General features: G+C 43.6%; 1 protein-coding gene across 1 annotated transcript; it reads left to right on the plus strand.

The window, feature by feature from the left end:
- The first annotated feature begins 13,643 nt into the window (after positions 1 to 13,643).
- Positions 13,644 to 95,938, plus strand: LOC136611896 (mannosyl-oligosaccharide 1,2-alpha-mannosidase IA-like). The gene is made up of 12 exons (XM_066591867.1): positions 13,644 to 14,195; positions 19,514 to 19,610; positions 41,342 to 41,457; positions 41,990 to 42,070; positions 46,521 to 46,615; positions 62,164 to 62,287; positions 62,459 to 62,552; positions 71,872 to 71,987; positions 78,405 to 78,624; positions 84,577 to 84,749; positions 90,251 to 90,366; positions 95,833 to 95,938. Exons 1-12 carry the CDS (start codon positions 13,644 to 13,646, stop codon positions 95,936 to 95,938), a joined length of 1,890 nt encoding a protein of 629 aa, XP_066447964.1.
- The last annotated feature ends 48,241 nt before the right edge of the window (positions 95,939 to 144,179 follow it).

Below are 144,179 nucleotides of genomic sequence, written 5' to 3' on the forward strand. Positions count from 1 at the left end.
AATTCATCAGCCTTGAGATGCTGCCGTATAGGGTTGTGGAAACGGAGTCCTTCAAAAGTATCATGGAGGCGGCGGCCCCGCGCTACTCAGTTCCCAGTCGCCACTACTTTTCCCGATGTGCCGTCCCAGCCCTGCACGACCACGTCTCCCGCAACATTGTACGCGCCCTCACCAACGCGGTTACTGCCACGGTCCACTTAACTACGGACACGTGGACAGGCACAGGCGGGCAGGGCCACTACATCTCCCTGACGGCACATTGGGTGAATTTAGTGGAGGCTGGGACAGAGTCAGAGCCTGGGACCGCTCACGTCCTACCCACCCCCAGAATTGCGGGCCCCAGCTCGGTGGTGGTATCTGCGGAGGTGTATGCTTCCTCCACTAAAGCACCCTCCTCCTCCTCCTCCTCCTCCTCTGTCTCGCAATCAAGATGTGTTAGCAGCAGCATGTCGCCAGCAGTCGGTGTCGCGCGGTGTGGCAGCACAGCGGTGGGCAAGCGTCAGCAGGCCGTGCTGAAACTACTCAGCTTAGGCGATAAGAGGCACACGGCCCACGAACTGCTGCAGGGTCTGACACAGCAGACCGACCGCTGGCTTGCGCCGCTGAGCCTCCAACCGGGCATGGTCGTGTGTGACAACGGCCGTAACCTGGTGGCGGCTCTGCAGCTCGGCAGCCTCACGCACGTGCCATGCCTGGCCCACGTCTTTAATTTGGTGGTTCAGCGCTTTCTGAAAAGCTACCCACGCTTGTCAGACCTGCTCGTAAAGGCGCGCCGGCTCTGTGCACATTTTCGCAAGTCCCACACGGACGCTGCCACCCTGCGCACCCTGCAACATCACTTTAAGCTGCCAGTGCACCGACTGCTGTGCGACGTGCCCACACGGTGGAACTCTACGCTCCACATGTTGGCCAGGCTCTATGAACAACGTAGAGCTATAGTCGAATACCAACTCCAACATGGGCGGCGCAGTGGGAGTCAGCCTCCTCAATTCCTTTCAGAAGAGTGGGCCTGGTTGGCAGACATCTGCCATGTCCTTGGTAATTTTGAGGAGTCTACCCAGGTGGTGAGCGGCGATGCTACAATCATTAGCGTCACCATTCCTCTGCTATGCATCTTGAGAAATTCCCTGCAAACCATAAAGGCAGCTGCTTTGCGCTCGGAAACGGGGGCGGGGGAAGACAGTATGCCGCTGGATAGTCAGGGCACCCTCCTGTCTATTTCTCAGCGCGTACAGGAGGAGGAGGAGCATGAGGAGGATGAGGAGGAGGGGGAAGAGACAGCTTGGGCCGCTGCTGACGGTACACCGGCTGATTGCCTGTCATCCTTTCAGCGTGTATGGCCTGAGGAGGAGGAGGAGGAGGAGGATCCTGAAAGTGATCTTCCTAGTGACGACAGCCATGTGTTGCGTACAGGTACCCTGGCACACATGGCTGACTTCATGTTAGGATGCCTTTCTCGTGACCCTCGCGTTGCACGCATTCTGGCCACGACGGATTACTGGGTGTACACACTGCTCGATCCACGGTATAAGGAGAACCTGCCCACTCTGATTCCCAAAGAGGAAAGGGGTTCGAGAGTGTTGCTATACCACAGGACCCTTGCGGACAAGCTGATGGTAAAATTCCCAGCCGACAGCGCTAGTGGCAGAAGGCGCAGTACCGAGGGCAAGGTAGCAGGGGATGTGCGTAGATCGAGCAGCATGTACATCCCAGGCAGTGCAACAGTCTTTAAGGGCCTGGCCAGCTTTATGGCTCCCCACCAAGACTGTGTCACCGCTCCCCAGTCACGGCTGAGTCGGCGGGAGCACTGTAAAAGGATGGTGAGGGAGTACGTAGCGGATCGCACGACCATCCTTGGTGACGCCTCTGCCCCCTACAACTACTGGGTGTCGAAGCTGGACACGTGGCCTGAACTAGCGCTGTATGCCCTGGAGGTGCTTGCTTGTCCTGCGGCTAGCGTCTTGTCGGAGAGGGTGTTTAGTGCGGCTGGGGGAATCATCACAGATAAGCGTAGCCGCTTGTCAACCGACAGTGCCGACAGGCTAACACTCATCAAGATGAACAAAGGCTGGATTTCGCCAGACTTCTGTTCTCCACCAGCGGACAGCAGCGATACGTAAGTAATACGTAGGCTGCACCCGCGGATGGAAGCTACGTTCTCTCTCACCATCCAAAACGGGGACATTTCTGCTTCATCAATCTGTGTCTAATATTCCTCCTCCTCCTCCTGCTCCTCCTCCTGAAACCTCACGTAATCACGCTGAATGGGCAATTTTTCTTAGGGCCACAAGGCTCACTCAAATAATTTTTCTGAACAATTTTTATAAGTTTCAATGCGCTTAAAAGCGTTGGAACTTTAACTTGAACCAATTTTTCGTTACACTGGGCTGCCTCCAGGCCTAGTTACCACTTAAGCCACATTAACCAAAGCGGTTAATGGGTTTCACCTGCCCTCTTGGCTGGCCATGGCCAATTTTTGGGATGTACATTAGTACTCTTGATACAGCAATTTTTGTGGGCCCTCGCCTACAGTGTAATCAAATTAATTTTTAGCCCACCTGCATTACAGCTGACGTTACCTCAGCTGTGTTGGGCAATGCAATGGGATATTTTTATGTACCGCCGCTGGGTTCCAGGGAGCCACCCATGCTGTAGGTGCACACAGAGTTTTTAACCTACATGTGTCCACTTCTAAAGAACCCCAGTCTGACTGGGGCATGCAGTGTGGGCCGAAGCCCACCTGCATTATGCACGACATTACTACCTCAGCTGTGTTGGGCAATGCAATGGGATATTTCTATGTACCGCCGGTGGCTTCCTGGCACCCACCCAGGCAGTGGGTCCACAGGGAGTTTAACCTACATGTGTCCACTTGTAAAGAACCCCGGTCAGACTGGGGCATGCAGTGTGGGCCGAAGCCCACCTGTATTACGCACGACATTACTACCTCAGCTGTGTTGGGCAATGCAATGGGATATTTCTATGTACCGCCGGTGGCTTCCTGGCACCCACCCAGGCAGTGGGTCCACAGGGAGTTTAACCTACATGTGTCCACTTGTAAAGAACCCCGGTCAGACTGGGGCATGCAGTGTGGGCCGAAGCCCACCTGTATTACGCACGACATTACTACCTCAGCTGTGTTGGGCAATGCAATGGGATATTTCTATGTACCGCCGGTGGCTTCCTGGCACCCACCCATGCTGTGGGTCCACAGGGAATTATAAATGCATCTGTTTCCACTTATAAAGAAACCCAGTCTGACTGGGGCATGAAGTGTGGGCCGAAACCCACCTGCATTAACCCTTTCCAGTCCACTGTGTGACCTGTGAAGACATTAGGGTTTAAGGCTGTACAGCTCCGTTGTTGGTAGACGTCCGTCGGGGTTCTCTTACTGTATATTGCCAGCCTCTCTGCTGTCGGAGCCTATCCTACGTGTCAGCTCATGCAGTACTGGCTTTAGCCAGCATATAGCGCCGTTGTATAACGGCAGAAAAAGAGTAAGCCCCCTAGGAAAACCATATACAAATTGGATTGGAAAGGGTTAAGCACAACATTACTACCTCAGCTGTGTTGGGCAATGCAATGGGATATTTCTATGTACCGCCGGTGGCTTCCTGGCACCCACCCATGCTGTAGGTGCACACGGAGTTTTTACTACATCTGTACACTTATAAAGAACCCCAGTCAGACTGGGGCATGCAGTGTGGGCCGAAGCCCACCTGCATTAAGCACGACATTACTACCTCAGCTGTGTTGGGCAATGCAATGGGATATTTCTGTGTACCGCCGGTGGGTTCCAGGGAGCCACCCATGCTGTGGGTCGACAGGGACTTCACAATAGGGAGTTGTACCTGCCTGTGTCTATGAATTAAAAAGCCCGGTCTGACTGGGGCATGCAGACACCTTGACAGAATGAATAGTGTGTGGCACATAGGTTCCCCATTGCTATGCCCACGTGTGCAGCTCCTGATGGCGGTGGCACAGGATTCTATTTCTCATTGCTTCTGTACAGCATTGTGGGCTATCGCTCCGCCACTTTTAAAGAGGGTCGCTGCCTAGCCGTGCCAACCTCTGCAGTGTGTGCCTGCGGTCCCTCGTCATGGCAGACGCAATTCTAAATAGACATGAGCGTGGTGTGGCATGAGGGCAGCTGAAGGCTGCCCAGGGACACTTTGGTGTGCGCTGTGGGGGGGAGGGGGTGCGGTTGGGCAGCATGTAACCCAGGAGAAGTGTCAGTGGAGTGTCATGCAGGCAGTGATTGTGCTTTGTTGGAGGTAGTGTGGTGCTTAGCAAAGGTATGCCATGCTAATGAGGGCTTTTCAGAAGTAAAAGTTGTTGGGAGGGGGGGGGGGCACTCTTGCCGGTATTGTGGCTTAATAGTGGGACCTGTGAACTTGAGATGCAGCCCAACATGTAGCCCCTCGCCTGCCCTATCCGTTTCTGTGTCATTCCCATCACTTTCTTGAATTGCCCAGATTTTCACACATGAAAACCTTAGCGAGCATCGGCGAAATACAAAAATGCTCTGGTCGCCCATTGACTTCAATGGGGTTCGTTGTTCGAAACGAACCCTCGAGCATCGCGGGAAGTTCGTTCCGAATAACGAACACCCGAACATTTTGGTGTTCGCTCATCTCTAATTAAAATCAATGTTAAATGGCATATATTTCTTTTTTTTATTTCTTACATGCTTGTTTAACATCTCATATCATATATCTTGGGACATGTTGGGTTTAGCTTAAGTTCACAACATGTTTTGCATGTTTTTTTGTATATATTCTTTATTTTTGGATAATAAGAAAAAGGGGGAAGATTACAAACAGAGATGGGAAAAATCAGTGGATAATCACAAAATAAAACAATCAATCAATACATAACAAAAAACAGTGACAGCTCTGTTGAACATATGATGGAAAACAGCAGAAGAAAGAAAATAATCCCATAAGGAATAGGTCACTAGTATAGAGGTACCAGATAAGGAAACCAGAGAAGGCTCAGTAATTAGGGGACAACACCAGGTTGTGGGAGTAGGTCATGGTCTCTACGTGTGAAAGAAATCCAAGCGCTCCAGAGATCTGCGAACTTCTCTAAGTCTCCTATCCATCTAGCTCTGACTCTCTCAAAAGAGCAGATAGTGTTCACCTCTTTATACTATTCCAAGATGGAGGGAACTGTATTGTTTCTCCAGTATCTGGGAATTAAAGGGGTTGTCCCGCGAAAGCAAGTGGGGTTCAGCACTTCTGTATGGCCATATTAATGCACTTTGTAATGTACATCGTGCATTAATTATGAGCCATACAGAAGTTATTCACTTACCTGTTCCGTTGCTAGCGTCCTCGTCTCCATGGAGCCGTCTAATTTCTGCGTCTAATCGCCCGATTAGACGCGCTTGCGCAGTCCGGTCTTCTCCCTTCTGAATGGGGCCGCTCGTGCCGGAGAGCTGCTCCTCGTAGCTCCGACCCGTCACGTGTGCCGATTCCAGCCAATCAGGAGGCTGGAATCGGCAATGGAACGCACAGAGCCCACGGTGCACCGTGGGTGAAGATCCCGGCGGCCATCTTCGCAAGGTAAGTAAGAAGTCGCAGGAGCGCGGGGATTCGGGTAAGTACTATCCGTTTTTTTTTTTTTAAACCCCTGCATCGGGTTTGTCTCGCGCCGAACGGGGGGGCTATTGGAAAAAAAACAAACCCGTTTCGGCGCGGGACAACCCCTTTAATATCTTAGCCGCATTTATAAGAAGCGTGAAAACGGGTTTGTATTCAGTTTAAAGACCTGGAGTATTTAGGTTTAGAAGAACGATCTCAGACGTAAGGGTGATATTAGATTTGAGGATTAGGCCCAGTAATTTCTGGACCTCTTCCAAGAAAGGTTGTAGAAGTGGACAAGTAAACCAAATGTGAGAGTATGAACCAATACCGTCTGAGCATCTCCAACATAGCGGGGAGTAGCCTGGGTCTATTTTGTTAAGTAGGACTGGGGTCTTATACCATGTAGAGACGATTTTATAATTTAGTTCTTGGAACCTGGTAGAGGAAGAGGATGAGTGAGACCTAGAAATAATATCTCTTATCTCATCTGCGGTAAAGGTGGTATTTAACTCTGATTCCCACCGGGAGATAAACGAGGGTTGCTGTTCATTCTGTGTCAGGGTCCTATAGATTTTAGATATAGCACTCTTGACAGGTTGGAGGCTCCATAATAATTTATGGAATAGTAAGTTTTCATCTGTGCCTACAATATCTGGGGAGTGCAGCATAGCTGAGTCCCTAATAACGTCCAAATCTTCACTATTGAGTAGAGCGTCTCCTAGAGGATTTAGAAACTGTAAATCCTGGGGTACAGACTTGTCCTTAATGAGGGCCCCACGCTGAAACGTCCTGTTTTATCTTTAAAAAAATTGACCTGTTGTATCGTTTTGCATCAGCATGTTCACATTTTCAACAGATCCACATTTTTTTTAAAGATAATAATAGGGGCCTCATACATATCTCTGTAGGAGGTTCTATTAGGAGCCTGTATCACAGATTTCATCAAATGTACAGGAAAAATAGTGCAGCATGCCACGCTTTTTATTGTGGCTAAATCCCAGACAGCATGCTGAGAATCTAAAAGACCCACTTTATATGCACTGTTGGAGTCCAGCATATGATGGGACTGGAACTGCCAGCACTTTCATTATTCTGTATATCAGAGCAGAACAAGAGAAGTAGTAACAGCGATGTGTACGAGGGCTGATATGCAAGTTAAGGAAGGACACATCTGCAATGTAATGAAAAATAGTTTCAGTTAGGTAAACTATTGTGACATCACAACTATTGTAAGTCAGGTGAGCTAAGGGGTAGACATATGTCCGTTGCTGGTTTGCTATCACCATGCAGATTTAAGATGCGATGCAGCAGAAGGAGTTACAAAACAATAGTTTATTTGCTACTAAAAAATGAAATAATGAAAATAAGCAGTGTTATAATAACAACAGGTTAAGTTTTACCTTAGATTCACCTGTCACTAACTATTGTTAACTAAATCCTAGAATTAAAGAAAAATACTTTTATTTTAGCATGAAATAATAACAGTGCCAGCAAAACACGGGTTTCAGCAGTGAAGACCTGCAATATATCGCGGAAAGTAATTGGGAATCGTTGCAGAAGATCACGAATGCGATTGTTTTTCCGTGCGGATATACGCAATGCACATGGTATCGACCATGCGGAACAAAGATCTCTCACTCCTCTCCAGCCGGCATTCCGGTTTTACTATCTATTTTCCTATGAACTAGCGAGCATTTCTGCCACTCATACGCAATGTTAATTGCGTATGGTCGACAGAACAGTCACATCCATTGACTTCAATGGAGGCTGTCCATGCGAAATCTGCGCTAAAACAGAGCATGCTGAGATTTTTCTTCTGCTCACATAATCCGCAATTTGTGTCGGAATGTCTGAGCAAACCAGCAGAAGTTCATGCCTTTGAATGCCCATGTATTACCGCGTATCGTTCGCAGTTCATATAGGCTCAGTCACACGGGCGCATCGGCACCCGTCCACCGGCGCCGATGCGCCCGTGTGACTGACAGTTAGAAGACGGCTGTACCTGAAGACGGATATCTCTCTGCAGCGCTGAAGAAAGAACACATGACAGGCAATGGAGCCGGTCACATGTTCTTTCCTCCGGCGCTGCAGAGAGACGTCCATCTTCAGGTACGGCCGTCTGCTATCTGCAGTTACACAGGCGCCGATGCGCCCGTGTGACTGAGCCCTAACCCTGATTTGAGGACCAGGAATTTACGCAATTTCAGTGTCCATATTAATAGTTCTTCCTATAGCAGACCTGCTAATGTATCATCCCTAGCACTGTACAAACCTAGTGATTTTACTGAGGCCAACCTCACTTACAGCTTGTTTTCAACGCATTTCTCTATGTCCGCCTCGGTCCATGGCTCTACAGTGCAAACCCACGCTATGTTTTGTTGGCAGCAGGCAGTCTCATTTTCTTCTGCACATTGCTCTCTGTCTTCTCCAAACAGCCTCTCTCTTATCCAGAGGTTCAGGCTACTGCTGCCTACTCCTTTCTTGTAGCAGCTCCTCTGCAGGTCCTTGCACTCTTTCAGCAGCAGCCTTTAGCAGCACTTCAGCTCACTTACACAGTCCCTGCAGACTCTGTTGTACAGCAGAAATTCATTTTACAGTGCTGAGATAATCTTATTAGAAAGTTCCCAGAGAGTATGCTCAGTTCTGTATGGAACAGCATTATTATTGCTTCATTGTGAAGCCCAGTACACCCTAGGCATTGCCACACCTTCAATCCTTTCAGAGGCAGCAATCACCCCTTAGGGGTGAGTCCCTTACAAGCCCTCTACTAAAGTTTGCCAGTTCCTGGAAAGAAAAGTAATTCAAAAATACAGTACTGTACATAGTTTACATATTTCACCAAATGATGGTATCAGCAGCAAACCATTTTTGCAGAACTCTCTACATTAGGTGGAACTCTCTACATTAGGCCTGATACTTAAGACTGCCAGTTTTGGTGTTACCCTAACTTTAGCATTTATAAGCCTATAGGAGAAAACTTGTCTCTACTCTGCTGGAGTCTGGTTCCTGTTGGTCGTGGCATCTCCTCCTCAGCCGTTGCACTAATAAAGCTCAAAAAATAAAAAATGAAGCAACTCTGCATTAAATCTTAATTAAAATATCCTACTGTTTTGTGTCTACAGCTCCTATGTAGATCAATGGAACTCCATGGTATCAGACTACAGACAAATTCAATGTAGTCTGATCCTTCAGTCATACTGTGTACCATCTGTCTCCTACTTCTTACCAGAGTACAATTTGTATGTTAGCAAGAAATAGGGGAAAGATGGAAGTAGGAATGACTGAATCAAGTATTTCTGTGGTCTATTACCTGTGTGATAAACACATTATATACTTTACTCATCAGTATGAATACTTTACATGACTTGAAATCATACTATATCATAACCATATACTTACACTTGCACAAAACCTTTCTGATAAGTTGCTTCAACTTCTTTCTTCATCTGCACTGGTTGCAGCTTGCAGGCCTCTCAAAATGTTTACTGCATAACTTTAGCTTTACTACCACAGTGTCCAGGACTGTGAGGAGTGAGATTTCCTTTCCATTATGTGCTGTGCAACCTTTCGCTGTGAACTGCAGAACTGCAAATTGGGCACAAAACTCGGAAACAGCAGACAGACATCTCAGAAACAACGAGCGGAGCTCAGAAATAGATGGAACTTGGAAACAGGGAACATAACTAAGAAACAGACATAACTCATGACTAAAAAATGCTCAAAACACCTCCTACCTGCACACATAACCAAATGGAATAACTGTATAATGTACGAGATATTAGTTTGTATTTTAGCCAAGAAATGTAAGCCCGCGAGCCCACTTCAAGGGTACTCGCTGTCTTTCAGGTCCCTACACTAATGAGACAACTAACTCCAGGAAAACTGCCTGTAATGCAGGGCAATTATCTCAACAGGGACAACCCACACTGGAACCTAGGGACCTACCTTGTTCTAGATGATAAAGTACCACACGTACCGAGAGCCGCACAGACACGCAGGAGCATGACACTGTTCACACTAAACACACTGAACAAACAGAGAAAAGGTCAGCAGCCTCTATCAGAGGAGCTGGTATATATGAGCAACAGAACTTGGGGTTTGGCTGGCTGGAGCAATCCACAGCTAGCCAGCTCAATCAACCCCCACCTGTGAAGCTATACTGCTGAAAACCTATGTAATAAAACAGATCCCAGCAGCGAATCCTAATACTTTGCCACTTTAGGACTCTGAGTTCACTAGCTGGCTGTCCAATTCTCAACAGCTGCATCACATTTATAGCTCAACAGCTATAAATCTTTAATAGTAGCCACCTGTGGAGCCAAGAACTTTTTCCCAAGTCAGGGAGATAGGCAGGACCTAGCCCACATTATTCCTTATTGATGGGTCAGTCTCTCTGACAGTGATGCGCTAGTTGTTTGAGAGCAGGGCCTTCTCTTTCAGCCTCACCTGAGGCTAAAAAAAAAATGGAACTACCTGCACCCATCCACATCATGGTCCCTGACGCTGCTCTCTAGCAGGGGACTCAAACGAGCTCTTGACTGTGCATCTCCTCACCATAGCTGTAGTGGAGTTCTTACATGGTGCCTGAAGTGCCCTGCTTCATTCTCTTCCTGTCCCCCTTTCCCAGCCGTATCTTGGACTTGGACGGGGCAGAACCTAGAGTGGCAATCGGCCGCCAATCAGGGAGACTATTTGATGCTTTTGTTTGGTGTCTACTGTGTAAGGGAGGCACTGCTCACCCCCTTCACACAATAGACACAGAACAAAAGTTTTATTCATTCAGTTCCTAAATGAGCATTGCTGCACAATTGGTGCAAAATATTACTTAATAGCAACACTGTTTACACTTCTAAAAGTAGTTGTTGCTTTTGGGAATTAAGGGGAAAAATGTTTTTAGTCTTCATCCATGTTGCCTGTTGCGTCTCTACATCACTGATCTGCCTAAGGGGCTCTTATTAGAATATAGTGAAAAAAACCTGAATATTTCACCTTATGAAAAAATGCACTCCAAATTCCATATTTGTAACACGTGGATGTTGACATCGATTTGTAAGGGTATTTTTGCACAGCAGAATCCGGTATGGAATTTTCCGCCTGTAAAACCACGGCACAATCCGTACATAGATTTAGTCCTGCCGATGGGTATAATCCACATGTGGATTTCTGATATATTTTTGTGCACATTGCAATCAAGAAATGAACTTTCATTCTTCACGTGGAAATGCTTTGGAATTAGACAAACTGATTTACAGGGCTATATCCACGTGCGTATTCACGCAAAACTGGTGGCAGAGTAAAGGCCCATTTACATGCAACGATTATCGTCCCATATTCATTCAAATAAGCAAAAGTGAGCAACAGTCTTTACCTGCAAACGCGAAGCCATCCTGCACTATTCGTTCACTTGTCGTTTATTACTGAGTTTCAGCCTACATAAAAATAGTCTTTAGTCCGCTCACTTGTCGTTAAGTTTAAATAGCATTTGTTCAGTCCTTCAAATGACTTGATGGGAAGAGTGATTGTTTATCCAGCTAAACACAATGTCTTATGTGGCAGTAGTCTTTTTCTTCACACCAATTAAAAACCTCCAACAGAGAGATACTTTGCATAAACACACGCCCACCTGAGCAAACAACTTATAAGGTGCTTGCATAGCTAACAAGGGAAATGGAGAGGATTTGAAACACTTCTGTTTTCGTGTAAACGCTCAGCATTTGAAAGCAAAAAAGTTGTTGAGTAGTTCATTCATTCAAATGACAATCATTGCATGTAAATGGGCCTTAACAGAGTAATCTGCAAAAAAAGTTCATGGCATAAACTGACATACTGTGCAGGGGTGTAGCTGAAAAGGGGGGTGGGGGCAGGTGAAGCATGTACACCAGGAGGAGTCAGGAGTGAGGGGAAGGGGGTAGCCAGACCAGTAGTCTAAGATATCAGCTGATGTAAATCAGTCACCCATATCTGTGCCTGATGGCTACAGCTGATATTTTAAATCAGCATTTTAGAGGAACATAAATAAAATAATAAACTTATTCCTCAGTGCTTTCAAGTAATTTATTTATTACCCCCCACCAAGCTGGGTACTCATTTTACTGACCTTGGAAGGATGGGTCAACCTTGAGTCGGCTACCTGAACCACATGGGGATTAAACCTGCAACCCTCAGGTTGTGAGCTGGAGTTTAGGACTGCATTCTGCTGCCTTAACAGTCTAGAAGAGGTAAAAGAGCTGTGATGACATCATGGTCACATGACCAGAGTTGCACAGATCCCTTCCTCCGTACTTCATCTGGATTTCTTGTAAGAGAGAAAGCTGCAAGGCTCTTCTGACACTCTTCTTTCACCTCCAGCATCACAGTGTCTGCCCTCTATTGTGCGCATACCGCTGCCAGTGCTGCGAAGGGGCACAATACTAGTACCATTGGGGAAGGGACACAATTCTGCCATCAGTCGGAAAGGTTTGAGAAAGGGGATGATAATACTGCCATTGGGGAAAGGGTGCAGAGGTGCTCAATGCTACTGTTGGTAGGGGAAAGGGGACAATGCCACCAGTGCAGGAAGGGTAGAAGGGGGACAGTGCCACTGCCAGTAGTGCTGCACTCTGCTATTTGATGCTTCTGGGGAGGTATTTAGTGCTTCACTGTGTTATGCGGTGCTGGCAGAGGGTATTATGTGTGTGCAGTAGGATTTGCTTGCTGCTGTTTGAGACCTGAATAGAAAAAGTTGGAGATATCTTGTCATTGATAGAGGCACTGCAGCTGCCAGAAAACTTACCTGTGGGATGTCACTCCTACTGCTGTGCCATTTTAGACATAAACATCTCATGTCTTGAGTGCTTCAACTGCCTTCTCATTATTGCTTCCCAATGTGCTGGACCTTCTGTCTGGCTGTGTCCCTGCTATTTGTTATACATAAGCCAGTAATGTAAACCCCCATATATACGTATGTATCTATACATATGCATATACACACATATACAAATTATAATAATTGAGAGGGCAATGAGCTCGCTTAAGTTTTTGAGAGGGGGGCACCAAGCTGGATGAAGGAACAATACTAATGCTGTGGATTTGAAATCCACATATCAATTCTGTGGTGGATTCTATTGCCGATTTTATCTGCAGCATGTGGATGAGATTTGATAAAATCTCTGATTTATTAAAAGATTGAGATTTGTTAAAGTCTCATCAACATGATTTCTATTGTAAATGCTACAGAATTTCCATGAGAAAAAAGTATTTGCACTATGTATAAACATACCCTTAAAGGGGTTGTCCAGTTACGGGACAACCCCTTTTCAATAGGACCCTATGGGGGTAAAATAATAAACAGAGATACTTACCCCTCTGCAGCCACCAGGATACAGTGTTGCAGCTTGCTCTGGTCCCGGAGATTCATGTGACAGAAGATCACGTGACCGCTGCAGCATCACCACCCATTCTCCTGGCATCAGCACTCACAAGCTAAGTAGGGTGGTGCCAGTAGTTCAAGAACATAACATCTCATTGGCTGCAGTGGTCATGTGGTTTCCTTTGACATCTGCAGCGAGCTGCAGTGCTGGAGCCTGACAGCTGCAGAGGGGTAAGTAACTCTCTGTTTATTATCTTACTCCAGGAGGTCCTATTGAAAGGGGTTTGTCCCGTAACTGGACAACCCATTAATGATCATTGATCATATCTGGTATTTTAGGAATGAGAGTTTTATTCCCTTCTACATTATCATTATCATGCCTGCCGTTGACATTTTCTTGTAGTGTACATGATTTTTTCTATTCAAAGTTCATTTTTCATTAGTACAGTACTAGAAATAAAGAGCATCGGGAAGATTGATATACTAATGTGCAAAAGGTAATACTCAGTTTACTGAATTTATCAACATGTTATGCATTTATTAATTGTCTGCTATTGTTACAGGTGTCAACACTTCAGCATCTTCATGGGTCTACAATCAGTCAACTATCACTTTGAAGACTTGCTAAATTTAATACACAATGTCTATGCAATGTCATGATGTGCATGTACATATCAGTCACAAAGTATTAGATGCAAATTAAAATAATGTTTCTTAGAAAAATTTCTGGCATATTTCCAGCTGGATTTGGACTTCGCCTGTCACAGAAATTTGTATTTTTATTGTTTCTGTCCGGATTTATTACACTATGCTTTGGAACCCTGTTCCTCTTACCAGACACATCAAAATTTAGAAGAATATTTTTATCTAGTGCACAGAGCCAGAATGGTGAAAGATTGCACAACTATGCGAGTAAGAAAATGAACAAAAAAACTGTTGAAGATCAAAAGTCACTGCTACGGAATACAAATCAGGAAAAGTGGAGATCCAAAGACAAGTTCGATTTGGATGTAAAACCACTGGGATTTCTAGCCAGCAACTATGGACCCGAAAAAGAAGATGTTTCACTGAACAGAGAACACATAGCAGCTGCTAAAGCCAAGAATAAAGATAGCCAGCTATCTGCAGCTCAGAAGAACCATGCTGACTTTGTTTTCAATTACAAGGCATTCAAAAAATCCCTTAAATATCCACCACTGGGGAAGCAACCTGAACCAAATGATTCAGAAATACGAGAAAAAAGAAACAAGATAAAGGAGGTAATGAATCCATTTACGTATTACTTTACTATTGCTTCTGAATACTAGTTAATGACCCTAGACATTTTTGGACTGACAGCATACAATACCCCGTCTTCCTGTCCACTCTAATTTGCTCTCCTTGGTGTACATATTTATGATATATACTATGCTTATGCATTCACTGACCACAGAAAAAGCTGCCATTGTTACTCATTTAACCTCACTTAATCGTTGCGTCCAAACGCGCAGCCATCGTGCACTTTTCGTGCACTGTTCGTTCATCGCTCATTTCTAGCCAGCGATAAGCCTCACCCACACTGCACGCTGATATCTCAGTGGGCGGTGCTGATAGCATTCCTTCAGCTAGTATCCCGCTGGCAGTTCTCAGCAGGACACCAGCTGAAAGCATTGAGAACAAAGCAGCTGTTTGCATATACAAAACAGCTGCTTTGTTCTCAGAGCTATCCTGGCAGTATACTGCTCTGCCTGCATTAACTCTTTAGTAGCTAATTAGCCACTTAGAGATATGCAAAGATGATTGCTCAAAATTGTCACTGAAACAGTCGTTTGAGCAATTTTTGAGCAATCATCGTTCTGTGTAAATAGGCCTTCAGTTTGTAGCTGAATTGGATTGATTTAATTTCTTATGTTTTTTCTTTTCTTCTACCTTCAAATTTACGCCACTTTATTAAACATATATCATAAACAAGGTAGGAAAGTAGCAGATAGGAGAGAAGAATATTGCCCACTCATCAGCAGATGATTGTTGTTGATAGTTTGATTGTTGTACATGAGATGAGCTACCAAAATACATAAAAAGGCCAAATTCATACATATTCTCGGTACAGTTTTGAGGCAGCTTTTTTTAGCCAAAGTCAGGGCTTAAACAGATGAACGTATATGCAAATATGCTCGCCGCAACGGAGCATATTTGCATTAAAAAAAAGTTATGTCTTCAGTTTTTTTACTGTTCAAACCCAGCACTGTTGCGCGTGCAATAAAACGAAAGGAAAAAGATAGGGCAAACCCTATCTTTTCTTGCACATATAAAAACTACGTGAGAGAAAGATAGGGCAAACCCTATCTCTTCTCCTGCTTAGGAACTACTTGTGACAAACACGCTTGTGAGACCAAAAGCATTGAAATCAATGGCTTTACTTTGTTATGTTTTGTAGGCGTGATTTTAACGCAAGCAAAAACCTCCACAAACAGGTTTGTCTGTTTAAGCCCTCAGGCGTGGATCCCAAAGGAAGCAAAATTAGTTTAAAAACCTTAAATGTTACATTCTTGTATCTGTTCCGGGCCTTAGCTAAAAAAAGAAGCAGCAAACAACTGCATAATGTATATGAAAGCAGCCTGGGGTTGGTTCTCACATGCAGTTTTTGATGCAGTCACAGCTAGGAGTGGTTAGAAGAGTAAGAAAATGTCCAAAGCAAGCTGTTTCCTTACTTCTGTATCCTCTTCTGTGTTTGGTTAAAAAGCACTGCATCAATAATGAAATAAAAAGCTGCTTGTGTAAAGGCAGCCTAATGGTATATCCACACACAATGACGTTATTTGGCACAACTTCATGAAAATCACATCAATAATTGCCAACTAAAAAGTTATTAAGGTCAAATGTTTCCAAGGTCAGTCTGCAGAACAGGATAGCAGTTATTACTTCAGTATGTAATAATGTATCACGTCTACAACAGTAATAATTATATTATTTAACAAAATGATAGTCCATGTCTCTAACTGAAATAACTGCCAACTTCCAATAATATTCCAGAAACTCAGATTTATGATAAAGCATGGATATTAGGGATGGTTTAATTGTGACATGTATAAAATAATATAATGTTTGTTTTTTTACATAGATTTGTAGAATTTTCACAATTATCCATCTATCTGTGTTTTTTTCCACTATTTTAAAAATAAACTCTTAAGAAACAATCCTAAGACACAATGATTTATAAAACCTGTAACCGTATTCTTCAACATCAAGTAAGCTAAAATCTTATATCTTTTGCATCTGTGGCATTTACCATTTCACTTTGAGCAAGGTTAGGAAAATATGCCTGACTTTATAAAACTCACCTTGACTAAGCTTGACTGTTTCATACATCAAAACACATTAAATGTATTCTCATAAATTTTAGAAGTCTACAAAATAAAATTGATGCAGTGAATTGATCACGTTGGAGCAGAAGTATGGCAATGAGTCATCACAAGCAAGGGTAATGGAAGCGTGGCGAGATGATAGATATGGTTCAGCTGTAATTTTGCAGGACTACAGCATTCCAAAACTGGAATGGGTAGTGGTTTGCTTATATGTAAATTTCTATTTAAAGGTTGCTTTTACAAGCCAGACCCAGAAAATGTTCTTCAGAAAGTTGAGCTGATGTTTTTAAAATGATCTCACAAAGATAATGGAGATATATACATTTTGCATAAAATGAGGAAGAACTAAAAGGACATCTAAGTGACTAGATCAAAAGTTAGCAAGAATATATAACAAAAAAAGAACGTTTAATCTGCTAAAACTAAACGGAAGTAGGAAGGTAGAAAACTACACACAAGACTAGATTCTATAAAATTCTCTAAAAACAAAAATGTTAGAAAAGCTGAAGACATAAAAATTGACTGCTAAAGAAACTAAATCTAATTGAGGAAACATCATAAGTAGAGATGAGCGAGTATACTCGCTAAGGGCAATTGCTCGAGCGAGCATTGTCCTTAGCGAGTACCTGCCCGCTCGAGACTGCAGGTTCGGGTGCCGGCGCGGGGGAGCAGTGAGTTGCGGCAGTCAGCAGGGGGAGAGCGGGGGGGAGAGAGGGAGAGAGAGATCTCCCCTCCGTTCCTCCACGCTCTCCCCCGCAGCTCCCTGCCCGCCGCCGGCACCTGAACTTTTTGTCTCGAGTGGGAAGGTACTCGCTAAGGGCAATGCTCGCTCGAGCAATTGCCCTTAGCGAGTATACTCGCTCATCTCTAATCATAAGTAAATAAATAGTAAAATGAAAAAGAAAAGCTCAGCATGCACAGACTACAGACAAGCTGTACATCCTCACATACAGTATATTTGTGAAAACTAAAAGGGCTGTCCACCTTGGACAATCCCTACTTGTTAGAAGAGTCCATTGACACTAGACTAATTGCAAATTGATTAGCTGTAATCTGTGGGAGGATCTTTCAGTAAGTGATGAATTTTTATGGAGTGCCAACACAGGGGAAATTAAAAGGCCACTGTCGCGTCCGCTTCAAGCATGCAATAGCTGCAAACCAAAATAATCTCTTGGCACTGTACATATCACACTACCAGGAACACTAGTTATGTCTCGTAAAAACAAAAGAGGAGGAGAACTTTCCCCACTGGGCACTAGATAGAGACAGTCCCTGCCTAATAGTTGATTACGCGCCCTGATAAGGACGTATCCAACCTTTGTTCCTTTGCCACTCAGTAATCCTGCAAAAATAGCAAATGAATACAACAGTACATATAAACAAACTCCAGAAAATAAACCTTATTTTATAAGTTGCTGGATAATCCACAGAGCCCTGTTCCAACAATGATGACCTACATCAGCAGAAGGAGACTGCAAAAATGGAAAGAAATCCAAAACAACTAGCAAAGTCAAACTCAAACCAACACAACAACCACTCATAATGTAACTAGTCCCCCTGTATATACAAGTTGCCTAGTATTACCTTGGTAAGTTATTTATTTCTATCTGAATCTTCCTGGAGTCCTTCTCGTCAGGTGGATCATGTCATCTCATTCTGACCACCTGAGATTTACTTGGGTTTATGTTTGCTCAAAAAGTCAGTTTTTCAGTTATCATAACTCCTGTGTGATATTACATGGACTCTACTACACAAGCTCTTTAGAGTGGGACACAGAAACTCCTAGTGCTGATGATTAAAAGCGTCTGTCACACAGTTATAATGAAGGAGATCACAGCTCATACTCTTGACTGTATACTTATGGTCTGAAATGAGTGCACTAGACATAGGAAATGTCAAGAGTGTGACCTGCAATCGGGTGAGAGGTGCAGTGATAGAAAAATGTGTTTTCTCTAGAGTGGCCCTTTAAGCAGTATACAGTGTCCAATCAAATCAGTGGGATATCTGTATGAAGCAAGAGAGGAGAAGTCTTCGAGACAGATGCTCTTTGTAGGTGTCCCCACTTTGGCTAAGCAATTCAGAGGATCCCGTTCTAACAACTATGGATTCCTTAATAGGGTATATAAAACTGGATTTTCTAAACTAGAGGACTTCTGGGGTACTGTGATACACATAATTCTATATTTAGAGTGATTGTCCAGTCTGGACAATCTTCTGAGGAGCTGATCATCAAGGGAATAGCCACTGGGACCTCCAACAGTTAAGCTGTTATTTTTAGGGTAAGATGCCATAGACATTTTCCCTGCAGGGATGCAGTGTTACACCATATCCATTGAAATAAATGGGTGACCATGTAAAATATTCAGAGTTTTCTTTTCAAGTGATTTTTCATTATCTCTAGCAATGACCTTGAAGATGGTTTACAAATTTGTCCATATTTGTTAATGTTATATTAGGTCCAGGGGCGTAACTATAGAGGATGCAGGGATGCGGTTACACCCGGGCCCAGGAGCCTTAGGGGGCCCATAAGGCCTCTCTTCTCCAGTATTATGAATAAACCATTATAGTTGGGGGCCCTGTTACAGGTTTTGCATTGGGGCCTGGGAGCTTCAAATTGCGCCTCTGATTAGGTCGTTAACATAGAATAGTATTATAATGTACAAAAGAGAAATCGTAGAAGATCTGACTGAAGATTGGACTGAGAAACTGGCAAAAAAATGTCCGGGCCATGTACTAAAAATGATAGAATATATACCATTTAAATAGAACAAATTTAAGTACAGTAAAATTGATATAATCATAACTATAGCTACAAATGCCAGACAGCAACTGTCACAGGAAATATATGATTATATGTTGTATCAAAAAGGACACGAGGAAAACATACTGGGGAGAATGTATCACTACTGTCAGGTACTCACTTCAGGCCAGATTCGTTTTAAGTGCACTCCATGCAAAATGACTGACGGCTTTATATATTTTTGTAACAAGTATACATATTTTGGTGTATCTGTATTGGAGGCAGTGGTTAATACATGACCGCTCAGTTTACTTATCTAACTATTTTCATATATTTCCTTTTCCATTTTCCAATTATATAATCTCAGTTTTACTCATTATTATTTCTCCTGTTTAACATAACTCACAAATATTGTAATCTTAGATCTTTTTGCCCAAGGTACTAACGGTTTATATACAGTTTAAGCAATATATTCTTACATTTTGTTTAACAGATGATGAAATTTGCATGGGACAGTTATAAGAGATATGCTTGGGGAGAGAATGAGCTGCGTCCAGTAACTAAAGATGGACATTTTGGAAGCTTATTTGGTAAGATTACTGACAAAAACACTTAACATCTCTAACATTTTATGTGCCATTCTTACTAATTCTAATGTTTTATACTTAGAAAAATGTTAAATGGAATGTATCTCCTATTTTATGTATACTACTAACTAAAACCAGATAGACATTTTTCAAATCTGTTTTGGTTTTATAATTGTAGATTTTTTATTCCATTGACTGTATATGAGTATGGATATTACCATCTTGCCTGGGCTGCAGTTAACTGCATTTAGGATATGCTTTACAGCAGCCTCATAGGCCTTCAAACAACAATAAGTATCTTAGCAATTGACTCCTATGGGAGAGTCTTTTAGCTGTGCTCTGTGATCAGTGTAGAGGTTACTTTACAAGAAGTAAAAGGAGGTGAGTTGTGATCATCTCCTACTGTGAACAGTGGATCTTGTGTATATATATATATATATACACACACACATATATATATATATATATATATATATATATATATATATATATATATATATATATAGGCGTTGACTCACATTGTAAATACTTTTCACAATCATAATAAGATGACTGCTGAAAAGTGAAAATTTCACAGAGTGAAGACTGCAGGATGCTTTAAAATATGGATGAAAAGTTAATAATATCACCAAAAATTCTTAAATGTTTAATAAAAGCTTGATTTATACAACAGTTCGTTCTCTGATGGCACATTCCCTTTAGTAGACTCCAGGGCATACAGCCATCAGCATAAGTACGGTCTCACATGGGCTTATTGTCATTATGCGTCGCGCTCACAATTTACCCATGCATGATATGTAATGCCAATAGCCCATTAATTTGTATTGGACCACTCACACCAATGGGTTTTTTTTGCGTGCGAATTACTTGCGCAAAAAAAATTGCAGTGTGGGCGATCTTGGCACATATTGCAGGCACATGCACACCAAGATAGTGCATGGGCATTGGTGGCATGTAGCAAGTATGCGTGTCATTGCATACTTGCTGTGTGCTCGTACGTGAGAGATACATGCGCGGCACACAAGGTTGGGTGAGCCCAGCCTAGCATGATGACAACCAGGCCATGAATGCCAGTAAATAGAGGCAGATTGATACATAGAGATACATGCAGTGATACCTACATTTCTGAATAGATACATACATCCATTCATTAAATCTAGGCAAGAAAAGTCAAACTGTGACTATGTGAGTAGCATGTTCAGCACAATGAGAATAAAATTATAGTATTGCAGTTATTTGGTGTCTGCAGTATCAGTGTATTTCACCGAGTTGCCAAGTTAGATGTCATAAAATAATTAAAAACCTGTGGGATTATTTTATTTCACTTCCTCCCTGTTGTAATACATTCCGCAAGCTGAAAGTACAGATCATTCTTTACTGTAAGACTTTCAAGATTCAACAAGAAAATTGGAAAGATGAGATCACACAAGCATGACTCCTGCATTGGCGTTGTCACAAATAGTAATGATGTGTTTTACATACTGAAGGCAAATCCTTTCTTTCTTCCAGAATTGAAGTAGTAAGGGCAAAAATACTAAAATTGAAGCTCAACTAAAACTTACAAATTGAGACATCACTGTAGTTGTCACCAATATCCACTCTCAGATGTCCAGGAGGAGTTAGAGTTGTTAAGGCAGTTATGGTGCTGGCCAGCATCCGTGCATACCATTATCATTTCTTCTTTTTTCTGTACTGCAGATGGTCCTGATGGCGAGCCGTCAGACATGAGCAGTACAAACTTTTTTTTCAAGTGCTTATTTTTCCCACGCTGTCACTTGGAGATGCTGCGGGTCCCGCGACCTTTCTGCAATGTTAATTGCAGAAGGGCTGCAGGTCTGACAGCTTCCATTGACTTCAATGCAAGTTGTTCATGTGGAGCCCAAACAAAAATGGAGCATGCTGCGATTTTTCCTCCGCGAATGGAAAATGCAATTTGTCTGCCCTTGTGTGCAAGAAGCAGCTGTTCTCCATAGGGTGTAACGAACAGTATATGCTGCAGATTCGCGGTGCGGACGCCAATCACAAATTCTGCAAAGCAAATCTGCCCGTGTGCAGCCAGCCTTACTGACAAAACAAAAGTTTTACCGAATTTAAAAAAAACATTTTGCTTCCTGTATCAATGACTGGTGCTTTCTAATGTGAGAAGTTCCCGTAACTGAGTGCCTGTGCATGTGACGTAAAATAACAAAAGCAGCAGTACTTACCCGTCCTCACCCCTGGCACTCCAGCGCTGCTCCCCACAGTCCTCACAGTCTTTGTCTGCTGTCATCTGACCGCTGCAGTGGTCATGTGCTGTTCGGGCATCACCATTGCTGACCACTAAAGCATATAAGTGGCTGATCTATCATGTGCACAATATACAGCATATGACTGTCTGCTAATTCTACCAGGTTCCGTGCGGTGGGCATCAAGGCTGTAGTTCCAGATAGGGGGCCACTGAGATAGGTGAGTATTCAATTTTTATTAATTTTAAGCCCAAACCTTTTTTTTTATGCCTCAGAAAACCCCTTTTAATATGTCACTTTTACCACACTGTGAATTCTGTAAAATAATAACGCCCTGAAAAATGGCACAAATGTGTTTTTTGCCATTTCATCCTACTTTAGAGCTCAGTCACACGGGCGCATCGGCGCCAGTGTTACTGCAGGAGGGAAACGGCAGTACCTCAAGACGGACGTCTCTCTGCAGCGCCGGGCGAAAGAACATGTGACCGGCTTCATTGCCGGTCATGTGTTCTTTTTTTTCAGCGCTGCAGAGAGATGTCTATCTTGAGGTACGGCCGTCTTCCTCCTGCAGTGAGGGATCAGTCACACGGGCGCATCGGCGCTTGTGTACAGGTGCCGATGCGCCAGTGTGACTGAGCCCTAAAAATGTTTTAAAGTTTTTCAACACATTATATGGTACATTGCACCATACCATTAAAAAATACAACTCATCCCACAAAAGCTCTGTCAATCGAAAAATATTAGGGTTCTAGTTATTGGAATGCGAGGATGAAACAATGGGAGAGACAAAGACAAAAAATGGCTGGACATCCTCCCATAAAAAAAATAAATTCTAAACTCACTTATTCTAATAATGACAAAACCCTTTAAAGGGTTAATAAGTTCCCTGTACTAGCAGAAGAAAAGATCTAGCACTGTAAAAATCTTCATAAAGCCTTACATTTATTAAATCCAAGTGAAAAAAAACATTGGTAGGAACATGGTTAACTTGGATGTAATAAATGTAATGTTTAATGAAGATTATTCCAGTGTCTTCTGCTATTGCTGTTTGCTGAGGTTGGAGCCGCTCCTCCTTCTATCCTGTGCACTGATGAAAAGGTTATCCACGTGCAGCAGTGATTGTGAGTGGGTAAGCTGCCTTGTGCGTTTTCTACTGCATTTAAATCCCCCCCCCTACGCTGATGATACAGACCTCTGTATCAAAAACTAACATCACAACATTTTAAATAATTGATTCCTCTCCAGGCTACCTTCAAGGCTGCTGATGCTGCCACAACATTGTTATATTCTGGTTAAGGGCAGCTGGGCTGGGTAATATCTGTTAGGAAGTATTGGAGGTACGAACCAACCTCAGGGCAGAGTTATTTAACTTATTCCCCACACTAGATTAGGATTTTTTACTATTGCAGATGAAATCTCCCGTTTTTGCTATTGTTAAGCAGTATTTAGAATATCCTTTTGGAATAGAAAGTTTAGGTTCCTGATGAGGCGGCCTTATTGTAGCGCTGAACCTTGTGAACACTCCTTATGTCTATTAGACGGATTAGAATGTAGTAGAAACAATCCTGGTATTCTAATCAAATGTAGCAAAAATTCATCTACTACAGGAATTCTGAGAATAGTGCAGTAAAAACGTTTTCCAGGGCCGATTGAGATTATTGTGGTTCTCCACTTGTTAGGAACCATTTTTCTCGTACCTGGATGACGGTTTTGGAATGTCACCCATCCATTTAGGTGACAACTACTTTTTCCAGAATCAGTCCTTACTGTATTTTCTAGATTATCTGTCCTTCCACCGCATTGGTGAAAGTCATTTTGTGTGTGTCTGTCAGTTCGGCCTTATTGTTTTTAATATAGTTATTACTAAAGGTTGTTTTTAATAAAGAGAAGAAGAATCATTACGGTGAAAAACAACATTTTAAATAACATTCATATGCTTGATTATACAAGACTAAATTAAATCTGTGCCTACTCAACATGTCTGAGTCCCATTTACTATAGAGAACAGGACTGTTATTTTGTTAATTTGCACTCTGGTGTATGACCATAACTTTTTTCTTATAGTAGATAGCAGTGTTAATATAATATGGCTATTTGACTATAGTAGAATAGAATATGCTATATCTGGCATTGGTTACTTTTCAAGAGAACTTGGCCCGATCCTCCTTGTCAGCATATAGCCAAGAACTTTTATTGATTTAGGCAAGTAGTAATTAACAATTGCTGTGTAGTCATCTCCAAGTATTCTTTGGAATGTCTGGCAAGAGTATACATTTGCGCATTAGATTTATAGATAGGTAGGTAGATAGATATGAGATAGATAGATAGAAAGATAGATCGATAGATAGATATGAGATAGATAGATGATAGATATGAGATAGATAGATAGATAGATATGAGATAGATAGATGATAGATATGAGATAGATAGATAGATAGATATTAGATAGATAGATAGATAGATAGATAGATAGATAGATAGATAGATAGGAGATAGATATGAGATAGATAGATAGATAGATAGATATGAGATAGATGATAGATAGATATGAGATAGATGATAGATAGATAGATGATGGATAGATAGATAGATAAATAGCAGATGGATAGATAGATAGATAGATATGAGACAGATAGATAGATAGATAAATAGCAGATGGATAGATAGATAGATAGATAGATAGATAGATAGATAGATAGATATGGGACAGATAGATAGAAAGATATGAGATAGATAGATAGATAGATAGATAGATATGAGATAGATAGATAGATATCCGTCATTTCTTAACTCCTGGCTGGTTGATATTGGAAGCTTACGATCGCTGCCAGAAAGGGTACATGCACACGGATATTTCTGTGCGAATTTTTGACCGATTTTTCAGATAGAAAGAACACCTAGTCATTGAAATGGGTGTATGCATATGGGCTTTTTCAGTCAGACGAATAGTCCGAGTAACAAAAAAAATGCCAGCATGCCCTATTACTTGTCCGATTCTTGGTCAAAAATAGCACACGTACATCTGTGGGCTCGCATACATCCCGTGGCACACAGATAGGACATATGTGTGCTATCTGATGCGAGTTGCGTCTGAGAATATCAGGCGCTACTTTAAATCTGTCCGTGTGCAAGTAGCCTTATAGATGGAAAAGAGTAGACTTAGTGGGCTTTTATTGCCAAATTGGTGTAGACTCCATTGTGTTAGTTTGCAGCTATATTATTTCTAGTTAGAATTATGATTATGGTGCTGTGGCGTGCATGGCTGTAAATAGTAAGAACATGGTCATTCTTGCTTGTCCATATACATATTCTTACAATCAACTTGTATGGGACTTGTTACTCTAGCCATGGTAGTGATAAAGCTAGTTATAGGCAGAAGATATCTGTTGACCTCCCCATTCAGATGCCTGTTTTGCTTGCTTAGGGCTTAGTCACACGGGCGCATCGGCGGCCGTGTTACTGCAGGTAGAAGACGTCCGCACTTCAGGACGGACATCTTTCTGCAGCGCCGGGAGAAGGAACATGTGACTGGCTTCATTGCTGGTCATGTGATCTTTCTTCAGGACTGCGGAGAGTCGTCTGTCTTGAAGTGCGGCCGTCTTCTTCCTGCAGTAAGGGCTCAGTCACATGGGCGCATTGGCCCCGTGTACGGCTGCCCGTGTGACTAAGCCCTTAATCATACTATTATTGTAAATTTATATCAATCAAAAAAAAAAAGCATTAGAAACATGAAATTACAAGTCAGTAACAGTTGGAGGATCATAGACAGAGAAGGTCAGTGTATCTCAACAACACTAGGAGGATCTGCCACAGAAAATCTAATTTCTATGATCAGCTTTACAGTTTTCTGTATATGACTATAAATGTTTCAGACATGTTGTTTCATTTGGCTATACAGATATAAAAATTGTCTACGGACGTTAGATGCAATATAGTACTCTGCAGGGGTACACAGAGGACCCGCACTATACTGTTACTGTATGGGCACTATCACTGTGTCCTTGGGATTAGAAGGAAAGGAACTGTACTACACAGCTGTGGCTCTGCTGTAATGGCAGAGATCAGAGAAATGATCTGCCTTGTTTAACCTCTTGTAGTAAAGCTGATCGAGGCATACAGGAGGAAAGCAAAGGAGGGTTCCCTTTCTGAACACATCAAAGATACCCTGTGATGTGATCTATACCCATAAACGATTGCCTAGTGTCCATTCAAGGATCCTAGGGCTGTCTGCTGTGGATTCCTGTTATTAGGGTGTACTTAGTTATGCCCTATCAAACGCAGTTGTACTTATTAAGAGAGCTGATATGTCTATTTAAAAGGGTTTTCCAGGCATACACTATTGATGACCTATCTTCAGGGTTGGTCATCAATAGTTAATCGCTATGGACCTGCCACTCGAGATCCCCGGTGGTAAGCTGTTCACTTGACCTGCCGTCAGTGTAGCGGGCATTTATGTGTCACAGGGAACGGGAGTGGAAGTGGCCTAGCTGGGTTCATTCCCAGCTATTGCACTTCTTTCTCCGAAACCGGGGACAGAAGTGTAGTAGCTGCTTCAGCTCCCATTGGAATGAAACCAGCTAGGGCACTTTTGCTCCCATCCCACTTGGTGCACTGACAGCGGCCCAGGTGATCAGCTTGCTGGGAATCCTGAGAGGCGGGTCTACAGCAATTAACGTTTGATAAACTAGTATTAAAGGAGTTTTAGGAGATGTTTTTTTTTTCTTAAAAACAGTTGGAGCCCAGCAGTTCAACATCTTATTTGCTGTTCTTCCCACTGGGCCTGTTTACAAGCTGCAGTCAGTCTATGTACGGAATATGATAGGCTGCTGCAGTTAATCACAGGCCTCAGTGGTAATAAAAATACAAATGTCAATAAAATAAGTATCCAGCTTGATGGGGGTTAAAGATGACTGAGGAAGCCAATGGCAAACCACCCCGCAAAAACAGTCTGCCAATAAAATATTACAATGTGACATCACTCCAGAAGTCAGTCATGACTCGGTGCTTGCACCAGGGGACTTTACCTTACTTATGTAGTCAGAGATATTAATTTTGTTGAAAAGACACACGTGGGCTAGTGGGGATCTTACCTCTGGGACTCTCACTGTTGAAGAGGCCACAAAACTTGTTTAGTGCCATAGCCTCTTCACAGTTGCATTTCCCTTCTAAGCCAATTGACTGGAGTGCTACTCTGCAGGGTATTGCAACACAAATCCCTCTGGCCCATTCACTTCAATCTCAGGATCAGTCAGACCCTCAAAATAAAATATAAATGCTGCACTATAATACACTATAATATTGCATATAATACATATAATAACAAATCAGTGCCTGTAAATTTTCTCAGGCAGCCAACATTTAGAGTACGGTACCACTCTACGTTGTGGGCTGAATTCCTGCCCACCAGTACCAGTCAATGGCTGCTTGAACTTGTCGATAATGCTGGCAAGATAGTGTGGTATCGGCTGCCATGGGCAGGTGGGGTTTCAGCTGTGTGTGGTTACCATACTGTTAAACTGTACCGTGATTCATTAATCTCTATTGGGTTAGATTAGGTCATTGCGTTTGGCAATCTGGGATTGCGCTTATCACATTTTTAAGGCCCCCTGCACACGGGCGGAAATACTGCGGCGGGATTTCCTGCAGAATTTCCGCCCCTACCCGACTGCATAGGATTGCATGGACACAGCCGCGATTTGTCTGCCTGAAAACACACGTGGAAAACAAATCACGGCATGTCCTATTTCTGCGCGGGTCTCGCAGAGGCCTGCACAGAAATGTCAGTGGAGACCCGCTGGCTCCACTCTGTGCATGCGCCGGCTGGGCGGCAGCCGGCACATCTCAGAGAAGAGGAGATGCCGGGAACGGGTGGGCCACAGGTCTCTTCAGAGGCACGGGTTTACATCCCGCTGTGAGAATTCTCGCAGCGGGATCCAACCCAGCCGTCTGCAGGCGGCTTATAAGGGAAATCAGGAGCAACACAAAAAAGGCCTGCGAGCGCAGGTTGTCAGCCAGATTATAGACAGTTTATTACTTTATAGCTGGAGTTTCATGCATGGACATGACTGGGGTGAAAATAAGAATGAATAGGTATGTAAAAAATGATATTTTTAGTTTCCATGGATCTGAAGAATAATTACTCTACAATTAATGTTAATATTGCATGTGGATAGAATTGCTCTATAATTGGAAAAGTCTGGTTAATTACAGGGATTGATTGCTGTTAATAAGTTGTACAGGCTTCTGCGCGATGTGAACAAACCCTAGTGGTGTTATTTGAATATTATTACGCTAGCTGGTTAGAAAAAAACACAACCTTCACTTTACAGCACTCTGGTTTTAAACTTGAATTCGGGCACATACAACTTTGCGTGGTATACTTGAACATATTGAGTTTGTTTACAGCAACTACATGCTCATAATCTGTTGGTCTTCTAGTTCTAGACAATATGTTGTGAGTCTGTTTATTTGGAACACCTTCAGCTATTGTTACACTGTTTACTCAATTATTTGTAAGCAAATTTCTAAATGTCATTCATCATAATTATATCAGCTTCTTCTCGAAAGGAAAAAGATCTCGAGACCGTAACATCTACGTGTCATGAATTCACATACAGCCTAAAATGTGCTTGACATTTCTGTGTGGAGGAAGGTCCATATAAATCTCATGACACAGCCACAAGCAAGAGTTTCCTTTAGGGTATTCTCTAGAATGTTTATTACCATTAAATCTATTTAGTAGGTTTGCTGGTACAATTCCCTAATATGTTATTGAATCAATGTTCCACAAGTGTTTTATGGCATTGTACAATATTAATACCAAGAACAGAAACCCAGAGCAGAATATTCTAGTCCAAATGCACATATTAATAGGACCCAACAGAGCATATAAAGTGCTGGACCAAAATGTACAAATAAAAATAAATACCATCTTTATTGAGACGCGGATTTAAAATATGTATGGATAAAACAAACACTTAAAAGGTTGGCAACCAAGTAGTATCATTCCCTAGTAGAATCACATATTGATAAATAATTGCATGTGAAGAACTTAGGCAGGGATCAGCTGGGCTGACGGGAATGCAGGTGATCCGAGCAACCAGGTCATGGAGGGGAGGGAGGCTCAGGATGATACAGCAGTGGAGAAGTGTGCACGCCGATGGAGGGGGGTTATGTAATTGGTCGTGGCCTCATATTGAGGAAGTCCAGAAGTCTTGCTTAGCAACTGTTTCATAAATTTGAAAGGGGTCAGAAGGAGAGCTCCCAAAAAGTGTGTGGAGACACCTAGGGGGTGAGTGGATCAGGGGATGGTATAGTCTCTCCCCAAGTAGAGCACTCAGAAGGGGTGTGGGGACACCTAAAAGATAGATAAAGAGACTTATAAGGCAATGCTCCTTTATGCAAATAAATGTTTCCATCTTTCTTACTTGCATACATTTGAAAGTAAAAAAACACTCTTGTTCACTAATATATCAATCTCTGACAAGCAAGTGATATCTCTGGAGACAATGTGCAGAGGACCAGCCCCGCAGGAATGACCATATGCAACTTGGGATTACGTTATTAGGACAGCAAGTGGTGCTCCCTCATTGAGAGTACCATGCCGGACATAGTCCAGAGGGAGCAAGTTTCTGCAATAGGGATCTGGAAGCATCAAGGGGAATTTCTCAACAGTGCACTTTCATGCACAGCATGTTCCTCTGCACTTGTCTTTGTAACAGTATGTTAGGTCGAAAAAAAGACTTATGTTCGTCCAGTTCAGGCTATTACCCTCCAATGTTGATCCAGAGTAAGGCAAAAAAAACAAAACAACGAAGTAGAAGCCAATTTTCCCCTATTTAAGGGGAAATAAATTCCTTCCTGACTTTGATCTGGCAATTTAAATAATCTTTGGATCACCGATCCTTTTGAAGTAATCAGTGACTGACTATAACATGTAAAATTGTAAAGCTCAAGAAAGGCTTATATTGTAATGCTCTTGAACTCTTTTATCGAAATTGCCGTCACTACGTCATCAGGCATAGAGTTCCACAGTCTTACTGCTCTTACAGTAAAGAACCTACTTCTGTGTTGGTGTAGAAACCTTCTTTCCTCTAGATGTAGAGGATGCCCCCTTGTTACAGTCAAAGTCCTGGGTATAAATAGATGATGGGAGAGATCTCTGTATTGTTCCCTGGCATATACATAGTTATTAGGTCACCCCTCAGCTGTCTTTTTTTTAAGCAAAATAATTCCAATTTTGATAAGCTCTCTGGGTATTGTAGTCCACCCATTCCATTTACTTTAGTTGACCGCCTTTGTACCCGCTTAAGCTCTGATATGTCCTTCTTGAGTACTGGTGCCCAAAACTGTACACAATATTCCATGTGTGGTCTGACCAGTGACTTGTAAAGAAGAAGAACAATGTTCTGGTTATCTGCCCCAAGACCACTTTTGATGCACCCCATGGTCCAATTTGCCTTGGCAGCAGCTGCCGGACACTGGTTGCTCCAGTTAAGCTTACAGTTAACTGAAATCCCCATGTCCTTTTCCACGTCAGTGTTCTCCAGTGGTTTCCCATTTAGTGTGTAATTGTGACATGTATTTTTCTCTGCCCATGTGCATGACCTTACATGTATCAGTGTTAACCCTCATTTGCCACTTTTCTACCCAAGCCCCCAATTTATCCAGATCCTCTCGCAATCTCCTTGTGCCCGCTGTTGTGTTAATATCTTTACATAGTTTTGTGTCATCTGCAAATATTGATATTTTACTGCACAATCATTCTACCAGGTCATTAATAAATATATTAAAAAGAATAGGGCCCAAAACTGACCCCTGTGGTACCCCACTAGTAACGGTGACCCAATCAGAGTATGTACCATTTATAACCACCCTCTGCTTTCTATCACTGAGCCAGTTACTTACCCACATTCTCATCCATACTATGCATTCTCATTATATATGCCAACCTTTTATGCGGCACAGTATCAAACGGTTTTGAAAAGTCCAGATATACAAGTCTAGAAATTACCTCCCCGTAGAAGCTGATCAGGTTGGTATGACAGGAGCGATATCTCATAAACCAATGCTGATATAGAGTTATACAGCTCTTATCCTTCAGGACAGCATCTCTTAGAAACACCTCAAACATTTGACCCACAATGGAACTCAGACTTACCGGACTGTAGTTTCCTGGTTCACCTTTTGACCCCTTTTTGAATATCAGCATCACATTGGTTATGCACTAGAGATGAGCGAACGCGTTCGTCCGAGCTTGATATTCGTGCGAATATTAGGGTGTTCGGGATGTTCGTTATTCGTAACGAACACCATGCGGTGTTCTGGTTACTTTCACTTCCTTCCCTGAGACGTTAGCGCGCTTTTCTGGCCAATTGAAAGACAGGGAAGGCATTACAACTTCCCCCTGCAACGTTTAAGCCCTATACCACCCCCCTGCTGTGAGTGGCTGGCGAGATCAGGTGTTCGCCTAATATAAAAGTCGGCCCCTCCCGCGGCTCGCCTCAGATGCGGTGTGAGTTAGATGAGGGACAGTGCTGTTTATACCGGAGCTGCTGTAGGGAAAGAATTGGTAGTTAGTGTAGGCTTCAAGACCCCCCAAAGGTCCTTATTAGGGCCACTGATAGCTGTGTGTTGGCTGCTGTTAGCAGTGGCATTTTTTTTTTTCTCAAAATCGGCTCTGCAGAGCGTTGCACCTGGCATTAGGGACAGAAGTGCTGCATAGGCAGGGAGAGTGTTAGGAGTGAGTGTAGCCTTCAAGAACCTCAACGGTCCTTTCTAGGGCCATATTTATCCGTGTGCAGTACTGTCCAGGCTGCTGTTAGCTGTGCTGCATTTTTTTTGGGCTTCTCAAAATCGCCTCTGCAGAGCATTCCACCCTCCATTGATACTGCAGGGAAAGAATTGTATAGGCAGGGCCACAACACAGTTATTATTCATAGAATATACGCAGTGCTGCCTTTTGGTGGAAAAACAAGTGGAAACAAATCTATTTGTCCAGCCTCTGTCCGTCCTAATGCCTGTGGACACGTGTGAGCTGCGTGAAAAACATTGCTAAATCATACGCACCCAGCTACGCTTTACTGCTGGCTTCGCCATTTGCTTTCCTTAATTGGGAAAAAAAATACCTGCTCTGCCAGAGTTATAATAACTCTGCTACCCTCACGTTCTGTGACACATAAGCAGGGACACAGCACAGTTATTAAACTTCTCATGTTCATTGAATATACGCAGTGCTGCCTTTTGGTGGGAAAAAACTGAAAACAAATCTATTTGTCCAGCCTCTGTCCGTCCTAACGCCTGTGGACACGTGTGAGCTGCGTGAAAAACATTGCTAAATCATACGCACCCAGCTACGCTTTACTGCTGGCTTCGCCATTTGCTTTCCTTAATTGGGAAAAAAAATACCTGCTCTGCCAGAGTTATAATAACTCTGCTACCCTCACGTTCTGTGACACATAAGCAGGGACACAGCACAGTTATTAAACTTCTCATGTTCATTGAATATACGCAGTGCTGCCTTTTGGTGGGAAAAAACTGAAAACAAATCTATTTGTCCAGCCTCTGTCCGTCCTAACGCCTGTGGACACGTGTGAGCTGCGTGAAAAACATTGCTAAATCATACGCACCCAGCTACGCTTTACTGCTGGCTTCGCCATTTGCTTTCCTTAATTGGGAAAAAAAATACCTGCTCTGCCAGAGTTATAATAACTCTGCTACCCTCACGTTCTGTGACACATAAGCAGGGACACAGCACAGTTATTAAACTTAGATTATTCATTCACTAGAGGCAGTGGGGCCTTTCGTTTTCCCAAAAGGGCAAAAATTATATTTGGCCTGCAGTCTTGCGCCAATTTATTTCCTGCCTGTTAAATCAAATCACTGGTAATACAGCATGCTGAGGGGTAGGGGTAGGCCTAGAGGACGTGGACGCGGCCGAGGATGCGGAGGGCCAAGTCAGGGTGTGGGCACAGGCCGAGCTCCTGATCCCGGTGTGTCGCAGCCGACTGCTGCGCGATTAGGAGAGAGGCACGTTTCTGGCGTCCCCACATTCATCGCCCAATTAATGGGTCCACGCGGGAGACGGTTATTAGAAAATGAGCAGTGTGAGCAGGTCCTGTCCTGGATGGCAGAAAGTGCTTCGAGCAACCTATCGTCAACACGCAGTTCTGCGCCGTCCACTGCTGCAAATCCGAATCCTCTGTCTGCTGCTCCTCCTTCCTCCCAGCCTCCTCACTCCACTACAATGACACCTGCTCAGGAGCGGGAACACTCCCAGGAACTGTTCTCGGGCCCCTGCTCAGATTGGGCAGCAGCGGTTCCTCTCCCACCAGAGGAGTTTATAGTCACTGATGCCCAACCATTCGAAAGTTCCCGGGGTCCGGGGGATGAGGCTGGGGACTTCCGCCAACTGTCTCAACAACTTTCTGTGGGTGAGGAGGACGATGACGATCATACACAGTTGTCTTGCAGTGAGGTAGTAGTAAGGGCAGTAAGTCCGAGGGAGCAGCGCACAGAGGATTCGGAGGAAGAGCAGCAGGACGATGAGGTGACTGACCCCACCTGGTGTGCAACGCTTACTCAGGAGGACAGGTCTTCAGAGGGGGAGTCAAGGGCATCAGCAGGGCAGGTTGCAAGAGGCAGTGCGGTGGCCAGGGCCAGGGGTAGAGGCAGGGCCAGACCGAATAATCCACCAAGTGTTTCCCAAAGCGCCCCCTCGCGCCATGCCACCCTGCAGAGGCCGAGGTGCTCTAAGGTCTGGCAGTTTTTCACAGAGACGCCTGACGACCGACGAACAGTGGTGTGCAACCTTTGTTGCGCAAAGCTCAGCCGGGGAGCCAACACCAACAGCCTCACCACCACCACCATGCGCAGGCATATGATGGCCAAGCACCCCACAAGGTGGGACGAAGGCCGTTCACCGCCTCCGGTTTGCACCCCTGCCTCTCCCCCTGTGCCCCAACCTGCCACTGAGATGCAACCCCCCTCTCAGGACACAGGCACGACCGTCTCATGGCCTGCACCCACACCCTCACCTCCGCTGTCCTCGGCCCCATCCACCAATGTCTCGCACCGCACAGTCCAGCCGTCGCTAGCGCAACTGTTGGAGCGCAAGCGCAAGTACGCCGCCACGCACCCGCACGCTCAAACGTTAACCGTCCGCATCGCAAAATTCATCAGCCTTGAGATGCTGCCGTATAGGGTTGTGGAAACGGAGTCCTTCAAAAGTATCATGGAGGCGGCGGCCCCGCGCTACTCAGTTCCCAGTCGCCACTACTTTTCCCGATGTGCCGTCCCAGCCCTGCACGACCACGTCTCCCGCAACATTGTACGCGCCCTCACCAACGCGGTTACTGCCACGGTCCACTTAACTACGGACACGTGGACAAGCACAGGCGGGCAGGGCCACTACATCTCCCTGACGGCACATTGGGTGAATTTAGTGGAGGCTGGGACAGAGTCAGAGCCTGGGACCGCTCACGTCCTACCCACCCCCAGAATTGCGGGCCCCAGCTCAGTGCTGGTATCTGCGGAGGTGTATGCTTCCTCCACTAAAGCACCCTCCTCCTCCTCCTCCTCCTCCTCTGTCTCGCAATCAAGATGTGTTAGCAGCAGCATGTCGCCAGCAGTCGGTGTCGCGCGGTGTGGCAGCACAGCGGTGGGCAAGCGTCAGCAGGCCGTGCTGAAACTACTCAGCTTAGGCGATAAGAGGCACACGGCCCACGAACTGCTGCAGGGTCTGACACAGCAGACCGACCGCTGGCTTGCGCCGCTGAGCCTCCAACCGGGCATGGTCGTGTGTGACAACGGCCGTAACCTGGTGGCGGCTCTGCAGCTCGGCAGCCTCACGCACGTGCCATGCCTGGCCCACGTCTTTAATTTGGTGGTTCAGCGCTTTCTGAAAAGCTACCCACGCTTGTCAGACCTGCTCGTAAAGGCGCGCCGGCTCTGCGCACATTTCCGCAAGTCCCACACGGACGCTGCCACCCTGCGCACCCTGCAACATCACTTTAAGCTGCCAGTGCACCGACTGCTGTGCGACGTGCCCACACGGTGGAACTCTACGCTCCACATGTTGGCCAGGCTCTATGAGCAACGTAGAGCTATAGTCGAATACCAACTCCAACATGGGTGGCGCAGTGGGAGTCAGCCTCCTCAATTCCTTTCAGAAGAGTGGGCCTGGTTGGCAGACATCTGCCATGTCCTTGGTAATTTTGAGGAGTCTACCCAGGTGGTGAGCGGCGATGCTACAATCATTAGCGTCACCATTCCTCTGCTATGCATCTTGAGAAATTCCCTGCAAACCATAAAGGCAGCTGCTTTGCGCTCGGAAACGGGGGCGGGGGAAGACAGTATGCCGCTGGATAGTCAGGGCACCCTCCTGTCTATTTCTCAGCGCGTACAGGAGGAGGAGGAGGAGCATGAGGAGGATGAGGGGGAAGAGACAGCTTGGGCCGCTGCTGACGGTACACCGGCTGATTGCCAGTCATCCTTTCAGCGTGTATGGCCTGAGGAGGAGGAGGAGGAGGAGGAGGAGGAGGATCCTGAAAGTGATCTTCCTAGTGAGGACAGCCATGTGTTGCGTACTGGTACCCTGGCACACATGGCTGACTTCATGTTAGGATGCCTTTCTCGTGACCCTCGCGTTGCACGCATTCTGGCCACGACGGATTACTGGGTGTACACACTGCTCGATCCACGGTATAAGGAGAACCTGCCCACTCTGATTCCCGAAGAGGAAAGGGGTTCGAGAGTGTTGCTATACCACAGGACCCTTGCGGACAAGCTGATGGTAAAATTCCCAGCCGACAGCGCTAGTGGCAGAAGGCGCAGTTCCGAGGGCCATGTTGCAGGGGATGTGCGTAGATCGAGCAGCATGTACATCCCAGGCAGTGCAACAGTCTTTAAGGGCCTGGCCAGCTTTATGGCTCCCCACCAAGACTGTGTCACCGCTCCCCAGTCACGGCTGAGTCGGCGGGAGCACTGTAAAAGGATGGTGAGGGAGTACGTAGCGGATCGCACGACCATCCTTGGTGACGCCTCTGCCCCCTACAACTACTGGGTGTCGAAGCTGGACACGTGGCCTGAACTAGCCCTGTATGCCCTTGAGGTGCTTGCTTGTCCTGCGGCTAGCGTCTTGTCGGAAAGGGTGTTTAGTGCGGCTGGGGGAATCATCACAGATAAGCGTAGCCGCTTGTCAACCGACAGTGCCGACAGGCTAACACTCATCAAGATGAACAAAGGCTGGATTTCCCCAGACTTCTGTTCTCCACCAGCGGACAGCAGCGATACCTAAGCAATACGTAGGCTGCACCCGCGGATGGAAGCTACGTTCTCTCTCACCATCCAAAACGGGGACATTTCTGCTTCATCAATCTGTGTCTAATATTCCTCCTCCTCCTCCTCCTGCTCCTCCTCCTGAAACCTCACGTAATCACGCTGAACGGGCAATTTTTCTTAGGGCCACAAGGCTCACTCAAATAATTTTTCAGAACAATTTTTATAAGTTTCAATTAGCTTAAAAGCGTTGGAACTTTAACTTGAACCAATTTTTCGTTACACTGGGCTGCCTCCAGGCCTAGTTACCACTTAAGCCACATTAACCAAAGCGATTCACCTGCCATCTTGGTTGGGCATGGCCAATTTTTACTGAGGTACATTAGTACTGTTGGTACACCAATTTTTTGGGGCCCTCACCTACAGTGTAATCATAGTAATTTCTATGTTCTTCGCCTGCACTCATGGTACAGAAAGGTGTGTGGGGTTGGCCTACACTTTAGCTACATAAATGTCACTTGTGCCTTGGCTATACTAAGGCTACTGAAATGGAACTAAGACTGCGCTCCCGCTATACTGCTGCTTCAGAATTGTTACTGGGGCCTGTCTTGAGTGCTACTATTGCTTACATGGAACGAAGACTGCGCTCCCGCTATACTGCTGCTTCAGAATTGTTACTGGGGCCTGTCTTGAGTGCTACTATTGCTTACATGGAACGAAGACTGCGCTCCCGCTATACTGCTGCTTCAGAATTGTTACTGGGGCCTGTCTTGAGTGCTACTATTGCTTACATGGAACGAAGACTGCGCTCCCGCTATACTGCTGCTTCAGAATTGTTACTGGGGCCTGTCTTGAGTGCTACTATTGCTTACATGGAACGAAGACTGCGCTCCCGCTATACTGCTGCTTCAGAATTGTTACTGGGGCCTGTCTTGAGTGCTACTATTGCTTACATGGAACGAAGACTGCGCTCCCGCTATACTGCTGCTTCAGAATTGTTACTGGGGCCTGTCTTGAGTGCTACTATTGCTTACATGGAACGAAGACTGCGCTCCCGCTATACTGCTGCTTCAGAATTGTTACTGGGGCCTGTCTTGAGTGCTACTATTGCTTACATGGAACGAAGACTGCGCTCCCGCTATACTGCTGCTTCAGAATTGTTACTGGGGCCTGTCTTGAGTGCTACTATTGCTTACATGGAACGAAGACTGCGCTCCCGCTATACTGCTGCTTCAGAATTGTTACTGGGGCCTGTCTTGAGTGCTACTATTGCTTACATGGAACGGACACGTGGAGAGGACACGTAGTGCCTCAAAAACATCCCCCTCCTCCTCCAACAGGGAAAACATTGTTGGCAAATGCCTTTGCATTGGTTCGTCTGGTGGCAGTCCAAGAATTTCACCTTTACCGACACTACAAGAGAGCCCCCCCACCATCCCCCCGCCACGGCCCACTTAATCCTGGCCACATTCCGAAAACCAACAAAATACAACCGTGGTACTAGGTCCGCAGTCACCACCACATTACCACCAACGCGGTTACTGTTAAGGTGCATATAACCACGGACACGTGGAGAGGACATGTAGTGCCTCAAAAACATCCCCCTCCTCCTCCAACAGGGAAAACATTGTTGGCAAATGCCTTTGCATTGGTTCGTCTGGTGGCAGTCCAAGAATTTCACCTTTACCGACACTACAAGAGAGCCCCCCCACCATCCCCCCGCCACGGCCCACTTAATCCTGGCCACATTCCGAAAACCAACAAAATACAACCGTGGTACTAGGTCCGCAGTCACCACCACATTACCACCAACGCGGTTACTGTTAAGGTGCATATAACCACGGACACGTGGAGAGGACACGTAGTGCCTCAAAAACATCCCCCTCCTCCTCCAACAGGGAAAACATTGTTGGCAAATGCCTTTGCATTGGTTCGTCTGGTGGCAGTCCAAGAATTTCACCTTTACCGACACTACAAGAGAGCCCCCCCACCATCCCCCCGCCACGGCCCACTTAATCCTGGCCACATTCCGAAAACCAACAAAATACAACCGTGGTACTAGGTCTGCAGTCACCACCACATTACCACCAACGCGGTTACTGTTAAGGTGCATATAACCACGGACACGTGGAGAGGACACGTAGTGCCTCAAAAACATCCCCCTCCTCCTCCAACAGGGAAAACATTGTTGGCAAATGCCTTTGCATTGGTTCGTCTGGTGGCAGTCCAAGAATTTCACCTTTACCGACACTACAAGAGAGCCCCCCCACCATCCCACCGCCACGGCCCACTTAATCCTGGCCACATTCCGAAAACCAACAAAATACAACCGTGGTACTAGGTCCGCAGTCACCACCACATTACCACCAACGCGGTTACTGTTAAGGTGCATATAACCACGGACACGTGGAGAGGACACGTAGTGCCTCAAAAACATCCCCCTCCTCCTCCAACAGGGAAAACATTGTTGGCAAATGCCTTTGCATTGGTTCGTCTGGTGGCAGTCCAAGAATTTCACCTTTACCGACACTACAAGAGAGCCCCCCCACCATCCCCCCGCCACGGCCCACTTAATCCTGGCCACATTCCGAAAACCAACAAAATACAACCGTGGTACTAGGTCCGCAGTCACCACCACATTACCACCAACGCGGTTACTGTTAAGGTGCATATTACCAGTCTGACTGGGGCATGCAGACACCTTGACAGAATGAATAGTGTGTGGCACATAGGTTCCCCATTGCTATGCCCACGTGTGCAGCTCCTGATGGCGGTGGCACAGGATTATATTTCTCATTGCTTCTGTACAGCATTGTGGGCTATCGCCCCGCCCCTATTAAAGAGGGTCGCTACCTAGCCGTGCCAACCCTGTGCAGTGTGTGCCTGCGGTCCCTCGTCGTGGCAGACGCACTTCTAAATAGACATGAGGGTGGTGTGGCATGAGGGCAGCTGAAGGCTGCGCAGGGACAGTTTGGTGTGCGCTGTGGGGGGGAGGGGGTGCGGTTGGGCAGCATGTAACACAGGAGAAGTGGCAGTGGAGTGTCATGCAGGCGGTGATTGTGCTTTGTTGGAGGTAGTGTGGTGCTTAGCAAAGGTATGCCATGCTAATGAGGGCTTTTCAGAAGTAAAAGTTGTTGGGGGGGGGGGGGGGGCCCACTCTTGCCGCTATTGTGGCTTAATAGTGGGACCTGTGAACTTGAGATGCAGCCCAACATGTAGCCCCTCGCCTGCCCTATCCGTCACTGTGTCATTCCCATCACTTTCCTGAATTGCCCAGATTTTCACACATGAAAACCTTAGCGAGCATCGGCGAAATACAAAAATGTTCTGGTCGCCCATTGACTTCAATGGGGTTCGTTGTTCGAAACGAACCCTCGAGCATCACGGGAAGTTCGTTCCGAATAACGAACACCCGAACATTTTGGTGTTCGCTCATCTCTATTATGCACCAATCCAGTGGAACAGACCCCGCCACTATTGACTCTTACCTCTTCCTTTTCCTGCTCAGAGCCAGATCCGCCCCAACGTCACTGCATATCCTTCTGTTAAAAAGACCGGCACTATGTATACAGTTATATAATAATAAAAACAGTGCAACAACAGTGTGAAGTGTGTAAGGGTATCCCATTTACACATGTTCATATAAATGAAATACATACTGACAATGTTTAGTTATTTGTGTTCATGCATAAGTGGTAAGGCAGTGATCATGGAGTAAATAAAGTACAAGTGCCAAGCCTTATAATATCACAGTTCATCAATGAGCAAAAAGAGTTATGTATATAAATACATAACGTGCCCTTCTATGATTTTTGTTAATATTGAAAAGAAGACACAGATACAAAAAAATACCAAAAGTGGGGTGAAAAGCCACAAAAAATGCACTATTTGTAATACATGTCATAAGTAGCTGTTGATCTACAGTTAATATTGCGACATGTAAAAAAAACGCTAAAGCTACTACTTTTTTTTAAACAAAATCCAGTATGTGACACCATGAAAAATGCCATTTAAAACATACTTTTTCTGGAAAATATTGCGTGTGAATTCAGTCTAAGGACTCAGTCAGATGAGCATTTCTTTCATGCATGTATAGGCACGTAAAAAAAAAAACGCTGGACGCATATGAAAAAAACGCTTGACCGAAGCTAAAACCCGCAGATAAATAATGCGGCTCCATTGAAAGCAATGGGAGAGGATCGCTATCCGCTGATGCGGCTGTGACTGCAGGGGATAGCGATGGCTGTGATTGGTCACAGCACTCAGCCAGTCAGAGGCAGCGCTTTCAGGAGGTGGGGATTCTTCAATCCCTGGCCAGAAGAAATGAAGAACAGTGCCAGGGACCCGGGGGGAATACGCGACCGAGCCAGACAGCGCTTCTAGGTGATGTATTATTATTTTTATTTTTTCCTGCAGGTAGGGCTTATTTAAGGGCTTTCACAGTAGGATTTCTACTGTTAAAGTTGCATCACAAAGCACGAACAGAGAGGAAGGCTCCTCTTTAAAAAATGTCCTATCTTTTGCAGGTGCAAATTTTACGTGATTCTAAAAAATGGACCTCTGACCGCTTTCATTGCAAAGCACTGGTTCTAATAGATCCGTTTTTTAAACACACCTATAAATGCGAGAAAAATGAGCTCGTCTGACTGAGCCCTAAGGCTTCCTTCACACCGTTTTTTATGGCATTGTTTGCATCCTGTAAAGAACACTATTATGAGTGTCTTTTTTTATACCGGCCCTTGTTTTTCTTCAGTCATTTTTTCCTATAGGGAAACCTCTCCTCCCTCCACCCCTCAAAAAAGGGAAAAAACACCATATATAGTGTATGCTGGATATTGAAAAAATGCCATGGACCCAAATAAACACATCAAAAGTTAGGAAAATGTCAAAAGAAAAAAAGCACTGTTTGGAGGGCATTTCATAACTACCTATTGACCTACAGCTAACATCTGTTCATGCCATTTTTTGGACAAAAAAAAACCCTAGAAAAAACCCATTCTGTTTTCTTGCTGGGAATCTAATTGCATCCTTGTAAAATATTTGTAACTAGAAAGATTAGTGCCTCGGTGGGTTTGGTGACCTCCATGCCTTTCCAAGTGTTGCAACGATTCATCATACGTTCTATGATAACTGTAATGGGCTTGTATGCTTTGTTTGGGCTTGATTTGTAATCATCATAACTCATCATAACCTAATGGGACTATACTGCAATTATTTCTTACTTTCCAACAGGGGGATTAAAAGGAGCCACAATAGTGGACGCTCTGGACACTCTTTATATAATGGATTTGGAGGAAGAGTTTGAAGATGCAGCAACGTGGGTAGAAAATAGCCTAGATCTGAATGTGGTAAGAATAATTCTTATTACAAGCTGATACAATTTAACTCCATATTTGCCATAGGATATGCACATTACAAATATTGGATATCCTAGGCAGCATGTCGCCCCTCCATATCTCCATCAGCAGTCATGTTAGTGCAAGTCGGTTCAGCTGCCCACCAAATCTTTGATTTTTTTAGAAATGAAAACTTGAGCAAGTAATGTCTTCAATAAAAAAAATATAGCCTATTCTTGAAAACCACAGGGTATCACAACGGAAGCACATTTTCCACTTCACATAGCCTATTATGTTTGCAGAGCCTTCATGAAATATAATTTATAACTTACTCAAACATCTATTACATGCTTTAATGAATTGTGCTGTTGACTAACCTACAAACTGAAGAAGTGTCTCCCTCTGGACACAATTACTCTGATCAACTTTTATGATTATACAGTACTTTGAGAACAATAGATGATGATATACGACAGATTTCTAGCTACATAAAGTGTAAACGCATCTGTCCTTCATATCGCATTGTATATCCTTTTTCCATTAGAATGGAGAGGCTTCGTTGTTTGAAGTTAACATCCGTTATATAGGAGGGTTACTCTCTGCTTACTACCTATCAGGAAAAGAGGTGAGGAAAAAAACTTTTAAAAACTTATTTTTCTGTAACGTGTATTAAGAAAGTAAAACATGAGCCAGATCAGAAATGTTACACTATTTGTATTTATATAGTGCTTATATATTCAGCCCTATGCTATAAAGGATGCACTTGCATAGGTAAGTTACAATTGCATAGGAAATCAAATACCCTATAGTACGCTTAGAATCACAGCAGAATTTTCTGCTGCAGTTTTTGCCATGGATCCGCATGCAGATTTTGCCCATTGACATGTCACCTACGAAAGCACTCATTTCCATGTCAGAATTACATACGCGGATTTCACCTTTTGACAGGGCAGAATCTGCATGTGAATTTGATCCCAAAAACCACAGCAGAAGGCCATGGTTTTCAATGCTTTTTTTAAACAGTGCCACTTCTGACCATGGGCTGTGTATAGTATTGCAGCTCAGCAACCTGGCTGAGCCGCAGCACTGGAAGCACCCTATTATGTGGTTTCTGGGGAAAAAAAGATTTTTCTCTAATCTCGTGTGGAAAGAAACTAGGTTACTAACCAGTGAGACACCTCATTGCATTATAGAATAAAAATACTATATATATAATATGTAACAATATAACCATAGACATACTTTAAAATTCCTGAATTAAAAAATAAGTTCTGTTAAACGGGACTTGAACCTACTATGCACCATGTATAATACTGGTGTGTTATGTGGCAGAGTGGCCTTTGAACCTCCTTAGGCACTAGGACTGAGGTGCAACTAATAACTCTATACCTCTTATAGCTAAATAAAAATGCTAAAGACTACACAAGCTAATTTTTTTATGAAATTGTGCATGACTGTGTGATGCTAATTAGTGGACACTGCTATAGCTTTATGAAATGTAATAAATGTTCTGTCTAAAAGGAAGTGAATGAAAAAAAATAACAAAAAGCTATCCATAGGGCAGGGGTATCAAACTAATTTTCACCCAAGGGCCACATGAGCCATGGTTGTCCTCAAGGGTCGATGGTAATTTTAAGATTGTATAGTAATAGTGACCCCCATAGTGGCTGTAGAAGTAATAGTGCCCCCAGTAGTAATAGGGTCCCCCATAGTAGCCCCAGTAGTTAGTGGCCCTCATAGTGACCCCAGTAATAGTAGTGACAGCCTTAGTGACCCTAGTAGTGATAGGGTCTCCCATAGTGGCCCCAGTAGTTAGTGGCCCTCATAGTGACCCCAGGAATAGTAGTGACAGCCTTAGTGACCCTAGTAGTGATAGGGTCCCTCATAGTGGTCCCAGTGGTGATAGTGACTCTTCATAGTGGCCCCAGTAGTAATAATGGCCACTATAGTGGCCCTAGTAGTAACATTGACCCCCATAGTGACCGCAGTAATAAGAGTGACCCCCAGAGTGGCCCCAATGGTAACAGTGAGACCTTTAGTGGTTCTGGTAGTAACAGTGACCCCCATGGTTTCCCCAGTAGTAATAGTGTCTCCCATAGTGGCTCCAGTAGTAATAGCGATCCCTCCCCCCTATTGGCCTCTGGTTGGGCAGCATCCTTACAGGCATTTCATTCACTCCGTCTGCAGCTCTGATCCAGCAGCAGTGCAGTCTGTGACTGCTGACCTCTCCACTTAGCATCTACACTGTGTACAAGGCAACGCATGCAGACACCAGAGGAGAGAGGTCAGTGGTCACAGACTTTACATTGCTGCTGCTGGACCGGAACTGAATGGAGACGGGGTGAATAGAGTGCCTGTTAGGTTGTCGCATCGCCAGCAGGCCACATAAAATAAGCTGGCGGGCAGGATTTGGGCCGCGGGCCTTGTGTATGATAGGAGTAACATAGAGGCTCTCTTGAGATATTAAGGACACTTTTTGGCACAAATACACCTAAGAAAATGGTACATTGAGTCTTATATATAATACCTATTTAGATTTACAAAGCTGAATCCAAATATAATCTGGTACTATGAGGAAAGTATACAGGTGTCTTACAGCGGAGCCTTGTGTTCTTCTGTGGCCCTCCGCTGTTCTATGGTGTCATTTTCTATGTTTACTTTGGAAATTGGCTTATTAGTGATACTGTTCTGCAGCTCTGGTACTATTTCCTTTACTTCCTCCCATCTTCTGAGCGCTGCTGATAACAGCGCATACATAGGATCATGAAATGTTAAACATTTCAGCAGAATTGTCCCAGCTGACTCCATCTCACAAACTGCAGATTACATTCATCAAAGTCCCAATCATGTAAAACATGTTTGAGTTTTATATGATGAAGAAACTGTGAAGACGATTTTGTAATAATTTGCCTCTGATCCAAGTTGGAAAAGAATTCTTTAGTACTAGTTCCAAATGAAGAATATCATTATCAAAATTTTACATCTTGCTGCAATAAAGATGTGATTATTACATGCTGAGGCTTGCCATAAACCCCTGGGCCCAACTGCAAAATTTGTAACAGCTCCCAAACTGCTATGTGAAATTTACAATACTGTTGTCCCCTTATGTGGTAGAGGGCTACCTTTGGACCCCCTAGACACCAGAGCCTGGAGCCGACTGCTACCTCTGCACCCTCTATAGCTACATCTCTGGTTACATACATATTCATCTGGGGAATCTTTATACTTTATGCTTTGATGGCTGATGGTCCACCACTCTTGACCCCTCCACTAGGACATAAAAAAAACACAAAGTCATAATGTAATCCATAATCCAGTGGCTGTCATCTCCCTCTCCTTGGCAGCCAGGACCAGAAAATTAAATGTGTTGAAAGCATCCATTATTCTCAATATAAATGATAATACTGGTCACAGACAGCAATTGACTGCTGCAGCTAGCTGTTGGCCATAGAAGTTATGTGCCCTTATTATGGGTATCATCGCTCAGCAATGGGTGCCATGATGCTAGGAGTACGGATTCGTGATTGCTGCAACCAGTGATTGGCTGCTGTGGTCACCAACAGTACAAAATGTAACAGAGATTACATTACAAACGCAGCACAGGATTGCTGGGGCAGTTACACAGGTGAATATACAGGTGAATACTATTGCTCTATGTTTTGTCCCATTTGCAGGAGGTTTATTATTTTTAAAGCTAGATAACCCCTTTTAAATCCTAATTGCAGTGTTCTTACCACAATGGGGCATCATAGTATGTCCAGTGGCTGACCAGGGCACAAAAGCTGTGCCTGTAAAATAAGTAGCATATAATATATAGCAAATATCCTGCTGAAATGGCCAAACTGTAGTTTAGTGATTATTGGATCAGGATTGATTGGCCCAATTGTCCAAAAATAATCAGGAATCAGGATGACCCAATTCCCATTAAAATCAATGTGGGTAATTTTATGATGAGCGATTTGCTCCAATAGACTCATAGCATAAAAGGTAACTCTACAGCCGGTTACCAAAGAAATGGCTGAGAACTTTAATCCAACAGTTTTTCAGTTGTTACATACATGCTGTTATCATATTGGAAGGACTATAAGAAACACTGGAAAAAAGGTACAAGGACGGCCTATAAGAACTGTTTGGTACAACCCTCGCCGCAGAATTCAAGGCCATGCCTTAAAATATATAATTGTATCTCTGTTTATCATTGTATGTTATATTCAAAGTCTAATAAACAGATTAAACATAAAATCAATGAGAGTTAAAATTGGGTTCACTAATTAGCTCTTAGTGAGAACACAATGAGGCACATTTATTATTGTCTTGCATCAGAATTTTGGTTTAAGTTGCACAATTTTTGGCACAAATAAATTTAGCCTATTTACGATTTACTATTGATTTCTGCCAAAAAAACAGATGTTACGTCTCTCACTTCACTTTTCAAAAGTATCTAGAAAAGGTGTGAGGTTTGGGTGGAGTGAGATTGAAGACATCTGAAGACAGATTTAAGAAATACGACCCTTTAAAAAGTCTAAAAATTTGTAGCAAACTCACTGCAGTAGCTGGGTGCTGTACAAAGTGACTCCACATCTCTGGACATATTTAGAGCTGAGACAGATTTATCAACATCGCGCAACGTTTAATAAATTTGCTACATTTTAAACTGGAGGAAAAAAAGCATGCCAGAAAACTGGCATCAGACATTCCCGTGATGACAAATACTGCCCAATGTGCTAATATAGCTACTTGGTTAGTGTTGGATGTTTCGATCCTACTGGACCTTCCTCAGCCCTGTATCTACAACATAGAGGATTAATGTTAGTACAGTCAATAACTGTTGCATCAACTGTTAAAGAATTGTCCCATACACTAGTATAAAAATATGTGTACCCATCCATCTGCTGATATTTTGCTAATGACAAGAGCATAACAAACATACAGTATATAAAGCACAGTAAACATATGGACGCTGATGTTACATGAGGTTAAAGACGTGTTGTGCAGTTACATTTTTAATCAGAGAAAAAGATGTGAATTTGAGCAAAGCCTGAACAGAAAGAAATGAAGATTGCATTTGATTTTAGGTTTTCCGAGTAAAAGCAATTTGTCTTGGGAAGAAACTGTTACCAGCATTTAGCACACCTACTGGAATCCCGCGCGGTATTATCAACCTTGGAAAGTAAGAAAATCTATTTTATGTAGTTTTTTTTATTTCTCACTTGTTAATGGCCAAGTCCTAACCAAATTGTGTCCCTCATATGTGTTTAGATGGTAGTGAATACAAGAATCTTAAATTGGAGTCATCTGCATGTATTACAGACAATATCTGGGCAATAAGTCAAACATATCAGCAGTACTGTGGTGATATATCTATTGACATTCACATGATTGTGTTTGCACATGAAGGCAAATGTAGCCTGGAGTAATTTTCAGACTGTTCTTATTGGGTTATTATCTTTGATTGTTGTTATCACTGATGTATACTGGCTGAATTGAGTCTTTTCAAGGAATACATCATTGCAGATGAGTAAGGCCAGCTGCACATGACCGGGTTGGATTCTGCATGCCAGAGCCCGCAGCAGAATCCAACCTTGACCTGCTGCGATTTTTCCTCCACTTAGTTTCCGCAAGTGTGTAGCAAAAAGCGATTTTGCATAGCATGTTCTAAACGGTATTTGATGCGGATCTGCGGTGCGGATGCCAATGCGGTTTCTGCAATGCAAATCCATTCGTGTGCAGCCAGCCTAACTGGCCTCTGCGGGTGACAGCGACACCCGAGACAAATCAGAAATGGATAAGGTAAAGGCTGCTAGATAGAGCTTCTATTTCAGGAGACAAGCCACAGGTCAGAGTCATAAAGAAAAAGTACCTATCACTTATTGCTTATATTTGCTAAATTGAGCAATTATCTATACGTTAGATCTTCCGTGTAAAGCCAAAATTAAATCTGGGGATTGGAGGACAGAAAGGGTTAAATAGCGCCTCAACAGGACCACTAACTTCACTTACTGTATTTGCCAGTATAGAAGTAAAACTCAGGAACTGGTATAAAAGCCATTTCTAGATCATATATATTTCACCAATACTTAAGTAATTCAGAATGTTTTGTCAGTAATCTCCACTCCTAAGGAAAAGTGAAACAGTAAACTGTGGGAGGACGCCGGCAACAATACTGCAAATACAATGATTGTATTTGATGTAATATAATTCTTCTTGCAGTTGTCTTTAAAGGAAACCCATCAACAGTATAGACTATATTTGAGAACAGCTTTTTGATGCCTTATGTGTCCATGTGCATGTAAAATGGTACCCATATCCAGGTATAGGACCAACCATACATCTGTGTACTTTCAATTCTATGGGAAGGCATATGGACCTTTCTTTTTCCTCACAGATTCCTTGAGAATATGCAAGAAACAAAAATGCAGTGGCCTGCTGCATTGCATGTAATGTTAAAGGGGTTGTCCCGCGCCGAAACGGGTTTTTGTTTTTTTTTAACCCCCCCCCCGTTCGGCGCGAGACAACCCCGATGCAGGGGTTAAAAAAACAACCCGCACAGCGCTTACCTGAATCCCGGCGGTCCGGCGTCTTCATACTTACCTGCTGAAGATGGCCGCCGGGATCCTCTGTCTCCGTGGACCGCAGGGCTTCTGTGCGGTCCATTGCCGATTCCAGCCTCCTGATTGGCTGGAATCGGCACGTGACGGGGCGGAGCTACACGGAGCCGGCATTCTACACGAGCGGCCCCATAGAAGACTGCAGAAGACCCGGACTGCGCAAGCGCGGCTAATTTGGCCATCGGAGGGCGAAAATTAGTCGGCTCCATGGGAACGAGGACGCCAGCAACGGAGCAGGTAAGTATAAAACTTTTTATAACTTCTGTATGGCTCATAATTAATGCACAATGTACATTACAAAGTGCATTAATATGGCCATACAGAAGTGTATAGACCCACTTGCTGCCGCGGGACAACCCCTTTAAGGCGTAGAGGTCTAACTTGAAGCTCCTGGGCCCCAGTGCAAAACCTGTAACAGGGCCCCCATCTATAATGGGTTTAATTCATAGTACTTGGCTCCCTATATGGAAAGGAGTGGCCTTATGGGCCCCCTAAGGCTCCTGGGCCCGGGTGCAACCGCATCCCCTGCATCCCCTATAGTTACGCCCCTGTCAGGAGGTATTCTCCCCTAGAGACATTGCTCCTGAGAAGAATACGGTGCTTCATGGTGGCAGCATTCAGCAGCACAGCTACAGGGACAGTGTGTGTTCTGCTATGCAGGGTCCGTGTATGTATGCTGTGTGCATGGACCACACGGGGCAGATTTGCTGCAGAGTCCACAGCGGGCATTGCCCAATAGATCCACATCGCAAAATCAAAGGGTCCAGATGCGTTGCTATGGCACTTGGAGGCTCTGGCTGAGCTTCATAGGCTTTGTAGTACACTGCTATAATACGTATAGTAGTGCATTATAAAATGATAAAATATTGTGATATTCAAGGTCGCTAGTGGGACAAAAATAAATAGTTAAAAAAAACAAAAAATTGTAAAAAAAATTTAAAAATCAAGATCCCCTTTTACCAGAAAAAAAGGTTAGTAGATTATGTCCCCTGAACAGTACACATCTTCAAAAAAAATACAAAAAACATGGCAAAAGTAGCTAATTTTGCCTATTTTGCTTTACAAAAAACGGAATACAAAGTGAGCACAGAAAGGTGGTGCTATTAAAAAGTACAACTCATCCCTCAACCCAGCACTCTTAACAAAAAAAAGGAAAAACGTTTGGGGTCTTTGAATGAGATTAAAAGAATTTTTTTTTTAAGTGTGAAAAGTTAAAAAAAAAAACTATCTCAATTTTGTATTGGTGTAATCGGACTGGCCTGCAGAATTAATGTAACATATCATTTACTGCATAGTAATTGCCGTTAAAAATAAAAAAGATACCATAAGTGCAGATTTTGCAACTAGAAAATATAGAATAAAAAGCAATCTAAATGTGATTGGTTCCCAAAAGTGAAAATGAAAACTACAGTTCAAAATAAGCCCCTATAGAACTCTGTTGATGGAAAAATAAAAATGCTAGGGCTCTTGGAATGCGGTAACACAAAATCTTGAAAAAAAAGTGTTTTTTGTTTTTTAAAAAACAGCAAAACATTAAAAAAACTTTATAAACTTGGTGTCGCCAGAATCGTGCTGACCCAGGGAAGAGCGTTATTACATTATTTATTTTGCAACGCCGTAAAAATGAAATCCAAATAACAAATGCTGTCACTGCTACCGCAGTATCCTTTCCTTGACAAGATAACGTTGCTGAAACATATAATCAGTGAGATCTAATAACTACCTAACGTGTAGGCTCCATCTGCATCTCAGAGTACTTTTAATCTATTCTAATAGAAAAATTCTCTTTTTAATAAAGTGTATTTTGAAATTACATTTTTTTCAAAAGTTTTATTGAAGTTTCGTATTTACTTCAAATGTGAATACATTTGACAGTTTAACCCCTTAATGCTCCAGGATGTATATTTACGTCCTGCAGCGTCGGGGTATGTATGAAGAGAGATCGCGGGGCAACCTCTCTTCATACAGCGTGGGCGTCAGCTGTTTATTACAGCTGACACCTGCAGGCAATAGCTGCAATCAGCCGCGTGGCTAATCAGCGCTACTAACCCTTTAAATGTCGCTGTCAGTTCTGACAGCAGCATTTAAATACCCCGAACGATGTTCAGGGTAACCATATGGTCCTCCCGCGATGAGATCACAGGGAGCCATGCGGGTGTCATGGCAGCCGGGGGCCTTCTGAAAGGCCCCAGACTGCCTATCAAGCCATCCCCGTGGGGTGGCTTGATAGACTGCCTGTCAGATTGCAGAATGATGTAATGCTATTGCATTACATTCTACTGCAGGAGCGATCAAAGCATTGCTAGTTGTGATCCCCTAGAGGGACTAAAAAATTTAGAATCATAGAAGGGTGGAGTTGGAAGGGACCTTCAGGGTCATCGGGTCCAAGCCCCAGCTCAGTGCAGGATTCACTAAATCATCCCAGAGAGATATTTGTCCAGCCTTTGTTTGAACACTTCCATTGAAAGAGAACTCACCACCTCCCGTGGTAACCTGTTCCACTCATTGATCACCCTCACTGTCAGAATGTTTTTTTTAATATCTAATTTGTTTCTTCTCCCTTTCAGTTTCATCCCATTGCTTCTAGTCTTTCCTTGTGCAAATAAGAATAGGGATAATCCCTCTGCAATGTGACAACCCTTCAGATATTTGTAGACAGCTATTAGGTCTCCTCTGAGCTTTCTTTTTTGCAAGCTAAACAATCCCAGATCCTTTAACTGTTCCTCATAGGACATGATTTGCAGACCGCTCACCATCTTGGTAACTCTTCTTTGGGCTTTCTGCAGTATGTCTTTTTTAAAGTGGGGTGCCCAGAGCTGGACACAGTATTCTAGATGAGGTCTGATTAAGGAAGAGTAGAGGGGCATAATGACCTCCTGTGATCTAGACGCTATTGTTCTCTTAATACATCCCAGAACTGTGTTTGCCTTTTTGGCTACTGCATCACATTGTTGACTCAAGTTCAGTCTATGATCCATTAGTATACCCAAGTCTTTTTCACATGTGCTGCTACTTAACTGAATTCCTCCGATTCTGTATGTGCTTTCTTCATTTTTCTTGCCCAGATGTAGGACTTTGCATTTTTCCTTGTTAAATACTATTATGTTAGTCGCTGCCCACTGTGCAAGCTTTTCTAGATCTTTTTGAATACTCTCCCTCTCTTCCCTAGTGTTAGCTATCCCTTCTAGCCTTGTCATCACAAATTTGATCAGTTTCATCTTGGTTAAGCAGAATAATGGTATATAAAATGATCACTCTACCCAAGATTTTGTATGTATTCAGGGCCCTGCCAGTCATTGTCCCTAAACAGATTCTTAACAAACTCCAAAGGCAAATTTCCAACTTTGCCTGGCAGGGCAAAAGACCCAGGATTGCAGCAAACATACTGACACTAAGATTAGGCAAAGGGGGAGTGGGAATTCCCAAACTGGAAGCTTATTACAAGGCCATAATCATAAACCAGACCAAACAATGGACAATAGCAACACCAGCCCTAGGGTGGAAAGGAATAGAAAACACAATAATTAGTCCCAAACCTTTGGGAACATTGTTATGGGCGACCACTTTGTGCCATTATCAAAAAGGACAAACATTAAGTACCACTAACCTGGTACTGCCTCCAACTATGCTAGCCTCTCTGGACTCTTGGCATGCTTTCCTTGAAAACCAAAGCACATCACCCCACCGATTAACACCAAAAATACCTCTAGAGGTGATAGAGCATTTCATTAATGATCTATCAACTAGCTCTTGGAAAACCAAGGGGATCACCTACATTAAGGACTTAATAGAAAATGACAGAGTCAAATGCTTTCAAGATCTACAGGTCCAATTTGGATTAGGTGAGGGTGAAAGATTGCGTTATTTCCAGGTCCGCTCCCTACTAAATTCCTCTAAAATGGGCGAAATAAGAATTCCTAGATTAGTACTACAATATTTACAGAAAGAAGATTTGTTAAACTGCTCATTCACTAGGAATATTTATGATTGTTTAACAGGGAATTATGAACTCAGCAAAAAAATCCACTTGTTCAATTGGGAAAAGGACCTGGGGAAGGCGTTTTCTATGGATAGCTGGGAATCAGCCCTCAGGTTAGCTTCACAAGCGACAAAAGGAGCAGCAATACTTGAAACTTTCACAAAAATAGTGACCCGCTGGTATCTTACGCCGAGAGCTCTTAAAAATAGAGGATTAAGTGACGACGACCAATGCTGGAGAGGATGTGGCCACTCGGGGACACTTCTCCATGTTTTTTGGGAATCTCCACGAGTGATACCCTATTGGGAGGAGGTTTATGACATGTTAAATAAAATAACAATTTCTCAGGTGCCCAGAAGACCTGAATTAGCACTACTCCTACTAGGCCTAGAAAATTATCAAATAGACACCAAAAAAATACTAGCCCACATTCTTATGTTAGCTGCAAATTTAATTGCCAAGAATTGGAAGGCCCAATTACCACCTAAAGGGAGTGACCTCCACAATAGGCTTCATGCCCATGCCACTATGGAAAAATTGATGGCAATGAGATCCAACACCCTGCACAAATACGAGAAAACGTGGCACATCTGGCTCACACACTATCCGAATTAAATGAACGAGAGCAATTTAAAGTTATGTTCTGTTGCTATGTTATTAAACTGTTTTTATTTTAAAGCTATAAATGTCAATAAAGATAAGCTCTTGAATAAAAACTTATCAAAATTGTATGGAGGAACAGGAACATGTTATGCATACAAGAGGGACGGAAGCCCTCAAAATTATTCTGTTGCAATATAATTGTAATGTATTTCCTGTGTTCCCTACTACTAAATAAAAAATGTTCAAAACAAATTTGATCAGTTTCCCATCAATTCCCTCCTCCAGATCATTTATAAAAATGTTGAACAACACTGGGCCTAGGACAAAGCCTTGTGGTACCCCACTTGATACATTATTCCTACACTTAGATGTGCAGTCATTTAAGACCACACTTTGAGTATGATCACTCAGCCAGTTGTGAATCCACCTAACAGTTGCCTTGTTAATCCCATATTTGGTCATTTTTTCAATAAGTATAGTATGAGATACTTTGTCAAATGCTTTACTAAAGTCAAGATATACTATATCCACCGCATTTCCCTGATCAACCCTGTCGGTGATACTGTAATAGAAGGAAATTAGATTTGTCTGACATGACTTGTTTGTTACAAATCCATGCTAGCTCTGGTTAATTACTCCATTGTTATCCAAGTACTTGCATACATGCCGTTTAATAATTTGTTCAAAGATCTTTCCTGGTATAGAAGTCAGGCTCACAGGCCTGTAGTTTCCTGGATCCACCTTCTTCCCTTTTTAGAAGATAGGGACAACATTTTCCAATCTTCTGGGACTTCTCCTATTCTCCAGCAAAGTAGAAATAAGATCAATAACGTTTTACCAATTGTAAAAATTTTTTTAACAAAGTAATAAAAGTTGAAATCACCCACCTTTTGCCATATATATAATAAAAAATCTAAATCATAAAACTAAAATACATATTTGGTATCGCTTAGAGATGAGCGAACGTACTCATCCGAGCTTGATGCTCGGGCGAATATTAGCGTGTTCGGGATGCTCGTTACTCGTACTGAGTACCACGCGATGTTCCGGTTACTTTCAGTTTCCTCTCTGAGACGTTAGCGCGCTTTTCTGGCCAATTGAAAGACAGGGAAGGCATTACAACTTCCCCCTGTGACGTTCAAGCCCTATACCACCCCCCTGCTGTGAGTGGCTGGGGAGATCAGATGTCACCCGAGTATAAAAGTCGGCCCCTCCCGCGGCTCGCCTCAGATGCCTTGTGACTGAGTTAGCTGAGGGAAAGTGCTGCTGCTGGTGCTGCTGTAGGGAGAGTGTTAGGAGTGAGTGTAGGCTTCAAGAACCCCAACGGTCCTTCTCAGGGCCACATCTATCCGTGTGCAGTACTGTGGAGGGTGCTGTTAGCAGTGTTGCACAATTTTTTTTTTTCAAAATCGGCTGTCTGCAGAGCATTGCGCCCTGCAGTAATAGTCCAGGGACAGAAGTGGTGGTTAGGCAGGGAGAGTGTTAGGAGTGAGTGTAGGCTTCAAGAACCCCAACGGTCCTTCTTAGGGCCACATTTAACCTGTGCAGTACTGTGCAGGCTGCTGTTAGCAGTGTTGCATTTTTTTTTTTTCAAAATCGGCTGTGCAGAGCATTGCGCCCTGCAGTAATACTACAGGGACAGAATTGTGTAGGCAGGGCCAGAAGACATATATTATTGATTGAATATACTCAGTGGGCCTTTTCTTTTTAAAAAAAAGGGAAAAATTCTATGTGCCCTGCCTCTGTCAGTCCTCAGCGTTCTGTGTACGTGTGTGGTGGGTGGAGATAGTAAACAAATCATACGCAGCCAGCTACGTTTAACAGCAGGCTTGCGCCAATTTATTTCCTGCCTTCCTGGGAAAAATCACCGCTCTGCTGCACTTCATATAACTGCATTTCTGTGGAACAGATTTCTTATCTGATTGAATATAGTCAGTGGGCCTTTTCTTTTAAAAAAAGGGAAAAATTCTATGTGCCCTGCCTCTGTCAGTCCTCAGCGTTCTGTGTACGTGTGTGGTGGGTGGAGATAGTAAACAAATCATACACAGCCAGCTACGTTTAACAGCAGGCTTGCGCCAATTTATTTCCTGCCTTCCTGGGAAAAATCACCGCTCTGCTGCACTTCATATAACTGCATTTCTGTGGAACAGATTTCTTATCTGATTGAATATAGTCAGTGGGCCTTTTCTTTTTAAAAAAAGGGAAAAATTCTATGTGCCCTGCCTCTGTCAGTCCTCAGCGTTCTGTGTACGTGTGTGGTGGGTGGAGATAGTAAACAAATCATACGCAGCCAGCTACGTTTAACAGCACGCTTGCGCCAATTTATTTCCTGCCTGGGAAATCAAATCACTGGTAATACACCATGCTGAGGGGTAGGGGTAGGCCTATAGGACGTGGACGCGGGCGAGGACGCGGAGGCCCAAGTCAGGGTGTGGGCACAGGCCGAGCCAGTGCGGTGGCCAGGGGTAGAGGCAGGGCCAGACCGAATAATCCACCAACTGTTTCCCAAAGCGCCCCCTCGCGCCATGCCACCCTGCACAGGTCAAGGTGCTCTATGGTGTGGCAGTTTTTCACAGAGACGCCTGACGACCGACGAACAGTGGTGTGCAACCTTTGTCGCGCCAAGATCAGCTGGGGAGGCACCACCAACAGCATGCGCAGGCATATGATGGCCAAGCACCCCACAAGGTGGGACGATGCCCGTTCACCGCCTCCGGTTTGCACCACTGCCTCTCCCCCTGTGCCCCAACCTGCCACTGAGATCCAACCCCCCTCTGAGGACACAGGCACTACCGTCTCCTGGCCTGCACCCACATCCTCACCTCCGCTGTCCTCGGCCCCATCCAGCAATGTCTCTCAGCGTAGCGTCCAGACGTCGCTAGCGCCACAGTTTGAGCGCAAGCGCAAGTACAACGCCACGCACCCGCATGCTCAAGCATTAAACGTGCACATTGTAAAATTGATCAGCCTAGAGATGCTGCCGTATAGGCTTGTGGAAACGGAGGCTTTCAAAAGCATGATGGTGGCGGCGGCCCTGCGCTACTCGGTTCCCAGTCGCCACTACTTTTCCCGATGTGCCGTCCCAGGCCTGCACGACTACGTCTCCCGCAACATTGTACGCGCCCTCACCAACGCGGTTACTGCCAAGGTCCACTTAACAACAGACACGTGGACAAGCACAGGCGGGCAGGGCCACTATATCTCCCTGACGGCACATTGGGTGAATTTAGTGGAGGCTGGAACAGAGTCAGAGCCTGGGACCGCTCTCACGTCCTACCCACCCCCCGAATTGCGTGCCCCAGCTCGGTGGTGGTATCTGCGGGGGTGTATGCTTCCTCCACTAAACCACCCTCCTCCTCCTCCTACGCAACCTCTGTCTCGCAATCAAAATGTGTCAGCAGCAGCACGTCGCCAGCAGTCGGTGTCACGCGGCGTGGCAGCACAGCGGTGGGCAAGCGTCAGCAGGCCGTGCTGAAACTACTCAGCTTAGGAGAGAAGAGGCACACGGCGCACGAACTGCTGCAGGGTCTGACAGAGCAGACCGACCGCTGGCTTGCGCCGCTGAGCCTCCAACCGGGCATGGTCGTGTGTGACAACGGCCGTAAGCTGGTGGCGGCTCTGCAGCTCGGCAGCCTCACGCACGTGCCATGCCTGGCCCATGTGTTTAATTTGGTGGTTCAGCGCTTTCTGAAAAGCTACCCCCACTTGTCATACCTGCTCGGAAAGGTGCGCCGGATCTGCGCACATTTCCGCAAATCACACACGCACGCTGCCACCCTGCGGACCCTGCAACATCGGTTTAATCTGCCAGTGCACCGACTGCTGTGCGACGTGCCCACACAGTGGAACTCTACGCTCCACATGTTGGCCAGACTCTATGAGCAGCGTAGAGCTATACTGGAATACCAACTCCAACTTGCGCGGCGCAGTGTGAGTCAGCCTCCTCAATTATTTACAGAAGAGTGGGCCTGGTTGGCAGCCATCTGCCAGGTCCTTGGAAAATTTGAGGAGTCTACCCAGGTGGTGAGCGGCGATGCTGCAATCATTAGCGTCACCATTCCTCTGCTATGCATCTTGAGAAGTTCCCTGCAAAGCATAAAGGCAGACGCTTTGCGCTCGGAAACAGAGCCGGAGGAAGACAGTATGTCGCTGGATAGTCAGAGCACCCTCCTGTCTATATCTCAGCGCGTTCAGGAGGAGGAGGAGGAGCATGAGGAGGATGAGGAGGAGGGGGAAGAGACAGCTTGGCCCACTGCTGACGGTACCCATGCTGCTTGCCTGTCATCCTTTCAGCGTATATGGCCTGAGGAGGAGGAAGAGGAGGAGGAGGAGGATCCTGAAAGTGATCTTCCTAGTGAAGACAGCCATGTGTTGCGTACAGGTACCCTGGCACACATGGCTGACTTCGTGTTAGGATGCCTTTCTCGTGACCCTCGCGTTACACGCATTCTGGCCACTACGGATTACTGGGTGTACACACTGCTCGATCCACGGTATAAGGAGAGCCTTTGCACTCTCATTCCCGAAGAGGAAAGGGGTTAGAGAATGATGCTATACCACAGGGCGCTGGTGGACAAACTGATGGTAAACTTCCCATCCGACAGCGCTAGTGGCAGAAGGCGCAGTTCCGAGGGCCAGGTAGCAGGGGAGGCGCAGAGATCAGGCAGCATGTACAGCGCAGGCAGGGGAACATTCTCCAAGGCCTTTGCCAGCTTTATGGCTCCCCAGCAAGACTGTGTCACTGCTCCCCAGTCAAGGCTGAGTCGGCGGGAGCACTGTAAAAGGATGGTGAGGGAGTACGTAGCCGATCGCACGACCGTCCTCCGTGACGCCTCTGCCACCTACAACTACTGGGTGTCGAAGCTGGACACGTGGCCTGAACTCGCGCTGTATGCCCTGGAGGTGCTTGCTTGTCCTGCGGCTAGCGTCTTGTCAGAGAGTGTGTTTAGTGTGGCTGGGGGAATCATCACAGATAAGCGTACCCACCTGTCAACCGACAGTGCCGACGGCTTACACTCATCAAGATGAACAAAGCCTGGATTTCCCCAGACTTCTCTTCTCCACCAGCGGACAGCAGCGATACCTAAGCAATACGTAGGCTGCACCCGCGGATGGAAGCATCGTTCTCTCTCACCATCCAAAACGGGGACATTTCTGCTTCATCAATCTGTGTCTAATATTCCTCCTCCTCCTCCTCCTGCTCCTCCTCCTGAAACCTTACGTAATCACGCCGAACGGGCAATTTTTCTTAGGGCCACAAGGCTCACTCATATAATTTTTCTAAACAATTTTTATACGTTTCAATACTCTTAAAAGCGTTGAAACTTTAACTTGAACCAATTTTTCGTTAAACTGGGCTGCCTCCATGCCTAGTTACCACTTAAAGGGGTTGTCCCGCGCCGAAACGGTTTTGTTTTTTTTTTCAACCCCCCCCCCCGTTCGGCGCGAGACAACCCCGATGCAGGGGTTAAAAAAGATCACCGGACAGCGCTTACCTTAATCCCCGCGCTCCGGTGACTTCTTACTTACCCGGTGAAGATGGCCGCCGGCATCTTCTCCCTCCGTGGACCGCAGGGCTTCTGTGCGGTCCATTGCCGATTCCAGCCTCCTGATTGGCTGGAATCGGCACGTGACGGGGCGGAGCTACACGGAGCTACACGGAGCCCCATTGAGAAGCAGAAGACCCGGACTGCGCAAGCGTGTCTAATTTGGCCATTAGACGGCGAAAATTAGACGGCAACCATGGAGACGAGGACGCCAGCAACGGAGCAGGTAAGTGAAAAACTTTTGATAACTTCTGTATGGCTCATAATTAATGCACAATGTACATTATAAAGTGCATTAATATGGCCATACAGAAGTGTATAGACCCACTTGCTGCCGCGGGACAACCCCTTTAAGCCACATTAACCAAAGCGATTAATGGGTTTCACCTGCCCTCTTGGTTGGCCATGGCCAATACTGTTGATACAGCTATTTTTGTGGGCCCTCGCCTACAGTGTAATCAAATGAATTTTTAGCCCACCTGCATTACAGCTGACGTTACATCCGCTGTGTTGGGCAATGCAATGGGATATATTTATGTACCGCCGGTGGCTTCTTGGCACCCACCCATGCTGTGGGTCCACAGAGAATTATAAATGCATCTGTTTCCACATCTAAAGAATCCCAGTCAGACTGGGGCATGCAGTGTGGGCCGAAGCCCACCTGCATTAAGCACGACATTACTACCTCAGCTGTGTTGGGCAATGCAATGGGATATTTTTATGTACCGCCGGTGGGTTCCAGGGAGCCACCCATGCTGTGGGTCCACAGGGAATTATAAATGCATCTGTTTCCACTTCTAAAGAACCCCAGTCTGACTGGGGCATGCAGTGTGGGCTGAAGCCCACCTGCATTAAGCACGACATTACTACCTCAGCTGTGTTGGGCAATGCAATGGGATATTTTTATGTACCGCCGGTGGGTTCCAGGGAGCCACCCATGCTGTCGGTCCACAGGGACTTCACAATAGGGAGTTGTACCTGCCTGTGTCTATGAATTAAAAACCGCGGTCTGACTGGGGCATGCAGACACCTTGACAGAATGAATAGTGTGTGGCACATAGGTTCCCCATTGCTATGCCCACGTGTGCAGCTCCTGATGGCGGTGGCACAGGATTCTATTTCTCATTGCTTCTGTACAGCATTGTGGGCTATCGCCCCGCCCCTTTTAAAGAGGGTTGCTGCCTAGCCGTGCCAACCCTCTGCAGTGTGTGCCTGCGGTTCCTCGTCATGGCAGACGCACTTATAAATAGACATGAGGGTGGTGTGGCATGAGGGCAGCTGAAGGCTGCGCAGGGACACTTTTGTGTGCGCTGTGGACACTGGGTCATGCAGGGGGGGTTGGGCAGCATGTAACCCAGGAGAAGTGGCAGCGGAGTGTCATGCAGGCAGTGATTGTGCTTTGTTGGAGGTAGTGTGGTGCTTAGCTAAGGTATCCAATATAGCTAATGAGGGCTTTTCAGAAGTAAAAGTTGTTGGGGGGGGGGGCCCACTCTTGCCGCTATTGTGGCTTAATAGTGGGACCTGTGAACTTGAGATGCAGCCCAACATGTAGCCCCTCGCCTGCCCTATCCGTTGCTGTATCGTTCCCATCACTTTCTTGAATTGCCCAGATTTTCACACATGAAAACCTTAGCGAGCATCGGCGAAATACAAAAATGCTCGGGTCGCCCATTGACTTCAATGTGGTTCATTACTCGAAACGAACCCTCGAGCATCGCGATAATTTCGTCCCGAGTAACGAGCACCCGAGCATTTTGGTGCTCGCTCATCTCTAGTATCGCTGCATCTGTAGTAGTCCGATCTATTACAGTACCACATTATTTACCCTGCACAGTGAACGTCATCCGAAAAAAAAATAAAGAACACCAGAAATGCAGTTTTTCAGTCGCCCTGTCTCCCAGAAAAAATGCAATGAAAAGCGATCAAAAAGTCGTATGAATTCCGAAATGGTACCAACATAAAGTACAGGAAGTATCACAAAATTGAGCCCCCACACAACTACATCAACAGAAAAATTAAAAAATTACTGCGCACAGGAGATTGAAGAATATAATTTTTAAAAATTAAATTTCTTTGAAAAAAAATAAAAGTAGTACAGCAAAAAATAAAAAAACATACAAGTTTGGTATGGTAGTAATCGTACTGACCCATAGAATAAAGTTATCATGTCATTTTTGTTGCAGTTTATTCACCGTAGAAACAAGTCAAACTGAAAGATGGTGGAATGTTGTTTTTTTTTTTTCATTTTACTCATGGTACATTAAATAGCGGGTGATACTCTCACATGAATGGGTGAGTGAGTGCTGCCTGTGATTGGCTCAGTGCAGGGACCAATCAGGGGCAGCTCTCAGCTGTCATTCATGAATTCATGAATGGGTGTAAGTGAGAGCTGCCTCTGATTGGTCAGGCTGTGACCAATCAGAGGCAGCTCATTCAGCAGGCGGGGATTTTAAATCCCCGGCTGCTGAATACTACTCAGAGCAGTTCAGGAGAACTGCTGCCGGTCACGGCTGAACTCCATCTACCGGGACCGGGTGAGTATATATATTTATTTTGTTTTTACACATTTCTGGATGAATTTCAGGGAAGGGCTTATATTTTTAAGCCCTTCCCGAAAATTCATCCCGTGCTCGCCGGCAGCCCATTGCTTTCAATGGAGCCGGCTGTATTGCCGGCTCCATTGAATTCAATAGTCAGTGCTCATTTAATCGAGACGAGTACCGCGTGGTGCTCGTCTCGAGTAACGAGCATCTCGAGCACCCTAATACTCGAACGAGCATCAAGCTCGGATGAGTATGCTCGCTCATCTCTAATTATTAAATTAATGTATTAGGATGTATTCCTCTTTATAGTAAAATAAAGAGGTTTTTGTTTTACTGTAGAGTTCTATGGGTGACATATGCCACTTTATATACAGCAACTGATTATACGCAGCAAGTGCTTAGTCAGTTCTTGAAGTTGATATGTTTGAAGCAGCAAATTGGTGAAATATAAGGATGTGAGTGACTTTGATAAAAGCCAAATTTTGATGACTAGATAACTGAGGCAGTGCATCTCCATCACAGCAGGCCTTCTGTGGAGTTCTCGGTATGCAGTCATTAGTACTGTATCTTCCAAAGAACTAGTAAACGAGCAACAGGGTCATGAGTGCCCATTGATGCATGTGACCACCCTTTACCTTCAAATCAGTATCAGTTCTTCTAGGTACACTTGCACACAGTTTTTAAAGGAACTTGGCAGGTAGGTTGTTCTAAACATCTTTGATAACTAGCCACAGATCTTCTATGGATGTAGGCTTACTCCAGTCCCTCTGTCTCTTCATGTAATCCCAGACAGACTGAATGATGTAGAGATCAGGGCTCTGTGGGGCCGTATCACTACTTCCAGGACTCCTTGTTCTTCTTTACGCTGAAGATAGTTATTAATGACATGGGCTGTATCTTTGGGGTTGTTGTCCTGCTGCAGAATAAATTTTGAGTCAATGAGACGCTTTCTATTTTTGAAAAAAATCCTTACTTTGAAGCATTTTTTCCACATCTGTCTGAAGTCTTTGCACAGTACTGTATATTCATATGTGGTGATGAACGCAAATGTAAGCTTTATGACTTAAAAAGAAGAACATGTTTGCACATGTTTTTGCGCGTGAAAGTCACGTCCCCAAAATGTGATGAAGCAAATCCATTGACTAAAATGGGTTCATTCTCATGAGCGTGCTTCTCATGTGCAATTCCTATGTGCGAGAAAAGATATGACTTGCCCTATCTTTCTGCGAGATAGCTGCCATAGAAGTCTATGGCAGGTTAAAGAAAAGCAAGGGGAAGGGTTAAACCCAGTGAACAACCCTAGTTCATGGGCAAATACGCTATGCTGCAATGAGCATATTGCACATACGTTCGTCTGTCGAAACCCTTCAAGGTATTTTTCATTTCGACTGTTCATATCTTCTACTATACTGTAACTAATGAATACATTTCATTTTTAGTGGTTTGAACTGGAGCTGGGGATGGGCCTCTGCTGGAAGCAGCATTTTAGCTGAATTTGGAACCTTGCACTTGGAGTTTCTGAAGCTGAGTGAACTATCCGGAGACTCAGTATTTATTGAGAAGGTAAAAACTGCCACAATTTCATGTTTTGTCTAAGGCAATGTGTTCTAGAAGCATAACCCTCGCAAACAATATCATAAATTCAAGTGACTGTGGAATATACTTTTATTACATAGTTCCAACAGAAAAGCGAATAAAAAATATTTTTAAACACTGCTAATTTATTTTCTGTAGGTGAACACCATCCGGAGAATACTGAAGAAAATGGAGAAACCTCATGGATTGTATCCTAATTATTTCAGCCCTGTCAGTGGTAGCTGGGTTCAACGTATGTATGAAATGTAGTAATTATATATAAAGCTGGCTAATTATCTCCACTCTTTTCTGAAAGTTATGGTATTGTTTTGTTAGAAATAGAAAATATGTAATAGTAGTAATAAAAATAGCACTAACGTGTACATGAGTTTTCATCACGTTTTCTAGAATATACCACATTCGCCTTACCCTCCTCTCATTTGCTGCTGTTTGTACCCTGTTTAATGCTTATAAGTTCTGATTTTCAGGTGGTCTTTTCTGCAGTTCTGCTGTTTGCAATCCCCCAAAGGAAGGGATGTGTAACAAGCCTAGCATTCTGCCAGTTGTTCACTGTCCTGACTTCTTTGCCCTTACTTCCCATGCTGCATTGCACTATTTGGTCCAATCATCAGGAAGTCAATATCTGAATGCCCACCCCTCTGCTTTCCCAGGATGATCAGGCATTTAGACACATTCTGGCAAAATGGTTAGTAAACCTACTGTCAGGGAATGGGGTCTGAGTACTGGAGGTCCCTGAACACTACCCACAAACCCCGGTCCCAACCTGCTTGCCCCCCTGGCCTAGGCCCTAAGGGTGACAACTGGGCTACAGTCCCTGGGCTTGCTAGGGATGCGGGGCAGAGAGAACAACTAACAGAGAAATGCTGGAGGAGGTCAGATAACAGACAAGCAGGGAAACTAACAAACATAGAATCAGGTCAATCAATCCGGGTTGGCAACAGGAAAGTACGCAGTACAGAGGATCAGGCGAAGGCAAAGTCAGGTTCAGAGCAAAGTCTGAAAACAGCAGGACCCAGACATGAAGCAGCGAGTGTAGAGCAGAGACCCAGACATCATTCAGCAAGTGCCAAGCAATAGCGCCCGGGTGTCATGGCAATAGGGATACGGCGCGAGAAGGCATCAGCCGCGTCCCCAGCAACCAGCTACCTAGGCGCCCGCCCCCTGAGTACGGGAGTGCATGCCGGAGCTGGCGGCCAGGGGAGGTCACCAAGACCGGGGCTCCCCTGCGCCGCACCCCCGTAGCCCGGAAGATAGGACCGGCGGTGCGGGTAAGGAGACCCCGAGAGTCGCTGGTCCTGACACCTACCATAATGTGTGCACGCACACACAGAAACAAACCCACCTGCTGTGACAGTAGAAGAGGCAGAGACTGTGGAGATCATTATCACAGTGTCTGCAGATCTGTCAGTCCCCCTAAAAGGTATTGAATATAAGTTGTTGTGTGTAATATGAGTAATAGCACTATTTCTGACCACCAGATGACCTGTAACCTGCATTTTTAGCAGTTCTCCCCTCTGCAGGTTCTCTAATTGTCAGTTTTCCTTGAGCTGATGGGTGGAAACAAGCTGCTATGATGTCTCTCATACACAACGCACAAAGAAGACAAGATCTTGCTCCCATATCTCATACTTCCCAACTTTTGGATGTGAAACACGGATAATTGTGTAAACAATCCATTTTCACATATATCTATACACCCGTATAGATTTTAAATGAAAAGTTAGAGCAAAAATCATGTAATTGTAGGCATTTTAAAGTCCGCATTGCACAAAATGATGAAATAACTATGCATTTTGGGTCTAATATTCAGTTAGGAACCAGATACATAACATCTGGAGCAATATGCTTATTAATACACATAAAGGGACAGAGGGACTTGGGTTATAAGTAGGGACAGTCCCTCTAAAAGAGAAACAATTTTGAGGACTGTCTCATATACAGAGATACAACAGCTGCATACAGGCCTTAATAAAGATGTAGGCCTTAATAAGTAGTGTAGATGTGATTACTTACTGGTAGTCACAGAGGCATCCCTTCCCCCTTTATCTGTCAATAGACATCTATGGACCCTTCTACGTAATCTGAGCTGGTAGAGTACTGTGTCTAGCAAGATCAATGTTACCATATTTTTATAGTCAGTGAACAGTTTAGGAAGGATAAGGTAAGTATTTTGTTTTTCTTGTTTTGTTGCATTGCATCCTGGAATTAAAATGGCTTTGTGCAGGGTTTGTACCATTATATTTACACAAGATACCGACCATTTTAAAGGTATAAAATATTTTTTATTGTCACACAAAACAATAATTAAAATAAAAAAACAACTTTTAGGGCTCCTGCACAGTTGTGTTTTTCTTGTGAACCTTTTTTTTCATGCGATTGTCAATGGGACTTTCTAATGTTAACAATGCATCGCACAAAAATTGCGAAGCACCAACTTGCGATGCGTTTTTAACATTAGAAAGTCCCATTGACAATCGTGTTAAAAAAACGAAGTCATATCACAGCGTTTAAAAAAACGCAAGTGGGTGTGAGCCCTTAAGGTACCTTCCACACACGAGTGATAGTCCTTCAGTGCATGGAAGCGAAGCACCCACCTCCATTCACTGTAAACAGGAAGTCGTTTAAAGATTGAACTTTTTACACTGAGCAAGAAGTTGCTCGCTAGTCACTTTCTTTCGGTGTCACTGGCTGTGTCCACATGGGACAACTGTCACTGAAAATCGCTGTTTTCAATTACCGCCCTATGTAAAGGTACCTTAATGTGCATAAGTTAATACCTTGTGGAGCCACCTTTCTCTGCAACTACTGATGTAAGTCTCTTAAGATATGTTTCTATTGGCTTAGCACATCTAGATATTGAGATTTTTGACTATTCTTCCAGGCAAAACTTCTCCAACTTCTTCAAGTTAAATGGGTTGCGTTTGTGTACAGCAGTCTTCACGTCATGCTATAGGTTTGAGGTGTGGGCTTTGACTAGGCCATTCCTAGACGTTTATTTCCTCTAACACCTTTCCAGTGTAGCTTTAGCAGTATTTTTAGGGTCATTGTCCTACTGGAAGATTAATTTTTGTCCCAGTCTCAAATCTCTAGCAGACTGAAATAAGTTTTTCTCAAGAATTGCCCTATAATTAAAGGTATCATACCAAGATTGCAAGTTATTTCCTATCCATAGGATAGGGGATAACTTAGTGATTAGTGTGTGGTCTGCTGAGACCACTGCCAATCTCAAGAATGGGGGTCCCGTATCACCCTTTACCTGTCACTGCAGGGTCACTTCTTGCCCCGCAGTGATGTCAGTATGAATGTAGTGCTGCTGTCCAAGCATGCGCATAGTCGCTCCTTTAGTTCAATGGAGCTAACAGAAATCCCTGAACGCTTGCTGGTTGGCTAACTCAATAGTCCTATTCAAAGTGGATGGAGCGCTTCTACAACCAGTTCTCCATTCAGTCTCATCACTGTGGGGGTGCAGTAAGCCCTCAGTGGGGAGTAGGGGAGAAACAGGACCACGTTCTCAAGCTTGGTGGGGGCTTCAGCGGTGCTAGGAGATTATTTGTAATCATTGTACATACCCTTTATAGCTATCCATCTGTTCTTCAATCCCTGCCAATGAAAAGCACCCCTACACTATGATGCTGCCAACACTGTGCTTCACTGTGGTAATGGTGTTCTTGGTGTGATAGGATGTGTTGGGTTTGAGATACACATAGCATTTCCCATGAGGGCCAAAAAGTTCAATTTTAGTTTTATCTGATCAAAGTACCTCCTTGCATGTGCTTGGGAAGTCTGCCACATGCTGTCTACCAAACTCCAAACCTAGTTTTTAGTCAGAATTTTGTCCAGGGACCAGAGGGAGAGGAGGGGATGGTTTATTACCTGCAGTTGTTCTTTTCTGCCACCCCTCCGACCTGCCAGTTTTGGGCAATATATTTGGCAATCGAAGATGGCTGCAGCAATTTTCTAACGCTCTGTGCACTGCTCTCTGATTGGGCAGTGCTGAACATCTCTGTCCAATTACAGCAGGTATAGTGCATTAGTAGTCTAATACTACTGATACACTGAGGGTAATCGGAAGATTGTATTAGCAGATTGTAGGGCCGAAAATACCACCAGGAATGTTGCAACCTATTTTCAGAAGTTAGGAAGGTCCTGGTCTTTTGGTAAAAACATTTGGTTGTGGGATAAGCCCTTTAAAGGGGTTGTCTCGCGAAATCAAGTGGGGTTATACACTTCTGTATGGCCATATAAATGCACTTTGTAATATACATCGTGCATTAAATATGAGCCATACAGAAGTTATTCACTTACCTGCTCCGTTGCTAGCGTCCCCGTTGCCATGGTTCCGTCTAAATTCGCTGGCAGCTTGCTTTTTTAGACGCGCTTGCGCAGTCCGTTCTTCTCCTTTCAGCACGAGCCGCTTCAGTGTGCTCCCCGCTACAGCTCTTCTGCGCATGCGCAGACGAGCTGTCACTGCTCGGGAGCGCGCTGGAGCGGCCATTCTGTACCATCCTCTGTTAGAGGAAGGTGCAGAGCCGCCCAGCTGTCCCGAGAAGCCGCCCAGCCGCCCCCGCCGTCCAGCTGTCCCGCCGTCCTGGTAAGTGATGGGCCGGGGGGGCTGCCGCTGCGCCGGGGGGGGGCTGTCGCTGCGATGGGGGGGCTGTCGCTTGCGATGGGGGGGGCTGTCGCTGTGCCGGGGGGGGCTGCCGCTGTGATGGGGGGGGGGCTGTCGCTGCGATGGGGGGGCTGTCGCTGTGCCGGGGGGGGCTGCGGCTGTGATGGGGGGGCTGCCGCTGTGCCGGGGGGGGGGGGGCTGCGCCGGTTACCTGCTGCCTGGCGGTGGGTGACTGGTCGGCCGTGTTCACTCCAGGGGTCCGGTCGGCGGCTGCGTGGCGTCTGGTTGTCAGGGAGACACAGCTGGTAGCGTCTCGGGAGCGCGCACGTCGGGCTACAGCAAGCGACGGGAAAAGAGCCGGCGGCCATCTTGGGAAAATTTTTATAAGTTGCTGAAACGCTGGAACGGTAAGTACAAACCAGCTAGAAAAGTCATTTACAGGGGGGCTTAGTAATGTATGCTTAATTAGGGGGACTGGGCAAAAAAAAAAAATCCACTCCTGCCTCGAGACATCTCCTTTAAGTTGTCAATAGAGGTCTTTTCCCACCTAAAAAAGACTTTACTAGATTAGTGAAATAGAGCAGTGTTTCTCAACACCCCTCAAATGACTACTCGCTACAAATTCAAATCACAAGAAAGTAACCCCAGTATTTTATCATAATCTTGCCCATTAAAGACATGGCAAAGGTACCCTTCAGAGACATGATGTGTACCCCCTAAATGTACCACTGGTTGAGCATTTGTGAATGCTTATGTGAGGGATGAAGGATTTTGTAAAATTTAATTAAAGTAATGCTAAAGCTAAAAATGAATGATAAAAGTAAACAGATGTCAAACATGCTCACATTATTTGTCATTGTGCAGTTTTTCTGTATGTACCTGAAACAATCTTGTAGAAATGTTCCACAGAACACCATGTTCTATGGTGACCAATTCAGGAGTAGGATTTAACCAAAGGGGTTGGGCTTAACAAGGGAGGCTTCTGCTACAGGCAATTGTCTTACTGGATACTGAGAAGGAGGGAAGGGCTGATCTTTTGTGTGTTATTCAGAAGATTTCTTCAAATCTCTTAGTTGTCATAGCAAAATGAGATAAAATAAGAGGAAAGGAGGAGATTAAGAAAGAAACTGCCAAGATATTATTCTGTTGTGTTGTAATTTCTTTCTTTTTTTGGATACTATGGAGAACTCATTGTGTGAATTGTATCCTTAATAGAGATGAGCGAGCATACTCGTCCGAGCTTGATGCTCGTTCGAGTATTAGGGTGCTCGAGATGCTCGTTACTCGAGACAAGCACCACGCGGTACTCGTCTCGATTAAACGAGCACTGACCATTGAATTTAATGGAGCCGGCAATACAGCCGGCTCCATTGAAAGCAATGGGCTGCCGGCGAGCGCGGGATGAATTCTTCAGGAAGGGCTTAAAAATATAAGCCTTTACCTGAAAATCATCCTAAAATGTGTAAAAATTTTAAAAAAAATTATGTCAGCATTAAGATCGCTCTCCTCTGCCACAGCTGTAACAGCTGTGGCAGAGAAGAACGGTGTTAGCCCATTGAATTCAATGGAGCCAGCAATACAGCCGGCTCCATAGAAAGCATTGGGCTGCCGGCGAGCGCGGGATGAATTTTCGGGAAGGGCTTAAAAATATAAGCCTTTACCTGAAAATCATCCTAAAATGTGTAAAAATTTAAAAAAAATTATGTCAGCATTAAGATCATTCTCCTCTGCCACAGCTGTAACAGCTGTGGCAGAGAAGAACGATGTTAGCCCATTGAATTCAATGGAGCCGGCAATACAGCCGGCTCCATAGAAAGCAATGGGCTGCCGGCGAGCGCGGGATGAATTTTCGGGAAGGGCTTAAAAATATAAGCCCTTACCTGAAAATCATCCTAAACTGTGCAAAAATGAAAAAAAAATGTATACTCACCTTTCCGCTGCAGCCGGAGTTCAGCCGCGTCTGGCCGGCAGTTCTTCTGAACTGCACTGAGTAGTATTCAGCAGCCGGGGATTTAAAATCCCCGCCTGCTGAATGAGCTGCCTCTGATTGGTCACAGCCTCACCAATCAGAGGCAGCTCTAACTCAGACCCATTCATGAATTCATGAATGGGTGAGTGAGTGCTGCCTCTGATTGACTCAGCGCAGGGACCATTCAGAGGCAGCTCATTCAGCGGGCGGGGATTTTAAATCCCCGGCTGGTGATAGATCAGCAGTTCAGCACCACAGTGCAGGGGACAGCAGGAGAAGACGCGGCTGTGCCCCGGCAGCTGAAGGGAGGTGAGTATCTATTTTTTTTTTTTTTTTAAATCACTTTTAATTCATTTCCAGGGAATGGCTTATATGTAAAGCCCTTCCCTGAAAAAGAATTCAGGTGTGCCAGCAGACCATTGTCTTCAATGGAGTCGCCGGCAGCAGCAGCGGCTCCATTGAAGACAACGCCTGCATTTTTATTCTTTTTTACACTAAAATCTTTCTTTTTCAGGTAAGGGCTTATATTTTTAAGCCCTTCCCGAAAATTCATCCCGCGCTCGCCGGCAGCCGGCATTGCTTTCAATGGGTTAACATCGTTCTTCTCTGCCACAGCTGTTTCAGCTGTGGCAGAGGAGAACGATCTTAATGCTGACATAATTTTTTTTTTTTTTTTTACACATTTTAGGATGATTTTCAGGTAAGGGCTTATATTTTTAAGCCTTTCCCGAAAATTCATCCCGCACTCGCCGGCAGCCCATTGCTTTCAATGGAGCCGGCTGTATTGCCGGCTCCATTGAATTCAATGGGCTAACATCGTTCTTCTCTGCCACAGCTGTTACAGCTGTGACAGAGGAGAACGATCTTAATGCTGACATAATTTTTTAAAAATTTTTACACATTTTAGGATGATTTTCAGGTAAGGGCTTATATTTTTAAGCCCTTCCCGAAAATTCCTCCCGCGCTCGCCAGCAGCCCATTGCTTTCAATGGAGCTGGCTGTATTGCCGCCTCCATTGAATTCAATGGGCTAACATCGTTCTTCTCTGCCACAGCTGTTACAGCTGTGGCAGAGGAGAACGATCTTTATGCTGACAGTGCGGGGGAGGGGGGGTCTCACTCTTGCCACTATTGTGGCTTAATAGTGAGACCTCGGAGCCCGAAATGCAGCCCTGCATGTTGCTCCTCGCCTGCCCTATCCATTTCTGTGTTTTTTACATGACTTTGGTGATTTGCTAAGATTTTCACAAATGAAAACCTTAGTGGAGCACCAGTCATATACAAAAATGCTCGAGTCGCCCATTGACTTCAATGGGGTTCATTACTCGAAACGAACTCTCGAGCATCACTGAAAGTTCGACTCGAGTAACGAACACTCGAGCATTTTGGTGCTCGCTCATCTCTAACCCCTAACAAAAATTATACACATGTATCAGTTAAAATGCATAATTTTTATAAAGATTAGGCCACCTGCACATCAGCGATCCAGATTCTGCACGCAGGAGCCCGCAGCGGTATCCGACTCACTTTCGGTATTACGGATGACTGTAGACGTTTGCCATTGGTCAGGCGCAGTAGAGATTTTTTTTTAAATATTTATTTTTCCCATGCTGTTGCTAGGCAATGACGTGGTACCTGCTGACTATCCGCAATGTTAATTGCGGATAAGCTGCGGGTCGGACAGCTACCATTGACTTCAATGGAAGCCGTCCCTGCGGAGTCTGCAAATTGAACATGGTGCAATTTCAAATCTGCTCGGGAAATCGCAATTGCTGTCTCACATGTGAGCGGAAGTGTGAATGTTCTATTTTTTCAGTGTGTGCAGAATACTGCAGATCGTCTATGCGGGTGATGATCAGGCATTCTGCAGTTGAAATCTAGTCGTGTGCAGGTGGCCTTAGTCTTAGAACTACCATGCCAAAGCGATATGTCTTTAATTTTTTTTTGCATTAATGTCCTGGAATACTAAATACCCACATGTGGGTGACTGTTCATCATTGTGCATTGTCTGCATCCTGCTGGGAACTGGTGTTTTAACGTGTCCTTGTATCAGTAAATACAGATTATTTTCAATGCTATATGATGATGGGAATTGCTATAGTGTTTGAAAAGACAAAGAGGTCAGAGAAAACATATAATTTTTATATGCTTTCTCTTAGGGATGTGTAGATAATATCGTACTAACTCAATGTATAAAGCCTGGAAACCATTTGCCAGTCTAATATACAAAATGCTTTCTTCAGCAATTAGTTTTTTCCAAGGTGCAAAATTTGAAGCAGATTGATGAATTTACCAGGACCATCAGCTATCTGTACACTAAAGGCAAACCAATAAATAGTCTTTTGATAAATGTAAGAGAGTAGACCTACAGGCCTCCCCTGCAACTGAAATTGCAACCAATATATGTCACAGATGTAATTTGCTCAATCCCAATGAATGATACATGACCCCCCTGCCGCCATTTATTGCAGGTAGGGGGTCAGAGTCCTTGTGTTTCACAGGAGTCCAACTTTTTGTTTTACACCATTTTCCACGATGAACACTAAACAGATGTGACAAGCTCAAGGTTATATTGCAGGCATCTATTCTTCCATAGCTCTTGTAGCCATGAGAGCAAGGCAGATGTATATTTTGAAAAGAATACTACACAGCAAATCACATTTAACCAATGTTTAGTGTAATGTAATGTAAAAAGAAAGTTTAGTATTGAGGAATTGGCCTCTTGTTGATTTAGCAGTTACTAGAAACTTTAGATTTGACCTAATATAATTCACTGTGTCCTGGTAAACCTAAAGATTGCATAAAGCATTTAATTAGGAATCAATCAAATGACAATGGTGAGCAGAAGCTGGAATTCAACAGCCACTTGGTGAGGATACTTAACAGCAAGATTTGCATGTGCACAAATGAAATGTCAGATTAATTTCCTTATCATCCTTCCTGTACAAATTGTGTGTCGCTTCTCCTTCTATAGATCATGTGTCTCTTGGAGGACTTGGTGACAGCTTCTATGAATACTTAATCAAGTCTTGGCTGATGTCAGCTAAACAAGATAATGAAGCAAAGGGCATGTACTACGAAGCGGTAGAGGTAGGAAACTCATGTTTTGTCTTGTTTTGTCAGTGATGTACATTCTAATATTTAGATGTACGCGGATGATGTGAGGCTGATATGTATAGCCAGTAGGCGTGATCCACTCATCAGCATGTAATTAGAAGCAAGGGGGTAGGGGATAAAAGTGCTTTCTGGAGAATTTCCAAGATGGCAAGCACACAACACAGTGTAGGTGGAATCTATTTTATAACATTGTGTCATACTCTGTCAATGCTTATTTTCCTTGCTCGTTCGTACTCTCGATTCCAAATAAGTACAAACGAGCAAGGAAAATAAGAGATCCTGGAATAGCAGATATGAATGAATAGGCTAGTTTTTTTATCGCTGCAAAATTAGGCGCGTTGAAACACTTGTGTGAATGAGGCCTAACAGTACCCATACACAATATGATCTGTTATATCTGCATATAGATCACTACTAATTAATAGACTTTTGGACTTAAATACCAAATCTCAGACAATATACAGGTAAGGCACTGACCTTCCTTTTTTGATTTGTGAAAGTTCCACTGGACAAAATTGAACCAAATAGACTTCATGAGATAAAAGTGACTTTTGACAGACTTTGTCATGAGCGGTGCTTTGACCAGCAGTTTTTGTTCTGGTTGGCACATGTGAAGTTCTTTTAATTGTTGACATTCTATTTTCATACCTATTTGGCTCTACTATTCCTTCTGCTGCCCTAACTCTACTCTTACCACATTCTGTCTCTACCTCTCAGTTACTTATCTGGCTATGTAGCTCAGCTCTTCCACACCTTCAGCTCCAGTAATATTGCTGCTAGTCATTGGTCTTTAGTGTGATAGATTATGGTTGTTCTTCTGCGTTCCTGCCCCGAGTTGTCTTGTACTTTGATTTTGGATCGTTCTGGCCAAACTTATATGGATTCTGACCTTGGATTGTTTAACCTGGTTTTTATCTACTGTGCTGGGCCTTATCGCCGTCCTTGTTATGATCTGCTCTATGGCTATTTGTGGTTCTAGCTTATCCTTTGGCTCTGACATTTTACTGTGACTTTTTGGCTTTCTCACTGAGTTTTCTTCTGGTCCATGCTCCCATCTGCTCACTGGATCATCAGTTGCTTAGTAGACGTAACCAGGGAGTATTTTTTAGCCAAGTCTAACCCCCTCTGAGGGGTTAAAAGGTGAAGACTAGGAGTCCCAGAGACTCTACTAAACACAGTGACTGGTACGATCACTCAGGCCTTCTTAGATGGAGAAGTTGGACCCCATCATTACAACCCTTACATATAAGATCATACATTACATCTATGAACCTCCATTATTAAATCTCCCCTGCTTATTTTTATGTGACTACTAGAGTTGAGCGAACATACTCTGCCGAGCTTGATGCTCATTCGAGTATTAGCGTACTGGATGGTGCTCGCTACTCGAACGAGCATCAAATCGTGTTCGACCCCGCCCCAGCTTTTGGCTCCTCCCCGCTGTGATGTGCCTGTTCCCCCCCCCCCCCCCCCCCGCTGCAGCGGCACGTCATTGGCAAATTTTTTTGTTGACAGAGAGAGAGAACATGCTATTTCAATTTTTGGATTTTTTTATTTCTATTTGATTCACAAATGACTAGATTTTTCTCTCAAGCTTTAATATAAATGGTCAACATTTTCTTGTAGAATTGTATTTTGAGTTCATGTTTGCTGAATGAGTACTAGCACCCCCAAGGGTCCTTCCATTCGGGAAAACCATAGCTTGATTACCTACAGCAGACATTGTATACAATACATGTACACTTTATACAGATTTCTTTGGCTTTCAGTAATGACTGACTGGATGATGTATGAGCGCTATACATACTGATAAATTGATGCATATGGAAATAAAGCAGTTCCATTCTCCGAGCTTTTGGCTGATTGATACAGCAATGTTCATTAACAATGTCAATACAAACAGTGGAAAGAATAAAGCTAGAAGCTAGCATTTAGCTTTATATTTATGACTCATAAGAGTTAATGCTAAGGATACAGTGTTTTTATTGCTATATATAAAATGTGATTACAGCTAATGGATTATACTTTGTGCTGCTGAGAAGCTGATTCTACAGTTTGCAAACTAGTGAATGCTGAACATTGAGTACAGAATTTATATCCAATCTTCTACATTTGAGTAAATTGTGGATTAAAACTATGTCTTTCATCTTGTTTCGACACTATCACCATAGTAACTAACTATAGGATGCATGTGCAAAATAGGCACAATTCAAGAACAGAACTGGAAGTGCTTCTGTTTATAGGAGTACTTGCCTTTATCATACTGTCATATAATTAACTCTGAAATCGAATGATAACACTTATTTTTTTGAAAGCCGAGGACAGGAGTTGGCTGCTTATTTCACTATTGGGTGCAACTATGGTTACACTGGTGTAACTATAAGGGGTGCAGAGGATGTGGTTGCATCTGAGCCCAGGAGCCTTAGGGGACCCATAAGGCCTCTCTTCTCCATATAGGGAGCCCAGGACTATGAATAAAGCATTATAGTTGGGGGCCCTGTTACAGGTTTAGCAATGGGGCCCCCAAGTTACGCCTCTGGGAGCAGGTAATTTATTGGATCACCTCTGGTGAGTAGTACAACAATATTATTGTTGAAAGTTGATTTTACATGCTAAATGCTGATAATAAATTGACTTATTTTTGTGTTATCGTAAGGTTATATGCATAGAATATCATAAAATCAACTTAAAAGGTACCGGTACATAAAGAGTACATAGAGGAGGGAAGTCACACAGCAAAAAACAAATGTGACTCAGTTTGCATTCCCCGCTCCTCTCCATCCGCTGTGATTGGAAGTACTATTTCTGTTATGCATTGTTCACACTTGCACTTGTCCTTTCCATTGTTTTGCTATGTCATAGAAGCAGAACAACAGAAATGCTGGTTGTGGCACAAGATGGGCATGAATGGCAAATTACTATAATGGGGTCTATTAGGTTTTCGTCATGCCACCTAACATTTTTCCAAACAAAATACCGCAGCATATTGCACTATTTGGTCTGGGATTTTATTTTGAATCTGTGCATGAAGTTCCGAATGGCATCGCAAATGTCAACAGAGCCTTGCACAGCCCAACCTCCTTGTATGATAGCAGAATTGCAATGCTGGTTGATTTTCATCCCCTTTTCAATTTCTTGCTGCAGTGGTAAATTGAATTGTGAGTTGAGTGCTTTAAGATGCCCCCCTCATTGGCCCTAAGACAATGAAGCCATCACAGAAGGGGAAATAAAAAATTAAAAACTATCACAGAAAATGTCCGTTACTTACTGACTGAGGAGTGCATATAGATGCATCCTCCTCTCACCATGCAGGTAGCTGACTACCAAATGGAGGAGCCAATAACACCTGTGAGGGCACCGATAAAACACCCACTCACACTGCCTCCTGATAATGAGGGGGGTGGATGCTTGGTGTACACTCCCACACATAGTGGATACAGGGTGCCAGACCATTCTGATATATGTAGTTCACCATGCAGATCAGCAACCTATTAATGACGCTATGATAATTCGGCGGGTTGCTCTGCATTGCCATCAGTGAACCACATTGGTACTGCCACCCTGGGCTCCCCCTGGAGTCTTAATGCCACACTGCATGTTAATGATAGATAATAAATGCAAGGCATTGGTTGGTAAGTCAGCTACCTGCATGGTGAGAGGAGGATATGCACTCCTCAGTCAGTAAGTAACGGCCATTTTCTGTGATTGTAAGACAATGAAGCCTACCTCTATTGCAAATATAAATATGCACGGTAGAGAGGGACAACTTTCATTTTTGCATATAGTCCTGCTGTTCTATTATCTCTGTGAATATCATTCCATGTGTCACTGTTAGAGATGAGCGAGTGTACTCGCTAAGGCAAACTACTCAAGCGAGTAGTGCCTTATGCGAGTACCTGCCCGCTCGTCTCAAAAGATTTGAGTGCGGTGGGGGAGAGCGGTGAGGAATGGGGGGGAGATCTCTCTCTCACTCTCTCCCCCCCTGCTCCCCCCTGCTCACTCCCGCAACTCACCGCTCTCCCCCGCCGGCACCCAAATCTTTTGAGACGAGCGGGCAGGTACTCGCATAAGGCACTACTCGCTTGAGTAGTTTGCCTTAGCGAGTACACTCGCTCATCTCTAGTCACTGTTAAGCCAGACATGCACACAGGTAGATATTTGCCGACAACTATCTGTAGAGCTTCACCCATAAAATGCATGACTTGATCAGTTGAGTGTGCATGTTCTATGCAACAGGAAAAGAGGAACAAGCCACTAGATAGGTGATAAATGCTTTAGGCTGGAATACCCCTTTAAAGTGAATGCAGGCAGATGGCCCATTGCTTACAGGCCCGTAATAGAAAATAATAAAACTACAGAGGCAAATACGGATAAAAAACTGATGGCATACGGATATAATACGGATCCGTATTACAGATGTGTTTTCACGCGCTCGTCTGAAACCAGCCTGATGTGCAGAAAACAATTGACAGACTCCCTTTAATTTTTGAAAGACCAGAGATTGTTCTCTTTATTTTCATTTCAAGAGTCATAAAACTTTTATTTTTCTATCAACATAGCTGTATGGGTGCTTTTTCTTGCAGGACAAGTTATATTTTTCAATTGTACCATTTAACGTACCATGTAATGCACTGAAAATTTTATTTTTAACGGGAAAACGATTATTTTTTAAAATGTATATATTGTTTTATTTTCAAAAATCTTATTAAACTTTTTTTTACGGTCCCACTTGGGAACTTTGAATTGCAATTCTTTGTAGTGTATACTGGAATACTTTCTGACACGCAGATGCACCAAATTTTTTTAAAGGCCATCCTTGTGGCATCAAGACTGCCACAGCGCGTCTCTGACTACCTGATGCACATTATGCATTGGTAGTGCATGAGTAGTCTAAGACACTATATGCTGCTCTAACTGACCAGTGCTGCTCATGTGGACAGTGTTGGCCAATCTAAGCAGCCTGTAACATCTTAGACTACAGATCCACTAACAATGTACAGTGTGCATCAGGTAGTCAGTGAAGTGGTGCAGTCATCTCAGTTTGTACATGTCCGAAGGGTCACTTTAATGGGCTCTATAGGGAAATGCAACAGTCATTTATAGAGGGTTTCTGTTTTGGAGTGTGAAGGTGCCCTAGAGTCAAGTAGGGTAGCCAACTGTCCTTAAATTCCTGGGCAACACATAAAAATGGAGGTCAATAAAAAATGTTGCATCTATAATTCAGTTTTAAACTGAAGAGGCTCATACAGGTTATTGTGGTTGTAATTATCATCCCTTTACAGTTCACAGTAAATGCAGCCAACCTGTTCATATCAGTACATTGATCTGTAGACATCTGCCAGACAAATGAGGTATTGCAGGGTGTTCACTTTAATCAATGTCTATTGATTTCTTTGTGCATAGATGTGTTCAGCCTTCCAAAGCTGAAACATCTCAGTTCTAATTAATTCTAGGATATTCCCATCTAGAAACCCCTTTATCTGCTCAGCAATATTTACCAGACAACCTATTTAAAGGTGTTTTCTGAGTTTTAAAAAACGAATAGGGGCTCGTAGATGTCTAAAACAAAGAAAAAAAAAACTATATTTGCCTTTTACATGTCCTGCAGGTCCAGTTGTGCCCCTCCAGCCTCCATCACTTCGGTCCTGGAAGCTGCTACAGCCCTCACATTTTCGTCGTTCACATGGCCACTACAGCCACTCACTGGTCTCAGCTGTCAGGTGTTTAGGAACTTACATGTGACCATTAGGGCTCTTTCACACGAGCGCTGTTTTAACGCTCAGATAGCCGCAGTAAAACTACGCGGCTATCTGAGCGTTAAATCAGGTGAACGAATAGCAGCCGCGAGCACGTTGTGACTGCTATTAGCGAGTATGCTGCTCCCCCTCCCTTTGCCGTCGCTGCGCTGTCAAAAGATAGGACATGTCCTATCTTTTGATGCACGATTTTCTCGGCATGTCAAAACAGTGCTCATCTGATAGAACCCATAGGAAACCATGGGTCCTTTTACATGCGATTTTTTTTTTTGACGCTCCTACTCAGCGTCAAACAGCGCTTGTGTGAAAGAGGCCTTAAGGTCACTATATCTAATAACGCCAGGTGTAATGCATACAATGTAATGAGGCATCGGCATGTACAGCAATGCCATGGCAAACCATGAGGAATGTGAACAGGATATAGATTTTTAGCATGATGAAACTTGTTGTGTTGTACGAAAGAATAAAACTAGTCACTGAAAATAGATAAATGATCTTATGAACCAATGACATAATCAAACACAATATTTTAATTGAGAAGTGCCAAGCAGTAGTTACTGTATATTGTGCTTGGTAATGCTGAAAGTGTTCCAACAATTGCTCTGTAAATTCCTTCTTTTCTTCACTGTTTCAGGCAATTGAAGCACATCTAATCAGAAGATCTGCTGGAGGTCTCACATATATTGCTGAGTGGAGAGGTGGAGTTCTGGACCATAAAATGGGACATCTGACTTGCTTTGCTGCAGGGATGATGGCACTTGGGGCAAATGACGCACCAGACAAGAAAAAAAATCATTACATGGAATTAGCAGCAGAGATTGCCAACACATGCCATGAATCTTATGTACGTACAGGTATGAATTATCCTCATCACATCCACTAATGGGTGAATGAAATTATGCTAAAGTACGTTTTGAAATCTATGCTGACACATAATAAGCAAAGTGTACCTTTTATGATAAAAAAAACTTTCCATAAATCAATAGTACAGGCAAAGACTCCACTCCTTTCCTGTTCCCCCTCCTTAATTGTTAAGTCACTCTGAATTCACTGATAAAATCCAGAAAGAAGATAGCTTTTCAGCTCCATTGGAAGACTACATTACAGCTGTTGCCCATAGTAGCCTATACAGATGAGTGAAAGAGAGTCACAGACATCCCCAGAGATGCTGCAGGCCATATGTAAGTGTTTTACTGTCTCACACCAGTGCTGAATTTACGGCTACACTGCACAATACTGCTGTTTAATGTGCACCAGAGTGCTACTTCTGTGTGTGTGAGCGAGGGAGAATATGGGAGCAGATGTATGCTATGGGTGGGAGATATCATAGTAGCTAGTTTCCTGCTTCCCCTTCCTCTATAGACATCTATGAGCAGCTGTAGCTTGATGTCTCAATGTAGCTGAAAATCCGCATACACTCATTTTGTTAGTGAATTCGGAGTGAACATGGATGTTTATTAACAGGGGGAAGGGAGTATCACCATTAACACCCCCACCGATACTATGAATGGGGCTCCCATGTACCCCTCTGCTCCTCATTGTAGTCCCTGCAGTGAGGAGGACTTGAATGTAGTGTGCATGCTCGGCTACTTCTTATGTGTGACTTCTCAAGTCATGAGCTTAGCAATAGCTTTTCATGATGTATTCATTAAACGAATGCCATCATAGCCTAGGGATGATGTATGCATTAAAAGGATTCCTAACAGTGGCATCTATCGCCCCTAGGCTATAATGGCATCCGTTTAACGGGTAGGTCATTAAAAACTATTGATAAACTCAAAAGGTATACAGTAGGACATATCCAATATAAAAAGCCTACATGCTTTTTCTTGCACCACACTTTGACCCCTTTGCGTGACCGTTGATGGATTTTGGTGTCATTAGATTTGTGACATCCTCATCACCGCACCGCATAAAATCATAAAATTTGAGTTTGCTACATTGAGTGACTGTCAGGCCAAGTCAAAGTTCATATGTTAGGTCTAGTGACGCTGTTGTGCTTCAGCCAACACCGCCGCTAGGGAGAGTCAAGCAATGCTAAGCGACTTTCATATCAGCTGCTCACCAGTCTGACTGTTAGCATGTCCCCAAAACATAGAAGACGGAGCCGTGGACGGCCAACAGTTCAAGACGAATCCTCGGCTCGACAGTTCTTAAAACATTTACAAACATTCCTCCAAATATTTTATATTCGCGTAGTGAACATTGCGTCAATCTAGTATATTTAAAAGGATGCCTCTGATGTAACAGAATTTATAAGTTTAGTGTGTACGTCAGGAAAGTTTCCGAGGTATATGCTTCACATACACATTTTTTTACCTATTTTTTTTTTACTGGATTCTAATGTATGGATTAATGACAATAATACCGACAACAACACTGACACCTGACTTTGATATGACTAGTCAGGTTTTAATATCAATTCCAAAAATGTTAGGCTTATTGGGGGAAATTTACTAAGCACAGCATTTCTGATGCCGGGCCTAGTAAGGTTTTCCCCATCACACGGGGTCATCATGGATAGCTGGCCGTATATGCTGTCAAATGTTTTGATAGTCCTTGAAATTCATAGTTCCCTGAATGATTGCAAGGTGGCCAGGCTCAGGGGCAGCAAAACAGCCCCAAACTATGAGACCCCATCCACTATTCCTTACACTTGTGAAGAGGTTTTGGTGTTGGTGAGCAGAGTTTTTCCTCCAGTATTGCACTGGGAATGTTCTTACCTCCTAGAAAACTCCTTCACCATCACACAGATTTTTTCTTGGCTAACAGCACCATTTTTACTGTACATCCTGATTTTCTACTAATGTATTTTGACCCTTTTACTTTTATTCTGACAAAACCTAAGAAGAAGAAGAAATCCCAGAGGCTAACTAAGCTGCTGCAGTCTAAAATATTATTTTTCAGCTCGTTGGAATTGTTCATTTGAAGATTCACTGGTTCAGTGGATAGTTCTCTATTTTGCATGGACAATGGATACACGTATATTCAAGCAGTTACATCATAGAGTTGAGGATAAAATCTTCATTTCCTGATCATCCTGCAGCACAAGCACAAACAGGTTAAATCCCCTGGGTACAAGCAAACAGACAGGGTAATAAGCAGTAATTAACTAATTAATCAATCTACCCTATAAGAAGAGGCAGAGTATTTTTTTTTTTCTCCTAGGCCACTTTCACACAGCCGAGAAAATTGTGTGTTGCAAGATACACAAGTCTCACATGAATATGAACCCCACTCACATAAGTGAATTTTTTTCCCACATCACTAAAAAATGTCCTATCTTTGGGCATTCCCGAAAGAACTGCACAGCATGCAAAGTGCTCGCGAGTACAATGCAAGGTTTCCATTGAAGACAATGGGAAACACTTGCCACTCCTCCGGTACGGCTTTCATCCATGCTGGAGGATTGCTACTTCCCTATGTAATCTAGTTGGAAGTCTCTGACTATATGCTCCACCCAACCACTGCGCCCTTTGCTTATGTATGCTACTCTGAAAAAAGGCAGATAATGCTAAATGTTTTGCTATGGCTGTGATTATATGTTCACACACTTACACCGCTCTGCTTCTCCTCTCAGAAAAAAAGCAGGAATTCCAAATATGGGGTGTGTAGAGGATGTCAGTAGCCATTGTCTGACAACTTTCCATTAGATCTATACGGAATGTGCATCCCCTGGGATTGCCTCCCATCAAGGAGATTCCTGTCCTGCTTCAAAGATTAGCTGTCAAATTCAGATGATCCAGATGCATGCCTTATTAAAAGCTGTCAAGTCTAGAGTAGAATCAGAAAGAGATGTTTCACATAAACCTAAACGTGAAGCATATTTGAGTTCCCAAAAACTGATGAAGCAATAGTTCCATCTCAGGAGTCCTCTCTTTGAAGGATACTGTAGACAATGAAGCAGAACCCAGTATAAAGAAAGCTTATGCATCTGATTTAGCTGCAGCAAAGGCAGCATCAGTCCCGGTGACCAGAGCTCTGCATCTGGTTGAACACCCTAACAAGATGGAGTACATAGGGATGAGATCCTGCAAAAGATACCTTAAAATCAGCATTGTAAATTCTCCTCTGAATGGCCTTAAATTCTCTTCCAGGTCCATGGCACTAACCAAGAAGGCTAGGAGATATTCCCTAAATGAACCACCAGTTATCTGTTTGGCCCTAGTTGGAGATTTTATAGTCTTTGAGTGAGTCAAAAGAAGAGACATTTCTTGAGTTTAAAAAGATGATGCTATCTAAGTCCTTTCAATGTCAAAAAGAAATTATCTCCAAAATTCAGAATCAGTCATAAATATCCTGACAGAAGAAGAGAATTCATTTCCAGAAGAAACACAACAGCCTTCTTAAATAAGGACTCACTCATACAGGTGTATGGAATGCACTAAAAGCCTATTGATTTCTATTGAGCCACTTACACCATGCACAGCATGTGCTATTTTGGTGCATATTGGGTCTCCTAACCTAGGCAATAGTCAACATTCCATGGGCAAAGGTGCACATTTGAACCTTGTAGAGCAAGGACCATATTAATCCAACTTTCTGTTCATCATGTTCTACAATAGCTATATAATAGTTACACCTTGAACATCTCCTGTGTGGGAGGTTTCTGCTTCCAAGCCCCAGAGGCTCCTTACTATAGATGCCTCCTTCTAGGGTTGGAGTGGCCATTTGGACTAATTTTGAGTCCAAAGCATGTGAATGAAGAACAAGGCCTTTTCCTCCAACATGAAACAATTGAGAATGGTCAAATTAGCTCTCTCCCACTTTTAGGCTTATATCCATTATCATGTTCTGGTACACTCAAACAACTTACCCACAATGTTTCTATCAAAAAGCAGGGAGGCACCAAATGCCAGGAGATGGCCAGTGAACGCAGAATGCTGATGCAGAAAAATATGTACTGGGGATCTTGGCTATTCATATAAGGAAAGTCCATAATATCAAAGCAGACTACCTAAGCCACAAGAGTCTGCATCCTGAAGAATAGAGCTTCAATTCAGATAACAAGGAGGATGTGGGAGCCAGTCCTGCATATCATGATGACAGAGCAAAGTGCCAAAGTCAAACTTCTGATCCCTGTACCACTCTCATATGTTCAGGCAGTAGGTGGTCTCTCTGTTAGCTGGAGAATAAAACTAGTATATAAGTACCTTCCTCTCCTTCTCTTCAAATATTGAGGAAGGTGCTAGAAGAATAAGCCAAAAGTGATTGGCATTTTCCTATCCTGGCCCCATCGGACATGGTTCTCATGTCATGGATGCTATCAAGGGCAACTATTGGAGTTTTACATTTACAGTGGATCTATTTTCCCAGAGGGGGACTCATCCTCCACATCCTCATACACTGCATCTCACAGCCTGGAAGATGGATGCAAAAATCTGGGAAGTAGGTTTTCTAACTTGCACTCTTGATGTCCAAAGAGTCTTACTGTATATCCATAAGACGCAGAGGCACTGTTACTACAACACCAATGTCCCATTAAAGTACAAAAGGTCAGCAAAGGCATCCTCACAAGGTGGATTAGAGGGCCTATTAAAAATGTTCTGACCTCTCGGAGCTACCTTCCCCTATGAATATCAGAGTACATTTTACAGCTACATTCTGGGCTGAAGTTGGACATGTATAGTTAGGCCAATCCTGCCAAGCAACCTCATAGTCGCCTTCATCCATACTGCAGACTAGATCAACTCTCAACAGAGGGCTCAAATTTTGGCAACAGAGTTCAAGAAACAGTATCAACTATCACATCCATATAAGGAGTTTTATTGCTTTGCAAATCCTATTTGTGCTTGTGCTGCCGTAAGACAATCAAGAAAGTGTAAATTTACCGAAATCTCCATTTATTGGGTGTCCATAGGCAGCACAAGTCTTCCAAACTATGTTATAATTTAATATTGCTTTATTATGATACAGTAATTCTAAGTCCTCTAAGTCCTAGCTTTATAGGATGGGCTAATTGATTAATTAGTTAATTACTGCTTATTAACCTGTTTCTGTCTGGTTGCACATTGGTGACTTAACCGTTTACTGCTCGTGCTGCCTATGGGCTCTAGGAAATAGAAATTTCAGTAAACAAATTTACACTATTCTCTTTTCTTTTTCCTGGAATTTTTCTAGTAAACTAATATTGTGGTCTTTAGTATAGCAGTATAGATGGTCCACTAGTACACTTGCAAGTTATATTTTCCGATATGTCTGTACATACCTCATGTTTAGCCAGACTATCAAATAGACAGTTATTGTTTAGATGGGTGGTTCTTTTACACGGCATGATTGTTGGGCACTTAAGTGATGATTGCTCAGAGAATGGAGGTGGAGTGCTGTGGAAAATCTATTTTGAATCCCTGGGAAAAGAAAGGGAGTACTGTTGTGAATTACTTGGGAATGGGGCTGGAGCCCCTTCTGACATGAGAGCATTTTTGGTTAGTATGGATCTGGCTTCTGGGACGCCCGCTGTTTGCTGGAACAAAGGGGCAGCTGAAATTGGAGATGCAATCAGAGCAGTGTAAAGACTCATATGTTTTATAGGGATCTGTACACTGCTCTGCCCACATCACCGAGTAGAGCTGAGCAAAGCTGATTGCAGTCGAAGGGGCACAGTGTTCTGCTGAGCACTGGATGTTCATTAGTCGAGGCATGTAGTCTTTTACTGAAGTATCATAAAGATTTTTTTATTGGGGGAAATTGTGTTTTGGAATAGGGGTGCATTATTTTGCCATCAGTAAAACTCTGGGAGAAGGTTGGATTGTAAGTCGTGCATTATAATGTAAACTAATACATCTAATATAAACTCTACTTTTCAGATTCTAAGCTTGGGCCTGAAGTTTTTAGGTTTGATACTGGGGCTGAAGCTACATCAAGCAGGCTGAGTGAACGATATTACTTGTTGCGTCCAGAAGTAGTAGAGAGTTACCTGTACTTGTGGAGATTGACGCATAACCCCAAGTATAGAGAATGGGGCTGGGAGATCGTACAGGTATGAAAAGATGACAACACTTACATTTCATTGTAAAATATAAGTAAAAGTATTGTCAACTAAAGAATGCACTAAAGGGGTTGTCCACCTGTACACTTTGGTCATCAATAGTTGACTGACGGGTCCAATGTTTGGGACCACAGCCCATCAGCTGTTCTGTGGGTGGCTGTCAATGTGTACAGAGCAGGAAGCAGATAGCTTTGCACAAATTTAATTCAATTGAAACAATGCCTGTATTTCCAAGCCAGGCCACTGTAATATGTACGGAGCTATCTGCTCCTTCTCCATACACACTGACAACTGCTGGAAGAACAGTTGATGGGCTTGGGTCCCAAGTGGTAGGACCCCATTGATCAACTACTGATCACCTATCCTGAGGTTAGGTCATCAGTAGTGTAGAGGTGGGCAACCCGTTTTAAGTTTTGCATAAAATTGTTAGTTTCCAATGAAATGAGAATTTCTAATACAGACATGCAAAATATAGACATAAAATACAATATATAATCTGTATTATATTGTCAGAGTAACATCAGCTAAATGCAAAAGCACAGGCCTTCATCTTACCCCTAACATTTTTGATGCCTTTTAAATGTCATTCTATTCAAAGACCACTCATTTAAATTCCATATGTGAAAAACTATTTCCAAGTTTCCGTTAGAAGACAAGGTATAGGATACCGTACAGCAGGTTAGTAATCAGCAATGGAAAGGGTTCTTTATGCTGGGGGTGGACAAAAATATGGTAATACCATCCAAAATGCATGAAATTTTAATCAGCAACACTGAGCTATCCTTTTGACCCCTGTTTGGCTGAGAGCTTTCCCACCAAATTTGTGTTTACTTCACCTCTTGCCCTGCTCTGGGTGGTGTTGGGAGCCAGTTGGTAACAGCAGCCAAATGGCTTAAACCCCTGACCAATTAAAGGGGTTGTCCCGCGCCGAAACGGGTTTTTTTTTTTTTCAATAGCCCCCCCGTTCGGCACGAGACAAACCCGATGCATGTGTTGAAAAAAAAAAACGATTAGTACTTACCCAAATCCCCGCGCTCCGGTGACTTCTTACTTACCTTGCGAAGATGGCCGCCGGGATCTTCACCCTCGGTGGACCGCAGGTCTTCTGTGCGGTCCATTGCCGATTCCAGCCTCCTGATTGGCTGGAATCGGCACACGTGACGGGGCAGAGGTACGAGGAGCAGCTCTCCAGCACGAGCAGCCCCATTCAACACGGAGAAGACCGGACTGCGCAAGCGCGTCTAATCGGGCAATTAGACGCTGAAAATTAGACAGCACCATGGAGACGAGGACGCTAGCAATGGAGCAGGTAAGTGAATAACTTCTGTATGGCTCATAATTAATGCACAATGTACATTACAAAGTGCATTAATATGGCCATACAGAAGTGTATACCCCAACTTTGTTTCGCGGGACAACCCCTTTAAACCTTGTTGCTCAGGCAGATGTTCACTTCTGCCCGGCAGCATCTGTGTCATACTATCTCCAGTTAAGATCAGGTCTACATGTCTTATTGAAATATGATTTATAATCCCATGTAACTTAAAGGGGTCTGTCATAAAAAAATTATATACTTACCTATTCCTCCCCCGTTAGTCTACTTACCAGATCTTCACCTCACCTATCTTCTACTTTCTCCTGCAGTCCAGGGGGGTCACCTCACCTCCAGCTGGCTGATTCTTCTGCTTCCTGTGAGGTTACGTACATTGGCTGTCAGTCTTCTTCCTGCCAGCCAATGTACATTACGTCACACTTCACAGGCTAGCAAGGGGAGTGCCAATCTACTTCAAAGGCTGCTCATGCACGCTTTCTCTGAAATAGATTAGAATTCCTTCTTAGGCAGTGAACGCTACAGCACAGGGATGTGACCTTCACAGACAATGCCAGCTTCATAACAAGCCAGCCAACATGCGGTGAGCTGACCACAGGGCACTGTAGAAGCTCAGCCAGGTGAAGATATGGTAAGGAGACTGATGGAGAAGAAAAAGGTGAGTATAGATTTTTTTTTAATGACAAAACCCCTTTAAGCTATGCATTTTGTACGGTGTTTCAATATTTTTGTCCATCCCTGTACTTAATTGAAGAATTATTATAGTTACAGAGGATTTGGTAAAGCAAGTGACTTAAGCTAACCATTAACTTCAGAGAGCTGTCAGCTGAACAGTTATTCCTCCCAACCCCCCACAAACACATGCTCACACAGCCAAACATGCTTATTCTCTCAATACTGGCAGATACTTCTGGCAGCGACTTCTCTCCTTGAAAACTATAGATTGAGCCTGTTGAAATTCAAATGCTTATCCTTTCATTCTCCTGATATCAGTCGCTGGAGGAGAGCTGGAATACCACCAAGCACATCAGATGGTTGGTCAATGTTACTCAAATTGGCAGGTTAGGCTGATGTTAATCTAATTCTTTTGGCCACCCAAATAAGATAAATTCTGGAATATTTCTTTAAAATATAAATGCAGTAAGCTCATTTATCCATTACAGTTATTCTGTTACCATACTTACACTAAGGCCTTATGTCCACTAGAAAAATACAATCCGCACAGATTTCTGCAAGATTCCACGCGGATTTGCTTTAAGCCTGGGTTCACACAGGGCGGATTTGCCGCGGTTTTGCCACAGCAGATCCGCCCGCGGCAAAACCGCCCGCGGCCGCTAATCTCTGGATTAGCCAGCCATGTGGATGAGATTTCTCAGAAATCTCGTCCACACGAGACGGCTAATCCGCTGCGGTAAATCCGGTTGAAACCGCGGCTGCGGCCGCCGCAGCCGTGGTTTCCAAAGATTGAGCAGGTCTGTTTACCTTTCCTTTTTTGTTTATTTACGTCGCGGCCCCGCTCTCCTCTATGGGAGCGCCGGCCGCAACGGAAAAGCATGCGGCCGAGCCTCTTCAAAGCCGCCGCAGCTTAAACCGCGGCGGTTCTCTCGGCAGAAATCTCGCGGTTTTTGCTGCGGCCAAACCGCGAGATTTCCGACGGGAATCCGCCCTGTGTGAACCCACCCTAAATGGTATTTTTTTTCGATGCGGATATCCGCACCTATTGATAGCAATGTGGCCGATCTGCGCGGAATCCGCACTTAGGCCTCATGTCCACGGGGAAAATCAGGCCCGCTACGGATTCTCCATGTAGAAACAGCCTGCACCCGACATTCAGGGGGCCCGTACAGCGTCCCACGATGAGATCGCGGGACGCTGTGCGGTTGGTAGGCAGCCGGGGACCTCCATCATACACCATGTCCGGCCACGTCCGGCCACCTGCATAGACACACAGAACACGTCGCTGTTCACACCGACAGAACAACATGCATGAATGCAAACACAAGGGTACTGGGAGATTTATGTGCAGTAGACCAGTGGTGATTGGCTGACTGGAGCAATACACACCCAGCCAGCTCAAACATACCATACTACAGGTCCCAGCAGCACAACCTAACATATGCTATGTGAACATGGCCTTACTAAAGTTGACCACAGACTTTAGATAACTTAGCCCAACAACTTATGTCTTGCCTTTGTAAATTTGCAAGCCCAAACTTTCTAAACATGAATGTGCAGCATCCGAGGAGCGGGCCCACAGCTGAGGAGACAGCGGGGTAGAGTTTGGGCCTTGTCACGGGGCTCTACCATCTTCCACCCTGAGGGTAGCACGGGACCCATCCAAGTTGACACTGGGTGGAACTTTAAGGGGGGTAACCCAATACATGGTTTACCTTACACAGTCTTGTCACGGGTGATGCCACCGTTCCTTCCTCCACGGTGAATCCAGATGATGAAATGAGTGGTCTACACACACAGGGAACTTTTAGGAGCAAAGCCGGGAATGGTCGGCAGTGCTCCTTTACCCGAGAACTATTTACAGTCCAACAGTAGAAATACACACGCCAGCAGGGAATGGTGCATGAACACAAAGTGGTGTGACAGGGAAGAATTCACAGGACACCAGAAGAATCCACAGCCTTGAGCCTCATGTCCACGGGCCCGTACAGTTTCCCTGTGCAGAATCCTGCAGCATATTCCACTCAACCCGCAAACATGAGGCCAAAAAATACATTTTACTTACCTGTCTGGACGCAGTATGGGTCTACTCCGTCGTGGCCAGATCTTCTTTCTTCTGCATGGCGGATGTGCTCAGGACGCCGGCAACATGCCGCGCGCTTGCGCTGTGCCTGCTTTTATTTTTTTTAAACTCCTGCTTTCCCGCACTCCGCGGCATGTCCGCAGTGTCAGCTGCGGATGTACCGCGGATCCAGACGGCTTCCATTGACTTTAATGGAAGCCTGCAGAAGCCGTCCATGCGGGAAAACTGCATAAAATTGAGCATGCTGCGTTTTTTCCCACGCGTGTGATCCAGACTCCGGGAAAAAATGTGACATCTGCAGGTATTTAAATACCTGCGGATGCCCAATGATAGTCTATGGGCATATTGAACTGCGGACCATCTGTGTGGGAGAACCACGTGGGTTCCGCAATTCAATTATGCCCATGGACATGAGGCCTTAGGTTTTTGGGGGGGTTCTGTTCCCAGTAACTCTCTCTTATTACAACTCTCTACCAGTCAACACATTTGGAAGAAGAAAGCACTCAGCCTGCATGGCGGTTCCTCTCCTTCACACAGTGTTTTCAGGTGCAGCAGTCCCAGGGTAGGATACCTCTCGGCCTCTTCCATTTCGGACCACACAGAACTGATGGTGTCTGTGTGGCTCACTTGCAGCTCCGCAAACGCTCCTCTCCCTTGCAAGCTCAGAACAGAAGACACACTCACACACCTTGCAATCACATATAAGAAGCACAATCACAAGACAAAGAACAAGACACATTTTCCAGACATCTCACATACCAGACAGTTAACCCATTCAGTGCTGCAGTTATGCAATACACATCATGTTCTCTCAACATAAAAGACACTGACAACACATAGGCACGAGACAAATGCATGCATGTATTATGGATGGGCCACTACACATGTTTATGTCAGAAGAAACAGAAGAATAACCAACATATCTGATCCTTCTTTCCTCCTACAGAGGACATAAAGAGACCACTGAATAGGCACCAAAGACAGGAGATTATTAACAGATCAAATCAGTGGAATCCAACAAAAAAATCTGCTTACGATTACAGAATTCTTATTAACCCTATGGTTGGTGAGGCTTCATCCTGTCCTTAGACCTTTCCACAATGCTGGATCAGACCTTCCCCTATTATATAAGTAAAGGCTAGGACTGGTTAATAGTGCTGGAAAATCTTATTGTGCAATTCTAAAAGCTTTTGATTGTCAGATTCGTTCTGTACCTCCATGGCCAATTTCTCACCCCAAGCACTGAATGGCTGACTCACTAGAAGAAATAAAAAGCTGTCACTTGCTCCAGTAATTTCACTGAGGTACATACATAACGTTATGCTGTGTTATTATAAAAACTTTAGGCTTTTAAAGGTATTTTCTCATCATGGAATATATGATTTATTGTTCTGTATTACCCAGGCCTTGGACACCTACTGCAGAATTGAAAGTGGATTTTCAGGCATTAGAGATGTGTATACGACAAATCCCAACCATGATAATGTTCAACAAAGTTTTTTCATGTCAGAAACATTAAAGTGAGTAGAATATGTTAACTCAGTTTTACTAAACGGTAAATGTTTTTTCACTGTTTTTATATTTACATTAACTATTCAAGAGATTCTCATATAATGTCCTTGCTATGTGATATGGATATTGCACGTATTTGTACCAGGCTTATTGTTTTTCTACGCTTTTTAATTTCTCTATTTTTTGCTTTCCCCTATGGTTAATAAATGTCCGTAAATAAAAACTGATTGAACATAAAATTTAAGGTCATTATGCTTTAAGAGAGCTTTAGTTATTTGATATTGAATTACTGGTTTAAAGAGCAAGACTTGGACTTGATCATTCTATGGACTTGCACTCAGGCTTCAGTAGATTCTTTCTGTCCCTTCAAAAATTGACAGTGGAGTATATTGGTTTCTGATTCTACTCTCAGCTACCAAGAAGCGGACAAGACTATTTGGTGTGTTAGTTGTATTGCACATTGGAATTGACCTGGCCTAAGGGTGTTTTACATGCGATGATGCCCGACAGACCGTCCTCTTAACAATCATTTATGTGGTTTTAGGGTGACTACCCACTAGCGTTTTTTTCACTGCGAAATTCGCTGTTTTTTTTTTCTGCAGGGGTCTATGGGACTTGTAATGTTAAAATCGCCAAACGGGGCGTTTTTTTGCCCGATTTGCGCGTGCGCATGCGTCTGGCGATTTTTTTAAACCATTGCTTTGCAATGGTATCGGACACATGAGCGCTTTTTATGCACTCGTCCGATAAATTATAAAACAGAAATCGCAGATCGCACCTATCTGCGATCTGCGATTCCTGTTCTCTTCTCTATATGCGCTCCATGGGGCCGGCGGCAGCAGCGCCGACCCCATTGAGAACATATAGAAGACAAATCATTCTTCTCTGCCACAGCTGTAACAGCTGTGGCAGAGAAGAACGATGTTTGCCCATTGAATTCAATGGAGTCGGCAATACAGCCATGTAAAAGCACCTTAAGCAACTTTTAAAGATGTATGCTACTTATGCTTTTTTTAGGAGGTGTGGCTTGTCCGGAGGGGGCGTGGCCTCCCTGACCAACAAATTTACGCATCATTACTTCCAGAAACTGAATTATACAGGAAATCTACTCCATCTTGTAGCTGGGGAAGATTTGTTTTTAGACACATGGATGGCTACCTAATGAATGAAGAGAAGGATAGAAATAAAAAAAACTGGTGGTTTGGCGCTACACTCCAAATATAGATGCATATGGAAGATGACATTTTTTCTTTGTTAAATAACATCAATAATCAGCATAAAAAAAACGCGTTTCAGGAAAAAGCCTCTATCAGTTCATAAAATATACAAACTGCAATAAATAATGAAAGGTGAAATTCAAAGTGAAGTGTAAAAAATAGATAAAAGGTTAAAAGGAAAAAATTATATTTAAATATACCACATTCTTAAGGTATAAAAGCATAACAAAATAAGCACAATAAAAAACAAATATGTGTAACAGGTAATGATTACAATAATAAAACTATATAAGAGGTCTATAAAAACTAAATCTATCCAAACTAATATAAGTCCAAATATGGACATAAAATGTGACGTTATTAAGATGACAAAAAAAGCGACAGGGATATGGAAATAAATATAGGATCGCAAGGTAAAACCCACAGATCAAGATAGAGCTAAAACATCACATAACATAAAATTACAGAACAATACGGCTTTAAGGCTTCTTTAAAAAGTACAGGTAAGATCTATGGACTGCACATCAACAGAATGGATAGATGAAGGCATTTGACAAACTGAATCACACTTCATAGATCCGACCTGTATACTAGTACTTTGTAACGGAACCTTAAAACTGTATTGGCCTGTAACTGATGAAGGGACTTTGTGTTATCTAATAAAGGAAAGGTTTCACATTTCATCATCTTCCATATGCATCTATGGAGTGCTGCACCAAACCACCAGATTTCTATCTCTAACCTTCCGTTCACACACGCCCGCTCAGGTGCCACGGTAGGCAGCACCTCTACTACTTTCATCACAGTCTGAACCTCTGCAGCCTTTGCCTCCTCTTTGGTCCAATCACAATTATATTGGTTTTGCTCCACCCCTTGACTCTAGCTACACATTTCATAATGAATGAACAGACATGCACCTTGCATCTTGCAACTGCAGTCATCATATTAAGACCAGTATATGTAATACTGATCCTGACCTCATCACCCATCACAATGATGGGGTGTGCTAAAACATGCTGTTGGCTGTAGGAACGAAAATGCTGAAACATGCTGCAGCCGAAAACCAAAGTAAAATCACGTCCATGTGTGAGAGCGGCCTTAGTGTGTAAGCTGGTCTATGTCCGGTGCCTTTAAGGAACTGTTGATACCTTAAATGTAGACATTTTTATCGACCAGACAAATCTGAATTAATGGGAAATGCAATAGATGATTTGTACGGAATTCGGTTAAGCTAAGCACTATTAATTACAAATTACAAACTTTAAGCCAACTAGATACTCAGCTATATGTTACCTTTTATGTGTTGTAGACATCAGCACTGGATTTCCATTAATTAATTCAGATCTATTCTCATTTTACTAATAAGGTGGCACTTATGCAATAAGTTTATCTTGAAAAGTAAAGACTTTGTGCTTCTTGCCTGCCAAATGCAATAAAGCTGGAAATTCCCTGAATTACCGCTTATGAATCTGTTTGCATAAACAGTCTTAATTCTATAAGTACTGAACCAGGACAGATGAAATTAATATTGCCCTCAGTGCAACTAGGTTATGAAAGATAAACTATGTGAGGGGTAACTTTTAACCCCTTAAGGACCGATGTGTTTTGCTCCTAAAGGACCAGACACTCCTTAGGGATTGTCCTTATGTGCTGGTTTAACTGCCATATTTTTTAATTCTTTAGCTACCAAAATAATTTTTACTGCATTTTGTTGCCATGACATATAGGGATATTTTTTCCTATCTTTTTTCACTGACTTTTCCCCCATTTTTTAGTTTTAATGGGGGTAAAAAGCTATAATTTCTTTTTTTTAATTTATTGTTTATTTTTAAAATTAGCATATTAATGCTAAAATAAAGTACAGGAATGGGTTCCTCATTTTGTTTCTGTCATTACGATATATAATCTGCATAGTCTTGGATTACAGGGCTCATATGTAAACGGTTTTGGTTGGCGTCGGTGGCGGGTTATTTTATTTTTTATATATATTTTTTTTTGTTTCATTCTGTATTTTTTTACTTATTTTTGTAACTATTTTTTTTACTATGTCCCCCATAACGTCATGTAAGACCCCTGGGTGGGTCATTCACATTGTTTTTTTGTTTTACTACACAAAATTATCCTCTGTAACTGGGGCATGCATAGGAGCATACCTGCTCCTGCTACATCGGCCAGGATTTAAGCCCAGCACCAAAAGCTGTAAATTTACTGTGCTTGGTCCTTAAGGTGTATTCCCATCCCTGGAACCCCCTTCCAATGTGCTGCAAATATAAAAATAAAGCACTTAACTATTACATTTTAGTTTAAAAATGCTCCTTTTTCTTGAAAAGCTATAGTGTTCTTTCAAGTTGTTTACTGCTTATTACTAGGGCAACCGGCTACCACTGCAATGGGGTTGATATGGGTGGTGCGTGCACATCTATAACTTCCCATGCGATGCTATGATGGGTGGCTGGGATTTCCAGAGCGCATGCACACTAGCTTCCAGCCCAGCCACCAATTACTGCTTTGCTCTGTTTTTTTCCATAGAAGGCCTTTTGGGCAATGCCAAAAAGTCCTCATATTTACAGCTCATTAGAATGGGGTTCCCAAGATGAGAATACCCCTTTAAAGTGAACCTGTCACCTGCCTAAAGCACTATAAATTAGCTTATGGTATTGTTATGCGCGGTGACAGAGAGCCAGGTGCTGATTGTTTTATACTCACCTTCCAGGTTCCTGTGGTGCATGCCTCTGAAATTCGCACACTGAGAGAGTATGAACATGGAACTTTGAAAGGAGTCTGATTTTTGTCCGGCATGCACCAAATGAACCAGGAAGCAGGTAAATAAAAAAAAATACAGCACCTAGCTCCCTGTCACCTCGCCTAACAGCATCATAAGTTACGTTATGGTGCTTTAGGCAGGTTCCCTTTAAGCGCAAAATTATTTCTAATAGGGCACCTAACTGTGATGTATGCAAGACATGAAATAGGTATGTTTTGCTTTGTCCTTTTTAATTAGTTTGCCCTGCTCAAATCTATACATAATACATAGGGCTCCTTCACACAAGCATATGCGTTTTAACAGTCGCCATTGAATGAAGAAATGACGCAATCAATTCCCTAGCTTAATTAGCGATTTCTCATCCATTCACATGGCTGGGTGTGACGTATTAGCGAAAAAATACGCCACAGCCAGGAAATCTCTCGGTCGTCATAAATCCTCAGAATGACTTCAAATATCTAAATAGAGGCACCTGCAAGATTTTCCCTGCATTGAAAACTGCTAAACTGCCTCCCCCTCCTTATTTTTGCAGCTCCCATAGCAGTCTATGGGAGCTGCTGGCGTATTCCGGCCACAAGATAGAACCAGAACTATCTTTTCTGGACGCACATAAAAGCTCCCGCCGGAATCGGCATTGCATGTGCTATTTTTCCCTGATGGATGATTATTTGTGGGGTAAAATCGTCCATGTGAATGAATACATTGGAATCCAATGCCTCAGATGGTCCCGATTTTCGGCCAGTGTGAAAACGCGGCTGGATAGCTGCGTAAAAACGCTCGTGTGAATAAAGCCATTGAGTGCATAATACAAAAAGTATGTAGTTCCCAATTTTCTATTAGAGTTTTGTTTATAATTTAATCCATACAATGCTTATTATATTTGCATGTACCATATAGATTTAGACTGTATGAAAAAGGGGTTTTACAGAAATACTCATCGATGACTTATCCTTGGAATTGGCCATCAATGTGTGCAACCCTTGGAACGCTCACCTATTACCAGAACAAAATGAAGGGGCTGAACTGCAATGCCAGGCACAGCAGTGTGTACTGATATGCCACTGATATGTCTGGAACAACAGTGAAGTGGCCATTGCATTTGATGCCACAGTATTTAAGCAATATCATTAGGACTCTGAATTGGCATTTCACAAATTCAGATTGGCAATAAATATGTTTTGAAAATGAATTGCATGAGAAGCACCTATGTCAATGAATGATAAAGGGGTTGACAAAGATGAAAAAAGAGGAGTCTCTGTTATCAGAAACAGCACTACTTCGGACCAAGGCCAAGTGTGGTATTGCAGTTCCCTCTGACTTAACAGAGGATGAAGTATAATACTAAAGAGAGTCCATGGACAAGATAGTGGTGCTCTTTCTGGAAAAAATCTCATCCTTCTTTACTCATTCTAGGAGTGATTTGTACGAAGATATACATTTACTACACTTTATAACAATATGACTAATGCATTATATCTTTGTGTGTTCTATAGATACCTCTACCTACTGTTTTCAGAAGATGACCTGTTATCATTAGAAGACTGGGTTTTTAATACTGAAGCACATCCATTGCCAATAAATAAACTGAACCCCATTTGAAGCACAAGAAACCAATACATATCTATTCAGTGTTTTTATCTGAAATGTAAATTTTCATACAAAAGAAATTCTATTTTGTGAGCTAATTTGAGATATCAAGAGTTACTTCAATTACAATGTCAGAACCTGTTCCTTGTTACACTTTAGCACTAAAAGAAATGGTGGCCTTTTGCAGTAGTTTCTGCTCTTTTTTATTTATGTTCTTATTATTGTTCTAAGCAGAGAATTATGGTGTAGAAAATATCTAAAGGTTTGGGGAGAAAATCTCTAGAATGCTCTTACAAGTGCGATGTGCCAATTAAGATATATGCTCTGCTTAGAAAACTTTGTAACATTACTGAAATGTTGGTCATGTTAAGAAAGTACAGTAGCTATACCTTGCAGTTTTCATACTTTTAAACTTCTACAACAATTTCCTAATATAATCATACATCAGGAATGTAGAACAATAGCAGCAATGGTAATTATACTAACCATACAGAAAAGATCTTCAAATGAACCTAAAGCAGGCCCTAGACCTGAGATTTAAATTGGGAAACATGACCTACAGTGTGGGCACTATATATTCAGACTATTCTAATATAGCCTGTGCTGTCTGTAGGCACAACATAAAAGATGAGAAAATCATGAGTTCAGTGTGACCATCTGTGATAGAAGCTCTACATAAAAAACAAAAATTCGGGTGGTTTCACACCTGCACCTGGGGTTCTGTTTTCCTGCTCCATTCCAAGAGCAAGAAAGGAGAATCCCCATGGCCGTATAGCGCTTACTCAGGACAGAATCAAACCGCGCCGAACATACTCCATTGACTATAATGGGGTCCATTTGGTTTCTGCTCAGCTGCCCGGCTTTTTCTTCCAGTAGTTTGAGCCATAATCACGAGGTAACCTCCAATCAGAGGTTCCAACGCAGATGTGAAACCACCCTTAATCCCCTTTTTTTACATTTGGAATTACACATACATTGAGAGATCCTTATGCTTATGTCTGTATTAGAGATGAGTGAGCATACTCGATAAGGCAAACTACTCGAGCAAGTAGTGCCTTATTTGAGTACCTGCCCGCTCGTCTCTAAAGATTCGGCTGCCGGCGCGGGGACAGGTGAGTTGCGGCAATGAGCTGCGGCGGGGAGCAGGGGGGAGCGGGGGGGGGGGAGAGAGGGAGAGAGAGCTCCCCTCTGTTCCTCCCCACTCTCCCCGCCCCCTGCCGGCACCCAAATCTTTAGAGAAGAGCGGGCAGGTACTCGAATAAGGCACTACTCGCTCGAGTAGTTTGCCTTATTGAGTATGCTCGCTCATCTCTAGTCTGCATGTAACTGAACTGGACTACAAGGATGCAGATATAATTCACAATTTTAAAGGAAACTTGTCCTTGAATTCAGTCAGTTTACTCATTCTGCTAAAAAAAACTATAATAGAGAAGATGCAGTCACCAGGATTGTGTTCATGCTGTGCAGAGTCACTGAGACATCACTCCTATCTAGTCCATTGATTGCATCTCCCTGGGTGTGATTTCAGCCTATGGCCCTTGTAGTTGAGTCGTGTGTGACTTTGGTGGTGGATTTTATTTTAGTTTGTTCGATGCTCATATGTCCCAGGATTTTTATGCTTTAATAAAAGTTATGTTTAAGATATTATTTTCCCTAAGAAATCGGAACAGTGAAACTATATAGTAAATAACTTATTTCTCTGCCTCGGTAAATACATAGAATAAACAACGAGCTAAAAACGAACAATTATCATTCATCATTCGGTCGTTGGCTCAAGTTTAGACTGAACAATTATTGTTCACTTTCACTCGTTTGATTTTTTTTTTTTTATGATAATCGTTCCATGTAAAAGCACCCTTAGCCAATGCTGACTGCACACATGATGTCAATCAAGGACGAATGGGAGTGAAAACAGCTTTGATTCTGTGACTCTGCATAGCCCCAATGCCCCCCGCAGTAACTCCGATATTCAATGTGCCCGCTCACAGAATGTGAAACTTACAGTTTTAACTCTGTTATAGTAGGAATGCTCTTTACAAAGCCTATAGCAGCATGCCGCTGGCTCCAGTTCAAAAATCTGATAACAGTTTCCCTTTAAATCCTAAAATAACTTTCTCCCTTTGGCTAATAGAGGAGAGCCCCTCTCAGATGTCTATATTATATACCTGGGCACGTGCAGGGATTGTCCTAAGGGACACTACCTTTGGCACCTTATTGGTTGTATTAGGAAAGTGCATAAAGAAGAATGACATAATAATATAATGTTATTAATGAAAAGACGAAGTTCACATTTTCAAGCATTGCAGCTTTTAGTATCTCAGTGCTGTATTAACATAGGTGATATGCTGACTTAGATCATGCAAGGACAACTCATAGAAAGAATGCGGACTGCCTTGAGCAACAACCGATATTCTGATACTGGATCCTGCAGAGCAACATTAGCAACTACAGGTTATCATTAGATTAGGAAGCAATTCTAATCATAACATTATATTAAAAATATACAAATTATGTATTTCTGTAAACAGTTGTTTAAAGGGTTTTTCTAAATCCTACTGGCTACGCGGTGTAAAATAGCAAAAAGAGTTGTACCATTCTACCACTCTCCTTTGCGTATGGTGCCAACGCTTCCCCAATCCCTTCTCTTGCTCTTCTTCCTGCTCCAGCGATGACATGTCAACATGTGGCCATTGCGACCAACTACTAGCTGTAGTGGTGACTTATCAAAACCTCTGAGCTCAGTGCTGCAGCCAGTGATTGACATGTCATGTGAAGACGTCATAGCTGGAGCACGAAGAACAGAGTCTAGTGGGGATCAGGGAAGTATCAGCTGTCAGCACCGGAGCATCAGGAGAGCAGTAGGGTGGGGATTACTCCTTTTGTTGTTCTATATTGGTTTTTTTTTTTAAATAACATGGGGTTGGATAACCCCATTAATTGCATCTCTAAAAGTGGAATTCACTTATCTCTTGTTTAAAAGTGATTTTCAAAGTTTAATATATTTCAGCAGCATTGCTGAGGCTCCTTGCACATCACTTATGGGAGATCTGTTTTCTCTTGTGTCTTTTTAAATTAAAAAGCGGATCAAATTTCAGCACAAGGGGAAGGAAAAAACTCTTTCTTCATATTTTATTAGAGAATATTACAAGTCTCCTTTTTGTTGCAATCTGATTCTTCTTTTGATCTGAAAAAGACATGAGGGAGAATGGATCTCCCACAAGTGATGCACGAGGGCCTTCTAGAGTTTCTGGTATAACCACACAGATCGTACAACCCACAACATACACAGCTAAAATAACTTATACTGGACTTTGTAGAAACCAATTCTGGGAAATCTAACTTTTCTTCTTTTTGGTTATTTAGGCCAGTACTCATTACTTTGAATGTTTTTATGTGAAATGTGGCTGGCATTTTAGTTAGTACTGTAGGTCATCCCAGTTCGCCATAGATGTAGTTTTAGCTCTACAAGATGCTAAAGTATAGTTCAATTTGAATGCATAAATGTGTTGCCTCTGTATCTTTTATTCATTAAAAGCCTTTTGATGTTTTAATGGAACATGAGACACACGGCTTCTTTGTTAGCATTAACTTGCCTAACAATGCACAATTGTATACGTGTGCTTCTATACATGATGACCCATGACAGGAGCGTACAATTTGTGCTAAAAGCATAGACAAGAAGTAAAGGGGTAAAAGGTATAGAACTGAAAAACATTTCATACAATGGTTTATTGCCAGTAAAGTATTATCTTGTTTGGATGGCTATAATATATTGGCAGAGAAAAGACAAAGTACTACTGATTAAAAGGGGGTATCAATCCCCCCCAACAAAAACGGTATTTGGGTGAATAATCAGATATAGCTGCTCAGATGCCCGTTGTACAGGTTATTAAACCCATTGCAGGGGTTAACTAGTATAAGAAAGCAATAAGTCAATTATGCATTTTAACTGGAGTTATCCTACACATTCACAGATAATGCGCTTACACTATTGCCTTCTATGGACCGCTATGCTTGCTCAGTAATTGAGTTCTTTTTACTAGAGAGACAGGACAGATCCTATTCAGCTTTATGTCTGGATTAGGAACCATTGTTTTACTAGATGAGAACATGGAGGATAATGGATCCTATTACTTTCTTTTTCAGATTAATATAAAAGAAAACGGATTAGATAGCTGATGCACAAAATGCAAACAATGCATCAAATTTTCTCTCTATCTTTCTATTCAAGTGCACAGCAAAAAGCCGAAAAACTAATTTTAGGAGAGAAGTTATGGTAAAACGGCTCACATGACCAATGCAATCTGCAGAGTTGTATCTAATATAGAAAGCAGATAAATGAAAAACTACTCCCCCACCCCCTCTCCAATGCGCCTAGCCTTACTCTAGATTGGCAGAGGCCATGTGCACTATAAGAATGAAATATGAAAAATGTCCTGTATTCTTCTACTAAGGGCTGATGCACAAGTCAAAAGTTTATACTTAAGCACTGTACAGCAGCATTACGGACCTGTAGGCGCTCCCCGTGCCAATACATGGTACCTCTTTGATACTACATATTGGAATATGCCACAATTATATTTTACAGATTCCAATATATAAAAGCAGAGGCATGTGGAAGTTTACTATGGCCTTATAGCCTGCGATGGGTGTTCTGTTTTGGATCCGTAATACAGCTACAAGCAGGTTTCATGCATTTAATTTTAGTTTCAGAAATGACATTTTAGTTTGTATAAGTGAAATAATGTGCTCTTTTTTAAATGTTGTAGCTAATTTTTTTTTTTAATATAAAAAAAACTTTGCTGCGGTGGCCATGTTAGGGACACACACTTCCCCCCTGTATAGACAGTGCAGCAGGGTATGTATACAGTACGCAGGTGAAATGAATGGGCGTCAATTGAGAGACAAATGTGAAACATTATTACAGTCTCCGGGGGCTGATAAATTAGATCCCACGCTCATGAGAACAGGGAGTAACAAGAGAAATGCAAACAGCATTTAATTATTGTATAGCGTTACTATACTGCCTTATATAGGCTCAAAGCACTACAATAGAGCTGCCATTAAATTGTTCACTTGTTTAAGGGGTTGTCCAGGAATGACATAACATGACTGCTGTCGGTGCAGCCTGTACAAACCCATCCTAGAACAGGAGAACTCATGTGCAAACTGGAGGGGGCAGGCCAAGACGCGTGACCATGGGTGGAGGCTTGGCCAAACGCTGCACTATTCAGAACAGTGTAGCATTAGGCTCTGCCCCGCCACTTTCCCCTTCTGGTCTGCACTTACAGCAATCATTTTATGCCATTTCTGGACAGCCTCTTTAATGATAATTTGATGACTCCGTTCATGATGCCCCATCTTTATACAGCAAAACTAACAAATGACCCACAGAAAACAGTCAATGTCAGTCTATCGTATGAGCTATAGTGTCTAGTGTGAAAACTAGAATTTTTTTATGTGGATAGTCACATGAAGAATTAAATACATAGAACCAAAAATTCAAAAACACATAGGTTTATAATAAAAAACTGAAATATGCCATTTTCTGATGACACTTTCTCTTCAGTGTGAGAATTTTGCCACAATGACTTTGTAGAATTTTCCGAGTTATAAGAACGTATAGTCAAAAATCATGGTCTAAAAAATCTGCATGTGGCCTGACAATATTTTTGCATTACTATTGCATTACTTGTTTCGTTAGCATTATGTTTTTTAAGATAACTTGCTGGAGATCAATATTATTTGTATCCTGCCTTTTCCAGCTCATATAACATAGAATAAGGTCTAACTGATGGCATCGGGGGCGTAGCTAAAGGCTCATGGGTACAAAAGTTTATCTTGGGCCCCCCAACTTCTCTTAACCCCTTAACGCAGAGGTGTAACTTGAAGCTCCTGGGCCCTAATGCAAAACCTGTCACAGGGACTCAAACTATAATGCTTTATTCATAGTACTGGGCTCCTTATATGGAGAAAAGAGGCCTTATGAGCCCCTTAAGGCTCTTGGGCCTGGTTGCAACCACATCGCCTATAGTGTGCCAGTGGATGGCATAAAATTACAGCTTTCTCTATTATAGAATTATATCTTGAGGAATATGCTTACAAATTATTTATTTGTAATTCTCAGTTTAAAAACCCATTTACATGGGCATATATCCTGTCTGTGTATTTCACAGAACATACACAGACCCATTATGGACAATTAGGCTATTCACACAGTTTTCACATAGACCAATGGTCCATGTAAAAAAAAATAAAATCACAGCGCGTCCGATTCTGGTCTATATCATTGACCATAATCAGACATGTGATGTCCACTGCCTGCAGTGATCAGACAGCACACAGACATGTGTCCATGTGCTGTCCAATGTGAGTAGCACCTTAAAATCTTAGGCGCAACTCACATATGCCCATGTGAATGGGCCCTAATTGCCCTTTTTAATTGAACAATATATATATATATATATATATATATATATATATATATATATATATATATATAGGAATTGAAAACCAGCAGGCCATTATCAATAAATGAACTTTTATATGTCCAGCCATATCTGTGGTTTCTATCCTTCTGTAAAGTACATAAAAAACCCTTTTCTAAAGAAAAATATGTATGGAGGTAACACGTACCATGAATATGACCATGTAAATGCTACCTTGGGCAAAGACAGCAAATATCTATTTGGATGTTATATTGAAAATCTTTTCGACTAAACGTTTCATGTTCCACTGAGAACTCAGCTTCATAATTTTCATGTATAACATGACTATCATTTTAAATGTATATTCATTCTATGCAGAATTGAAAATATTTTAATTTCTTGGCAAATGTTATTTATTTCATGACTAAAATGACCATTGTAATGTATTGTGATAAAATAAATTTTATGGAAATGTGGCGTTACTAACTACCAGAGTTCATCTTTATTAATGTTGAGTTTATATGGCACTTCTAACTCAATTCACCAATTGTGGACACTGTATTCTGGCTTTCGCTGTTGAAGGGATGGTGCCCTTAGGTAGTTGGTGCTTAGACTGATTATTAACATGCTTTGAACATTTATTCCTTGCCTGTACAACAAAGTTCTTCGGTCCCTTTAGTGTTTTGTGAAGGTGTTTCATTTGCTACTTGACTTTTGACTTGTTTGATTACTCTTCGACTCATTGATTTTGGCACCATGCTTTAGAAATACTTACCTGCTAGCAGTCAGCTGTTGCTAACAAGGACTACTTCAGGGAACATATCTGGGTATTGTCCTCCCCACCCCACATGAGGCATTTATATACCCCCATGTGGGATGACAAATGAACAGTCCCTTGTAGAGATGAGCGAGCATACTCGCTAAGGACAATTACTTGATCGAGCATTGTCCTTAGCGAGTACCTGCCTGCTCGGAAAAAAAGGTTCAGCTGCTGACGTGGGTGAGAGGTGAGTTGCGGCAGTGAGCAGGGGGGAGCGGGGGGAAGAGAGGGAGAGAGAGATCTCCCCTCCGTTCCTCCCCGCTCTCCTCCGCCTCTCCCTGCCCGCCGCCGGCAGCCGAACCTTTTCTTCCGAGCGGGCAGGTACTCGCTAAGGGCAATGTTGGTTTTGACCTAAACCATTTCTGATAGCAATTCAGTAGTACCATTCTCTGTCCACTGGACTGACTGCAACAATCTATAGTTATAAGGTACCAACCGTAAAAGGACAGTACAGACAAGAGTTATATACTGTGTTATAGCTAGTGCAGGGCATGTTGTAGGGCATTGCTCAGGAATTCAAAGAATAAATAGAAAAGTCATGCACCCCCCTCTACCTCAAATCTTACATTAGGCATAATTTATTGCATTTGTTTAACCCAACAGGTTCCTTTAATGTTGCATTTTGATATATAAAAAGCTGGCCTCAATTATTCCAATATTATAAAATGATAAAAAATAATAAGCAACTTACCAGTATGCATGTTAAAGGGGTTGTCCGCTTTGTACAATCCCTTTTTGTTGGAACTGTCCTTCAATGATAAACTGAGAACAGAATGTGCCAGCTGTTAGCATCAACTATAATATGGAACGTCCAGTAAATGTTCATTCATCTGTAGTGCCTCCACAAGGGCAACTGAGCATCACACAGTTCCTGCTGAAATCTACGGGCTATTCTTCAAAGTGAGAGATACTTGATGTTAACCCCTCTTCAGTCTGGATAATAGATGAAGGTCCTAAGTGGAGTATCCACTTGTATCAACTCAGTATTATTTACAAGATTTTAAAAATGCGTTTTCTAAACCAGACACCTTTCCACTGCCAGCACTCCCATATTACTTACTTGTCTCTGATCAGGATGTACATAGATGTATCTTTTATGGCTGAGGCTCTCATAGGACAGATGGGAATGTATTGAAATAATGCAAAAATGACTTTCTTTATGACCACATCCAATGTAGAAATCCACCACCACCATATTCTTCTTGCTGTTTCATGAGAGGCAAGAATGTTTTGCATGTAACATAACTTGCCTCTAAAGTGTTAAAAATTCCTATTCATGCATTATTATTTACTATGAAGATAATGGTTTTAGCCATTCACTTATTGTTTGCATATCTTCTTATAGCTAGCATAACTGATGCATCACATTAATTACACATGCCCCAAAGTAAGCAGTTCTAGCAGTAATGTGAACTGGGCCTCAGTCCAATAGCTATGAGCTGGCAGTGCCAGGTAACAATTGCTCAGAATAACCAGACCATAATATGTATTATAGGTAATACTTAACCCTGCAAATTACACAGCAGTGTGTGAATCCCTAGTAATTTTTTGTAATATGTCAAGGATTAATATGGTTGCTGTACATGCATGTGCCAACTTTCTATCAGGAAATTACTACTGTGGTCTAAAACTGGACTGATATGGTTTCCTTACAACTAAAAATAATGTAAAACATTTATGGAAATTATTTACCAATTTTAAGTGCATAAAAATAGCAGAAAGACCTGGACTGAACTTTCTAGGCCAGTGAGCAGGGCAGATGTGTAAAGTAATGCTGACAGAGAAGTAAGATAAAATCCACATTATGGATGAAAGTTACATATATAACTTTTAATGAGAACTAATATATAACTAATGAAAACTACAGAAACGTAAGCCTCAATACAGCTGTGTCAATGGAAAAATAAAAATGTGATGACTTGGAATGCGAAAACACAAAAAAATTATTTTAAAAATGTGTTCTTATTGTGTAAAAGTAGTACAACATGAAAACATTTTTACAATTTGGAATTAGCAGAATCGTACTGACCCAGAGAATAAAGTTATCATTTTATTAAACGCCTTTATTTTTTAGAGCTCTTCCAGTACAGGTACCTTGGCATATCCTGAAGACACTTCAGCTGATGACCCTGTGCTTTATCTGGAATAACTCTATCCCTAAGGTAGCACATTCCACTCTATATAGACATAGACTACAGGGTGGTTTGGGAGTTCTGCACATAATGAAATATTACCAGGCAGCCCAGGTGGCCCAGCTGGCCTCCCTTCATTCGACTACTAATGCCCCTCTTTTGCTTACTCTAGATGCCATGGAAATACACCCACTCAGAGTAGATTCACTTTTGTGGACTCCCCCGACCCACAGGCCTACTATATCTAACCCTATTATAAAACACTCCCTTAGGGTCTGGGATTCCATAAAATAATCTGGAAACTTGATCTCCCCTCACCTACCCCTTCTATCACTTACGTGCAACTCCTTATTCCATCTATGACTCCCCTTAAGCTTTTCAGGCCTGGGCAACAGGGGGCATGACAAAAGTACACCATCTACTCTCGCGGGAGGGCATGATTTTGTTCCCCACCCTTCGAAAAAATAAAGATCTGCCGCCCTCTGAAATATTTTGTTACTTACAGCTTAAAAATTGGTTATCCTCCCTCCTAAGAAACAGAAAACGCCCGTACATTATAACTCCATTTGAAACCTTTTGCCTTAAAGGGGTTGTCTGGCGCCGAAACGTTTTTTGTTTTTTTCCCATAGGCCCCCCGTTCGGCGCAGGACAACCCCAAAGGATGTGTTAAAAAAAAAAAATGTATTACTTACCCGATTCCCCGCTCTGCGACGTCTTCCTTCTTCCTTCACCAAGATGGGCGGCGGGATCTTCACCCACGATGCACCGCGGGTCTTCTCCCATGGTGCACCGTGGGCTCTGTGCGGTCCATTGCTGATTCCAGCCTCCTAATTGGCTGGAATCGGCACACGTGACATGGCGGAGCTACGAGGACCAGCTCTCCGGCACGAGCGGCCCCATTCACCAGGAAGAAGACCGCACAGCGCAAGCGCGTCTAAAAAAGCAAGAAGACATCAGAATTAGACGGATCCATGGCGACGGGGACGCTAGCAACGGAGCAGGTAAGTGAATAACTTCTGTATGGCTCATATTTAATGCACGATGTACATTACAAAGTGCATTAATATGGCCATACAGAAATGTATAACCCCACTTGCTGCCGCGAGACAACCCCTTTAAACACCCGCAAGCAAAGGGTCTCATCTCTCAAATCTATTCACACCTTGTCCAGTACCAAACAGAATTATCGTATGCAACAAGATGAGAACAGGACTTGGGTAATACTTTGGACGAGGAAGAGTGGTCTCAGATTTGGAGATCAGCGAACTGTGGAGCCCGTAACACATTAATGTTGGAAACTTCATATAAAATCCTTTTATGTTGGTATTTAGTCCCCACCAGAATTGCACATGCAGTTCCTGGGTAGTCCAAAAACTGCTTCCAGGGCTGTTCCTCCCCTGGAGACATGCTCCACATATGGTGTTCCTGCCCTAGGGTTCAAAGACTCTGGATCAGGACCTATTGCCTAATTTATTCAGTAACCTACCACAACTTGCGCAAAAATCCATGGGAGGCTCTGTTAAATAAAAAGATCACAAACCTATCACCAAACTCCAGAAAATTGATCTCTTTTTTCTTTTTAGCTACAACACAAACTATCGCTCATTCCTGGCGAAAAGCTTCTTCAGACTTTTCTGGAGTAAAGCGCAGAATGAACTAGTACTTGATCAGTGAGAAATTAACATCAATAACAGAGGACAAGCATGATAAATCTCTTAACATCTGGACACCATGGATAAATGACGCTCTCCTTACAATAGGGACCAGACTACTATCATCCCTATAAATTTATTTTCCTAAATACAATCTTACAGCTCCCATGCCCCTTGGGGTGGCAGCCCTGAGAGAGAGCAACCCCCCCCCCCCCTCCTAGAACTTTCCTAATTCTACCCTTTCCCTTTTTGACCTATGCATAGGCCCTGGCCAGGCCTTAGATTTCTTTTTTTGCAAAATGTTCTTACAATAAAATAGCAATGTAAGGCGAGAAAATGTGACAGCGACAATTTTAGACTGCCACAACTTTAATAGACACAGTTTAATTAGTATATGTAACATTTTGTAGCTTTGTCATTATAGTATGCCTGTACAAACTTGTCTATTGCTATGTCCTTTCATATACTTGAAAACTTCTAATAAAAACTATTATAAAAAGTTATCATTTTCTTAATATCGTTAACTCAATTTCATAACTTTAAAATGCAAAAAAAAAGAATGGCAGAAAAGGTTTTTTTTCCATTTCCTGACAAAAAAATGTTAATGAAATCTTATTGATAAGTTAAAGGGGTTGTCCCGCGAAAGCAAGTGGGGGTATACACTTCTGTATGGCCATATTAATGCACTTTGTAATATACATCGTGCATTAAATATGAGCCAAACAGAAGTTATTCACTTACCTGCTCCGTTGCTAGCGTCCTCGTCTCCATGGTGCCGTCTAATTTCAGCGTCTAATCTCCCGATTAGACGCGCTTGCGCAGTCCGGTCTTCTCCCTTCTGAATGGGGCCGCTCGTGCCGGAGAGCTGCTCCTCGTAGCTCCGCCCCGTCACGTGTGCCGATTCCAGCCAATCAGGAGGCTGGAATCGGCAATGGAACGCACAGAGCCCACGGTGCACCATGGGAGAAGACCTGCGGTCCACCGTGGGTGAAGATCCCGGCGGCCATCTTCGCAAGGTAAGTAAGAAGTCACCGGAGCGCGGGGATTCGGGTAAGTACTATCCGGGTTTTTTTTTTTAAAGCCCTGCATCGGGTTTGTCTCGCGCCGAACGGGGGGGCTATTGAAAAAAAAAAACCCGTTTCGGCGCGGGACAACCCCTTTAAATGTACCCCAAAATGGTGCCATTAAAAAATGTAATTTGTCCAGCAAAAAACAAGTCCTCTTAGATCTAAATCAATGGAAAAATAAAGTTACGGTATACTTTTTGGAATGCTAAAATAAAAAAATAAATACAGGCTGTGTCGGGGTCTTGGCTGCAAGTCTTTAGGAGTATAGAATACAAACCGCATGATGGGTATTGTCGAAATAAATAATCTAGTCAGTATATGTTCGAATTTTTTTTTTTGAAATTTAATTTTTTAATGCTAAACAAATATACACATCTTCCAAACAAAATGGATGTACAACGGGTCTGTGATAGAAGTAACATACATATGGTAAGAGATCAATGTCAATATTACGGGCGAAAGCTACATCTATATTTGTAGCGCCTAGAGTCATGGGTGATTCGATGGGCAGATAATCTAGATTAAAATGTGTTTTCATGAAGTTTAAAGAGTGTAAGTTCAGTTTGCCATCATTACTGAAATTTTCAACTAGTATGATGGAAACTTGTGTATGGACTATCGTGTTCACTGATCTTCTGTAGTTTCAGAGTAAGCCATCATTACTCCGAACAGCAGCTTTTTCAAATTAGAGAGGGAGAGGTTGGGATGAATATATACCCAACCCAAGATGAATCTGAGTTTGCCTTCGTGATTTATGTACACTAAGCATACATCACCAATTCCAGATGTGATCAATGTTGTGAATTCTGACTAATCTATTATTCAGTGCGCATTTTCAAATTTTTATAAATGGCCTGTGGTGCTGTAATACAAAGAATAGCCTGCAGAGGGCTTTAGACAGGCATTCAGGCTGTAGAGATTAGAGAAAACATCTGTAGGTGTGGCAGGAAGCAACATAAAAGTATGAGTTCCTGCCACACGCAGGGGGAAGTTGACAGCTAAGCAGAGCTGAAAGGGCTGCAGGCCTGAGGTCCATGGTGGACTAGTGGAGGCCTCAAGTCTGACAAGGAGGATGACCCTAGACTAACACCCTGCCTGGGTACGGAATTATGAACGGTATTTATGTAATGAACTTTGCGGTATATGAAATAAATGCTAGCAGGTGCCAGATTTAAAGCAAATAGAAGTCTCTGGAGCATTTCTATATGTGTGATGCCCATTCTGGAAGGAAAGGACAGTAATCCTGTAGGCGAGTGACCCTAACTTACCACAGGCCACTCCACCAGCACTTCTGTATCTTTTCAGATGTTTCTTGGTTGGCGATTTTGAACAGCCAGACTTGTTCATTGACGTTCTGCATTAGTGATTTTAGAAGTTTTGTAATTCTCATGAGCCTCTCTATCCTCTCAAATGCATTTTTAATCATTTTGAAGCCTTTTATTTGCCATGTGTTGTGAAATTTTGTGAAAGAATTTCTTTGCATCTCTTCGCACCAGAATTCTCTCAAATGTTTATTAGTTGATTTTTTTGCCGTAGAACTCACTGAGACGTATCAAGTGACAACTCACACAACATGATAGTATGATGGAGTCCAGAGCTACACATTTTTAGCCGCACGGCACAGCAATTTTTGTATCTCAAGATGTAGGGACTATTGCATTACCCGATAACGTCATACTCTTGTTGCTAGGTACACTGGTCCTTCCTCTTTACAACATAATATTTAACACTGTTGTAGTACATGTTGTCTCAAATTATTTTGATTTTAACGCTCACCAGCCCAAGTATGGTTGCGAAACTATAGACGTATTATACGTAAAAAAAAAATTACTTGGCCATTAAGACCCAAAAAGGCTGGTGACCAAGGGTCCTCTGACACAGGATGACTGTCGGGCACTTTAGTGCCCGACAGTCATTCCAGCAATAATGCCTGCTGTGCTTTCACAGGAGGCGAGGCAAAGGGCGATCATCATTTGATTTATATGCCTGCAGAAACTGAATGACAAACTATCATTCATTTGCTGCCAACATTTACACTGAATTATCGTTCAGTGATAAAATCGCCCTAAGAGGTTAATTAAAGGGAAAGGTGTGTTGTTGATTCTGTTGCTGGGACTGGCACCATCTGCTTTCATAGGGAAACTGGTTTTATTTTTTTGTTTACAATCCAGCTATTATTACATTGACCGGAGTGTTTTCTGAATACAATTAATCACAGATTTGAAAAAATATATATAAAAAAAAATCCAGCACTTTCTCATTCCTTGAATAAAACTTCTTTAATGGACTTCCAGTATATAAAAGCAATGATTTGCTTATGCATTTCGAGTTGTGCTCTTAGTCAGGCTGAGAGTGCTATAGCTTGAAATGTGTAAGAAAGCTACACAACTACATGCTGGAAGTGCAATAAAGGCATTTCAAACATGGAAATAAATTGTGCTGAATATTTTTTACTTTACAACAGCTGCTTGCCTGCAGATGTGCAGGGAAATAAAGCATGCTGCATTTTTTTTTCAGTGGAATAGCGCACACCAAATACGTGCATGTGAATGAACCCATTGAAAATCAGTGGGTTCCACTTTCTGTGTATTGTGTGTGCAAATACATTCGTGTGAATCTGGTCTTATGTTACCTATACACAAGGCCATTATTTCCAGAATAAGGCCTTAGTCACACGGGCGTAAATACGCGCGTATATACGCGCATAAAAACCCACGGGCGTATTTACGCGCGTAAAAACGCACCTACAAAAGATAGAACATATTGGTGGCAATGGACATGGTCACGCGGTTTTTTTACGCGCGTATATACGCGAGTATATACGCGCGTATATACGCCCGTGTGACTAAGGCCTCAATCACAAAAAAACACGCAACCACGACAGGGCACTGAGCAAGAAATTGCTCACTTGTCAAAGTTGCTTGTTTTTTAGCTCACTAAAAACCAAGCAACTATTGACCTGTGTAAATTGGAAGCCATCAATCAATAAATGACTGACTGCATTGAATGGAGGCAGGTGGCTGGAAGAGATCTCAGGTTTGTTCTGTCTTCATTCTGAACAACTATCACTCCTGTGTGAAAGCATAGAAGAAATCGCTAGTGGGATTGCTGTCGTCCCATGTAAAGATCCCTAAGTACTATATGCAACATGCCAGACCGCAGTTGGGTGGGTAGCAATGATGGTAGTCAGGTGTTGGTGCAAACATCAATATGTGCTATACAATATCCTTTTGGGGGTCCAAATCCTTAGAGGATAAGCTGAGCTCAGGAGATTAACGTCCAACCACACAGCATGGGATTTGATCCAAAGTAATCTGTTTATTGATTGACAGGCAACAGTTTTTATAGGGGCACATGATTCAATTACAATAATTCAAATCTATTTTAATGCATTTATTACCATTGGTCGAAGAAACATAAACAAAATATAAATATGCAAGATAAGCTGTTTAGAGAGTAATGGAAGAACAGAGCACAATGACTCAAGCCATTCAATCTAGACCCTGGAATGTTCTAAACATTGAGGTCCCTTTTTAAGCAAATCTTGTTAAAGAAAAAGTGTAAAACATTGACATACACTATATCATACAAAATGGAAGGAGCATACAATATAACAGCTAAGGACTATACAATTTACCACTACACTACAAAGTAAGCAGAAAAATAAGCAAAAACAAAAAAATACACTTAACCAGGAACCGGAAAGTCAATCAAACTTTCAGTTAGGTTGAAATAACAAATACCCCAACATTTCTTACATCTATGCTCAAATAACATCAACCGTAGCTCTCTTCTGTAGAATATCATCCTAAGTACCTAAGTAACTTGAACATCCACCAGTAATAAGTCAAAGGTCCATAAGGTAGCATTAAATGCTCTTGCTAAATCACATAATATACCATTTTTTATCCTTCCACTAGTTATAGCTTGTCCCCAGACCCCCCCCCCCCTCCCCCACCAGTGATACTCCCAGAGCTATTACTTCACTATTATTCTGTAGTGTGGAAGGTCTATCACAGGCTTCAACCTGTACACAGGATTCCCTTTTTCTTTAACATGACTTGACCTTCTTCATAATAGGGCAATGAGGAGTATACACACAATAGCATAGAAAAGGATATTATAGGATTGTAATTGCTCTTTGGGCTACCCATAAAGTCGGATAGGGTGATATGGTGATTTGTAAAGTTCGTGACACCAGTTTGTCTACTGGCCGAGACCTGTGCTGGACAAAATAATAATAAAAATGAAAATATAAAAGGAATTTGTCCGTTCCCCTGGAGTGAAGTGTGGTACCTCAGTTCAGATGTTACGGGGGTGAGAAGGGACCCCAGAAGGCAGGGTTCAAAATTTGAGTCAGTAGGACAGTTTATTCACAGATGAGCAGCTTCAACAACTTCATACACTTTACGTTACTTAAGATAAATATACATTTCCATTCAACATGCAGGCATTAAGTACAGGAAACTCATCTGTATGCTATGGCACTTCATCAAGTGAAGATCACAGAATTCCTTTCTATTTTTTATGCTTTGCCCTTCTGCTTCTCTCACTGTTTCTTCTATTCCTTTAAATATGAATAGTCTCTTTTCTTCTCTGTTAGTTACTGTTTGCTCAAACTGTTCTGTCTCACTTCTGTGTTTGCTTAAACTGATTCTCTTATATAATCCAATACTTTGTTTGTACTCACAGTTTCCTCCTTCTCACCGCACTATCTCTCTTGCTTCCTTTCTCTCTGCGGTAGACTGTTCTAAACTACGGCACCCCTCTTCTTATACCAACTGCTCTCTGCTAACCCGTGTATGAGACTTATCTCCCAATCCCAGGACAGCTCCTAGCTATCTAAATCACCGATAAGTCTAGGATGGGGTTTTCAAACATGAAATGAGTGACAAAACAACCAAGTTTGAACCTATTAAAGTAATACATACATTAAAGAAGTAACTCATTGCTTTTATGGAGTGTACAACTCCTGTACGCTACCTTTCCCTTACTCCTTAATATCTCCACTTTTGTATGTACTTTGTGTTATCTGATTGTAAAGCTCTGTGCAATATCTTGGCACTATTTAAAGCAAACCTATCACTGGGTTCGTGCTGCCCAAATCATGGGCAGCAGGAATCCGGGACAGATTTGCAATACCCCATGTAACTGTGCACCATTTCAGAATTACAATATTTTGAAATCTGCCTTTTTGACTCAGGAACGGAGCTCTCGAGTCACTGAGGCGGCCTGTGCTAGGTTCTCCTCATTCCCAGCATGTTGACTGACAACTCTGTACATACAAGCAGGAGAGAGCTGTCATTCTTCATGCTGCAGGATGTCAGAGCCCAGCACGGCTTGACTCTCATGCGAGAGCTCCGTTCCTGAGTCAAACAGGCAAACTTCAAAATATGTTTATTCGGAAATGGTGCACAGTTACATGAGGGCACTGAGCAGATATGTTTGTGGTTGGACAGTTTGAACCCCATGCCAGGTTCCCTTATAATAATAATAGTATGGTTTACAGCATCTTTTATAAAGCAACTTCTCCACATTACAAGATGCTAAGATAAAATTGCCACCTAGTGGAGGAAAAGCGAAATGCAAAAATAAACTAAATCATGCAATTCAACTTAGGAAAACAAAAATATTTTTGCATTTATGCTTGCAATGTAGCATAAAAAAGAAGATTCCAGTGGCTATACTTGAACCCATTTATCACTTTAAAAAAGGAGTATAAGATGTAAGTTGAAGTATGTCATATTATAGACCAATGTAACAGCATACCCAGGTATGCAGGGTCCTCGACCGGCGGCCAGGATCAGATTCCGCTGCAGGCTCCTGCACGCGAAATCTGACCCGCCTGTGGACATGAGGCCATACACCATTTGAACGACTATGGACGCATGGGATCTCTCTGGTGTACGAAATCCTGTTGGATGAGTAAACAAGGTGTTATGTTCGCTCGGCATACTAAAGCTGCCCGCCAGGGAGACCTGACCCCGGAGAGTTGTTCTAAATCCTATGCCCTCACGCATAAAATGAATGTATCACTTAAGGCCCATTTACACTGAAAGATAATAGCTCAAAAATCGCTCAAACGACAGTTTGAGTGACAGTTTTGAGCGATCATCTTTGCACAACTCTGAAGAGCTAATTAGCTACTTAAGAGTTATGCAGGCAGAGCCGGATACCACCGGGATAGCTCCGAGAACAAAGCAATTTTTTTTGTATATGCAAACAGCTGCATTGTTCTCGGAGCTTTCAGCTGGTGCCCTGCTGAGAACTGCCAGCGGGATACCAGCTGAAAGAATACTATCAGCACCACCCACTGAGAAAATCAGTGTGCAGCGCTGATAAGAGTCATCAGTGATTTCTAGCTTGCTAGAAATCACAGTTGAACGAATAGTGCACGATGGCCACGAGTTTAAACGCAACAATTATCGCTCAAAAGATGGCTTTTGAACGATAATCGTTGTGTCTAAATGGGCCTTTAGACTTTATGAACTCAACTTAAAAATAATCTCACAGTGGTACAGAACCCCAGTGAGACTGCACAAGATATACCCCTCAGTTTCTGAGCAATGTTAGAGATGAATGTCTGACACGGGTTCCATGCTGCACGTATGGTGGGACTGTCCACACAAAGCCCCCATATGGCAGGATGTATCCCAACTATACCGAGCTATATGTGTATTCTCGCTTCATTTCATGCCGGAGCTGGCGCACCTGTCAATCCCCCCTGGTCCAATATCCCAGCTCAGACAGGGCCTGCTCTGACACTTTATTATGACAGTGAGACAGATTATTCCTAGATATTGGAGACAGAGTGTCACAATCCCAAGAATAGTGTGGTTGGAGGCCACGGACTCCTTGAGATACACGAAGGAGCTCAAATGCAGCAATCTCAAAACTGAATACTCAAAATTTCATGCTACTTGGGCTGTATGGGTGGAGTTCTGGGATTTCTCCTCTCTCACATCTTGGCTGAGAAGTGGAACTTTCTCATGATAAATAAACCAAGTGGCTTTATACGGAAATGTGGAGAAATCCCTATAAATGAGTCTATGATCCCGGAGTACTTCCCACCCCTAAACTTCCCCCTTTTCTCTTCCCTTCCTCTTTTCATTTTCTTTAGCTTTCTTATATAATCTTATACATTTTTGGTATGCTTTTGGATTGAATAAGTATCTCAAAGGAGATAGGGTTGGATCCTCTAAACGCTTTCCAGAGAGTCCTCACATCCCAGTGGCTGGGGGTTCTGGGGGGGCTGGCCGGACAGGTGTTCATTGGGTACAGTATAGGAAAGTGGCGAAATGTATATTGTTTAATTTTATATATACATATACAGGAAAGCGAAACATTTGCCACGATAGAAGAAGACAACAAACCCAGAAATGTTATATATGGCTCTAAAATGTTCTTCTGTTAATGCAGTTTAATTCAGTATCATATATTTCAATTCAGACTGTAATTTCTCTATGAAAGTAAATAAAATCCTTTTGAACATAAGCCATTCTTTGTCATCAATAAGACATAGAAGATATATATTGCATCTGATCAATAATTACATAATGCAGTTGTACAGTCACTATGGCCTGGTCCGATTCATGTTTACATAGTCTTAGTAATCACTAGTTATTTCATATTGCTTTCCAATATCAAAGTACAATAGTATTTTGACTGGTTAATTTCTATGCACACATACACACGAGCACACATGGAGGCTATGGTTATTAACCCCTTAGTAACAAAGCTTTTTTTCATTTTTCCATTTTCATTTTTTTCCTCCCCCTTTTAAAAAATCATAACTCCTTTATTTATCCATCACTGTCGCTGTATGAGGGCTTGTTTTTTTTTTTTGCGGGACAAGTTGTATTTTTCAATTGTTTTATTTACTGTACCATATAATGTACTGAAAAACTTAAAAAAAAATTCTAAGTGGAGAGAATGCCCAGACATACCACACGTCACTGTTCACACCAACATACCAGGTTACACATACCACATAGAACACAGAACAGGACTGCACATAGAGCACATGTATAGCTACCTGCACAGACATAACACACGTCACTGTTCACACCAACAAACATGGTTGTGCATACAACACATAATGGGAACCCCACCCAGAGCTCACATGCATACAGATGGTAAACCATAGCCAGTCCAAGTGTCCTCACACCAGGGGAATAGAGCGTTAGCCGCCGTGCTGACATAGGTGTCAGGCATCACCCATATGACACATACATAGAACATCAGACTGGGGGCCACACCTGCCCAGGCATAGGGAGAAACCTGTGGGCCTCCTGCACCTGTGTGGTCACTACACTACCACTACACAATGCCTGCACCCCAGAACGCAAGCAGGGGAGGGACAGCAGGTGCCCAGACCGTCTTCAGGGGAGGAGAGAGGGACACTACAGACAAGCATGCACCACACCAGCTCTGAGTGGGATTAACAGTGAAGAACTAAAATGACCAGCAATCTCTCACAAGAGTTTGCTGATATTAAGCTGCTGAAGACCAGGGGGATTGGCTGGTGGGGAATACCACACCCAGCCAGCTCAATTAACCCCTACCTGTGAGGGTGTGCACAAGGAACCCTGTAGAACCACAGGTCCCAGAAACTTAACACTTTTTGCTATACTGCTTGTATTTTTTTTTAAGATATTTAATTTTTTAAATTATTTTCTGCCGCCATCTTCTGCGCAGAATAGCTTTTTTAATTTTTCCGTTCACAGTTGTACAAAGGCTCATTTTTTGCAGGATATTCTGTAGTTTGCATTGGTACTATTTTGGAATACATACAATTTTTTGATCGCTTTTTGTTGCATTTTTTCTTGGAGACAGGTTGATTAAAAAAGCACATTTCTCTCCCCGCCCCTTGTCCCTAGCCAGTAATGGGAGTGGGCGGGACAGAGCAAAGCTTGGCTCTGACCCCGCCCCGCCCCCCTCCCCTCCCCTCCCATTGCAAACACCAAAGTGGAGGAACGTGGTAGAGAATCTGTGAGGGGGAGGGAAGGGGGGCACTGGTTAGATGGAAGCCTATATCGGCCGGCCGTGAAAATGCAGGCCGATATACGCTTGTGTAAATAAGCCCTTAAGGGTATAGTCACACTTACCGTGTTTCCCCGATAGTAAGACACCCCCGATTGTAAGACGTATCGGGGGTTTCAGGGGGGGTCGGCCAATGTAAGCCGTACCCCGAAAGTAAGACATATGTCTTACTTTCGGGGAAACACGGGGGTATTGCCGCCTCCCTCTCATCTAGCTGCGCGCCGCCTCCTGCCCACTTCCGCGCCGCCCCCCCTCCATACGTCACCGCGTCTGCCGCCTTTGGCCTCATGTCCACGGGGAAAATCAGATCCGTTGCAGATTCTCCATGGAGAATCTGCAGCGGGTCCCTCCTGCCCCGCGGACATGAGCGCTGAAAATAGGAATAAATCAGAATTAACTTACCTCTCACACGCTCCGGATACTTCCTTCGCTGCGGCGTCATCTTCTCTCGTCGCGGCCGGATCTTCTTTCTTCGGCTCGGCGGATGTGCATGATGACGTCGGTGACGTGCCCCGCGCATGCGCCGGGCCGAAGCAAAATGATCCGGCCGCGACTGAGAGAAGATGGCGCCGCGGCGAAGAGAAGAACTGGAGCGTGTGAGTACAATCTGATTTTTGTGTCCCGCGGATCCGGACGGCTTCCATAGGCTTCAATAGAAGCCCGCGGGAGCCGTCCCCGCGGGAGACCCGCATGAAAATGGAGCATGGTCCAGATTTTTTCATGCTCCATTTTCCAATATAAGACATACCCCGAAAGTAAGACATAGTGGGGCTTTTGGGGATAAAAAGAAAGTAAGACACTGTCTTACTTTCGGGGAAACACGGTAGCAGCTGTGCGGTAATTGGCTACATGGACTTTACAGCTGAAACATATTTTACATGTTTCACTTGTAAAAACTGAACAGACAGTTATTGCATCACAAAATTGTGCCAAATCACAGGAAAAACGTGCAATTATTCCTATGCAGTTTTAATTCTATTTCAACTTTGCTTCAACAGCTATGTGTGAATATATGCTAACTTAATGCAGCTACAAGTGAGAGCGGGCGATCCGAGTCACAAGACTGCAGTGTTGATAATGTTAGTGTTGGGGGGCATTCACAAGGACAAGCTTCACAAAAGAGTTGCATCCAATAGCTATATGTACAAAACTCACGCGTGAAAATAGCACATTTATTTCAATGTGTTTACTCACAAGAGATTTTTTTCTCGCAGCATCACTGCATCTTCTATTTTTGGGCAATTCCTTGCCCATTATTTCCAAAGGGATCTTCAACGAAACTATTGGAAGCACTTGTGATTTTTTTTGCACACAAAACAAGCATGAATAATCGCAAGTTTAAGGGCGCATTCAGACAACCGTATATCGGCTGGGTTTCAATGCCCAGCCGATATATGGAGTCTCTCTCTGCAGGGGGAGGAGGCTGGAAGAGCCGGGAGCAGGGCTCTGAGCTCCCGCCCCCTCTCTGCCTCCTTTTCAACCCCCTTGCACTATTTTCAATTAGGAGAGGCAGGGCGGAGCTAATTCTCAGAGCTTAGCCCCACCCCTGTCCCGCCTCCTCTCATTGCAAATAGTGCAGAGCTGCGGAGAGCGGGTGGAGAGGAGGCAGGAGCTCAGAGCACTGCTCCCGGCTTTTCCAGTCTCCTCCCCCTGCAGAGAGAGACGCCGTATATCGGCTGGGCATCAAAACCCAGCCGATATATGGTCATCTGAATGCACCCTAGGAGTGAGATGTCAGTCTGAGTTTCTTTGACTGATATCGTGCTCGCTCGTGTGAATGTACCCTTGAAGTGGTATTACCCAGGCAACTGGCTTGTTGGCACTGACAAAACTGTTCATTTTAGTAAAAACAAGGGTGTGGTTGTCACCTTTTAAAACACCCTGCAGAACCTTGGCAGCCAAAAAGAATTGCTGGAGCATCACCCTAGCACCATAAGGCTGGGTTCACACGGTGTGGATTTGCTGCGGGTTGCCATTGCATATCTGCACTGCGGCAAAACCGCAGCATTTGCAGTGCAATGCAGTGCAAATGTGTTTGGCCAAAAAGCTGTTCTCACAGGGTGGAATGTTTCCGCACTGCCACAGTGCGGAAATGCAACTGTGACACTGTTTTAGAATATGCAGCATGTCAATTCTTTTGAATTTTCCGCAGTGCTTTTTTGCCCGTAGCCTCCATGGACGCAGCAAAATCCGCACTTAAATATGCTGCAAAAGTAAAAAAGCACTGTGAAAAAAAATGCTTGCATATTTTCCAAGCCAAAATGCGGCCAAAATATGCAAGAAAATCCGCAAGCCAAAAAGAACCTTTGAAGCGTTTTCTGCTGACAGAACCGTAACAGAAAAATCGCAGCAAATAAGCCCCGTGTGAACCTAGCTTCACACTTCCAACTTAAAAAGACATTGGAAACTGATTTTTTTTTTTAAAGATTTTTCCTCTGGTGTCCATTGTCTATATGGAAGGAGGTTGGTTTTGAGCTGCTTTCTCTTTTTCTTATACATAGCTGTTAAATGGGTTATCCAACCCTTAAAAATTGATGGCCAGGATTGAAGTGAAGGGGACAACACTGTAGTACTCTGTAGAATGACACTATAAATAATACTGTATATCATACAGACCGTAACTAGCGCCACAGGAAAACTAGGAAATCAAAGATGGCACAAAGTGGTACCCACCAGGGTGGCAACACCAGATGGTGCTGCACACAATCCAGAAAAGCCTCAAGCGTAGGTTCGCACATAATGAATCTTTGTGTGGTTTTTGAAGCAGATCCACAATTGATTTCACACTTTAAATTTAAAGGGTGAAGTCTGTTATGAATCCACGACAAAATCCATAACAATTATATGGATTTTGATGCGGAATTTGACAGATTTTAGTGTTAATTTTCCACTGTGGAGAATCCACACCAATTCCGCTACATCTGAATTTACTCTTAATGCCCCCTGTCCACAACCGTGAATTCGCCGTCGAATCACGGAGGCTGGAGCAGGCTGAAGCTTTCCATAGCATTGCTATGGAAAGCGCCGGCCACGTGTCCACGAGCAGAGAATCATTGCGATTCTCTGCTCGCGGTGAGCAATTCACAGCATGCTGTGAATTGCCCCGATTATCCGCGGTCAGCCTATCTATTAGATAGGGCTGACCGGCGGAGATTCGGCGGCAGCTCCTGCTCCTGGGCGGCGGCTCCCACGGCGGAGATCTGCCACGGGACTTCGCAACGCCTGTGGACACCCGGCCTAAAAGAAAATCAATTCTGGTGGCTCCTAACTACAGAAGAGCGAGCATAATTGATAAGGCAAACTACTCGAGCGAGTAGTGCCTTATTCGAGTACCTGCCCGCTCGTCTCTAAAGATTCAGCGCGGGTGACAGGTGAGTTGGGGCGGTGAGCAGGGGGGAGAGATCTCCCCTCCATTCCTCCCCGCTCCCCCCTCCGCTCCCTGCCCCCTGCCGGCACCCGAATCTTTAGAGACGAGCGGGCAGGTACTCGAATAAGGCACTACTCGCTCGAGTAGTTTGCCTTATCGAGTATGCTCGCTCATCTCTACTCCTAACACTACAGAAATAATGGATCAGGACTGAAATGAGCTGCCACCTCCACCATGTTAGGATACAGCAATCCAAGAGAAAATATATATAGTCAAACCTCTAGTTTTGTTGTCTTCTACTTTCACCAGTTTCCAGTTTCAAGGCAGAATTTCGCCTCTAGTCTCACTGGCTGCTTCTAGTTTCACTGCCGGCCCATGTGACCTCGCTCCTGACACGACCCACAGGTGCTCCAATCACAGCCATTCATGGATTGCTCCAAGCGCTGGCTGTGATTCGCTGCCTTTTTTTCATGCGGCTGTCAGTGGGACTTTCTAATGTTAAAAACGCATCGCAAGTTGGTGCTTTGCAATCTTTGTGTGATGTGTTTTTAACATTACAAAGTCCCATTGACAATCGCGTTAAAAAAATGCAGCGATATCGCGTGAAAAAAACGTGCAAGAAAAACGCAAGTGTGCAGGAGCCCTTACTCTCACTCCTCAAAGGTGGTTCCTGGAATGGTAGGCTTCAGGATACCTTTTCTCTGCTTCCATCACTGCACCACATGAGGGTTGAAAGTAGAGGTTGCGATCTATATTTTAAAAAATTCTGAAATTCTACCACTTTTACATTGATTACTAAGCCTAATAATAGTCTGATACTTCCTGTTCTGTAGAGAAAACATTTCAGTAGTCATCGAAAGATAACACTTATACCGTGTTTCCCCGAAAAGAAGTCCTACCCCAATTTTCAGGGAGGGGCACTTGAAATATAAGCTCTCCCCTGAAAATAAGCTCTAGCTACACTAGGGCTTATGACAATGACATCACTGAATGGCTGTGATTGGTTCATTGAGCGCCGGCTCTGATTGGGTGGCGCTCGATCCAATCACAGAGATCGCTTGCTGGAGGCGGGGTATTCAAATCCCAATTACCAAGAAGAGAACCCTCTGTCAGCACAGAGGACACAGCAGCCTGCCACAGCAACGGGGAAACCACCGCGAGGGACCAAGACGCCGGCGCTGGGGGAGTATAAGACATCCCGCAAAAATAAGACACTGTGCCTCTTTTGGGGCAAAAATTAATATAAGACAGTATCTTATTTTCAGGGAAACACGGTATGTGCAGATGTAGCAAAGTTTAACTTGAGACTTAACTCATTATAACTTTCTATTCCACTGTTTATTTACCTACAGATTTTGAATGGCCTAAAATAACGTGTTGCAGAAAGTTATCACACCAAAGTTAAACTTTGCTACACCTGTAAATAACACAGGATCCACCATTCACAATAGGTGATGGTCACAGTTTACTACCTCCCCCTCCTGCGCTAGCAGCTCCTTTTAATTTTTCTTTATAATAGTAAATCAGTGTTTCAGTACACTGTACTTTATGACATATACCCCAGATTTTTATATCACAATTAATAAAGTTTCCAATATTACAGGTCTGTCAGTGGTACCATAAAAATGTAGTCTTTGTTGGGCAAACCTCCCACATACAGGAGGCCACATGGGCCCTTGAGCATGTAGGCATCACTATCAGTTTTGCAAGAGACATCCCCTTTAATTCTAAATTCCCTAGACTTGGAACTAGCTTTAAAGCATATGTAACGTTTCAGGTGACTTTTCAGAATAAGGTATCACATATCTGGCTGTTATATGACACTCGACAGAAACTGCCCTTACAAGGGTATCCAATGACCTACTGACAGCCAAATCGAGGGGCGATTACTCCCTACTGATCCTCCTCGACCTCTCCGCAGCATTTGACACTGTTGACCACAAACTCCTCCTCAGTATGCTACGCTCCATTGGCCTAAAGGATACTGCCCTCTCCTGGTTCTCTTCCTACCTATCTGACCGCTGTTTCAGTGTCTCCTTTGCTGGCTCTACCTCCCCTCCTCTTCCCCTTGCTGTTGGGGTCCCCCAGGGCTCTGTCCTCGGCCCCCTTCTTTTCTCTATCTACACAGCCCCTATTGGACAAACCATCAGGAGATTTGGCCTCCAATACCACCTGTATGCGGATGACACCCAGCTATACACCTCTTCCCGTGACATCTCTGCACCTTTACTCCAAAACATCACTAACTGTCTGTCCGCTGTTTCTAACACCATGTCCTCTCTCTACCTAAAACTAAACCTCTCTAAAACTGACCTGCTGGCATTTCCACCCTCCACTAACCGACCTCCTCCTGACATCTCCATCTCAGTGTGTGGCGCCACCATAACTCCTAGACAACATGCCCGCTGCCTTGGAGTCATATTTGATTCTGATCTCTCTTTTGCCCCCTACATCCAATCTCTGGCCCGAACATGTCAGCTGCACCTCAAGAACATCGCAAGAATCCGCTCTTTTCTCACTGTGGACACGCTAAAAACGCTTACTGTTGCCCTCATCCACTCCCGGCTCGATTATTGCAACTCGTTGCTGATCGGCCTCCCCTGAACCAGACTCTACCCTCTCCAATCCATCCTGAATGCGGCAGCCAGGCTCATCTTCCTGTCCAGCCACTACTCGGACGCCTCTGCCCTGTGCCGGTCACTGCACTGGCTGCCCGTTAAATACAGAATTCAATTTAAACTCACCACCTTCATCCACAAAGCCCTCCACAGTGCAGCGCCCCCCTATATCGCCTCCCTCATCTCAATCCATCAGCCAGCCCGGGCTCTCCGCTCTGCTAACGAAACCAGACTGAGCGCCCCTTTAATTCGAACTTCTCATTCCCGCCTCCAAGACTTCTCCAGAGCAGCACCGGTCCTCTGGAACGCACTACCAAAGGCTACCCGAGCAATCCAGGACTCGCAGAACTTCAGGCGTGCTCTAAAAACGCACCTCTTCAGGGAAGCATACCGAATTCCCTAAACAAACCCCTCTGTACTCCGCCTGACAACATGCTCCCTGACCTACTGACTGCAATCCCTGCTAGCCATCATAAACCGCTCCTGCAGTCATACTGTTTCTGCCGTCACACGGCTAAATGTCTGACCATTGTCTATGTGTATATCACCCCTCACTCTCCACCTCGCTATACAGTGCACATCTCCAGTCCTTTACCTTCTGTATCCCCCCATTACTTGTAGTATGTAAGCTCGTTGGAGCAGGACCCGCACCCCTATTGTTTCCATCAATTGATTACTATGTAACCGTGGTTCTGTAATGTTTGTACTTTTGTCTTTCTGTATCCCCCGTCTATGTAAGCGCTGCGGAATATGTTGGCGCTATACAAATAAAGTTTATTATTATTATTATTATATGGAATTTTTCACCTGTTCTCCCTCTCTGCAGGCTGCATCTCTAATTTTCTGTTTTCTTTGAGCTGGTGGGAGGAGACTAACTGATATGGTAGCTCCCATACACTGAACATTCAGAAAACAGCAGATTTTGCTCCATAGTGCTCTGTAGTATGTGCACACACACGCACACACATACATGGCATTTTTGGGGACAGTAGAGCAGTACCGAGCAGTGAAGTGTTCACACACGTTAATAGATAGAGCACAGCAGCAATCACTTATCCGACTTCTGGATCGGTCCAATATTGTGATGTCACGCCTCCACTCGGGTTGGATCCAGCACCCATACCAGGGATAATAGAACAATCATATATTCAAAGGCAGCATCCACGGCAATCCATTTCAGATAAAAGGAACTTTATTCCCACAAGCAGCAATAAACATATGCGGCAAACCAGAAGAAATGACACAGCGACATTTCGATCTAAACTGATCTTTGTCAAACCTTGTTGGACTAACATGGAATAAAGTTCCTTTTATCTGAAATGGATTGCCGTGGATGCTGCCTTTGAATATATGATTGAACAGTGCAGTGTTGATGTGATTCCAGTAGCTTTAAATTTTATACTTTTAAGGTGCATTTACACTCAAAAGATGATCACTCAAAAAACGCTCAAACGACAGTTTGAGTGACAGTTTTAAACGATCATCTTTACATAACTCTTAAGTAGCTAATTAGCTACTTGAAAGTTAAATACAGGCGGAGCGGGATACTGCTGACAGCTCCGAGAACAGCAGCGGCTTTGTACATGCAAACAGCTGCTTTTTTCTCTGAGCTGTCAGCTGGTATCCTGCTGAGCTCATAGCATCAAGAACAGCAGGAGCTGCTTTCTTCTCAGAGCTATCACTGAGAGCTCTGTGCGGGATATCAGCTGAAATAATGCTATCAGCTGGTATTCCACAGAGAACTCAGCAAGCGGCGCTGATAAAGCTTGCTAAAAATCAGCGATGAACGAACAGTGCATGTGCTCCCTGGCCTGCTGTTGGCAATCTGTCGGGTGTGCCCTGGCATCCCTGCAGATCCGCTGTCAGTGTGTTCTCCTGTGCCATCCCATGTAAAGTATACACACTCCCTCATGGTTGGCCACCGCTGTCCTGTCCACGGCCCCAGGGGTCGCTATGCCAGAGAGGAGCAGAGAAGGGGACCAAGGCCAAGCCAAGCCAAGCATCCAAGGAGTGAGTGAAACAAGGCAGGAGGGGAGATCATAGCCATCCATTCTCCTGCTCAGCCAATCAAATTGTGGGCGTTACTTGTGGGCGTGCATCTTGTCTCTACCCATTCTTCTGGTGGAGACAAGATACAACAATACTGGCAGCATTCCTTCAAATCAATATCTGACCCTTTATACAGGTCTTCACAACAATGATTGGGAATTGAAAACCAAGCCAGAATCTATATACAGACAGCTGTTTGGGTTGTTTGCCCCTCATCAGTGTGCAGTAGGATTCTGGCTTGGCTAGCGAGAGGCCTATGATGTGGGTCAGGAGGGTTATCATCACTCCTTCAGAAGAGCACCTAGAAGGTTTTTCAGTATGGATAGTGTTCCCAATATCGCCCCAGTAATAATAGTAACCCCTATATTGGCCTCAGTAGTAATAATGACCCCCACAGTGGCCTCAGTAGTAATACTATTACTACTGGGGCTGATATAGGGACACTATTACTAATAGTGGCCCCAGTATTAATAGTGACCCCCATAGTAGCCCCTTGAGACCGATATACTTACCTCCTCCTTGTCTTCAAAGCGCCGCTGCTCCTTTGCTCGGTGCTGCTGCAGGCGGAAGTGTGTGTGCCCAGACACCCTCTCCTCTCCTATGGAACCAAGGAGGAGTGGTCAAGGGAAGATGATCATGGGTGCACACACGTCAGTATGTGCATTCCGCAGCAGTGCCACTGAGTGATTACCAGCAGAGCCCCAAAGCGGGTCTGTCCTGCCTAAATCTGATCATCTGGTCAACTTACTGTACACTGATGAGAAGCAAAAGCCTCAAAACAGCTGTTTGGGCATGGTTATTATTTTCCTTCTGGAGAAGACTCTGGCTTATATTCCCAGTCACTGTTACAAGGCCTGTTAAAAGGTCAGACATTTTCTTACAGGAATGCAGCCTTCTAATAGATGGTACTGTACAGTCATTGTTTCATTTTACCATTTGGAAATAAAATTGAAACGTTTAAATTTCATGTCCACTTTGCTTTAATTCGTGTGAAACATCTAAATAGTTAACAGACTTTGTAAATGCCATTTTGAAAACTTTGAATGTGTTTAAATGGTTTCTAAAATAGAGTAATTTATGGCAGGTTTCTAACATGTAGGCCCATCAAAGACACTTCAAAACTAAATTGGTCTGTAAAAAAATGCAATTTAGAAATGTTCTGCAAATTTTGAACAAAATGCTGTTATGCTTTTAAGCTTTGTAACATCCTAAAAAACATAAAAGGCCACTTAAAAAAGACGATGCCAACAGAAAGTCGACATAATAGTAAATGTTATTTAATAACTATTTTTTGTGGTATAACCATCTGCATTAGGCGGGGCTCACGCGACCGTAAGCTGAATTCGCTGCGTGCCTCCCCAGCAGATTACAGCTGTGAGCCTGGCCTTCACCCTTCGTACAGCCGCAAACTTGTACTGCACATATCCGCGTGCTCACGCAGGCAGTCATGCGTAGTACACCTTTTTTTTTTTGTTTATATTTCCATCGGCATAATTGCATATGGGCTGTGGGTATATACGCGACCATAGAGAACAATAGGCTCTATGTCGCCTATATCCGCACTAAAGAGAACATGCTGCATTTTATTTAATGCTCACAGATTACGCAATTCTGAGACGCTAATGTGATCGGAACTGCAAAAGGCAATGCATTTGATTGCCCATGTATTACCGCGGATCATACACTTGCAGAATTCAAATCTGGTCATGTGAGACAAGACTTAGAAGGAGAAAATGTCAAAGTTTGGAAAATGCTAATTTTTCTACATTTTGGTTATTTTACAAACAAACACAAGACATATTGATCAAAAATAACCACAGACATGAAGTACAGGATTTCAGGATTGCTTGGATAGCTAAAAACATTCTACAGTTATTACACCATAAAATAACACAGCATATTTTAAAATTTGGGCTTGGTCAAGGAGTCCAAAAGTGGCTTCAGTGGAAAGGGCTTAAAGACATAATGCTATACAATACTATCGGGCATCCAGGCACATTTTTCGTGTCTTTGTGAATTTTAGGCAAATAATATATAAGTGGTTTTCTCTAATATTTCAAATTAAGCTATTCTTTGGCCGCCTTTACATGGGCGTCAAAATTGATTAACAAATCTCGCACAAATATGAACCCCATTCTTTTGAATGGGGTCATACACATGAGCAATGATTTCCTGCATGGCACCGCAATGCGATGCTATATAATGCGGGAAACAAATCATGGCATGTTCTCATCTTGTGCGTACTCTCGCATCACACCGCCTATTATTTTCAATGGGGCTGGCAGCAGCATCGCACCACATGCAAAGTGCCTGCAATGCGAGGTCTCCCATTAAAACAATGGGAGAAACTCTGTGAACCTCTGTAAACTGTGGCAGAGGGTCCCTGCATTCCTGAAGGCATGCAAGGCTGTTTTCGCATGAAATTGCCTTGCATCCGTGGGGTTTCACATGGATGGTGAGCGCAATATGGGGGACAGGATTCACGGCCCAATATGGCACTCGCCTGTGTGAAGTTAGCCTTACTTCTTCTTAATTAGAATATATCTTTATATCCCGTCAAAAAAGCTCCACCTTTTTATTTAGCTGTAGAGTCAGCCCAGTATTAGCGCTGGAACAAGCATGATCCACATGCACACATACCTGTGCTGGAAAGATCTCTTTTGCCCCTAGATAGGTGTATGTTTTATATGGACACCAGGTATGTGTATGTGTCTATATATAATATATATATATAATGTATGTACAACTTGTCTTGCAAAGGTTATCCACTGTGGGATGTCACTATTACACTGGGGCTGCTGTGCGGTATCAGTATTACTACTGGGGGCCGCTGTGGGGTGTCACTGTTACTACTGGGGGCCGCTGTGGGGTGTCACTATTACTACTGGAGGCCGCTGTGGGATGTCACTATTACTACAGGGGGCCGCTATTGGATGTCACTATTACACTGGGGGCCACTGTGGGATGTCACTATTACACTGGGGGCCCGCTGTGGGATGTCACTATTACACTGGAGGCCCACTGTGGGATGTCACTATTACACTGGAGGCCCACTGTGGGATGTCACTATTACACTGGGGGCCCGCTGTGAGATGTCACTATTACACTGGGGGCCACTGTGGGATGTCACTATTACACTGGGGCCACTGTGGGGTGTCACTATTACACTGGGGCCCGCTGTGGGATGTCACTATTACACTGGGGGCCCGCTGTGGGATGTCACTATTACACTGGAGGCCCACTGTTGAATGTCACTATTACACTGGGGGCCCGCTGTGGGATGTCACTATTACACTGGGGGCCGCTGTGGGATGTCACTATTACACTGGGGGCTGCTGTGGGGTGTCACTATTACACTGGGGGCTGCTGTGGGGTGTCACTATTACACTGGGGGCCGCTGTGGGGTGTCACTATTACACTGGGGGCCGCTGTGGGGTGTCACTATTACACTGGGGGCTGCTGTGGGGTGTCACTATTACACTGGGGGCCACTGTGGGGTGTCACTATTACACTGGGGGCCGCTGTGGGGTGTCACTATTACACTGGGGCCGCTGTGGGATGTCACTATTACACTGGGGGCCGCTGTGGGGTGTCACTATTACACTGGGGGCCACTGTGGGATGTCACTATGATACTGGAGGCCACTGTGGGATGTCACTATGATACTGGGGGCCACTGTGCATTGTCACTATGATACTGTGGGCTACTGTGGAATGTCACTATGATACTAGGGGCCATTGTGGGATGTCACTATGATACTGGGGGCCATTGTAGGGGGTCACTATTATACTGGGGCCGCTGGGGGGGTCACAATTATCGCTGGGGCCACTGAGGGTGGTTCACTATTATCGCTGGGGTATGTTTATATGTGGCAGAAATGGACAGGGCTGTTTCAAAATAGACAGGGTTCAGGGGGGCGTGGCCTAGATGGAGACCGGAGCAGCCGCATCTCTCTGAACTCCGTGACACCTGGCCGTTTACAAGCTACAAAAAGCATAGAGAAGAGTGAAACTAAGAAGGAAAGTTCACTGGAGACTACAGCACACAGCTGAGCGGCATGGCAGCCAGAAGAAAAACCAGAACGGGACCGCAGCAACTCACCTCGTTCTTCTTAGCCCGCTCGCATGAAGGAGCAGAGGAGGAGAGAGACGCCGATAAGCAGGGGCACCGGACCACAGCAGGAGCGACAGCCAGAGGAAGCATCCCACAGAATGGCAAAGGTAGGGGGTCACCCACCGCTCCCATACCCCAGGGATCACCCAAAAGAGCTCTGGGGGCACAGACAGGGCTAGGCAAGATGGCGCCCGTTACACCAGCGCTGAGTAAGCTTCCCGCGCTGCAGAAGCAGCAACAACAAGAACTAGCAGAGCCGACTCCTAGCAGTACCCCACAAAGCAATGTCTCTGGGCAGTTAATCTCCTGCTCTCCTAACCCCAGGCAAACCATAGGCGACACTGAGGACCCTGTTCAAAGTCTGAGCTGCACAGAACAGGCAGCATCGGAGATATTTATAAAGCAAATGGTGATGGCACTGAGGGAGTCCATACAAAAGGACTTACAAGCTGTCTCAGCCTCCCTCAATTCCTCTCTAACGGAGTTAGGCACAAGAGTGGACTATATAGAGAATAAGTTCGCCGAGTTCACATCCTCCCATAACGACCTTATCGACGCACACTATAGCGTTGAAGAAGAATTAGAAGCACTCAAAAGTAAAGTAGCGGATATAGAGGACAGGAACCGGCGAAATAATGTAAAACTCCGGGGAATCCCAGAAACAGTGACGCAGCATGAGCTTAAAGAATATGTTCAAAAACTAATAAAGAACACGCTGCCAAACACAACAGAGGAAGAAAGAATAATCGATAGGGCGCACAGACTCCCTCGCCCGAAAATGATACCAGACCACCTACCTAGGGACGTGATAATAAGAATCCATTTCTTTCATGTGAAAGAAGCCCTGCTAAATGCAGCAAGAAAGAGTCCAAACCTCCCAACGCCTTACGAACAAATAAAGTTGTTCACAGATCTTTCTCAAGCCACATTACAAATGAGGAGGAAATTCCGAAACATCACACAAACGCTACGCGAGAACAACATGCCATATAAATGGGGCTTCCCGCCTAAACTCATCATAACAAGAAACGAGAAAACCCTCGTCATCCAAAAACCAGAAGACGGCCAGCAACTCCTAAATAAGTGGGGGCTAACAACAGAAAACCAACCTAAACACCTAGATGTTGAGTGGAACAAAGTACCCAACCGCTGAATTCATCAGCTGAAATTTCTTCGTTCATAAAAAGTTGTAACCAAAGATCACCATTTATCTTCTTCCACAAGTAACACTCTTCTTCAACAATTCTACAAAGTTAGCCGGGCCACACAACGGCTGGACAGTTTTCCCCCCAAGAAGGAAAGGCTCCCTCATGCGGACGCTGACATGTCCAAAGAGGGTAGCCGAAATACTAACTGTTATAAGTTCATTTTCTTCTACTTACTTAGGTTTTTCCCCAACCCCTATCCCAACATCCCCTAACATGGAGGAGTGCATCAGAATCCACCTCAACGCAAGCCGAGCCACAACAAAACGAAGAGGACACAACGGAGAGGAAACCCCTTCATCATCCTATCAGCGGGAAGGAGAAGACGGTAAATATATCCGAAATACAAAGCAAGGTAATAACACCTCACAATGGACACTAAACTGATGTCCCTTAACGTTAAGGGGCTTAATTCCCCCAACAAAAGGGCCGCCCTATGGAAGGACGCGTTAGCTTCACATACGGACATTTTGTGTCTACAAGAGACCCACTTTGTAAAAGGAAAGCATCCTAAATTTTCCCACCCCAGGTTTCCAGAAATTTTCATGTCTAATACAGACAGAAAAAGGGCAGGAGTCCTCATAGCGTTTAAAGACTCTATCCAACTGAAAATGCATAGTTCCGTAATAGACGAAAGAGGCAGATATATTATTCTGATATGTGAGATTAATGGATATTTGATGACTTTGGTAAATATCTATGCACCAAATTCTTCTCAGCTAAGCTTTCTCAACAAATTAATGCGTAAAGTTAAGAAATGTCAAAGGGGCCAGCTCTTATTGTGTGGTGACTTTAATATAATCGCCGATAGGCAATTAGACACCAATAGCAAGGGGAAATCAAAACCGCCCACTCTAACCCCATGGATCATAAAAGAAGAACTTTATGATATCTTCAGATGTGTGAACGGGAACTCGAGGGAGTATACGTTCTACTCCACGAGACATAAAAGCTTCACAAGAATAGATATGTTCCTGACTGATTTCTTTCTACTACCAAGAGAAATGCCCCTGTATTTTTATCTCTGGGACTCTCAAAATCTGAATTCCTCCCCAAAATTTGGAGAAATAATAGCTATTTGATGAGAGCTGACCCCTACAAGAATCAAATATGTACCGCCATAAAAGAATATTTTGTAACAAATAATACACCCGACATCAGCCCATTTACACTATGGTCTGCACACAAAACAGTAATAAGGGGACTGATGATCCAGCAGGGATCTAGATATAAAAAAGAAAAAAACAAGAAACTAATGGATCTACTTACAACATCTAAAAATCTAGAACTAGAGATACAACACAATCCCTCAGAAGAGAAGCATAGAAGCCTACTCAAAGCTAGACAAAAAATAAGAGACCTCCTAATGCTGGACCACGAAAGACACATTAAAGCATACAACACCACCTACTAAACAGACAACAATAAATTCAGTAGCTACATGGCCAGGAAGGTTAAACAAAAACGCATCAAGGCCAGAATACCACATATTATAGATCCAGACACAGGACAGAAAACTAGTAGCCCCAGGGGCATAGCGGAGGCATTCTCTAAATTTTATGCTAAACTCTATAATTTGAAAAACGATAACACAACAGCACAACCAGATGCAGATAGCATAAAAAAATTCCTAAGCGAGATTAAACTTCCGAAACTAAACGAGGAACAGGTAGAGGAACTCAATAACCCAATTTCTGAACAAGAAATCCTTAAAATAATTAAAAACCTCAAAACAGAGAAAGCCCCTGGCCCGGACGGGTACACTAATGAGTATTACCAAATATTCGGAAAAGACCTATCAGCATACCTCGCCAAAACATATAACGCAGCCATGAAAGCAGGCCAACTTCCAACAGAAATGCTCCAAGCGACTACAGTTACGATTCCAAAACCAGATAAAGACCACTCATCCCCGGCGAACTATAGGCCAATCTCTCTGCTCAACAGCGACACAAAGATTTACGCAAAAATTCTGGCCCAAAGACTCATGGTAATCATACCAAACCTGATACATAGCGACCAGGTTGGATTCACCCTGGGCCGCCAAGCCTCAGACGGCACGAGAAGGATCTTGGACCTCCTGGCGGCGGTGACAGAATTGCGAACGCCTTCTCTGCTCCTCACCTTGGATGCGGAGAAGGCGTTCGACAGAATACATTGGGGCTACGCATTTGCAGTCCTAGACAAATTCGGCTTTAAAGGAGAGATACTTGGAGCTATACAGGCTTTATATTCCTCCCCAACAGCAAAAGTATTGGCTAACGGAGTTCTGTCCAATAGTTTCCACATCACCAACGGGACCCGACAGGGATGCCCTTTATCCCCCCTGCTATTTGTATTAACAATTGAACCCTTTGCTGAAAAAATTAGAATGGACCCAGAGATTAGAGGAATCCCTGTGTCACATCGCCAACACAAGATTGGATTATTTGCCGATGAAGTGGCATTGATAATGACCCACCCAACCACATCCTTGAGAGCAATTACAAAAAACATCAACGAGTTTGGCAGGGTATCGTACTATAAAATCAATGCCCACAAATCCCAAATATTGGGAATAAACATAAAGAAAAACACGAAGGAATTAATACAAACAGAATTCCCATTTTCGTGGGAATCAGAGGAAGTGCCATACCTAGGCCTCAAACTCACAACCCCTTTAAATAAGCTGCCATCTATAAACCTCACTCCCTTAATCAACTCACTCCAAAAAGAACTAGATAGATATGACAAAACAGAGCCCACGTGGCTGGGAAGGATAGTGCTATATAAGATGATGGCATTACCAAAAATCTTATATATCCTCAGAACAATGATCGTACCCATCCCTCAGAGCCTCCTAAAAGAACTACAAAAGCAAATGTTATCGTTCATATGGAGAAAAAAAAGACCGAGAATGGCGGCCTCCATACTCTACTCCTCCAGGGGAAGAGGCGGAATGGGGGTACCCAACATAGAAGCGTACTATAGAGCCACGACCATGCAACAATTGGGAGCCTGGTGCACCCCCCAGGAATCTAGCTGGCCAGCGATAGAAAAACACTTAAGTAAAGGGAAAGACCTTCGCACAATGTTGCTAGCAGGAGCAATAGACCCAAACATAAAGATTCCAAACTACCCAGCCATTAAAACATCAATGGAAACATGGTGGGACGCCCTGGAAAGGACTAAATCACATGCCCCTAGGAAAGATATACCAATACCGATAGAGGCGCTGGAAATATTAATTCCCAACATATCATTAAAGGCCTGGAAACAAAAGGGAATAAATTATTTATCAGACATCCTAGAAGACGCTAAATTGATACCGTTTAATAAACTATGTGAGAACACGAAACTCAATAACCTAGACAGACTTCAATACATGCAAATAAAAAGCTACTTGATAAATAATAAAAACTTCACACTCTCATTACCGACACATCTGTATAACCTACTATTCGCTCGAAACCTCCCAAAAAACAGGTTGAAACAATGGTATGAAATACACAATGGAGAAGCGAAAGAGGAACAGAACAGACCAAAAAAAAAAACGCACATACTAAATTGAGAAAAAGACTTAAAAGTATCTTACGACACTGACTATTGGACAAAAACATGCAACTGGGCATTTAAATGCACCTTAAGCGCCAATCTATTAGAAGTCCACCAGAAAGCATTAACAAGGTGGTACTACGCCCCCCTAAAACTGGCCCAGATGTTTCCAGAGAACTCGGGAAAATGCTGGAGGGGATGTGAAGAAAAAGGTTCTCTCACGCACATATTCTGGGAATGCCCCGCCCTGCGCCCCCTTTGGCACGCGGTACCCACGATCGCTCAAAAACTGTGGGGAATTAAAATCAAACTAAAACCCCAAACAGCAATCCTGTTATTAGAGGTAGATGAATTTCCACCCCAATGCAGAAAATTCATTTCACACATGCTACTATGCGTCAAGTTACTGATAGTCAGAAACTGGAAATCTACCAAACCCCCTACACCAAATAACCTCACTAAAATGCTATCAGAACACAGCATGCTCGAAAAAATCTTTGCAACAAAACAAAATAAAATGGCCAAATTTAAAGAAACATGGCAATCCTGGATTGAAGCAATCAAAAAAAACACAATCCCTTGGGAGCCAAATTAAGACTAGCCGGGAATAGGGATCTGAAAAGCCTATCCTCCCCTTCCCCCCAAAGGCGCAAGATGTTGATCAAAAGTACAGTTTGACTGGAAAGGTAATCCACTCAAACTCCTCCCCCCCTCCCTTCCCTTCTTCCAAGTTCCCCCCCCCCCTTACTCCCCTCACCCCTAACCTTTCCCCCCCACCCTTCTGTTATCTAAAAACAGTTGTGAAAAAGTGGTAATCATAGTTAAGATGTAATGCGATGTAACTTTATGTGAATAATATGCATGTTTAGAGGCTGTTACAATGTAATATACCTGATTTCGCAATAAATAAAAACTATTGAAATTAAAATAGACAGGGTTCAGATTTTGACGGCCTTTTGGATGCAGGAATGCTACAGAATTTGCCACAGAAATTTCCGCTGAGGACATTCTGCAGCATTTCTGCATCCAAAAGGCAGTCAAAATCTGCACACTGTCTATTTGGAAGCGGCCCTGTCATTTTTTAGAACGATGGGGGTAAAGTCATACGTTGTGATAAGCCCCACCCCCTGACATGTTGGCACTTTGCGATAAATAAGTGGGTTTTGGGTTGCAGTTTGGGCACTCTAAAAGGTTCACCATCACTGGCCTATGAGGTTAATATGGTCCATGTGATTAAAAAAAACAAAAGAAGAATCGCTGTACCCACCTTTTGTGGACAAGAATAGGACATGCACTGTGCAGAGTCCATGAAGATCAGACAGCACACTGATGAGATATACTTTTTGATATGAGTTGTGAATTCAGCCTAACTGGGATAACCCATATAGATCTTGCCTCCCTCTCTCTTACCTACAATACGTTAAAACAGTGGCAGTGTTATACGTTGATATAGCACATCTTTAGTATACAAAGAGGGAGCCAGAGGGAGTCTGCATAGAAGAAGGAGTCTAAAAACATAGAAAGTAACCTTCTGCTACCATAGCTACCTTCTGCAGCGTCTGAGCAGGGTGTTACTATGTTAATGTGGGGGAGACCACAGGAAAGCAAGATGGATGTAATGGGTGGCTCTGCAAACACTCCCGGCAATAGCAGCAAAGGTACCTAACTCGGACGCCGCATAGTTGCAAAAAGGGTTTTACAGTCTATGAATACAAACGGTGGTTTGTCATGTGATGCCAGCATCTCTTCAGGAACTCTGGGGTTAATGACAAAATAACTGACACGAGTCCTAATAACTTTGAATTGCAAACTGGAGGTATGTAGTTTACTCAGCTTTTGTAACAAATGCAGAAATGACAAGTACAATTCTTCAGCAATGGCGGTGGTATTACTTGTCGTAGGTATCAATGTTGCTTCAAACTTTTAGTAAGATGTAATACAGTTTAACCTTCAACGCTCTTTCTCTCTGTTTGCTAACAGGTTACTCAGATGAATTCCCAGTCCTAGTTATCTGTTGGGTTACTCTGGTGATTGCTATTGTTAGGGGGGTCTAGACAGACCGTTCAGCTGATGCTGTCTGCTTCCGAATTAGTCTTAGGTATGAGTACTCAGACAACGCAAATTGACAGCCACATGCACCATGGGATTGTCAAAAGCGAAGAAGTTTATTATTTGCAAAGTACAGAATTTAAAGAGAAGAATTTGTTACGTAATGATTCAATCACTGCGAATGTCCAGGGTTGCTGGACATCTGGAGGAACAATTAACAATACTCCTTTCAAAGACACCTGGTTTCCCAGGACAGTACATCAACATATTATGATCAGTTTATCAAAGTAAAAAAGTATTCAAGGATACTTTCCCAGAAAGGAGGGAAAAGGGAGTATAGATAAGAATTCGTGTGAGAGAAAAAGGAGGGTCGACAACAAGAACAGAAAGAAATACAGAAAGATAATTTCAGACAGTAAAATTAAAGCTTATTTTTCTCTATTTTATTTGAGACAGGAGACAATCTATAATTAACCCCTCACATTCCCCCATTTGGACATAGGGTCCACCATCATGCTAGGTACATTCACCCTAGTGGTGCCAGCTCCTGCCAGATTCCCTAGAGTCATGTGGTGGTCCCAAAGTCCATCTGGGTTAAAGTTTAGCAAAAGCCTTTTCACTACAACATGTGATACAAGACATGATTAACTTTAAAGCAACATATATGACGAGCAAAATCATTACTACTGGAAGCATACTTTGTAAAATTCTCATGAACCACCCTCCCAGACCAGAGAACCAATTAGCGGGATTGAGAAGGCTAAATATGTTACCCCACCAGCTATCTCTGGTTTCTGAGTTTTCATTTGTCCATGCAAGCAATTCTTTCGGCGAAACAGGAACAGCCAGGAAAGGAAGACTAGTGGCAGTTACTGGTGCGTGTGTACAAGTCCAACAGTCTTTCACCTGTGAGGTGTTCAGGCCATCTACCAGTATTTGGTGGTGTCTAACAAAGTGGTTCTGGGCATTGTCATTTTGCACCCTCTCATAGGGGCGAAGCATGGAGTGAGGAGTCCAAAAAGTCCAACACTAAACAAAATGGCCTTCATTTTCCTTCTCATAGGGGAACAAAGCAGGGCGTGAAAAGTCCCATTAGTCCCAAGACAAGCAACAGTTCCTTCAACTTTTACCGAAGTAGGTGTGATCAGCAGGACTTGATAGGGCCCCTCGAATCTGGGCCCTAGGGATTTCCGGACACGCCTCTTTACGACCACCCAGTCTCCAGGTTGTAGAGAGTGTGATCCCTCTAAGTTGTCTGGGTCTGGAATGGAAGAAAAGACTAGATTCTGTGTTACTGTTAGTTGGTCACACAGGTGCTTTGCATATCCGGCTACTGTGTCATAGCCCTGCTGTAGGGCCTGTGGATGATACAGCCCCAATCTTGGCATAGAGCCAAACAACACTTCTTTTAACTTAAGCGTACCATTTAGTCTTTTCACTTTGCCTGAACTCTGCGGGTGGTATGGAGTGTGAAATGCTTGTTCCACCCCAAGGGCTGACATCACCTCTCGCATCACTTCACCTGTAAAATGTGTACCTCTGTCGCTCTCAATTGTCTCTGGTACCCCAAATCTACATACAAGTTCTGACACAAGTTTAGTTGCTGTGCATTGTGCGGTGGCTTTGGACAGGTCCACGCACACAAGGACGTACTCATACCTGCCTGATTTGGGAAACTGGATGTAATCGATTTAAATCTCTGAAAAGGATACAGTGGTCTGGGTGTGCACTTCCGGGGGGGGGGGGGGTCCTCACCACTTGCTGTGCAGGGTGCACACTTCACATGCCTTCACATATGCCTTCGCCATCCTGTCGAATCCTGGAGCATACCATACCTTGTCTACCACCGAAACCATAGCATTCCTGGAGGCATGCACCTTACCATGAGCTAGGTCCGCCATCTGCGGGAAAACTGCTGCCGGCAAACACATTCTACTTCCCATTCTCCATATTCCATCAACATACCTAGCACCTGCCTTGGTCCACTTCTCTACCTCCCTTCCCGTGGCCATAGGCCCTAGGTCGGAGGGGACTGAGGTACCAGAGTCTACCTTACAGCACACAGGGCTTGGGGAGTCTCGAGTCCTGTCCAGGAGAGCTGCAACCTTGGCTGCCCTATCGTTCCCCTTGCTCTCTGGGGACAGCCCCTGCATGTGTGCTTTAAGCTTTATTATGGCCACTTGTTGCGGCAACATGATGGCCTGCATTAGTCTACCTACTGATACACCATTCTTAATGGGCTTGCCTTGTGCCGTGAGAAAGCTCCTGGACCGCCAGATGGGTCCATAATCATGTGCGATGCCGAACGCGTACCTAGAATCAGTGTAGATGTTGGCAGTGGTACCTTCTGCAATCGTACAGGCCTCAGTTAGAGCACGGAGCTCAGCCTCCTGTGCTGACATGTGTGGCGGCAGTGGTTTTTGTACAAGTATCTCATTCAGTGTGACTACTTCAAAACCTGTTACAAACCTTCCTTCGTCATTCAGGTATCTGGATCCATCCACAAACAGCTCAAACTGGGGGTTCTGCAAGGGCTTGTCTGTGACATGCGCAAACCCAGCCGTTTCCTGGGCCATGAGGGCCACACAGTCATGCTGGTTTCCGGTGTCAAATGCCTCCTGTTTGTCAGTCAGGGAGTTGTAAAACAACTGATCCCCTGTACTTACTCCCCTATTTGAATCTACGTCACCTAATGGAAGTAAGGTGGCTGGATTCAAGGTGGTGCACCTTTTGGAATGAGATGTTCGAGGAGGAATGCACTGCGAGTTCCATTTTTATCTGTCTGGCAAGAGACAGATGACGATGGCTTACCTGAGTCAGGATACCATGTATGTCATGTGGGGTGTAGATCACCATGGTGTGATCTAGGACAACATCAGAACTTTTGTCCAGTAGTGCCTGAACTGCTAGAACCGCTCGGACGCATGATGGAGACCCTCTAGCCACCGCATCAAGATGGGCACTGTAGTATGCTACAGGTCGCTTTTTGTCACCATGCATTTGTGTCAGTACAGCGGTGGCGTGTCCCGCCATCTCAGTGACGTACATTTGGAAAGGTTTGTCATAGTCTGGCAGCCCCAGTGTGGGTGCACTGGTTATCTGTACTTTCAGCTGGTGGAAGGCTGACTCGGCCTGCGGGGTCAGGGCAAATGGCCGTGAGCCCAAACAGTCATACAGAGGCTGCATGGTCATGGAGGCAGAGTGTATCCACGGCCGACAGTATGAAACCAGTCCCAAGAAGGTACGCAACTGGGCATGGGAGGTGGGAAGTTGCATGTCACTTACCACCTTTGTGTGCTCCGGCGTCAGGTGTTTAGTACCTGGACCTAGGCAGTGGCCCAGGAACACTACGTGAGATTTGCAGAACTGAAGTTTCTCTTTGCTGGCTTTGCAGCCATTCTACTCTGATGGAGGAAACACAAAAGGCTTAGTGATGCATTGAGGCAACTATTTGGGTCAGGAGCACACAAAAGTAAGTCATCAACATATTACAAGAGGGCGGTGCCCTCGGGAATTGGCCAGGCATCTAATACCAGCTTCATGCATCTTGTGAACTGGGTTTGGGCTATTTTGTGCCCCTTGTGGCAGCACTGTCCAACAGTACTGCTTCCCTCTGAACAAACAAATACTGACAGTCTGGCTGGCCCTTTATACTCTTTCTCTTAACGGGGAACAAAGGGGTATTGGCTGGGGAGACACATTACTTAAGGGCTTTAAGTTAACATAAAGAAGAGACAGTGTCTGCAATTGCATCTTCCTGGACATGTGCCAGGGGGTACTGACGGACCAAGGGGCTTTTTCCCCTTCCTTTAAGTAAACCATTACCGGTGGGACTGACAGTCTGCCGAGGTCCGTCTGTTTGGTAGCCCAAAGGCTCAAAGGAACAACACTAAAAACTTGTTCCTCTGTGTGCGTAAGAGTGAGGACAGGGAGAGGTGTCGCTTGGTCTGCTGCCATCCGACAGAAGGTCGGGTGACTTTCAGACCCGGGGTGTATACGAGCCTCACCGGACGGGTGAAGTTTGATACAACATCCCAAGGGTCCCATCACGTCAGTTCCTAATATGCTTTCAGCACCTTCCAGCACAAGGAAGCGCGTGAGGCATCGCGACCCTTCAAACATTACCTCTAGTGGTTCAGTTTCTGCCAGTTGAATTGGCACTCCTGAAACCCCTTGCACCGATTACCGCTAGACAATCAGGCTGGTATTCTATTTCAAATAGATCAGAACCTTGTTGCAAAAAAAAATAAAAATAATTTTTTTAAATAGCTGACCTGCAATACCTAGATCACCTATGTCTTCTCCTCCCCCCCCCCCCCCTTTGAACTAGGATACTTAATTGGAAGAAGAGTAGCCGGGTTCAAAGTAGTAGCAACATTGAAAAGAATGACAAGAGCACATTGTAGCTGGATTTGACGGGCCAGAAATAATTGCTTGGGTTGCACTTGCGTGTATATGCTCCAGATGTCATGAGGGGTGAGGACCACTAGGGTGTAGTCCAATACCAACTCCGAAGATTTGTCAACCATTGCCTGTACTGCTGCCACCGCACAAACACATGAGGGAGCTCCTCGAGCCACTGGATCCAGCCTCATGGAGTAGTATCCAAGTGGCCGTGGTTGTCCTCCGTGCTTTTGTGTCAATACTGTCGTCACATGGCCAGAAAATTCAGTACAGAAAAGAATAACTGGTAAAGTGTAAAAGGGTGGAGAGCTGAGAATTGAGCTTCAGGGGTGAGAGAGAAAAGAATGATTGAAAGACAGTCATAGAGTGGTTGCATAAGAGAGGAAACAGAGTGGATCCATGGGCGGCAGTATGAAACGGCCCAGAAAGGTGCGGAGTTTGGCAGCAGGTGTAAGTACAGGCATGGCTTTTGGACAGCAGCCTTTTGTCCCTATGTCAGCTGTCCAGTTCCTTGGGCTAAGTGATGACCCAGGAGAACAACCTTTGTTTTGCAGAATTGGGGTTTGTCTTGGAAGTGGCTTACTATTTGTCAGGACCTGCGGAAAGCTGAGTTTCTGCAGTAGCTGTCAAGACAAATACATGAACCAGATCCACCAAGAGAGCAGTTAGTTTACAAAACTCTTCTGAACTGTCACCTGAGGTCTCAACCCATACCGATCCATTCTGGTGAGAATTTGATGGATGCAGATAAGGCTTCTAAGATATCAGTACAAATAACAGAGACATGAATTACAACAAGGCAGAATAATCCATAAACATCTATCCACATTGGAATATTATATTCTTTAAGCAAATTCATTATTAATCTGATCCTGCCTGCAATGTCTCATCAAATTTGAAAAAAAAAAAAAAAAAACTTTTCCTAACTGCCCAAACTTCTCACCCCTCCTTTCGGAGAAGAGAGGGATGAAACATTATGTACTTTTACATCATCTAGCTCCACCCCTTCGATACTGGCCATTTGCGTATTTCCCCTACAGAACATTCTCTCAGAGACAGTACAGTACTAACAGCATTTAGCAGTGATACAGACGTCCAACCAATCACAGAACTGACATTTACCCAAAAAGCAAAAATATACCTTAAAATCCCTATATGTTTTCTATTTTTAAAACCGTATAATTCACGTAATTCATTACAAGTTTCTTATTTCATCAACGTCTGTCTTTCTTCTATGACCTTGAATTTTATTTCTCTATGAAACAGAACAATAGCTAAGATTTTAGAAAGCGTCCAGAACATTCAGACTTTAAACAGCATTAATCATTAGTAATTACAAGAGGTATATTTCTCTGCACAGACTATGAAACACAGACGGCAGGGGATAGTTAAACACATAGAAAAGACAACATGCTAAGCGCTTTTAACAGCGCAGCATTTTTCCACATTTCTAACCTTTGTATTCTTAAAGGCCCCCACAGATGAGAGTGGGGTATAACTTTCTTACACTTGTATGAAGGAGACTAAAACGTATAACAAAGATTAGATTACATAACATCAAGACATACAAGACAAACAATAGTGGTTATTTGTCACACAATTGTCCACAGATTCTGCATGAACTTGCTTTATGTCCCAAAGGAACACAGACTATAAAAGAATTCCCTTTCTCTGATAACCCATTACTGCCGTATCTACACTTGCCTCAATCCATCTGTCTAACATACTTTTATCCAACCTTTGACAATCTCTGAATCTTTCCCAAACTTGCTGGTCTAAGACTCCCAAAATTCTAAACATCTGCTTTTCTCAACAACTTACTACATTCTCTCCCCACGGCTAACTTGCTTTCTCTGTCTTTTGCTATTTCTCTAGCTGTTTCCATATAGGCATACCCCTTGCCCTTTAAGTTTCCCATATTGTCTGTTCCTTTTTCTAAACCGGCGTCTCTGATATCTTTCATGCTTTCTCCCGTACTATTGCCAGAACTCATAGTTAAAGGTTCCCGCTTTTCTCCTATCCGCTTGTATACTTTACAGGCTTGCCTACAAATGTCCTTCCCTTCCCCCTCTCTTCTCGATGGGTGTCAGGAAAGTCTTAGACTGGTCGGACCCCATTCTGACTATGGACTTACCTCTTGATTTAACACTATTGTCCCTTCTGCCAAGTCCGCAACTGGCAGGATACTTATGGACTTTTCAATCCCTTCTGCCACGTCCGCAACTGGCAGGATACTTATGGACTTTTCAGTCCCTTCTGCCACGTCCGCAACTGGCAGGAATTCTATGGCCCTTCTGCCAAGTATTGGCAGGAATTCTATCTGCAATATCTTTACTTCTTACGGGGATAGAGGAAGGACCACGGCTTTTAGTAATCTTATTACAAATTACAGCTAACATTATGAGTCCAGCAGTTAAAGCAAGAATAAAAGCAATAATTTCTACAGCAGACAGCATGGCAATGTACACACAAGGGTTCTTCCGTCTAGCACGGTTACTAAGAACACCGTAAATAACAGGCAGAAGCGTCCTATAAACATGCAGCGACTCACCTCCTGTCAACACGGGACTGAAGTCAGGGGAGCCCAGAGCTGGAGTGGCAAGTCAAGGGCTTACCTTACACGGTGTTTTGTAGATCTGGGATCCCGTGGCCTCTGGCCGGCTGGTCGGCAGGTAGGGTCGTCAGGTATCGGCTGCAGGTAAGGATTTAGCTTTTACCCCACGTTGGGCGCCAAGTAATGTTAGGGGGGTCTAGACAGACCGTTCAGCTGATGCTGTCTGCTTCCGAATTAGTCTTAGGTATGAGTACTCAGACAACGCAAATTGACAGCCACATGCACCATGGGATTGTCAAAAGCGAAGAAGTTTATTATTTGCAAAGTACAGAATTTAAAGAGAAGAATTTGTTACGTAATGATTCAATCACTGTGCATGTCCAGGGTCGCTGGACATCTGGAGGAACAATTAACAATACTCCTTTCAAAGACACCTGGTTTCCCAGGACAGTACATCAACATATTATGATCAGTTTATCAAAGTAAAAAAGTATTCAAGGATACTTTCCCAGAAGGGAGGGAAAAGGAAGTATAGATAAGAATTTGTGTGAGAGAAAGGGGAGGGTCGACAACAAGAACAGAAAGAAATACAGAAAGATAATTTCAGACAGTGAAATTAAAGCTTATTTTTCTCTATTTTATTTGAGACAGGAGAAAATCTAGAATTAACCCCTCACACTATGCAGTGGGTGAAGATGCTTTAGTAATGGGCCTCTTTCACTTCCCTGACTTTATGGTTAACAAGGGCTTGTGTAACTCACTGTTGTGTTGGTGGGTCTCACACTTTTACCCTCCACACTTCAGCTTGTTAGGAGACTTGTAAAAGCTTGTTTTTCCCTCCTGGTACACGTTACATCACTCCACACTGCTGCTCCTCCTCTTACGTCCTGCTCCTCCGACTGCCTCCTCACCAACCCCTTCCAACAACAACTGCCTTCTCTTCCTGTTCAACTCCCCTCCCTCTAACTTCCTGCCTCACCCTCCCAACTTTTCCCGCTCTTGAAACTCACCCTTCCCCCTCTACCAATTAGGGTTTATTTGACAAGCAGCCAATCAGCAGCCAGCTGTTGCCAAGCAGTTAGCTTTAGCTTGTAAAGAAAGGGGAAAGACTGGGTCTTTCTGATGTATGGCACCTTCTGTGTCTCCTAGGAGCACATAGCTAGGTGTTACAGGACAGGTGATAGTGTGGCTATTCTGGAGGACCCTCTGGGCCACTACA

This window comes from Eleutherodactylus coqui, chromosome 1 (genome assembly GCF_035609145.1).
Source record: "Eleutherodactylus coqui strain aEleCoq1 chromosome 1, aEleCoq1.hap1, whole genome shotgun sequence".
Classification (NCBI taxonomy): domain Eukaryota; kingdom Metazoa; phylum Chordata; class Amphibia; order Anura; family Eleutherodactylidae; genus Eleutherodactylus; species Eleutherodactylus coqui.

What these genes read in the sequence shown, in the direction of transcription:
- LOC136611896 (XM_066591867.1), top strand. Translation starts at nt 13,644, where the DNA reads ATGTTTCTTAGAAAAATTTCTGGCATATTTCCAGCTGGATTTGGACTT. An exon ending in AAAGAAACAAGATAAAGGAG is followed by an intron (nt 14,196 to 19,513) that starts GTAATGAATCCA and finishes TTTGTTTAACAG; the next exon opens with ATGATGAAATTTGCATGGGA. An exon ending in ACATTTTGGAAGCTTATTTG is followed by an intron (nt 19,611 to 41,341) that starts GTAAGATTACTG and finishes ACTTTCCAACAG; the next exon opens with GGGGATTAAAAGGAGCCACA.